The sequence below is a fragment of the Syzygium oleosum genome, unplaced genomic scaffold (assembly GCF_021117445.2).
Source record: "Syzygium oleosum isolate NSW1041296 unplaced genomic scaffold, Sole_v2.1 Sole_v2.10, whole genome shotgun sequence".
Taxonomy (NCBI): Eukaryota; Viridiplantae; Streptophyta; class Magnoliopsida; order Myrtales; family Myrtaceae; genus Syzygium; species Syzygium oleosum.
Window position 1 is genome coordinate 5,801,971 of NW_026607494.1, and position 144,179 is coordinate 5,946,149.

General features: G+C 41.8%; 5 protein-coding genes, 1 long non-coding RNA gene and 3 pseudogenes across 8 annotated transcripts; 7 read left to right on the forward strand and 2 right to left on the reverse strand.

The window, feature by feature from the left end:
• Positions 1-8,979: 8,979 nt before the first annotated feature.
• Positions 8,980-10,070, forward strand: LOC115662017 (uncharacterized). Its single transcript, XM_030584191.2, has 2 exons — positions 8,980-9,136; positions 9,556-10,070. The coding sequence occupies exons 1-2, from the start codon at positions 8,980-8,982 to the stop codon at positions 10,068-10,070; spliced, it is 672 nt and encodes a 223-aa protein (XP_030440051.2).
• Positions 10,071-12,364: 2,294 nt separating this feature from the next.
• Positions 12,365-16,567, reverse strand: LOC115662016 (wall-associated receptor kinase-like 3; annotated as a pseudogene).
• A 16,804-nt stretch (positions 16,568-33,371) lies between these two features.
• LOC115662015 (wall-associated receptor kinase-like 4) lies at positions 33,372-34,177 on the forward strand. The gene has a single exon (XM_056315583.1). It carries the CDS (start codon positions 33,647-33,649, stop codon positions 34,175-34,177), a length of 531 nt encoding a protein of 176 aa, XP_056171558.1. The 5' UTR covers positions 33,372-33,646.
• Positions 34,178-35,508: 1,331 nt separating this feature from the next.
• LOC130139158 (wall-associated receptor kinase-like 10) lies at positions 35,509-55,166 on the forward strand. Its single transcript, XM_056315584.1, has 4 exons — positions 35,509-35,542; positions 51,865-51,966; positions 53,974-54,467; positions 54,675-55,166. The coding sequence occupies exons 1-4, from the start codon at positions 35,509-35,511 to the stop codon at positions 55,164-55,166; spliced, it is 1,122 nt and encodes a 373-aa protein (XP_056171559.1).
• Positions 55,167-59,977: 4,811 nt separating this feature from the next.
• On the forward strand, positions 59,978-63,028 carry LOC115663143 (wall-associated receptor kinase-like 1). The gene is made up of 3 exons (XM_056315502.1): positions 59,978-60,857; positions 61,026-61,139; positions 61,768-63,028. Exons 1-3 carry the CDS (start codon positions 59,978-59,980, stop codon positions 62,829-62,831), a joined length of 2,058 nt encoding a protein of 685 aa, XP_056171477.1. The 3' UTR covers positions 62,832-63,028.
• A 1,258-nt stretch (positions 63,029-64,286) lies between these two features.
• On the forward strand, positions 64,287-65,620 carry LOC130139125 (uncharacterized). 3 transcript variants are annotated; one of them, XR_008817351.1, is made up of 3 exons: positions 64,287-64,579; positions 65,054-65,182; positions 65,306-65,620. It is a non-coding gene; the product is annotated as an uncharacterized LOC130139125 (long non-coding RNA). The 3 variants fall into 3 exon arrangements; XR_008817350.1 differs by lacking the exon at positions 64,287-64,579 and adding an exon at positions 64,834-64,927; XR_008817349.1 differs by lacking the exon at positions 64,287-64,579 and adding an exon at positions 64,891-64,927 and having other exon boundaries at positions 65,007-65,182.
• A 694-nt stretch (positions 65,621-66,314) lies between these two features.
• LOC130139124 (wall-associated receptor kinase-like 1) lies at positions 66,315-98,954 on the forward strand (annotated as a pseudogene).
• Positions 98,955-111,175: 12,221 nt separating this feature from the next.
• LOC115666304 (wall-associated receptor kinase-like 22) lies at positions 111,176-119,027 on the forward strand (annotated as a pseudogene).
• Positions 119,028-123,459: 4,432 nt separating this feature from the next.
• On the reverse strand, positions 123,460-126,074 carry LOC115662721 (uncharacterized). The gene is made up of 3 exons (XM_030584829.2): positions 125,301-126,074; positions 124,857-124,972; positions 123,460-123,735 (listed from the first exon to the last, which is right to left on the reverse strand). The coding sequence occupies exons 1-3, from the start codon at positions 125,826-125,828 to the stop codon at positions 123,732-123,734; spliced, it is 648 nt and encodes a 215-aa protein (XP_030440689.2). The 5' UTR covers positions 125,829-126,074; the 3' UTR covers positions 123,460-123,731.
• Between the last annotated feature and the right edge of the window lie 18,105 nt (positions 126,075-144,179).

Consider the following 144,179-nt stretch of genomic DNA (forward strand, 5'->3'; position numbering starts at 1 on the left):
TCTACCATCATGGTTAATCACTTATCACTACTGTGAAGAATTTATCATCATTCTAATTCAGTACTAAATTACTAACTCTTCTGAAATTTTATTAGTGACGTAAGTATATTGACAATACTACCCAAATTTTTTTAATAAAAGGGAGCCACCTTACTTCTCCTGGACAAAAATTTACTTCGTTGTGGTCCGGTGTGGCGTGCTCGCTCTGATGAGGAGCCAGGAATCGGAACTGGCCATGATAGGCTGCGAGTCCAATTGTAACAGTGGCCGAACCAACGTTGGTATTACGTACAGCAACTGTTCTGGGAACGATTATGTTGCCAGCAGCTAGGGATCCCTTAAAACCTTTAGGAACTGGGTGTGAGTTTCTGGGAAGAAACAGGTGAAGGATACAAGTTTCCGTTCCTCACGCACCATCAATGAAAAGGAGACCAAACTTGAGGTGGGTAAAAGAGTCGTTGGGATCATTGAATCATGTCCCAGTGGCACTAGATTGGGCAACAGACACCATGTCACCTAAAACATAACTGACCGTGCTAATCGAATACTATATAACCTAGAGGGCCGCCTTGAGTATCCCGTAAAAATTACACCATGTCACTTATCCAAACATTTTAAAATTAACGAAAAACAAGTTAACTGAATTGTATTTTATTAAGAAAATAAGAAAAATGAATCCAAACTTAAAAACCCCAAACCGGTACACCTGTGACAAATTAGCCCTCCATTAACTTCCGTTGGATTTTACCGTTAAATTTGCCGACGTGGATGACGTATAGTGACATTATGTGACATTCTAAATTTCGATCCACTTGGTATTTATAAAATGCATAATTTCAATAACGCACTTGTAGTAAATCTCGCCTAGACTTGATCACTCTTGGGACACTAACTAGTAGGGAAATGCTAATTAGGGATCTAGATTCATGTGACCATAGAACCTAACCATAGACTGAATTTCTACCATAAGGATTATCGAGGTGATATTTTGAGCTAATATAAACCGATCTAAGAATGGTCATGAATCGATTTGCGAATGTCGTATAATTGGATCGCGGGTGATTCCGCCTCGCCAGAATACGAAATTTGCGAACGATCTCAAACCTATTCCAAACGATCGCGTTCTTTAGAACTAGTGATTGATCCTCGCAATTACATGACAATCGAGGTTGCCATGGCTCAAGTGAACTTAAACGTGGCTCGATTTAGTATCGACCATGGGTCGAATGTACGAATTTTCCCGAAAGCCACCCGTTAGTTTGAAATAAGCTCAAGTCGCGTGTATTTGAGTTTGGCCATTAAATAGAGACTGAGTTTGGGTGTTGAAAATTTTGAAAGTGATGACAGAGTAATTGGATGACGTCGTTATTAACGTGGTCAACCTCAGATTTGTCCGGATTCGTCAGAAAACTGAAATTTTGACAGGAAGTGGAAAATGACCGTTTTGCCCCTGGGATTTTGTGAAGACCAAGTGTAATGTGAGAAGGGCATTTTGGTCATTTCATACTAACTTTAGAGATATAAATTTTTGGACGATTTTGCCCCTTTACTTTTTGTGAAATTCCAATTTTTCCCTTGGATATTTTTTGTGAGAGTTGATCTTGGCCGTCGATTTTTGGATAAGATTGAATCTTGGCCATTGAACGGAAAGTTGAGAGGGGGGTAGGATGGTAATTTTGGCTTGGGGTAGGACACCAATTATTGGTGTCACTTATATAAATTCTTTTCCTCTCTCTTTCTCTCTCTCCCTCTCATTCACGCCTACACCCTCTCCCTCTCCTCTTGGCCGAATTTCCCTCCCCCTCTTCCTCACGTGAAAGTGGCCAGCTGGCCACGCCTTTGGCCGCCGCCGCACGTCCGTTCGCCGCCGTCCGTCCGTGGTCGCCGTGAGGCCGTCAGCGCCCCTCGCCGCTCGTTGGCGCCACCGTTGCTGTTCTCCCTTGTTCCGCCACCCTTGGTTGCTAAATCTAGCTTAGGACTCTAGGTAAGTGATATCCTAACCCTCGCCTAGGATAACAGGTAATTTCGGGTTAGTTCGTGGCCGTTTTAGCGAGTTTTAGGGGTTATTTGTGGAGAAATTGGTGGACTGAGTTGGCTGAGTTGTTTGGATGGATTTGTGATAATTTTAGAGGTGGAATTGAGGTTAGAATTGATTAAGTTGGTGATCGGGGATGATTACGAGTTATTATCGGGAATTATTGCATAAAAAATGGGCCTAAATGTGATGTTTTAGTGATTTTTCTGTGGTGGCCGAGTTGACGTGCTTATTGTGGCTGAATTGCGGCGTGTTTACGTTTGAATTACTATATGTGGTGAATCAGGATTTGTGGCATGAGTGCGACGCTCTTGATTGGTGAAAATTAGCCTAGAATACGAAAATTGTGTTAAATTGAGCTTGTGCAAGTGGAATTGATGAATTTGTGGGTTCATGTGGCTTGTGGGTGATTTGAACACTTTAGGTGTCGTGTGCGAGTTGGTCGTGTGAAATTGGCATGTGATGTGGCGTGCGCGTGATCACTAAAAACCCTAAGGCGTGTACTGTAACGCGGGGTCCAGATAAAATGTGGTTTGTCGACGTGCTCACTTGTTAACACCTAATTTTTAGCCGACGCGTCATTAAAAGTAGAAAAATCGAGATTATGGTTTCCGATCGCGACGGAACCCGTTTCTTGAACAAAAAGTGTCGCTTTTTAATTCTGTTTGTTGGCCTAGCTTCTGTAAACAATTTTCTATTCATTTCATGCAAAAACCCGAAAAGTCAAACGGTTGACTTTCGAGTTGACTTTTTGGTCAACCCTTTGACAAAAAGTCAACCCCATGTCAAGTTGGGGCTTTTTGCATAAAAAGATTCATTTCAAGTTTAATTTCACTTTAGAAGTGAAAATTCCAGAAAAATTCAAAGATTTGATTATAAAATCAAGCGCCTAGTGAAAAGTCAACTAGGTTTGACTTTTGGTCAAACCTTTGACCAAAAAAAATTGAAAAATACAAAAATCCAAAAATCATCTTATTTTACATTCAATTTGCCTTTGGCATTTGAAATTTTACAAAAATCGATTTAGAATCAACTTTTTCCCAATTTGCGGAATTTGGTTCAAATCGGCCAAAAATGAAATTACTTCATTTCTAGTCGTTTTTTAGGTTGGTTTTCTTCACGACATTTGATCTAGAGGTCATCTTATATTCAATTTTGGAACAAATTTTGTAATTCCAATCCAAACGCAAAAATCCCCAATTTTGGCCATAATCAGCGATTTGGATCGATTCTTCGTGATTTGCGCAATTGAGGCACGAATGAGCCTAATTTCTTATATCAAATCCAAATTCAAAATGAATTTTGAAAGATTCACATGAATTTGAGTCAATTTGATCAATTTAGTGATCCAATGATTAAGAAGTCTAAGAGTAATTGGTCCAATTAGTGCAATTCAACTTGACCCATTCTGGACTAATATTCAATTTGATGAATTGAGACTCAATTTGGCTAATTGGACTTCAACTAAATTCGTTAGTCTAACTTGGCCATGCAATTATCCAAATTCAAGAATAATTGAGCTAAATAAGTTAAATTCGATCAATTTGTGCATGAATTTCAAATCGGTTCAATCCAATTCGATCGAATTCAATATTAATGGGGTCAATTAATCATGATAGAGATCAAATTATACAAAATTGGAACAAATGGAACCAAGGATTGAACCGGTTCAACCCGGCCAAACTCGGGACAAACCGGTTCAACTCGGTTTGATTCGAATTGAACCGATCCGATCGGACTGGCCATTTTCCGGTCGAAAATCCGGCGATCGACGGTCCATTCCGACCAGCCAAGGCCGGCCACATCCTTTTGAGCCCAAAAATGACAAAAATGCCCTTAATTGAAAATTACAAAAATGCCCCTAAGTAAAATTACTAAAATGCCCTTCCTTAAGGATTAAGCAAATTAATTAGGGGATAAGCAAATCAAGCATGACCATTCATTTAGAATTGATCATGTACATCCATAATGCCATGTCACCAATCCTTAGCCCTTAAGAAATATTCTTAATCATTAAGGATGCATTCTAGGCTATTGGATCAATCTAAGGGCTAGGATTCAAAGTTGAGGGGAGTATATAGTTTTTTTTCCCTCCAAAATTGGAGGAGGACTCTCATTTTTCAGATTTGAATTCTCTCTCCTCTCTTCTCTCTCTCTCTCTCCCTAGTTCATGCATCTCTCTCCCTCTTGCTCTCTCTCTCGGCCGCCGGCCTTTCCACCTCTCGCCGGCTGTTTTCCGACGAGTCGCCGCCTCACCACCGTCCTCCACGGCAGCACAAGGCTGGTCACAAGACCAGTTGTCCTTGCTGGTGTCTTGAACTCCTCTGTCCAGCGTGATCTCCCCCACGCCAGCATCACCGGCATAGTCGCTGGTGATTGAATCAGCCGGTTCAAGCGGCTGAATCGGCTGATCGGCGATCCCTCCGGCATTCCCGAACCTCCAGCAGCCTTCCTTGGTGTCTTCACGTGGCTATGGTGGCCAGCTTCCCGCTGAATAGCCACCAGATCGCTTCTGTCGACTTGATTTTTCGTTATTAGTTCATTAACGCGAAATCGAGTCGGTTCTCACTATAACTTGTGCACTCTATTCTCATAGGTTTGTTGAGCTTTCCAAGACTTCTCCGTGCTGCTCTTGATCTGAATACGGAGACCGGATCGTTCGATTGCGCGTCGAAGCATCATTAAATAAGGTAAGTACACTTGGATGTTATTCTGTAAATTCGTGTACAGAGAAACCTACATGTTTGAGACGCTGATTTCAGCTCGTTAATGTCGAAATCTTGCGAAGTGATGAACTAGAGAATCGTAAAACACGTCTCAAGCTTTGATTTGATATATTGCATGCCTCAATCAGACTTAGTTTTCTATGTCAAAACTCTTTCGGAGGTTAGGATCAGAATTTGGAATGTGATGTTCAAGTCTGTTCTGATGATCTCCTGATTGACGTTGTGCTGTTCTATGATTTTTATGATTTTCTACGATCGTTTTTTGAAGAAACTTTCTCATGAAAGTCGTAGAACACATCTTAATATGTTCATCATAAAATTTTCATAAAATTCCAAGCATGTTAGGATTGTACGATCTGCAACGTCATATTGCATAGATCTGGTGACAGACTAGTTTCTGACTCATCTTCATGTGTTCTTCAATTTTTATATATTCATGTATTCAAAATATGACAAGATTTTCTACACAAAATTTCACACTGAGATCGAGATATTTTCAGTGATACTAATTTCATCAAAATCGGAATTCATTTGAATTTTCAAAAGGAATTTTTATGATCTAATCAGTATCTGTGTTCAGATCTGATTTTCATTCCTTTGGAATACAAAAGATGTTTCTTCGAATTTGATAAAGTTAGAGTCCTCCTTTACGAAAAATCAAAACCACAAAGTTGTTCCTTGGGCTCTCATTATGTTGACTGGAAATTTTGAGGGCCTAATAGCAATTTTTAGATGGTCAATTTGCTGAAAATTTCATATAAGGTCTTCTCGGGTTAAAATTCGATTTGCAGTTGAGTCCTTTGTGAAAACCGAACTTTACAAAAATTTGGAGGACTTTTTGGCAAAAACTCAAAACATGAAAGTTGTCACACACGGAGAATCCTAACTGTATAAAAATTTTCATGCGGTTTTGATAAGTTTTGTTATTTTTCCCGCTATTATTTTGAAATCCCTAACAGAACCGGGTCCAGTCTCTCACCGATAGTGAAATTGTCTGTTTCGTGAAAATCGGTGGGGATTTAGAAAAAAATGGTCTTCTTAACTTTTGATCCTCATGACATAAGCTTTCTAATGAAACCTGAATCACTTCATTTGGACATCATTAGGTTAGTTAATCACATCTGAACAGAAGCAATCTGAATTAGATAATAACTGAATAAGTGGTCTCCTTATAAAGCCCACTTCCCATTGCTTGATTGGTTGAGAAATAAGGCCCATGGGCCTGAATGCATGCTTATTCCATTGCTATGCATGTGTTTGTTAGATGGACGTTAGGCCGGGTGCATGTTCGGCGGGTAGCCCATTATGGTCATTTAGAACCCGACTTTAGGGGTTAATTGATATGAGTTGCCGTTTTGTGAATGCAAATGGTAGCCCATTATCGTTAACCATTAATCAAATAATGTCAGATGATTAGGTGGGTGGTGAATCGAAATGCATGAAAAACAAAGGCTGATCCCGAGGCCCGTGCTTAATTAGTGAATTGTTTGCACCATTTCTTTTCTTTGGTTGTTCCTTTGTGCATTGTTTGTCGTGAATGTATGTTGTGAATCTAAACGCCGACACCTGAGAGGCGATCCATGGAGGGGATAATCCAAATTGTAAAAGACCAAGGCGATAGACCGATGTCCAATCCGGTCTCAATTTGTATTCACTTGATGGTGGCGATAGACCGATGTCCGATCCGGTTTCAATTTGTATTCACTTGATGGTGGCGATAGACCGATGTCCGATCCGGTTTCAATTTGTATTCAATTCATTCATCCTTGATCATGTCTCGGGTTTTCAATTTGTGTTGTAATAAACACCCGACGAGTTGCGGGTTTTACTTTCTCATACTTAGAATTAGCTCGTCTTTTCAATATTTTGAGTGTTTACTTTACGAAATGTCTTTCAATATAATTGATTGTTTCTTTCTTTTTCTAGACTAAGATAGGATTAGTTTAGAATCTTAAATGAAAACACAAAAAAAAAGATGCATGATCACTTAGTGGATTAAAACTTTAGCATGAAAATGGTAAAGAACAAATGCATGACAACTTAGATAACAACCATGTTAAGTTTAGCGGTACCGAAAGGGCTTTTATAGAAATATTAACGTAAGCTAGTCCCCGAACCTTTGATCTCTGGTTTCGTAGAAACCAATACGAAATTCCTGCGTATTGATTAGGTATTCTAGCCGACCTTCGACCTAGGCTAGTGGCGACTCCTAAAGATAAAATTAATCCGCTATCACGCGAGGTATGAATTAGGGAAGATTCACGTTCATGAATAATGGACCATACGGATGAGCAATCTTTTATGATGTACCGTATGGACCATTTCATGAACACTTACCTCGAAACCCGCCTCATCGAGTTCGGCCCTCAAGAGGTAAGTCGCGACAGGCTTGGCGACTCCACTGGGGACTAGGTTACAAACCTAAGTGGATTAAAGCCGTAATAAACTTGTTGGTTATTATCTCACTTGTTTACATTTTGTAGCATCGTCTGCATGTCGAAGGCGCTTGGAAAATGAGGTTAGTCCGCTAACCATGTGTTAAATGGTTTTTTAAGTGGGAGATATAAGGGGTGGAGTGAGTGCAAATCCCTTGTTTTGTAGATGGCGTTCGGATGTATGTCAAATGTATGAGATTATATTGAAGTGTTCTTTGTTTTAGATTTAAACGCATGTTTACTTGCTTTAGCACAACACAATGCACCCACGTCCCGTGGTCTAAAACCCCGGATCGCTTTTAGGGCACCTTTAGGAGGTATTAAGAGTGGAATCCGCATGAGAATGCATGTGGTAATCCATTCTTCAATATCGCTCATCTTGATTAGTAAAAAGTGCACCGACTGACATTAGTAGCGGTGGGTAAACTCTTCTTATCTAATTAAGGTGGGGACCTTAAACCTTTAGAATCCTACCCTTAGATGTCAAAACTCACATGTCCTCATGCGACGTGTCGATGTGTTTGCCATTTTTTTTCCTTCTTTTTCTTCGCGGTAAGGTTGATTGTATCGTTCTGCAATTTCAATTACGTCATTCCATGTTATATTTCTTTCTATAATGCGTGGTGATTAATCTTGATGCCTCAAATTAAGGTTAGTCAAAATGGATATGTCGGAGATTCGAATGATCCCCGTACTTAGAGCTCTCGTGACCATGTGGGAAAGTCTCGAGTCAAAGCACAAGGACTACGTGGAAAAGAGGATCGGATATCTTCCCGCACTTTTATATATCGAGCCTCGTGTTGCTATGATCAAAGCATTGTCCCATTTTTGGAACTCAAAGACATCCACTTTTGTGTTTGGTCGAAACGAATTGATCCCTATAATTGAGGAGTACGATATTGCCATTGGAAAAGTCGGGTCTTTTGGTCTAGTTAGTCCTCCGATAGATATAGATCCTATAACTCTTTTGAGCCAATTCTTAGGAGTTGACATTCTCTAAATCAAAGGCGTTCTTAGAGGAAATTCTAATGCACTCCCTTTTACATTCTTAGAACGACATTTTTCTAACTTGCCAAAAGAAGCGGGTAATCAAATTCTTCGAGTCTTTCTCTTAGCATTCTTTGGTTTTGTGGTCTTTCCATTCACCAAAAAGACCATGGATCCTTTGGTAGTTCACATTGTCAATCAAGTGTGTATGTTCAAAAGATTCTCCAATATGATTCTAGGTGAGACCTTCGTATCACTCAATAAGTTCAAACAAAACAGAAATGGTATGTTTAGAGCCCCAATAGGTTTACTCCAAATTTGGTTGGTGTCTCACCTCAAAGACTTCGGTTTGAGCTTGAAAATCATAGATGTGTCCAAAAATTGTCATCCTATCTCGCTCTTCCTAGAAAAGGAAGAAATCTTTCCTTATTGGTCATTCTCAACTTGGTTTAATTTTTTTAAGAAACTTGTTCCAAATCAAATCCAATGGCATGTTCTTTGGCTTGGAAATCCCGAGGTACGCCTTAATAACGGATCCGACAACCCAATCCCACTTTTGGGTCTCACGGGGTCTACGTCATATTACCCTTTTAGGGTGATCCGTCAATATCGCGCGCTTCAAAAGAATCCGCCATTCCTCAAGTTGGGGTTATATCATTTTGACTATCACAAAGATGTCATCCAAAAGGGCCAAATGGCGGATTTGAAGGAAATGATCAAATCCATCATTGATACGTGGTACAAATGCCACCCATAGCCGATTCTCATTACCGACGAGTCAGAATTGGAAGGGGAAATGAAGATACATCATGCATTGCCGGAGTACATACACCGTCGCCTCGAGCTTGAGCTTAAAGTGGATCTCCCTAATGTCCCCGAGAAGCCAACTCAACAACAAGCTATAGCCGCAAGAGCTCTTAAGGAAAAGGATGAGGCTTTAGCCGAAGTTGAACGTTTGACCCAAGAAAACAAACGAATTTGCCTCGTGCCTAAAGAAGATTCATTAGGAGTTTGGCTATATTCCATGAGGAAATCTCCGTTCATGTAATTTTCATAGATTTGATGTATAGGGTTTCCTTTTTACTCATTTTAGTAATAATGTAATAGGATTCTCTTCTTGTTTTTAGATTGATCTATAGGGATTGTATTTCACGAATTTTGTTATTAATAGTGAAATTTCCCTTGTGTGTACTTTCTTTTCCGAGATTCCAATGAAATATAGATGGGGCATCTTGATTAATCATCGCGTGTTACCCCTTTAATTGTATAATTTCTTGTGAAGAAATTGTGATAAGAGATTATTCACATGATATTGCCACAGTAGTCTGGGTAGATATAGGACAACCCATTTGACAAGCCCATACTTATACAGGGTGGTGCTTTCGGGAGGGTATGAACGAGTTCGGTCCGGTTGGTGGTTTCGATGCCCCTCTTGATGGAGTGAGAGATTGGGATCCATCAGCTATACGTCCTCCTGATGGGGAGATGACCAGCCTCGACACTAGCCTAGCACAGTCAGATCATCAGCCTGTACCTGCAGAACCCGAACCCACGGTGGCTGAGCTTGAACCGGAAGCGGAAGAGTCACAAGCAGGGTATGATCCGATGGACGTGGATTTAGGAGAAGAGCTCAAGGAGGAACCCGCAGAAGAGGAGCCCGAAGAAGAACCTGAGGGAGAACCCGAGGAGGAACTTGAGATGGAGCCTGAAGAAGAACCCGAGGAAGAACCGGAGGAGGAACCTGAAGAAGAGGAGCTGATTGAGGTCCCATTGGAGTCGGGAGATGAAGATAATCTGATTGAGATTGAGGCGGATTCTAAGTCGTCAGAGGAGCAGGTGGATCAAGGAGAGTCAGATTCAGGTTCTGGGGAGACCGATTTAGAGTAGACACCGTCTAGAGGCCGTAGGGGTTAGTAGGGGTAGGGTAACCCTTTTTGAAGTGCCCCTTTTTGGAGTTAGTATATACCCAGACTACTTATCCCTTTTAATGTTGGTGGTACGAACTTTAGAAGCCGGTTTGCGTGTATAATATGTTTATGGTGAATATGGTGGGTGTAATGAAGTGGTTTGTTGCTGGTTGTGATGGATTGTAATGGATATTATATATATCGCGGTGTAATATAGTGCTTGGTGATTTGGTGATTTGTCTCTCCCTATTACCCCATGATTATATTGTCAGGGTTTATGTTCTCGTTTCCGCCGTGTTCGAACTCAGATGTGTTGATTTGGGTCGGCGACGTTTCCAAGGACGTCGCACTAATTCGACCGAGCTTGAGGTGTCGTGCGCTCGTCGGGGGTTCGGGGTGTGACACATTGTACGGTGACGTGGAAATTCATAGAGTTAATATCACGAAAAATCTCATACTAATACAGTCAATTTTGTCACAGGTGCACTAATATGGGTTTTTTAGTGGTATTAACCTTATGGATTTTCCGTGGACTAGCCACATCACCAATTTATAATTAAATTTGTTACATGTATACTAGTTTAAGATTTTTTGTGATATTAATCCAATTTAAATTTTTATTTGCGTTTGTAATAATTATAAAAAAAATTAATGTAAATTAACATGCCCGCATTGATACGTGACAAAAGTCCTTGGTACTTCAGATAAGAAAAAAAAAATCTAAAACGCACACACCACAAAATTTGCAAAAAGGAAGAAAGTCAAATGCAAAGGCCACCCTTGACAGCATTGTAAATCTGCGACCATAAAGTTTCCTCGACGGTAGAGATGAGCATGAAACAACCTCACTATGGAATTGTTACTTTATTATATGAGAACTGCACTTCGAACCCCTTCCGGAGATTAACGTAGTTTGTTGGGGATATCAAGGGACTTCCGACTAGGAATCAAGGATCGCTCGTTCAAATCTCATAAACTTTATACAAACTTGTTTTGTGATTTAGGAGGGGGGCACGTTGAACTTAACCCCACAGACCTTCAGATAATCGGATCCATGTACTAGTGCCCCTAGATTATAGACCAGAGAACTACATTTCAATTATTGGAATCTACAAAAATAATTTTTCTCCAAAACTTATAATAAAAGGATTTATACGGCATATATGATTCTAAGTGCCGATATTCGTCTAAATTTTTTTTTATCGACCATTTTGATTTAAATTTTTTAAAAAAAGTTCAAAGTGCTAAATTCACGAATCAAACTAATCACACAAAAGGAGTCAAAACATATCCACTAGACCACGGGCCCACAAAAATGGTAAAAAGGTGAGATTACAGAGGGGGACCAATTTAAAGCCCCTCAAGGGTGGGGGTTGAACGGTAATTTCGCCCCCTTCTCCTCCCCCCAGCGCAGGGACTAGCAGCCAGGCGATGAACGAAACGAAACAGCGCGCGACGCCGTCGTTTTGAGGCAAAATCGCGAGAAAATTTAGAGTGAAATCGACGGGCTTTCGCATCCAATTTCCCCAAGCTTGCTCCTCCAAGCAAACTTCCCCCCCTCCTTCAAATCGCCATTCCTCAACGATCCCGTATGAATTCCCAGAAGCCGTGAGCGAGCTTCCTTCCATTCTTCGTCTTCGGGTCAGTCCTCTCTGGCTCTCCTGATTTTCTTTCGTGGGTCGTCTCCTTCTTTCCGTGATTGCTTGCTGATTTTTGAAACCCCGTTTTGATTTGACGTGCTCTTGTACGTCTCCTCGCGTGCGGATACGGTGAATTCACAAGTGTATCGATTTTGGGGTTTTCGCTTGTTTCACCGCTCAACTAAGATTTATTATTGATTTTTCGAAGTTCGAATTTTCCTGGACCTGCTTGTCCCCCTAGATACTCTCCTTAGATTGTCTATTTCTTGAATATTTTCTACTTAAACTTCACAGGTGCCAAATTATTTGAGTAAGAACTTTTCTATTCGGTTTATTATATTTTCACATGCTCATTAAACCTGTTTGCTGAAAAACATCAGTAAACGTGATTTTTTAAAAGTTTATTCCTTTACTTTATTATATTTATCCTTTCAAAATCTCAATGTTTAGATGCTATGTTTATTTAAGAATCACCTCCAAAACTAAAAGTGAGAAAGAGGGATCATGACCAATATTGGCTTCTTTTTATCTTAGCTTTTTTTTTTTTAACTCCAGGATTTGTTTTTTTCTCGTTGAATCCTTTATTTTTCATAAATTTGAAACCCTTTTTTAAAAGGGAGAGTTTCATAAATGGTCACACAGCTCGTAAGCTTACTTCTCGCAAACCCCAAATCTTCTTCCCAAAGTTCACTGTCCACCTAATTGGGCCTCTCTTGCAGCCAGGGCCCCCTTCATAAGTCTCCAATTGAAAAGGAACTGGCAAAGCGTGGCCCACTAAATGCTACACAATATAGAATTGAAATCTCAAATTGAAACACGAAAATCGAGAGTTGGATTGTTTCACTCGATCATATCCCCGGACACGCCATTGATTTGCTGGGCCTTGTACTAGTTCCTGATGGCATGCTACCCCATTCCTAATTTCGTTAAATGTATTTGTCCTTCGTTGTGATACTTTATTTTATGTGGATTTTTGGGAAGAGGTCATTCGCGAGATGTTTCTCCACTTCGAATTTGTAGACTCTTCAACTATTAGGTGTTGAAAGAAATTGTGTTAACTTGGAAGTTCTGAACATTGATTATAAGAACATGAGGATTGATTAGACAAGCGACCATTGTTTATTATCATTGCACTTTACACGGTAGTCTCACATCTACTACTAAATATTAGGTTTGAACTACAACTACTTAGTACCACATGAAATCCTAGAGACAAGCTCATCAACATAGCCTCACCGGCGTGTGAACAGTCTATAATTCTCTCCACATAATGTAACAGTACCCCATGAGCACAAGTTTGTTAGTATTTCGATCATGATATAGCGAGAACTTGTGATTTTATGGACAATAGGTGAGCACGAGACCACTGACCCAGCCAACCTCACCGTTGGCCCACCAACAAGAAGCTTGTGGGCTAAGGAAAGTCATCTTCAATGGAATTAATAGCTAAGGAACGATCGTCTAACTATTCTATCACGGATGGAGACCAAATCAATGTCATGTTTGAATATAAGTTCTCTTTGATCACTATAAGTGGGGTCGGCGGTACCCTGGGATATCGCATCATTCGACAAGAGAGGAATGTCGCGATCTCGTAGGGGTTCGGGGCGTAACAGTGGATGCCAGCCAATGCTAACGTGGCAATTTTTTAGTATATATTTTTATTTTTTTCCTTTGTTTTCTTTCTCTTTCTTTTTTTTCTTTCCTTCTTCTCTTGGTCAATCGCCGGACCGGCCAGCCTCGCCGGCCATTGGGGAGTGGTTGCACATCCGAAAATGTAAAGACATCCAAATTAATGTTTGACTTGCTAGATGGAAAAGCAACATCATAAGATTCAATTGCCTCGCGATTCTCTTGATTTTGCTGAATACCCAAAGGATTTTGGAGCTTCCTTATCCCTTCCAACTTCATTGCCACTTCTTTCATTGTAGGCCGGTTACTCCCATTCAAGTATAAGCACCTTTTTGCAAGGTTAGCAACTGATGCAATCTCTTCCTTCTTACCTTCTTTTGAAACTTGAGCATCCACAATGTCGAACAAGCGATTTTGCTCCATCGAAATTATGAAATAGGTTGCGAGGCTTCTTCCTTCTTCTTCCCTCATAGACGAGATTGGCTTTTGGCCTGTTAAGAGTTCAACAAGGACAACTTCAAAACTGTACACATCGCTTTTGTCTGTGAATTGAGTTGATTGGAAATACTCGGGATCTAGGTAACCGAAAGTCTCCTGCACCAATATGGTTACATGAGTTTGATTGAGGGAAACGAACTTGGAAGTACTGAAATCTGCCATTTTTGCCCGATATTTCTCATCCAAGAGGATATTGGTGGACTTGATGTCTCGATGATAAATAGGAATGGAGGTTGCTGAATGCAAGTAAATTAAGGTTGCTGTGATTTCAATCGCAATTCGTAGCCATGTGTCCCACGATACACGAAACTCGTCATTTGGGTCGTGCAGGTATTGGTATAGAGTCCCGCTTGGTAATAAATCATATACTAAAAGCGGGACTTCCGTCTCCAAGCAACACCCCAATAACTTAACCACGTTCCTTTGGTTAATTTGTGAGAGAATAAGGATTTCCGTTAACATTCCCTTGTAAAGAGTACCTTGCTCACCTTGCCCGAGTATCCTATCATCGTTGAAATTGTTCGTGGCCTTCTCTAAATCCTTGGAGTTGAACAATTTGCTTTTCTCAACAAAGCCTTCTGGTGAAGATAGCTCACTTTCGAACAAAAGACCGCCATTGCATTTGAAGTATTTCTCTTTGAGCTTGATTTGTTTTCTCATCTTGATGTATTTGTACAACCTCCATAAGAAAAGACACAAACGTAGTGCCCCAAGGCCTGCCCCAAGCCTTGCATTGCAAAACTTTAAGGTGCACAAGTGAGCAAAATGTACCAATCTATTAAAGAAACTTATCATAAAAAAATTAAGTGAATCTGATTATAAGAAAACATATAGAAGTGATTAACCTGAGTCTCCTTTCATGTGGATTTATCTTAACAACCATGAAAAATTAATTTGTCTCCTGTTTAACTTCCATCCGGCGAAATTTTTATGCATACATCTGCACTGTACAACTGATCTCCCCTACAATGAATTTAACAAACCATTGATGAAAGTCAAAATGTTCCTACCAGCATTCATCTTGATTATAACTGTAATTATTCCAATTCAAGAATAAGTAGGAACCTTGGATATGTTTTAGTAGATATGAAGCGGCGACATTGGAAAAGTTCAAGTGTTTTCTTATCTATCAAATGTAAGTATAAGTGTGGAAAGAAAGTTTTGAGGTCAGTTTGGCGGTTGCTAGATTGAAACTTATCTGTAATCATCACCCAGCGACATGGCTATCATGTTAGAAGGAAGGGTAAGGTAAAACTTATTTCTGTACCTGTTCTGAACATAATTTATTTCGAAGCTGTTCTTTTTCTAAGAATACTCAAGAGCATGAAGTGGTCTAAAATTCTCGGTTGAAAGATCTACTTACCAATAAGAATGAATGGAGCTGTCTTTCTACCATTGATGCATTTATAGTCGCCCGGTATGTTCACACAAGTCTCGGGGCACACATTTGATTCTTCACATTCGTCAATATCTGATGACAAATAAGAAACAAATATATTAGCAGCAAAACCCATCTCCTTGAGTAAAATTAGAAAGACTGGTAGGTCGCATTCCCTCATAAATTGTTAATTCCATAGCTAAAATATTGTGCTTGTAACTAAAGGACTTTCATGTTCCCTTCTGTTTCCAGTAAATTATTGTCAGTATATCATAGTCAATTTTGTTTGAAAGAGCATTCACTTTGTACAATCTTGGGCAGAAGAAACAAAAAAAGAAGGCAGAAAAGCATGTATGTGATCATTAAACAGTGTGAATGCATTCTTTTCGGAGAAAACTATGGGAATCAACAAGCCACTTCCCTTAAAAACGGAATGTGATAGCATAAAGTATATTAACTTGGCATCCTCCAACAAGATAGGGGTCACCACTATACCCCGTTCCACAATAGCACTGCATAAATGGCATTCTTTCGTAGAGGCCATAGAGGTTGTATGTGTTACAGCTGACAGGGTTATTATCGCTTGATCTATATAATACGTAATCTTGCTGGATAAGCTCATGTGCATCCTTGGTAATGCTCACCACTGGAACCGTATCATTCAACCTTAAATCATATAAACTTGTAAATTTAGACCTCAAGAACCATGATCTATCTGCCAGGAAAGCGTACTTGCACCCTTGATGTCCACCTTCTTCCTTGAAATCCACACTAATGCCCTGTAGGTTAAAGGGCAGCGGAATCTGGCCGCATCGTTCCCTCCCGAAACAAGCATTATACTGGCTAATGTGGGTGTTGGTTTCAGCACATTTCAACCCGCAACCAACAACTGATTCTGTGCTATTCACTGTTGCCAGGGTGTTGCAACCGACCAATGTAAAGACGTTCCATGTCTTGAAGAAGACAAATTGACTTTCTTCTAATCTCACCAATGTAAAGACGTTCCATGTCCGTCTCCTCCACAACTTGCTTTTAAGTAAATTAAAGGAAGACTGACCCTAATCATGCCGTTCCTGGATCTATCGCAATTGGGAGTGAAAAGTTGAGAACTGGCAATCCAATCTTTTTTAGTATGGGAACCGTGTTGCTTTGTGGGCAATCAATCTCGTACCACTCATCCATGAAACACTCGGCTCCTATTCTGAAGGGGAAGGGAATGGTGATGTTTCTGCATGTTTCATTGCAGTCATGCTTTGCAAGTCGAGATGCAGCTCCTGATGATTGTACGATGAGGGAAACCAGAAGCAAAAGAATTTGAAACATAGAGTTCCATAGGGAAAATTGTCCAAAAAAGTCTTAAATCTATTACATTTTTGCCAATTCAGTTCTAAAACTTTCAATTTTGCTAATGTAAATTTAAACATTTTGTATTTATGCCAATTTAATCTATCCGGCCAATTTTGGCCGCCCGACGTTGATGTGGACTCTGGCCAGCGTCGGCCATCTTGCCAACGCTGACATGGCAATTTTTTTAATATTTTAATATTTTATTTCTATTTTTTATATTTTTTTCTTCCCTTCTTCTTCTGGCTGGCCTAGTGACCGGCCAGAGGGAAGAGCAAATGAGGTCGACCTCATCAGCCTTTGGCGAAGCTCGCCCCCACTAGTCACTAGTGTGGGCGAGGTCGAGCCTCACCCAGCCAAAGCGAGGCCAATCTTCCTGTCCCTAGGTTCTCCCTCACCCAGCGACGGCAGGGTCGGCCTCACCTTAGCTCGACCTCACCCTCACCAATGGTAGGCGGGGGAGAGCTTCGCCCAAGGCCAGCGAGGTCAACCTCACCGGCCCTTGTCTCTGACCAGTCGAGAAGAAATCAATTCTAGCCACTAATACAATTAGATTTGCTCTTCATAGAAAAACTTGGGATTGCAAATCCCAAGTAAGATTGGTTTTGGACCAGCCATAGGGAAGAAGGGCAGAAAAAAAAGAAGATAGAAAAAACAAAAAGGAAAAAATAAAAAAATTCAAAGAAATAGTAAAATATTTAAAAAATTGTCACGTCAACATTGGCCGTATGGCTGGCATCCACGTCAGCACCGGCCGGCCAAAATTGACTGGATGGACTGAATTAACAAAAATACAATAGGTTTAGGACTTTTTGGATAATTTTTTTAAGTTCCCGATGATTTTCATGTTTGGTACGTGCATGAACCTAAACCTATGGAGAAAGGGGATATGGGCTTAATCGCTTAATATTGTTATTTAAGTGAAAGATGGGAAGAATTTTCATGTTCTGTACGCATAATTTCCAGCTCCCTTATTTCCTGGTATTTGTGAGGATGTTTCCTTGATGATAGAAATATCAAAGCTTGACAAGTAGAGGACATCAATTTAAGCAGCCAAGTGCGACTTTTCCCATTATTGGGGCATTAGTTTGTCATGATTTTTTATGAGAAAGACTTGGGGCATTAACAAGGTGGATGACTTTTCAAGACCATCTGTCGATGCGTTAAGCACAGCTGTTGATTAAGTGTGACTCCCAGATGATGCGAACATGGTTAGTGTCTGTGATAGATCAGGTCCATGTAGACCTAGAGCTAAGCAAGAATTTTGCCCAAAACCTGTGGAGAACTAGTTAACTTATGCCCACCTATAAGAAATCCAATTTGTACGTAAACAAACTAGGAAAGACCGGCATGGTGGGAGCCAATGGATGACTTTGTTGATAGTGACCCCTGTGATCTTCAAGACCGTTATCAACAGAGAACTTATATTTAGAACATGCCATAAACTTGGTCTCCCGAAGTGATAGAATAGAGAGACTATCATTCCTTGGCTATTAATTCTGACTTTCCGTAGCCCACAAGCTTCTTGGTGGTGACCCACAAGTAAGCTTGGCTGGGCCAATGGTCTTGTGCTCGCCTATTGTCCACAAGATCACAAGTTCTTGCTATGTCATGATCGAACCTTCGACAAACTTGTGCTCATGGGCACTGCTACATTATGCGGAGAGAATTCTAGATTGTTGACACGCCGGTGAGGCTATGTTGATAAGCCCGTCTCGAGAATCTCATGTGATGCCGAATAGCTTTAACTCCTACCTAATATTTAGTAGTAGATGAATAAACATCAGTCGCTTGGCTAATCAATTCTGTGTTCTTATAATCACTATTCCGAATTTCCGAGTTAGCACAAATTCTTTCAACACCTGCTACTTGAAGAGTTTGCGAATTGGAAATGGAGAAATATCTCTACAAAGGACAGGTACATTTTCATTTAACGAAAATTAGGGATGGAGGAGCATGCCATTTGGGCCTAGTACAATGCTCAGCAAATCAATGGCATGCCCAGGCTTTTTATCGACGATTCGTATTTCCATATGAGATTTCAATTCCTTTTCTTTGTCGTTTCTGGTTCAGTATCAAGGGAATCGAAGGCGAATGGATGTGGGCTACGAGCTACGAGCTGTGTGACCATTTATAAAACTTTCCTTTTCAAATAAGTGTTCCAAACTCATGAAAAATAAAGGACTTAAAAAACAAAACCTTAGAGTTAAAAAAAGTTATAGGAAAACAGAAGCAAATATTGGTCATGATCCCTCTTTCTCACTTGTAGTTTTGGAGGTGATTATTAAATAAACATAGAGTCTAAACATTAAGATCAAGAAAGGAAATATATGATGAAAATGAAATTTGAGCCGCAGTCAATATAAAAAGCAATGTTTCCATACAAAAAGATGAGTCATCAAGCACTTGGCTGTTCACTCTGTAAATTCATTATGCTTTCGAAACATTAGGGAAAAAGAGCCAGGCATAACTGTAGTTTGCTTGGAAACATATATTGGATTTGATCACGATATAGATCGAAATATATTTCTTTTGCATCCTTTTCAATAAAAATTAGATCAAGTATCAGGAGGCCAAGGTAAAAACCGCCATTGAGTATCAAGAGGCCAGGGTAGCGAGGGCCACTGCTCGCCCCTTTAGGTTCGTCCCTATGTTTACATGTCCATCATATTCATAAGTCTCAAACAAACAAAATAATTCATTGGCAACCAAATTATGTACGAGGGACGTTCATTTAAAAGAGTAGCGGTGTCATCAACAACTACTTGACATTCAAGTAATTTCCTTCTTTTTAATAACAAGTAATAACAAGTCTTCTTCTGCTTCTCTCGGTCAAAGAATTTGGCTCGGAAAAGCAATTTACTTTGCACTTTCCGCTAATGCCACGACTGGGATGACCTCAATGCCTCAGGTGCGGGTCAAAGATCACCTGTGCGGTTCAGTTGTCTTGAACTTTCCGCTTTTTCTAACCCAGAAAGCTAAGTTCCCATTTCTCAGTACCTTTCAAGCGTTGTCCTAATGTGTGTCCAGAAGAAAAAACGAGTCTTCAAAGTCCTCCAATCTGAAAATGACTAGAGGGCATTTCTGAAAGGAGACACTTCGATGAGGAACAAAAGAAAATATCTTCAAATCTCATCATGTTAAATTTCTAGAGTTTTTTTTTCTGTTGGACAAATCCCGAAAATATCAGGAAATCCCCTGGCTAAATTATGGAGACACGGATCCTATACTACGTAAGATTGGATTACAATTGCTCAACATTTTACTTCCTCTGGAAACATAGATGGGGATGATTAGCAATAATTTCCTGTAATTTACTCAATCTGCAGCCATTCACACATCGTGAAACATGGTGAACTTCAAGGCCTCCAAGCGAGGTTAAACTCAGAAATTGATTCAATATATAACATAAACAAAGCTAAACTCAGACTAATATTCAGAATTTACAGATAGACCATATTCATGTTAAATCAGGAACTGTCAGTGACAGAGCTTCTCAATTCTAAGCAAAAAAGATTGGCAATGAAATGTGAAATTTTGTGACAATAACCAAAGACGTGGAACAATATTTAATCTAGTGTGGAATAGGAAGAATTCATCCAATTTTGGTCTTGGATAAATTAAAACAAACTGACGCGTACACAAAACAATTTAAGTCAGTAAGGAAAGTAATAAATATCTCAAATATAATGTGCTTAACAGGGGCCAAAACAAAGGGTCCGGAAACCCCGTCTAGCTTAATAACTCTCCGTATCTTTCTCATGAAAAAGATGATGACAAAATCATCTCGGAAAAGTCACACTTGGCTGCTTAAATTGGTGTCCTCTACCTATCAAGCTTTGATATTTCTATCCTCAAGGAACCATCGTCAGAGATACTAGGAAGTAGCGGAGCTGGAATAAAATTATGCGTACAGAACATCAGAATTCTTCCCCTCTTCCACATAAATAACAATATTAAGGGACTCAGCCCATACATATCCCCCTTCTCCATATGTTTAGGTCCATGCACACACGAGACAATGAAAATCATGACCAGCTCGGTGTTTCGAATTCTTGTGCTTCTGGTATCCCTCACGGTACAAGCATCTGGGGCTGCATGTACTGAAACATGTGGGGACATCACCGTTCCCTTCCCCTTCGGAGTAGGAGCCAGGTGTTTCTTGCAAGTTACAAGTTTCGAAGATATTGAAAAATGGAGATTTTGAGAGGGCAAAATCATGAAAACATAATAAAAGGGACTAGAAATTGAGAAAATGCATCATGATTATCTTAATTCACTCAGAAAAAAAGTAGAGTCAATGAGAAAAACTTGTTACAATTCTAATCGCACAAAATGTTCACTTCAAATAATGGGCAGGTGCATGATCAAAGTTTCCATGAGAGTGGTCCGGGAAGAGAGATGAAACCATAAACCAAAGTCATCCCTTGATGCAGATGTACTCCGGTGAAGTTTGCAACCCATTTCCATCAATTTTGAATATGCAAAATCCCAGAAGCATAGGAGATCTCGCTGTCCAAGCAATTATGTTTGTTTTTGTCTCACGGAAGACTTTTTTCATTATTGGTGTTAGAGTAATTAAATATTAAACCACGCATTCTATAACAGTTTAAGCTTTTAGAATAGTTGGCAGTGGTCCCGCAAAATCTCACAATTAGAGTCGCACTTAGCTGCTTAAATTAAAGAGGCCTCTACTTATCAAGATTTATGTTTCAATGCTCTAGCAGGACTGAAGAAAATCACACCCATGTCCTGAACTTTCTTCCCTTCTTATGGTCAGATAGGACAGAGCTCATAGGTTGTAAGTAATGGCAAAATTGGTGTTTCGAATCCTTTTGATCCTAGGTTCCTTCAGTATACAAGCATCACTAGCCAAACCTCGCATGGCAATTGCGCTGAATCGTGCGGAAAGACTGTCATTTCCTTCCCCTGCCAGAAATCTGAGTAAGGTTGAGGCTACTAAACTACATCTAACTAACAAAATTAAAAGCTTTTTACAAATTATAGACGCACAATACTGAGAAACTAGTCTCTAACTCTAAATGAGGTTTAACTTAGATTAATTTCTTAAATAACCTGAACAATGCTAAAGTAAGATTAGTATGCATAATTTAAAGAAACACCATATTCATGTTAAATCAGAAAGTGTAAGTGACCGAGCTAATTCATACTAAACAAAAAGATTGGCAATGATGTCACGCCCCGAAACTCTTGTCGAGCCCGCGACTTCCCGCTTCAGGTCGAACGGTTGCGACGTCCCAGGTTATCGCCGACCTCAACTAAACATCAGAGATTTAATCGCGCAAACCGAAACCATAAAACACCCGAACAAACTTAAACTGGGGAGAATTGGGAGAATATACATTTCCATTTCTTGTTCAACTTGTTCCACCATATATACAATAAAACAAACCTCTGACTACCAGTGCACACTTTACTGAAACTACCAAAATCAAAAAGGAGTCGATGACCTGACGTTCAACCTAAAAAACGGTTCTCATCCAAGGCAAGCTTTCCCACTTCTACAAACACGGTCGTCGTGTGTCTTATCCAGGTCATCCCGTCACCCATCGGAAACTCAGCTACCTCATACTCCGTATGCACTGGTACTCCAAAACGTACTGGTGGCGGTGGTGGAGGGTTCATCGCTCAGGTCGGGGTTCTGAAAATTGTTGGTTTACACAACCATGAGATTACATCTCAGCAAGTTCACCCCTAAACCCAACCTAGGCTATCACGTACCTCCAGACAATCACACAGACAAACGTGCATTTGTACACATCAAGTCATCACATCGCAGGCACCTCAAATAATATAGTCAGACTCAAACATGCGTATACCCGTACTCAATCAAAATCACGCCATATGCAACACACGCATGTACCAACTCTCATTCTACTATTCCTTCCATTCTCATTTCCTCTTTCTCATTCCTCGCCAGTGACCCGCGTTGAAGTATACGCCTTAAGCACACTGCGATCATTCACCACATCCGGCCCGCGTACCCGTTTACGCCTCAGGCCCCAATCGCGACTTGAGCATCACACACCCCAAGCCCAATCCCAACTCAGCCCGCGCCAAATGCGACAGGCCTACATGATTGAAACCCGAGCTTAAGATGCCTCGGTCCAATCCCGGTGTCACCCGAGCTGATCGTGCCTCGGACCGATTCTCATACTTGCTTTTTCTAGCCTCAGCCTGTGCCAAATGCATCAGACCTACATGATCGCTGCCCGAGTTTACGATACCCGGCCTGATCCCATTCTCGCACTACCACACCTTCGCATACTTTCCCACAATCACTTGTCACACCACAACTTCTCCTGACTAATGCACATACTCGATATGCATTTACCACACGCAACTAGCCCATCACACGTGATTCGTGCACGCATCGAGTCACACGCAGACAGAGCTCACTCAACAATTCACATGGCCAATATCAACAATTAATTCGATCTGGCCCACGCGTGCACCAAACAGACATATGTCCACTATATAAATACATAAATAAGCACTCAATTAAATCAACCCCATCCAGAATAATTCAAACATGCCTAAAACACGTAAATTGCCAATTTTCTCCAACCAAATGGCGTCGGATTAATTCCGATCCTTCACAACATTTTCTCGCCATTAAATAATGGTTCTAAAAATCCAACTTGCGTCCCGAACAAATCATCATAGCCCCGTGAACAGTAAATCACAGCCACTGTTATTTTCTAATTTCCAATAAATAATGCCCGAATTAAATCCCAAGGCCCGCCATAAAATTTCTACTCCCAATTCATGCCATTCCGCACCTAGTTTTATACAGATTTCGCCCAAAAATCGCCCGTCGATACCCGAAGTCCTAAGCTGGGTTTAGAGCGCGACTTACCCGCGTTCTAGACTATCGCGGCTAGAACGGAAAGCGGCGGCACTTAATCGGGAACGGCGGCGACGACGTACGGCTCCCGGGTGGCGGCGATCGGCTTGGGTGGCGACGGCGCGGCTTACTTGGCCGTGGGTCTTGCCTCACGTGAAAGAGAGAGAGAGGGAGAGAAAGAGAGAGACGGCGGCTGGTGGTGGTGGCTTGAGGGCTGGTACGGTGGCTTGAGGGCGGCCCGGACGGTGGTGGCGAGCGGCGGTGCCGGCGGTGGGCTTCCCGGTGGACGGCAAGGAGTTCACGGAGGAGGGGGAAGGATTTCACGGCAAAAGGGGGGGGGGGGGGGGCTGATCGGTGAAGATGAAGAAGAGAATGGAGGGAGAGAAGACATTCTTGACTCAAATAGTGACCATTGACCCAAGGGGAAAATGACCATATTACCCTTTCCTCATATTTTTAATCCGACGGTCCCGATTCGATCTTATCTTGATCCGACGGTCGAGATCGATTCTTGCACAAAAATATCCAAGGGCATACTTGTAATTTCCCAAAAAGTCCAAGGGTAAAATTGTCCAATCAAAATTTTAGGGCAAAATTACCAAAATGCCATTTACCCTTAAAGCTTGCCCTTTAATAAACCCTAGGGGTATTTTGGTCACTTCCTCCGTTTCTTGTCCAAATCGAATTTTTCCGAAGGAATTGAGCGCACCAAAAATTCATACGTGTCACGTGCAACGTCGTTCTAACGTTTCGGCGTGACTTCCTAATTTTCCGGTCTCCAATTTGGGCAAAAATTCAATAATTAAATTCTATTAAACGCAACTCGAGCGTTTCTCGAGCTAACGGGCGGCTTGCTGGGGAAATTCGCGAAATCGACTCATGACTGATACTAAATCGAGTCACGTACAAGTCCGTTCGGTACGTGACGACCTCGGTTGTCATTAAAATCGCGAAGATCAATCACTTGATCCGAGGGGTACGATCGTTCAGTATAATTTCAGAATCATTCGTCAAGTCGTTTCGTGGTCCAACGGAATCACCCGCGATCCACTACTAGGACAGTGGCAAATTGACCCCTAACTATCCTTGGATCGACCAACAGTGGCTCAAAATATCACTTTCGCGATTTAATGGTCGAAATCCATTCACGATCGAATTTCCTTTAGTCGCGCGAATTTAATTCCCCTATTAGCCTTTCCCTAATGGTTAGCATTCCCAGGAATGATCAGCTCCGGGCGAGAATTTACTGCGAGCACATCTCATAAAACTCATTTATTCAATAAATTCCAATTGGTGGAATTTCGGAATGTCACAATCTTCCCCCCTTATAAAATTTCGTCCTCGAAATTTACAATCTCACTACTACTCAAAATTTACAATTATTACTGCTACTCAAACAACTGGGGGTACTGACGTTGCATCATTTCTTCGCTTTCCCAGGTTGCGCCTTCAGTCCCGTGGTGCTCCCAAATAACCTTGACCATCGGGATTGTCTTGTTCCTCAGAACCCGTTCCTTCCGATCTTCAATCCTGATCAGTCTCTTGACGTACGATACCTTATCATCCACCTCTATCTCTTCGTAATTCAACACATGCGTCGGGTCCGGTTCATATTTCCTCAACATTGATACGTGAAACACGTTATGCACCTGCGACATATTCGGCGGTAACGCAAGGCGATACGCCAGATCTCCAATTCTTTCTAGCACTTCAAAGGGTCCCACATATCTCGGACTCAACTTCCCCTTCTTACCAAATCGGGACAATCCTCGCATGGGCGACACTTTTAGAAATACGTGATCCCCTACTTGGAATTCCAGAGGTCTTCGCCTTCTGTCTGCGTAACTCTTTTGACGGCTCTGCGCTGTCTTCAGCCTTTCGCGAATGATCTTAACTGCCTCGATCGACTGCTCAACCAACTCCGGCCCTGTTATAGCTCGTTCTCCCACTTCGTCCCAACACACGGGTGTTCTACAAGCACGGCCATATAGCGCTTCAAAGGGCGCCATTCCAATGCTTCTTTGGAAAGTCTGTTATTGTAAAGCAAACTCCACTAAGGGCAGTTGCTCTTCCCATTTACCTTGAAAATCCAGCACACATGCCCTGAGCATATCCTCTAGCGTCTGAATCGTCCTCTCAAAGCGGCCATCCTGTCCGAGGATGATAAGCTGCATCTTGAAGCGCAACTTGGATCCTAACGCCGTCTGCGGACTTTTCCAAAATTGGCGGTAAACCTAGGATCACGATCCGATGTTATAGATACTTGGTACCCCATGCGGGCGAACTATCTGTTGCACGTACAACTCGCATACCGTTTCTAACGCGAAATCCTTTCGCACTGCCAAAAAATGTGCCGACTTAGTTAATCTGTCGACAATCACCCAAATGGTGTCATGACCTCTTTGACTTCTCGGCAATCCCGACACAAAATCCATGGTTATATGCTCCCATTTCCACTCTGGGATTTCCAACGGTCGCAACAATCCTCCAGGCTTATAGTGTTGCGCTTTCACCTGCTGACACGTCAGGCACTTAGCCATGTGCTTAGCTATATCCGACTTCATACCATTCCACCAATAAAATTATCTCAAATTCATGTACATTTGGTACTGCCGGGGTGAATACTGTACTGACTACGATGCGCTTCGGACAAAATTTCTTCCTTAACTCCCGCATCGTCTGGCACACATAACATTCCATGAAATTTCAACACACCGTCCTCAGATACCTGAAAATCTGGCTTCCTCTTAGTAATGTCCATCTCAATAACCTTCTGTATCTCTGGGTCCGTAGACTGCAAAGTTTTAACTTTAGCCTGGATCTCCGGCTCAATCCTTAACGTCGCTAACAGGCTCGAAACTCGACTTACTTCCAACTTCTACTCGGAATCTCGCACATTCTCCAACAGGATCCACTCCTTGACCATTAAATGCGCGATGCTTGATTTCCGGCTCAACGCATCCGCTACTCGGTTTGCTTTTCCAGGGTGATATAGAATATCACAATCATAATCTTTTAACAATTCCATCCAACGTCGCTGCCTCATATTCAACTCTTTCTGCGAAAATAAATACTTGAGGCTCTGATGGTCAGTATAGATCTGAAATCTCTCTCCGCATAAATAATGTCACCAAATCTTCAGGGCGAACACTATTGCGGCTAACTCCAAATCGTGCGTCGGATAATTCAATTCATGTGGCCTCAACTGTCTGGATGCATAGGCTACCACTCGCCCATGTTGCATCAACACACACCCTAATCCCTTCAACGACGCATCACTGTATATCTCATACCCTCCAAGTCCTGATGGAATCGTCAACACTGGTGCCGTTGTCAACCTCCGCTTCAACTCTTGAAAACTTCGTTCACACTGATCTGTCCATTCAAATCTATTCTCCTTCTTCAATAATTGAGTCAACGGCATTGCTATTGCCGAAAATCCTTCCACAAAGTGACGGTGATATCCAGCCAGACCCAAAAAACTCCGAACTTCTGTTACCGTTGTCGGTCTAGGCCACTTCGTTACAGCCTCTATCTTCGCTGGATCTACAGAAATTCCTTCTCCCGAAATTACATGATCGAGAAATGCTACTCGACTAAGCCAAAACTCGCACTTGCTAAACTTAGCATACAGTGCGTGCTTCCTCAAAGTCTGCAACACTTGGTGCAAATGAAATTCATGCTCCTCCAGGCTTTTCGAGTACATCAGTATATCGTCGATAAAGACAAACACAAACTAATCTAAGAATTCCTTAAACACCCGATTCATCAGATCCATAAAGGCAGCAGGGGCGTTCGTTAATCAGAATGGCATCACCGTAAATTCATAATGCCCGTATCTCATCCTAAACGCCGTCTTCGGTATATCCTCTTTCCTAATTCTCAACTGATGATACCCCATTCTCAAATCAATTTTAGATAATATCGAAGCCCCTTGTAACTGATCAAACAAATCATCAATCCTTGGCAAAGGATACTTATTTTTAATTGTCACCTGATTCAGCTGCCTGTAATCTATACACAACCTCAACGATCCATCTTTCTTCCTTACAAATAAAACCGGGGCTCCCCACGGAGATGCACTGGGTCGAATAAACCCCTTATCTAACAACTCTTGCATCTGCACCTTTAATTCCTTTAACTCCGATAGCGACATTCTATAAGGTGCCTTCGAGATTGGCTCAGTTCCAGGCGCCAACTCGATTACAAACTCTACTTCTCTTTCCGGCGGTAATCCCGGCAATTCTTGAGGAAACACATCGGGATATTCACACACTACCGCTATATCCTCAAGTCTCGGCTCTTCAGCCGTCGAATCCACTACCGCAGCTAGAAATCCTTGACATCCTTCATTCAACAATTTTGCCATTTCCACCGAGGATATCAACGAAATCGAGGGTCCTCCTCGACTTCCTACAAATTTAAATTCCGGATGTCCAATAGGATTAAATTGGATCACCCTGCTATTGCAATCCATTACAGCCCTCTGCTTAGACAACCAATCCATCCCTACTATCACATCAAAATCATACATATCTAGAACTACCAAATCAATCAATTCCTCCCTATTCCCAATCACAACCTTACAGTTTGGACAACCCAGAGATATCAACATCTTATCGTTTAAAGGAGTCGTCACACATAGCACAATATCAAGCAATTGCGGTTCTATTCCCACTAACTCCACAAACTGTTTTGATATAAAGGAATGCGACGCTCCAGGATCAAATAAAGCATACGCAGCATGGTTGCATAGAGAAATCGTACCTGTGATAACCCCTGGTGCATTCTCAGCCTCTCGTCTGGCCATCGCATACACTCGTCCTTGCGCTTGAGGCCTATTCTGATTCAGATTCGCTGTCTGGGCCACTCCCGTCTGATTCTCATTCCGAGGTGTCGGCAAAGCAAGCGGTCTATTCTGCCTGGAATTGGGGCAATTCTTTATATGATGCCCAAATCCTCCACATCCAAAGCAAGCTCCACCCCTGGTTGGACAAGGCCCGTTTCCATGTCGACCTCCACAAATCCTACACGGACCATTCCCAATCCGGATTGGCTTTCCAATATTCCTTTTAACTGGTGGAGTAAAATGCCTATTATCCACCATCGGCCTCTTTCCCGGATTACGGTTATTCCAACCCTGGACAAACTTCGATCCAGATGCGGCGGCTCTATCCATCTGATCCCGCTCAAGAATCTGGGCCCTATCAAATATCTGCTCATACGTTCCCAGATTTACTAGTAACAACTGCCTACGGATGTCAGCTCTCAATCCATCCAAAAATCTCCACGCCTTATCCTCAGGATGTTCTACCATTCTTGACGCGAACTTAGACAATCTCGCGAATTCCGTCTCATATTGATCTACTGTCATTTGGCCCTGGCGGAGTCTCATAAATTCCGCGAGTTTTCTTTCCCTAGCACTGGCTGAAAAATATTTCTCATAGAAATTCTCAGTAAAAACAGCCCAAGTCTTGGCTGTACCCTCAGGAAAAATCCTATCCCTAGTGGCTTTCCACGAATCGTTTGCATTATCCTGCAGCTGATAGACTGCTAAAGTCACCCTCTCATGATCATTACACTCCAGCACCTCAAAAGCCTTCTCCAGTTCCTCTACCCACCGAGGTGCAGCCTCCGGGTCACCTTTCCCAGAAAACTTGGGTGGTTTCAACTTTATAAATTGTTCTACCAGCTGGTGCATAGGTCTATTCGCAACCACTTGCCCTTGACCTTGGTTCTCGTTATTATCAGCAACAGCAACAGCCTCGGCAGCTTGGGCAATCGGAGTAGCTCGCGCCTGAGTCTGCTGTTCTATTATATCACCAATCCGTTCCAACGTTCTCATTACAGCTTCCATTCTCGGGTCCACAACAGGTCTAACTTCTATTCTAGGGTTTGCTGCTACTCCAGCATCAACTCCTAAATTTTCCATCGCTCCAGCACCCATTCCAAGATCCTCTACGGCACTAGCTCGAGCGCGTCCTCTACCACTGGATCCTCTACCAGCGCCCCTTCTTGGGACTCTTCCTACTACTCTTCCTTCGCTGCTCATCGTCACGATTCTACCACTCTACTACCTGCTGTAATTCCACTCAGGAATTAACGGTCTAAACCAACTAGCTCAATCAAATTCTAAGCAGCGAATTAACACGAAAGCTCGCTCAGCAAGCATTTCCCCACTACCCATCACGAAATCACAATCACCAAAGTCTGAACACTTACCTCAGGTCCAGACGCACCTGCAATTCAATTACCACACACAATTGACTTACGAAAACAATCACAACAACCAATCTGGAGGCACGTGTAGCTCACTCTAGCCTACACCCCACTAAGATCTCCCCAATTACTACCCCAAGGTTTCCGCTCCTTATCACTCTAAGTTTCGACCAATTCTAGATCGAGCTGACCTTGCTCTGATACCAATTCAAACGGGGATGTCACGCCCCGAAACTCCTGTCGAGCCCGCGACTTCCCGCTTCAGGTCGAACGGTTGCGACGTCCCAGGTTATCGCCGACCTCAACTAAACATCAGAGATTTAATCGCGCAAACCGAAACCATAAAACACTCGGACAAACTTAAACTGGGGAGAATTGGGAGAATATACATTTCCATTTCTTGTTCAACTTGTTCCACCATATATACAATAAAACAAACCTCGACTACCAAGTGCACACTTTTCTGAAACTACCAAAATCAAAAAGGAGTCGATGACCTGACGTTCAACCTAAAAACGGTTCTCATCCAAAGCCAAGATTTCCCACTTCTACAAACACGGTCGTCGTGTGTCTTATCCAGGTCATCCCGTCACCCATCGGAAACTCAGCTACCTCATACTCCGTATGCACCGGTACTCCAAAACGCATCGGGTGGCGGTGGTGGAGGGTTCATCGCTCAGTCGGGGTTCGAAAATTGTTGGTTTACACAACCATGAGATTACATCTCAGCAAGTTCACCCCTAAACCCAACCTAGGCTATCACGTACCTCCAGACAATCACACAGACACACGTGCATTCGTACACATCAAGTCATCACATCGCAGGCACCTCAAATAATATAGTCAGACTCAAACATTCGTATACCCGTACTCAATCACAATCACGCCGTATGCAACACACGCATGTACCAACTCTCATTCTACTATTCCTTCCTTTCTCATTTCCTTTTTCTCATTCCTCGTCAGTGACCCGCGTTGAAGTACACGCCTCAGGCACACTGCGATCATTCACCACATCCGACCCGCTTACCCGTTCACGCCTCAGGCCCCAATCGCGACCTGAGCATCACACACCCCAGGCCTAATCCCAACTCAGACCGCGCCAAATGCGACAGGCCTACATGATTGAAACCCGAGCTTAAGATGCCTCGGTCCAATCCCAGTGTCACCCAAGCTGATCGTGCCTCGGACCGATTCTCATACTTGCTTTTTCCAGCTTCAGCTTGTGCCAAATGCATCAGACCTACATGATCGTTGCCCGAGTTTACGATACCCGGCCCGATCCCATTCTCGCACTACCACACCTTCGCATACTTTCCCACAATCACTTGTCACACCACAACTTCTCCTTACTCATGCACATACTCGATATGCATTTACCACATGCAACTAGCCCATCACACGCGATCCGTGCACGCATCGAGTCACACGTGCAGATGCAGCTCACTCAACAATTCACATGGCCAATATCAACAATTAATTCGATCCGGCCCACGCGTGCACCAAACAGACATATGTCCACTATATAAACACATAAATAAGCACTCAATTAAATCAACCCCATCCAGAATAATTCAAACATGCCTAAAACACGTAAATTGCCAATTTTCTCCAATCAAATGGCGTCGGATTAATTCCGATCCTTCACGACACTTTCTCGCCATTAAATAATGGTTCTAAAAATCCAACTTGCGTCCCGAACAAATCATCATAGCCCCGTGAACAGTAAATCACAGCCACTGTTATTTTCTAATTTCCAATAAATAATGCCCGAATTAAATCCCAAGGCCCGCCATAAAATTTCTACTCCCAATTCATGCCATTCCGCACCTAGTTTTATACAGATTTCGCCCAAAAATCGCCCGTTGATACCCGAAGTCCTAAGTTGGGTTTAGAGCGCGACTTACCCGCGTTCTAGACTATCGCGGCTAGAACGGAAAGCGGCGGCACTTAATCGGGAACGGCGGCGACGACGTACGGTTCCCGGGTGGCGGCGATCGGCTTGGGTGGCGACGGCGCGGCTTACTTGGCCATGGGTCTTGCCTCACGTGAAAGAGAGAGACAGGGAGAGAAAGAGAGAGACGGCGGCTGGTGGTGGTGGCTTGAGGGCTGGTACGGCGGCTTGAGGGCGGCCCGGACGGTGGTGGCGAGCGGCGGTGCCGGCGGTGGGCTTCCCGATGGACGGCAAGGAGTTCACGGAGGAGGGGGAAGGATTTCACGGCAAAAGGGGGGGGCTGATCGGTGAAGATGAAGAAGAGAATGGAGGGAGAGAAGACATTCTTGACTCAAATAGTGACCATTGACCCAAGGGGAAAATGACCATATTACCCTTTCCTCATATTTTTAATCCGACGGTCCCGATTCGATCTTATCTTGATCCGACGGCCGAGATCGATTCTTGCACAAAAATATCCATGGGCATACTTGTAATTTCCCAAAAAGTCCAAGGGTAAAATTGTCCAATCAAAATTTTAGGGAAAAATTACCAAAATGCCCTTTACCCTTAAAGCTTGCCCTTTAATAAACCCTAGGGGTATTTTGGTCACTTCCTCTGTTTCTTGTCCAAATCGAATTTTTCCGGAGGAATTGAGCGCACCAAAAATTCATACGTGTCACGTGCAACGTCGTCCTAACGTTCCGGCGTGACTTCCTAATTTTCCGGTGTCCAATTTGGGCAAAAATTCAATAATTAAAATCTATTAAACGCAACTCGAGCGTTTCTCGAGCTAACGGGCGGCTTGCTTGGGAAATTCGCGAAATCGACTCATGACTGATACTAAATCGAGTCATGTGCAAGTCCGTTCGGTGCGTGACGACCTCGGTTGTCATTAAAATCGCGAAGATCAATCACTTGATCCGAGGGGTACGATCGTTCAGTATAATTTCAGAATCATTCGTCAAGTCGTTTCGTGGTCCAACGGAATCACCCGCGATCCACTACTAGGACAGTGGCGAACTGACCCCTAACTATCCTTGGATCGACCAACAGTCGCTCAAAATATCACTTTCGCGATTTAATGGTCGAAATCCATTCACGATCGAATTTCCTTTAGTCGGGGGAATTTAATTCCCCTATTAGCCTTTCCCTAATGGTTAGCATTCCCAGGAATGATCAGCTCCGGGCGAGAATTTACTGCGAGCACATCTCATAAAACTTATTTATTCAATAAATTCCAATTGGTGGAATTTCGGAATGTAACAAATGAAATGTGAAAATATGTGGCAATAAGCAAAGTCGTGGCACAAATTTATAATGTAGTGCAGAAGAGGAAGAATTCATCCGATTTTGGTCTAGGAAAAATTGAAAAAGATCTAACACGTACAAGGAACAACTTAAACTGGGTAATGAAAGGATTAAATATCTCAGTTCTGTTGTGCTTAACGGGTCCACAACAAAGGATTCTGAAAAGTCACCCATCTTGGTAACCTCCAAGTCTTGCTCATTAATAAGGTGATTGACAAAATTATCTCCTCAACAGTGAGAAAAGTCACACGTGGGTGCTTAAAATGGTGTCCTCTACTTGTCAAACCTTTGATATTTCTATCAGCAAGGAAACATCCCAGGCAGATACTAAGATGTAACAGAGCTGGAAATTATGCGTACAGAAGATGAAAATTCTTCCCTTCTTTAACGATAATAACAATATTAAAGGGACTCAGCTCCTGTCACCTTTCTCCAGAGGTTTAGGTCCATGCACATACAAACCGTGAAAATCATGTCATACTCGGCGTTTCAAATTCTTTTGCTTCTGGTTTACCTCATGGTACAAGCATCAGGAGCCACACCGGGACTTGCAAGGCCTAACTGTGCTGAAACGTGCGGGAATGTCACCATTCCCTTCCCCTTCGGAATAGGAACAGAGTGCTTCTTGGGTGACTGGTACGAGATTGTCTGCCAGCAAAACAACACGGTTCCCATACTAAAGAAGATCGGATTATGAGTTCTCAACATTTCACTCCCCTATTATCGTGGATATATGAACAGCGTGATTTGGGTCAGTCTTCCATTAATTTACTCAAATGCAAGCAGTGGGGGCGAAGGACTTGGCGTGCCAGTGAGCTTAGAAGGAAGTCAATTTGTCTTCTCCCAGACATGGAACGTCTTTATGTCCGTCCGTTGCAACACCCTGGCAACAGTGAATAGTACAGAATCTGCTGTTGTTGGTTGCAGGTCGAAATGTGATGGAACCAACACCAACATTAGCCGGTATAGTGCTTGTGTCAGGAGGGACCGATGTTGCCAGACTACACTCCTCTTTAACCTTCAGGGCTTTAGTGTGGATTTCAAAGAAGAAGGTGGACCTCAGGGATGCAAGTACGCTTTCCTGGCAAATAGCTCATGGTTCATGAGGTCTAACGTTACAGGTCTATATGATTTGAGTTTGAATGATAGGGTTCCAGTGGTGTTGGAATGGGGGATTTCAAACGATACCAACTACAAACTTGATCTTATCCTGCAAGGCTATGGCTCAGGCTATCTTGATCCCTTCAGATGCAGCAGGTACTGACGCAGCGTTCAGCGAAAAATTTAAGCAAAACCTTGCTTAGAGAAAGAAATCTCGAAATTCAATATTGATGATAATGTTCTGTCTTTAAAAAGAACCCTAAAACAAGCTTATATATCCCTAAACCAAACCCTACTAGGATTAGAAAACATAAAACATCAAAATTACAAAACTGCCCTTAAAATTAAAACCCATAAAAAATTATTAAAAAATAAAAAAACCCATGTAAACGATCCCGAATCGCTAAAATCCATCGTTAGTCACAGCCAAAGGCGGTGAGTTTTGTTCAGAACGCCGTTTCGCTTAAAACGACCGAATTTGAGCCCAATCCGATGTCGTCAACCGGGTCCGCCGGTTCTAGTCGCATCACCGTTTCGCCTTCCGTTTGGACTTCTGCCTGTCCAACCGATCCAGAAACGTACCACTAATATATTCTGCATCATTCTCCTCCACTTGAAAAGAATTCGTCCTCGAGTTGAAATCAGAATCTGGATATAATGGCTCTGTGGACTCATGAAACGGTGACAAATCAGCAACATTAAAAGTGTTGGATAATGCCCATACTATGTGGAAGGTCTATAACATAAGCATTATCGTTGATCTTCTTGCTGACAACGTAAGGTCAATACTTCTTTGGCTGCAATTTATTGTAAAATCCCGCTGGTAATCGCTCTTTACGAAGAAAAACCATGACTTGATCACCTACCGCAAACACCAGCTTCCGCCTGTGTTTATCTGCTGCAACTTTATACTTCTGATTAGCTTCCTCTAGCTTCTGTTTGACTTTATGATGCACTTCCACAATCTGTTTAGCCATATGATCCGCTGCTACACTTTTATCCGCTTGCTTAGGCAACTGTACCAAGTCCAGAGTATGCTGAGGCGCCTTTGTATAAACAACAGAAAAAGACGACCTGCCAATAGAACTATGAACTGCATTATTATAAGCAAACTCTGCTTGTGATAAAGCAACATCGCATTGCTTCGGCTTATCTCCACAAATGCTACGAATCAAGTTTCCCATAGTTCTATTAACCACCTTTGTTTGCCCATCAGTCTACGGGTGAGCAGTGCTATTGAAATTCAAAGATGAATCAAACAGTTTCCATAAAGTCCGCCAAAAATGCCCTAGAAATTTACTATCCCTATCTGAGGTAATAGACTTGGGCACACCATGCAAACGAACCACTTCCTTAAAGAATAATATGGCCACACTTACTGCATCAGAAGTCTTCCTACAAGGAATGAAGTGCGTCATCTTGGAAAATCTGTCAACCACAACGAAAATAGAATCCACGCCTCTTTGCGTCCGTGGTAAACTAAGCACAAAATCCATGGACAGATCTTCCCATATATTGTCAGAAACAGGTAATGGCATATACAGACCTATATTCCTAGATTTCCCCTTAGCAGTCTGGCAAACATAACACTTTTGTACGTACCTGCTGACATCTCTATGCAACTGGGACCAGTAAAATCGCTCCCGGACTACAGCAATAGTTTTATCACGACCCAAGTGTGCAGCTAATCCACCATCATGTAAATTACGAATTACCTTCTCTCGTAATGATGTTTGAGGAAGGCAAAGCTGGTTGCTACGCATCAAATAGCCATCCTGCACATAAAATTCTTGCACAGGTTGATTAGCAGTACATGACTTCCAAATTTGCCCAAAGTCATCATCATCTGCATAATAGTCTTTAGCTGCTTGAACCCCAAGATGTCTTGGCTTAATGTAATCAACAAGCCAGCTCTCCTACTCAATGCATCTGCTACGACATTATGCACACCTGATTTGTGCTGTAATCTGAAAGGAAATTTTTGCAAAAATTGACACCATCACGCATACATATATTTGCTAATCCTCTTCTGACTATTTAGATACTTCAAAGCTACATAAACAGAATAAAGGACGAATTCTTTCCCAATCAGATAATGCTCCTAGGTCTTCAAAGCCCTTACGACAGAATAGAATTCTTTATCATAAGTGCTCCATTTCTGCCGTGCATCACTGAGCTTCTCACTAAAATAACAAATTGGTCTGCGCTCTTGAGATAAAACATCTCCTATACCCACTCCACTGGCATCACAGTCCACTTCAAACAGTTTATCAAAATCAGGTAAAGCAAGAACAGGTGCAGTACATAACTTCTCCTTCAAAATAGCAAAACTATTTTCAGCTTCCTCTCCCCATAGAAATTTGCCTTTCTTCATACATTCAGTAATTGGGGCTGCGATAGTACTAAAATTCTTAATAAATCGCCAATAAAAAGTAGCTAACCCATGAAAACTCCTAACGTCAGAAACTGTTTTAGGAGTCGGCCACTCTTTGATTGCTCTTACATTCCCCTCATCTACCTCTATTCCTTCAGCAGTAATAATAAACCCCAAGAATAACAGCTTATTAGTTAAAAACTGCACTTCTTAAGATTAATATGCAGCTTATTAATCTACAAAGCTGTCAACACCTCCCTTAAGTGCATCAGATGATCCTTCTCAATCTTACTATAAATCAGGATATCATCAAAATAAACGACAACAAATTTGCCAATAAAAGATTTCAGAACCTGATTCATAAGCCTCATGAAAGTGCTTGAAGCATTGGAAAGTCCGAAAGGCATCACCAACCATTCGTACAACCCCTCATTTGTTTTGAAAGCTGTCTTCCACTCATCTCCGGGCCGAATACGAATCTGATGGTATCCATTCTTCAAATCCAGCTTCGAAAACCACTTAGCATCGTGCAACCTATCCAGCATGTCATCCAATCTCGGAATTGAAAACTTGTAACCCACGGTTATTTCATTAATGGCCCTGCTATCTACACACATCCGCCAACTCCCATTTTTCTTAGGAGTCAACAAGGCCGGAACAGCATATGGGCTCATGCTATTCTGAATGTGCCCCTTTCACCCCTTTCACAATAACTCATCCACCTTCTCTTTTAGAATCTCGCTTTCTTTAGGACTCATCCTGAAGTGCGATAAATTAGGCAGACTAGCACCAGGAATTAAGTCTATATGGTGCTGAATATCGCGTATAGGCGGCAACCTATCTGGAATCTCTTCAGGCATCAGTTCGCTAAATTCCTTCAATAAAGGCCTGACTGCTTCATGCTGCTCCTCCACTTGTAATTCAGCATCAGTCTCAATTGCTTGTTTCACGACCAGCACGTGAATATGTAGGATTTCGTTAGCCTCAATTTCAAATTTCCTTGTAAGGGTAAGGAAATTATTTTCAACTGCTTATTTTCCTTTATTCTTCAATGGCAGCAACGTGTACTTCACTCCATCCTTCACGAGGTGATTGCTCCTTCCCGAATGCTGCACATCTACATCAAATTGCCACGACCTCCCAAACAACACGTGACATACATCCATGTCTACCACATCACAATACAGTTCATCATGATATTTTCCAATGGAGAATGGAATTTTACATTGCTCAGTCACCTGAATGCTTTCCGCTCCATATTTAATCCACCCTAACGTATAGGGATTAGGATGTTTCTCCATGGGTATTTCCAACTTCTTCACTGCCTCCTTCCCAATGATATTCTCCATGCTTCCACTATCAATAGCCACAGCAAAGGTCTTTTCCAGAATGGTGCACCTGGTTCGGAATAACTGATGGCGCTGCGAATCATTTTCCTGTTTTGGGGCCAACATCATCCTGCGCACCACATAGTTTACTTGCTCCTCTTCTTCATCTTCAAAATCATCGTCCTCACCATCCGGCGCACAGCAATATCCATCCTCCTCCTCTTCTCTCGATGCTACGTTTACGGTCTTTCTTTAAGGGCATTCATAGATCGGTGCCCAAGCTGATTACACCTGTAACACTTTATCGCGGCTGGTTTAGCATAAGGGTTAGGGTTCGCAGTTTTTTGTACTTGCGTTCCTTTATCCCTCGGTTCGTTCATAGGGCGCTTTTCTACCGCCTGATCTTCCTAATTTCGCTTTGCGTTAAAGCGATTATTGAAACTGCTCTTCTCTACCGAACTGCTCGAAATGCTTCCTTGATAATTTTCGTAGCTTCTTCTTCCCCTGTCTTGCTGCATCAATTCTGCCTTCATCGCCATATTCTTGGCTTCAGTTAAATTTTGCAGAAACTGCACTCCAATTTTATCTCAAATGAAGGGTTTCAAATTATCAAGATATCTGGCCACCTGCTGTCCCTTCGTCTCTAATAAATTATTCCGCTCCGCCAATCTCATAAATTCGGCCGTATACTCATGCACAGTTCGATTGCCCTGCTGGCAATGTTGGTACTGCTGGAACATATTCTGTTCATAGTCGGGTGGAAGGAATTCCTGCTTTAACAGTCTCCTCATCCTAGTCCAAGTTCGAACTCTATCTTTCCTTTCTCGCTCCCTCTTATTTTGCAATCTCTCCCACCATGCAGACGCACCCTCTTTAATCTACAGGCTACTAATCACACCCTTTTCTCACCAGGGGTCTCCATATAGTCGAAAAATCTATCTATATCAGCAAGCCAATCCAGAAATTCTTCTATGCCCAGACTTCCATTAAAATAAGGAATATCGACTTTCAATTTAAAGTCGTTACCTTCACGATCATCGTAACGTCGTCTTCCATCTCTCCTATCATATCCTCTTTGAAATCCTCCATGACGATGTCTGCCGCCATAATCAACATGTTCCTCATCAAAATAATCGTTTTCTTCTTCTGCCGAACTCTCTGAAAACATAGGGTTATTCAACCTGCGGACAGGAATAGGCCTATCAACAGGATCACTGCGAGCAAGATCTGCACCCGGTCTTCTGCCGTTTCGCCGATTCCGGTTCACATCAACGCCGAGACCTTTGAATCGTTTTGTTAACTCGTCAAATCGTTCTTCGAAATGACAAAGACTTTGATCGAATCGTTGATCCAAGCGTTCCATTAAACGCTGCTCCAAACGTTGCAGCGCGTCGTCCCCAAGGGTTGGGGCTCCAGTCTCCTGAGCATCGTCACGAAGACCACTGCCAGTCGCCATAGGCTTTGATACCACTTGACGCAGCGTTCAGCGAAAAATTCAAGCAAAACCTTGCTTAGAGAAAGAAATCTCGAAATTCAATATTGATGATAATGTTTTGTCTTTAAAAAGAACCCTAAAACAAGCTTATATATCCCTAAACTGTAACATCCTGAATTTTAACCCGTTATCGGGACCAATGAAGTATATGATAATGCTCGTTTGATTTTAGTAAGTCGCGCTCTAAACACAATTTTGGACTTCGGGTATCGACGGGCGATTTTGGGCGAAATCTGTATAAAGTTAGGTGCGGAATTGTATGATTTGGTAGTGGAAATTTTATGGCGGGCCTTGGGATTTAATTTGGGCATTAATTATTGGAAATTAGAAAATAACAGTGGCTGTGATCTATTGTTCATGGGGTCGTGATGGGCCGATCGGGACGCAAGTTGGGTTTTTAGAATCGGTATTTTATGGTGAGAAAGTTCCGTGAGGGATCGGAATTAATCCGACGCCGTTTGGTGGGAGAAAAATAAGAATTTACGGTTTTACCCCTCAAAATTTCCGGACTGATTTTTGATGGCTTAAAGAATGATTTTTTTTAAGGATCCGACACCGTATTATGCTGGCCATGCATATATAGGACCGGTATGGACAAAAATTGGAATTTTGGTTCGGGATCGAAAAATTACGAAAATGCCCCTAGGCCATTTTTGGACAATTCCGAATTTGGTTAATTTTTGGAGTTTAACCAAGGTGAGTTTGACTTAATCCAGGTCTGGTCAGCCTTGGGCTAGTGACAAAGGACCATTTTACCCCTAAATTATTGGATGAGAAGGAAAGATAGCCATTGGATCAAGGGCAAAATTGTCCAATTGGCCTAGATTGAGACACATGGATTCCACTCACACCAAGCTTGACCACATTCGACTGCACCTCTCTCTTTCCCGATGATCATTCGGCCATTTCCTCGAAATTTTCTCCCTTTTCCCCGTTTCATTTTCTGCCGTGCACGTTCTGCTCTTCCTGGCACTGTTCATGCCGGAACAGTGTCACCGCCGGAGCTGCTGGCCGCCTACCACCACACGCCACCACCTGTCATCATCTCAGCCCCCCTCGACCTTTCTTTCTCCCCTAAATCGCCACCCACAGCAGCTGTCCAGGCGGAACAGTGAGGGCCACCGCCGGTCTTCATCACCGCCGGACGCCGGGAGGCCTCGCCGGACGCCGCCGTGCCGTACCCCGAGCACCACCACCCCCAGCCATCATTCTCTCACCTGAACCGCCACCCTCAGCCCGGTTCCCCAGCCCCAAACAGAAGAAGACCAGCAGCAAATCGTCGTTCCCGTCGTCGCCGTGACCGCCGACTTGCACCCGGAACGCCGCCGTCGATCCTTACCACGTGTCGGTGATCGACCGCCCGTTCTCGTCGTCCCGAATCATCAATAGGCGAGTACAAACCCCTAAACCCTTAATTAGTCTAATTGTGTTTCTTAGGGGGCAATTAGGGGTTAATTAAGCTTATTTAGGGCCTAATTGTGTTTATTTGAGTGTGGGATGATTAGGATAGGTCATTAAGGCTTAATGAGGTTGGTTAAGTGTGGTTTAATGGCCAAATGATGCTCTGTTCTGGTACTGTTCATTGAGTACCGAAAATGTGCATATTTGTCTAAGTATGGCACTAATTAAGTTCAAGTGCTAATGACTTGGAATTGGACATTTTGGGGATTAATTAGGCCTATTTGAAGCTTAATTAAGTGTACTTGGTTGTTGGGTAATTAGGATTTGAGACTAGAGCCTAATGAGGGTGTTTAATTGTGGTTTAGTGGACAAAATGTGTCCTGCCCTGGTACTGTTCATTCAGTACCGAATTTGTGCAATTTGTCCAAGTTGAGTACTTAGTTGATTCATTGATTAATGGCAAGAATTTAGGCATTCTTGGGGGTTGGTTGGGACTTAAATAAACCCTATTGGATGACCCCACGATGGTGAGATCGACTATCGGAATTGATTTGCTCAAGGCAGGCCCGAGGTGCATGAAATTGAATTGTAACAAATGCGCGGAATAAATGTTAAAATGGTTGGATTACATTGGGAATTAATTTGATTGTGCCAAGAGTATGTTAGATACATTGACTTGGGGAATAATTGTGTTCGGCATGTCACCTTGGGTATCGACACAAATTCCTGAGCATATGGTTTGCATATCAAGTTGTGATTGGTTGAAATTGAGTGAAACGATGTACATGCTTGAGTTATATTCAATTGTCGGCCTTCGAGTCGGGCCTACGGGTCGTTTGGTTAACTGTTGGCCTTCGGGTCTGGCCTACGGGTCGTTATATTCAATTGTGGCCTTAGGGTCGGGCCTACGGGTCGTTATATTCAATTGTGGCCTTCGGGTCGGGCCTATGGGTCGATTTATCAAACTGTTGGCCTTCGGGTCGGGCCTACGGGTCGTTATATTCAATTGTGGCCTTCGGGTCGGGCCTACGGGTCGATTTATCAAACTGTTGGCCTTCGGGTCGAGCCTACGGGTCGTTATATCCAATTGTGACCTTCGGGTCGGGCCTACGGGTCGATTTATCAAACTGTTGGCCTTCGGGTCGGGCCTACGGGTCGCTTTATTTAATTGTGGCCTTCAGGTCGGGCCTACGGGTCGCTTTATTCAACTGTGGACCTTTGGGTCTGGCCTACGGGTCGTTATATTCAACTGTTGGCCTCCGGGTCATGAACTTCGGGTCGTAATATTTGTGGGCCTTCGGGTCGGAATCATTGCACGTAAGTATCACTGTTGTTGAACGCCTAATCTGCAGGTCTTCGAGATATTGTATTGGGCTGTGAGCCCAGGATAATTATAGTTTTTTACCGGTTCATTAATTGGCATGTTTAAATTACCTGTCTGGAGGGGCACTTTAGCCTAGTTTAGGATTAGTGGTTTATACTTGCTGAGATTTCTCACGGTTGTGGTAAAACCGACATTTCAGATCCCCGGCCATGAATTTTGAGGTCGAGAGCGGGACCCCTAGCCCGAGACGAGCCAGTCGAGGCTATGAGTTCGGAGGAGGAGCCAGAGCAGCTCCGAGAGTTTTTCCGAGACGTTTGGATCTCGACCCCGACCGGATACCCTAGGCGCACTCGCTTTTAGGAGCGAGGCCGATACTTTTGACCGTAGCCCTCCCGTTGTTAGTCCGATCCCCTAGGCCACCGATCCCTTTTTGTTTTAGTTGCCTTTTTGTTGTATCTCCTGTTTAAAAATGGATATTGTATATAAGTCTTATAATGAATGTATATATTGTTTTAATAGTTCGTAATTTGTTATCTCTTGCTATTCATGGTTGCTTTTAAATTGTCTGGGTGTATATATATCTATTATATATACGTCGTTTCCGCATGTGGCGTGTTTTCTCTGATTTGGGTTTTTGGGTCGGTGACGTAACCTGGGAGCGTCACACCACATTTTGACCTATACGCGGATGTTCATGCTTCGTAGGGTACGGGGCGTGACATAAACCAAACCCTACTAGGATTAGAAAACATAAAACATCAAAATTACAAAACTGCCCTTAAAATTAAAACCCATAAAAAATTATTAAAAAATAAAAAAACCCATGTAAACGATCCTGAATCGCTAAAATCCATTGTCAGCCATAGCCTAAGGCAGTGAGTTTTGTTCAGAACGCCGTTTCGCTTAAAACGACCGAATTTGAGCCCGATCCGATGTCGTCAACCGGGTCCGCCTATTCTAGTCGCATCACCGTTTCGCCTTCCGTTTGGACTTCTGCCTATCCAACCGATCCAGAAACGCACCACTAATATATTCCGCAACACCCCCGACCGGAATCGCGGTCGCGACCCCCCGACCCCGCCGGAATCAGGGCCGCGACCCCCCCTCCCCCCCGCCGGAATCGCGGCCGCGACCCACCCCTCCGGCGGAATCGCGGCCGCGACCCCCCCCCTTCCCGGCCGGAATCGCGGCCGCGACGCCCCCCTCCCCAAAATCGCCGCCTCGACCCCCCTCCCCAGAATCGCCGCCGCGACCCCCCTGCCCTCCCCGGAATCGCGGCCGCGACCCCTCCGGCCGCAACCCCCCGGAATCTCGGACAGTTCAGTATATCTATTCAAGGAATGGAGCTCGAGTACTTACGACGACGGTGAGGGCGGCGACGGCGAGGTGGACGGCTAGGGCGGCGACGGCGAGGTGGACGAGGACGAAGAGTAAGAGATTTGGTTGGCCAAAATTAATTGGTAGACGCAAGGTAGACGGTTGACGAATATTAATCGTGTGTATCGGTAGACATGAAATTGAGAAAAGCTGCTCTACCGGGAAATTTGAAATTTGTTGGAAAATTCGTGGGAAATTTCCCACGAATTTTCCAACGAAAATAGTACGTACTCTAATAATTGCCACGAATTTAAAAATGACTCCCCCATACGGCATTTTATATTTTCGTTAGAAAATTCGTGCAATAATTGCTTGGAAATTTCAAATTCGTGGCAAAATTCGTTGGAAATTTCCAACGAATTTTGCCACGAATTTAAAAAGGAAACCATATCCGGCATATTAAATTTTCGTTGGAAAATTCGTGGGAAATTTCCCACGAATTTTCCAACGAAAATAATACATAGTGCAATAATTGCCCGAAAATTTCAAATTCGTGGCAAAATTTGTTGGAAATTTCCAACGAATTGTGCCACGAATTTAAAAAGGAAACCATATCCGGCATATTAAATTTTCATTGGAAAATTCGTGGGAAATTTCCCACGAATTTTCCAACGAAAATAGTACCTAGTGCAATAATTGCCCCGAAAATTCAAATTCGTGGCAAAATTCGTTGGAAATTTCCAACGAATTTTGCCACGAATTTAAAAAGGAAACCCACATACGACATATTAATTTTTTGTTGGAAAATTCGTGGGAAATTTCCCACGAATTTTCCAACGAAAATAGTACCTAGTGCAATAATTGCCCCGAAATTTCAAATTCGTGGCAAAATTCGTTGGAAATTTCCAACGAATTTTGCCACGAATTTAAAAATAACTCCCCATATGTCATTTTTTATTTTCGTTGGAAAATTCGTGGGAAATTTGCCACGAATTTTCCAACGAAAATAATACATAGTCCAATAATTGCCCGGAAATTTCAAATTCGTGGCAAAATTCGTTGGAAATTTCCAACGAATTTAAAAATGACACCACATACGGCATATTAAAATTTCGTTGGAAAATAATACATAGTCCAATAATTGCCCGGAAATTTCAAATTCATGGCAAAATTCGTTGGAAATTTCCAACGAAATTTGCCACGAATTTGAAATTTCCAACAATTAGAAAATTCAAAAAATTCCTAAAAATCTCAAAAAAATTCAAAAAATCCAAAAAAATTGAAAAATTCTAGAAAAATTCATCACAATTTCCAAAAAATAAAAAAAAATTCAGATTTCGGGAAAATAGGAAATTTGTTGAATTTAAAAAAAAATAAAAAATTTCAAAACTTCACAGAATAGTTTAGAATACATGTGGCCACCCGCTTTGAGTGAAATTTAAATTTTTTAAGGTGCCCAAAAAAATTCAAAAACTCAAAAATTTCAAAACTTTACAGAATGGCTTAGAATACCTGTGGCCACCCATTTTGAGTGAAATTTTAATTTTTGGAGGTGAAAAAAAAAATAAAAAATCAAAAATTTAAAAACTTCACAGAAAGACTTAGAATATCTGTAGCCACCCAATTTGAGCGAAATTTAAATTTTTTTAGGTGCGAAAAAAAATAAAAACAAAAAATCAAAATTTTCAAAACTGCACAGAATGACTTGGAATGCCTCTAGCCACCCACTTTGAGTGAAATTTAATTTTTTTTAGGTGCCCAAATGGTATTTTGTTTTTTTTTATTTTTTTATTTTTTTTTCAGCACCTAAAGAAAATTAAATTTCACTCAAAGTGGGTAGCCACAGGTATTTTAAGCCATTCTGTGAAGTTTTGAAATTTTTGCTTTTTTCCTTATTTTTATTTTTTTCGCACCTAAAAAAATTAAATTTCATTCAAAGTGGGTGGCACGGGTATTCTAAGCAATTACATGAAGTTTTGAAATTTTTTAATTTTTTAATTTTTTATTTTTTTTGGCACCTAAAAAAATTTAAATTTTGCTCAAAGTGGATGGCCACAGGTATTCTAAGCCATTCTGTGAAGTTTTGAAATTTTTAATTTTTTGCTTTTTCTAATTTTTTTCGGCACCTAAAAAAAATTAAATTTCGCTCAAATTGGGTGGCCACAGGTAATCTAAGACATTTTGTGAAGTTTTTAAATTTTTGATTTTTTGATTATTTTTTATTGTTTTTGGCATCTAAAAAAAATTAAATTTCGCTCAAAGTGGGTGGCCATAGGTATTCTAAGCCATTTTGTGAATTTTTTTTTTATTTTTTATTTTTTTATTTTTTCGGCTCCTAAAAAATTAAAATTTCGCTCAAAATGGGTAGCCACAAATTCTAAACCATTCTGTGAAGTTTTGAAATTTTTGATTTTTTTCTTTTTTTTCCCACCTCAAAGATTGTGACTTCTAGATGAACATATGTTTTGAAGAAAGAGTTCTCTGAGAAATTATTCTCATTTTTGGTCTAGAAATAGAAAACCTACTTTTTTTTTGTTCTGATTTCTGGTTCAGAATCGGTTCTGGAAAAAAAAGTTGTCCCAGAAATATAAAAATGATATTGCGTTACCAAACGGGTTTCTGTTCCAAAACTGTTTCTGGGAACAGAAAATTAGTTCTGGACAGAACCAGAATGGTTATCATGCGCTACCTAATTAGCCACGGATTCTAATAATAAGAACAACGACAACAACAACAATAATAATTACGACAACAACAATAATAAAAATTATGACAACAATAAAGAACACATGTCCCAATAATAATAATAATTACACATAATTAATAAAAAGTCTCAAAAATCATAATCTTCATCTTCATCTTCATCTTCATCTTCATCTTCATCTTCATCTTCACCTTCGTCTTCGTCTTCATCTCCGTCTTGATCTTCATCTTCTTCATGAGCATCATTTTCATCCTCTGTCTCAAAATCAAATTCTATACCCACTTCAAAATTTGATTCGCGAATTTCATTTGGATTCACATCGATCATCGCTCCACATGGATCTCGTAAAGTTGGAATGTTATATTCATCAGTTTCAATCATGTGACGAACTTCCTCTTGTTGATATGCTGTGTCCTTCCAGTGTTCCTCGATTTTTTTTCGTGCTTTGGTTTTACATACAGCCCACCAATCGGCTTTGTCACGTTTCAAACTAGGATATGATGCATAATATACTTGAATTGCTTATTGTACCAAGACAAATGGTTCATATTTCATATATCTTTTCTTGTGATTTATTTCAACCAAATTAAATTTCGTATGCACATTCATTCCTTTGACGGGGTCGAACCACATGCACTTAAATAACACAACCCGCATTAATGGTCCATAGTACTCTATCTCTACGATTTCATCCAAAAAGCCATAAAAATTATCTTTCGAACTGCCACCATTGGATGACTGAACACACACACCACTATTCATTATGGCTTTTCCCATTCCATATTTTTCGAGTGTGAAAATTGTACCCGTTTATGAAATATGCTGGCCAAGTTCGTACTCTTGACTTTGGACCCCACGATAGATGATATAGCAATCCTTGCTCTCAAACATAATCTTGATTATTGTGAACCTAAGGACACACAATAATATATATTTTAATATATGATGTATAAAAAATTCGAATAACTTGGATTTCGTCTATATACAACTTACATATGTTTCGAACCATGTTGCAAATTGTTCCTTGCACAAACGATCAAACTCATTCGGTGGTAGTCCAAACATTGAATTTTGGAAAATCCTATTAACAAATACCATTTATATATTAGCAAATGTTTAACACACAATACATATACTTACAAATGTACACTTACTTGAAATATGGCTCAACTTCTGGACAGTTCAGTAAAATATATGTATGGGCTGCCTTCTTTTCTTCACAATTAAGTGACGAAACTTACATGCGCGTATTGGTCGACCCAAATAATTGAAAATAAAGAATGATTTGCAATTGGGATCAATGGGGCCCTCATCATTTCTTCCCTGCTCTCCGCCTCTTGCACTGCACGTGCGGCTCAAAATAGTATGATGCAAATGTTGTCACTTCTTCCACAATATATGCATTACAAATGGAAGCTTCAACACATGCCTTATTCTTCACTTTTTTCTTCAAATGATATAAGAACCTAGTTGCAATAGAATAAAGTTTATCGGAACATAATATATAATGAAGTAATTTCAAATTTATTTAAAATAAATTTACCTCTCAAATGGATACATCCATCGAAATTGGACAGGACCTGCAACTTTGGCCTCGTAAGGCAAGTGAACTAAGAGATGCTCCATTGAATCAAAGAACGATGGAGGAAATATCATTTCTAAGTTGCAAAGAATAATTGGAATATCTCTCTCTAGTTTCTCCATGTGTAATGCCTTCAACGCTGTTGAGCAAATATCATGCAGAAAATTACTTAACACTGTAATGGCGCCCCAAACAAAGTTTGATAGAAGTTCCTTGAAGGCTATTGGAATTAGTCTTTCCATAAATATGTGACAATTATGACTCTTCAGACCTGTCAACTTGCATTCATTCAAATCAACGCATCTCCTGAGATTGGAAGCATATCCATCAGGAAATCGCACTGATTTCAACCATTGACAAACGACCCGTCTCTGCTCCTTGTCCAATATATAAATAGCTTTTGGTTTTGGTCCTCTGCTGCTTGCATCCGCATCTAGTGTTGGCCGATCGCAAATATCCCTCATATCTTTTCTTGCGTTCAAGTTGTCTTTTGTTTTTCCAGTAACATCCATCACAGTATTTATGACATTGTCGAAAACGTTCTTCTCTATGTGCATAACGTCAAGATTATGATGAATAAGATGGGCCTTCCAATATGGTAAATCCCAAAATATACTGCGTTTAGTCCACTTATGTGTACTTCCGTACCCAATAGTTGTGCCGTTAGGGTTTTCAACAACAGTTGAAAACTCTTGCACTTGCTCCCAAATTTGATGACCGGTCAACCTCAATGGTGGATGTGTTCTTTCGATCCTATTCTTGATGAACTCTTTTTTATTCCTTCTAAATGTATGATTTAGCGGCAAAAATTGCATGTGACAATCAAAATAACTGGGCATCTTACCATGTTTTAATCTGAATGCCTTCGATCTCTCCATACATATCGGACATCCTAAGATCCCAGCTGTACTCCATCCAGATAACATTCCATAAGCTGGAAAGTCATTTATCGTCCAAAGAAGAGCAGCCTTCATTACAAATGTTTGATCGGTAGAAACGTCATACGTAGGGACACCTTCGTCCCATAGCCGTTGTAACTCTTCAATCAATAGTTGCATATAAACATCTATCAACTTTTTCGGATTTTGCGGGCCAGTCACGATCAATGTCAAAAACATATAAGGTGTCTTTATGCACATACCGGGTGGAAGATTGTACGGAGTTAAGATAACTGGTCAACATGTATAACTTTTTCCTGATTTCCCAAATGGGGCAAATCCATCAGCACACAGACCTAACCTGATGTTTCGAGGCTCTATCGCAAACTCTGGGTATGTTCTATCAAAATGTTTCCATGCCTCTGCATTTGAAGGATGACATATTAGATCTTCTTCTGTTTCATGATTTGCATGCCAAGTCATGTGTTCAGCAGTAGCTTGAGACGCATAAAGCCTTTGCAACCTGGGGATTAAGAGCAAATAAAACATTTGCTTGTATGGTCTATGCTTCTGATTACGACCCTGCCTCCTGTTAATCTTGTACCTAGGTTGGCTACAGAATTTGCATGATTCTGCATTTTCATTGTCTCTCTAATATAACATACAACCCCTACTACATACATCAATCCTTACAACTGGAAGACCTAAGTTATCAACTAGCTTTTTCATATCGTAAAAGTCACTTGGCATGATGTTATCACGAGGCATTGTTTCCCGCATTACTTCAACAAAAGAGTTGAAGCAATCCACGAGACACATTATACTCGCCTTGATATTTAACAGTTTTTCATCATCGATACCTTCAGTGGTTGTCACAACTTTGCCCATAAAGGTTCATCTGCTGTTTTCAACACTTCCCAGAACTGATTAGATTGAAAAGTTCCATCACACACATTCTCATCAAAACCTGTAACTCCTATCTCTTTCAATTGTGATGCATGACTAGTTCCCACTTGTCCAAGTGTAGGAGTAAAACTAGTACTTGCATGATTCGATTCTGAAACAAAATTATGACCGGCTTCATCAAACACCATTCCCTGATATGGGTTCAATTGATCATAATAGCTACATTCTTACCTAACTAAAAATTGGTCGCTTCTTCGATATCCGTCATCAGATATAAATGGTTCACCATGGCAAGTCCAATTATAATAGTTCGGAGTAAACTCAAATCTACAAAGATATTCTCTAACTTTGTCAATGTCTTGAAATTTTCCATTACTGCACTTTCCACATGGACACCTTAATTTATTTCCATCCATGAACTCATATTTATTACTAGCAAAGTCCAAAAATAGTTCCAACCCAATTCGAAACTCATCGGTCAATCCTCAACGTCCAGGTAAATTTTTATTATACATCCAACTCCTGTCTCTTTGCATTGTGTCTCTATAAAAATAAAAAAATTCTTGTACAATATTAAAAATATCAAATCTATTGTTTAATATTGTTAATTAAAACCATAAATTTCTAACAATTACAATTTTGTTTTTTACTAAACAATTACTTTCAATTTGAAAAAAATGAAAAAATTACCATGTCAAGAAGACTTATCAAGTATTTGACTGAAACTTTTGTAGTAGAAAGTGGTCTATTTGATGAGAATTGCAACGTTCACTTGGATTGCGAGACCTTCAAATGGACACGTACCTAAAATAAAAACAAATTACTTAACATTCATTTTTTAATTATCTTTTATTTTTTTCTCTTTCTTTTTCTTTTCCTTTTTTTTTTCCTTTCTTCTTGGCCGGTCGCCGGTCCGGCGATCGACGAGCTCGCCTGGGCAAGTTCTGGGCGAGTTCTGGGCGAGCTTGAGCTCGCCCGGCCATGGCGAGCCTCGGCCCTCTTTGTCTGCGGCAGAGCCGCTAAGCCGCCGGGCGAGGGCTAGCCTCGCCGTCGGCGAGGGCTAGCCTCGCCGTCGGCGAGCTCGAGCTCGCCTAGATCTCGCCCAGATCTGGGCAACCTCGAGCTCGCCGGCCATGGCGAGCTCGGCCCTCGCCAGTGCCGGTGAGGGCTAGCCTCGCCGCTGGCCAGCTCGAGCTTGCCGGCCATGGCGAACTCAGCCCTCGCCAGTGCCGGCGAGGGCCAGCCTCGCCACCGGCGAGCTCTAGCTCGCCCAGATCTCGCCCACATCTGGGCGAGCTCGAGCTCGCCAGTGCCGGCGAGGGCCAGCCTCGCCACCGGCGAGCTCTAGCTCGCCCAGATCTCGCCCACATCTGGGCGAGCTCGAGCTCGCCGGCCATGGCGAGCTCGGCCCTCGCCAGTGCCAGCGAGGGCCAGCCTCGCCGCCAGCGAGCTCGCCCAAATCTCGAGCTCACCGGCCATGGCAAGGCCTATGCGAGGCTAGCCCACCTGGGCGTCGGCGAGGCCGACCGGCGGCCATGGCCAGGCCACTGGACCTCGCCCCATGGCCGGCGATGTCTCCGGCGACCGGCCAAACCAGTAAGGAAGAGAAAAAAAAAATTTCAATAACACCAACAAATACAAATCCAGCGATGAATAATTTTGCAACGAACCGTTTTCGTCGCCAATTAGTCACGAAATTAGCCACAACACTTACCGATGGAAAAGCTTTACCGAGATTGATTTGCGCGTGCACAGATAGGTAAATCGAGAGAAATGAAAGAGAGAGACGGAGAGAGAACAGCGAGGGGATAAGAGGAATCAGTCGACAGAGAGAAATTGGGGGTGGGGACGGATATCAAAAAAATTATTTTCCGCGTCGTAAATTTTATCATGAATAATTTTTCGTCGCAAAGTTCGTCGGAAATTTGCCACGAATAAATTTCTGTCGTAAAATTCGTCGGAAATTTCCGACGAAAAATTTTTTGTTGCCAAAATTCGTAGGAAATTTGAGACGAAAAATTTTTCGTCGCAAAAATTGTCGGAAATTTGCGACGAAAAATATTTCGTCGCAAAAATCGTCGGAAATTAGCGACGAAAAATCTTTCGTAGGAAAAATTCGTCGGAAATTTGCGACGAAAAAGTTTTCGTCGGAAATTTGCGACGAAAAATTTTTCGTCGCAAATTTCCGACGAATTTATTTTTCGTTGGAAAAGTCATCGCAAATTTCCGACGAAAATTTTTTCGTCGCAAATTTTCATCGGAAAAGCACGGTTTTTTTGTAGTGCATGCTTATCTGCCTTCTTTTTCTTGTTTATCTGCCCAAGATTATACAAAGTGAATGAACTTTCAAACAAAATCGATTGAATTATAGTGATAATAACTTACTGGAAACAAAGAACAGGACAGTCCTTTCATTACAAGCATGATATTTTAGCTTTGGATTTAACAACTTCAGAGGAAATGGGACCTAATAGTCTCGCTAATTTTACTCAAAGAGATGGGTTTCGCTGCTAATATGTTTATTTTATCATCTATTATCAGATATTGATGAATGTGAAGATCCAAATGTGTGCTCCGGGATTTGTGTGAACAAACAGGGCAGCTTTGACTGCGTCGCTGGTAGAAAGACAGTTATTCTTGTTGGTAAGTTGATCTTGTAACTATGAATTTCAGACCGCTTCTTGTTCTCGAGTATGAATTTCAGACCGCTTCTTGTTCTCGAGTATTGTTTTACCTTACCGTTTGTTTTAACATGATTGCCCATTAGCTTATTGATGATTATACGTAACTTTCAATCGACAGTATCTATCGAAATGACCGTGGAACTTTCTCTGCACCCTAATATTTGATAGATACGAAAACACTTGAACTGTTCTAGTGTCGTCGCTTCCTATTTATCAAAAGATATAAAAAATTCCTACTTATTCTCGTCATATTTGAAATGGAATTATTACAAAGGAACTTTTTCACTTTCATCAATGGTTTGAAAAATTACTAGAGACAAATTAACTTTTCATGGTTGTTAAGATGATTCCATATGATTGGAGAGGGGGTAAGAACAGCATTCGTGCCAAAACTTGTGTACGGAAGCCACTTTGGTGCCAAAAGTTCCATTTGGATCACTTTAGTGCCAAAAAATTTGAAAAACGATCTTTTAAGTGTCAACTCCGATCTGATTGGTCGGAAATCTGACGTGGCAATTTTTTATTAGTATTTGAAGCCGACGTGGCTCGCTGGAGATACAGTGAGCACGCACAGTCAGCATTTTTTATTTTAAATAAATTTTTTTCTTTTTATTTCTTTTCTTTCTTTTTTCCTTCTTTTCTTTTTTCTTTTCTTTCTTCTCCCTTTGGTCACCGTCGGTGGCCGGAGGCCCGGCTCCACCCGGCCCCTTTGGCCTCGCCCGGACGAGGCCACCGCCGCCCGCCACACGGTGAGGCCCGGCCGACCCTCGCTGGGCGACAGCGGGCAAGCCCGGCGAGGCCGGCCGTCGCCCAGGCCACGTCGTTCCCGCCGGACGTCGCCGGGGGAAGCGACGCCCAACGAGGCTGCAGGCAGCCGTGGCACAGGCGACAGCCCGGCCTTGCCGGATTTGGCGAGGGGAGCCCTCGCCCATGCGAAAGCAAGGCCGACCTCGTTGAGCTTGCCCGCCGTCGCCCAGGCGAGGTTTGGCCGGGCCTCGCCTTTTGTGGCGGGCGGCGGCCTCGTCCGGCGAGGCCGATCGACCCTGCTAACTGGGCAGCGGCGGGCAAGCCCGAGGTCGGCCTCGCCTCGCATGGGCGAGGGCGAGCCCCGAGGCTCTCCTCGCCGGATCCATCGAGCCGGCCGTCGCCCGGGCCACGGCGGCCCCGCCCGAGATGTCGCCCGGGAAGGCGACGCCCGTCGGGCCGCCGTGGCCTCGGGCGACGATCGGCTCTCCGGATCTGGCGAGGAGCCTCGCCGGGGCTCGCCTCGCCCATACTGAGGCGAGGCCGACCTCGCGGGCCCGCCCGTCGCCGTCGCCCCGGGCGAGGAGATCGCCGGCCACCCGCCACGAGGCGAGGCCTCGCCCCCGGGTGACGACGGGCAAGCCCGGCGAGGCGCCTCGCCGCATGGTGGCGAGGGCGAGGCCCACCCGATGGCTCTCGCCACGGCGTGCCGGTCGTCGCCCAGGGCCTCGGCGAGGCTCGGCCTCGGCTCACGCCCGCCTGGCGGCGGCCGTCCGAGGCGAGGGGGGCGGCCGGGTGGCCGGGGGGCGGGCCAGGGGGCGCGGGCCAAAGTGTCTCCTGCCACTCGAAGGTGACCAAAGGGAGAAGAAAGAAAAGAAAAAGAAAAGAAGAAAAAAAAAAAAGAAAAAAATTCAGAAAAAGTATTTAAAAAATCGAAATATATACAAAATGCCACGTAGACTAATTTTTTTATAAAAATCCAACTAAGATTAAAAATTTAATTATAAATGCCAATGTGACACTTGATCTGGAATTTTCCATATGATCCAATCGAACTTTTGGCACCAAAGCCTTGCCTCCGTACATGCTTGCACCAATGCTGTTCTTACTCCTATCCTATCAATCAGAGTCACTTTAATTCTTGATGATAAGTGCCTTCTTAGATTCTTGACAAGCAGGGCACATCTTCAACACTTTTACCCCTTAAATTTTTGCAATTCAGGGGTTGGGGCAGGCGTTGGGGCACTAGTTTTGTGTATTTTCTTGTGGAGGTTGTACAAATACATCAAGAAGAGAAAAGAAATCAAGCTCAAAGAGAAGTACTTCAAACGCAATGGTGGCCTTTTGTTGAAAAGCGAGCTATCTTCACCGGAAGGCAACGTTGAGAAAAGCAAATTGTTCAATTCCAAGGATTTAGAGAAGGCCACTGACAATTTCAATGATGATAGGATACTTGGGCAAGGTGGACAGGGTACTGTTTACAAGGGAATGTTAACAGATGGAAAAATAGTTGCGATTAAGAAATCAAAAGTGATCGACGAGGGAAAAGTCGAACAGTTCATAAATGAAGTCCTCATTCTCTCACAAATCAACCATAGGAATGTGGTTAAGTTATTGGGGTGTTGCTTGGAGACGGAAGTCCCGCTTTTAGTGTATGAGTTCATATCAAATGGGACTCTATATCAATATCTGCATGACCCAAATCAAGAGTTTCATGTAACGTGGGACACACGGCTACGAATCGCAACTGAAATCACAGGAGCATTATTCTACTTGCATTCAACAGCCTCTATTCCCATTTATTATTGAGACATCAAGTCCACCAATATCCTTTTGGATGAGAAATATCGAGCAAAAGTGGCAGATTTCGGTACTTCCAAGTCGGTTTCCCTTGATCAAACTCATGTAACCACATTGGTGCAGGGCACTTTCGGCTATCTAGATCCCGAGTATTTCCAATCAAGTCAATTCACAGACAAAAGTGATGTGTACAGCTTTGGAGTGGTACTTGTTGAACTCTTAACGCGGCAAAAGCCAATTTCTTCACTGAGGGAACAAGAAGGAAGAAGCCTCTCGACCTATTTCATAATCTCGATGGAGGAGAATCGCTTGTTTGACATTGTCGATGCTCAAGTTTTGAAAGAAGGTAACAAGGAAGAGATTGCATCAGTTGCTAACCTTGCGAAAAGGTGCTTAAACTTGAATGGGAGGAACCGACCAACAATGAAAGAAGTGGCAATGGAGTTGGAGGGGATAAGGAAGCTCCGAAATCCTTGGGGTATACTACAAAATCAGGAGAACCGTGAAGCAACTAAATCTTATGATGCTGCTTTTCCATCTAAGAAGTCAAACGTTGACATGGATGTCATTACATTTTCGGATGTTCAGCCACTTTTACCTAGTGAGACGTGGTGAAGATCTGTTTTGCCTCTTACCCTTATGAGTCATATTGCTCTGTTTGTCATGGAAATCGGTCTTCAGACCAAAAGAAAGAGAAAAGAAAGAATGGAGGAAAACTCGTTCCTTCATTAATAGGACTTTGGTTGGTTAGTTATTGGTTATGAAGTTATTCTCGGAGTTCGGATCGGTCAAATGTTAAACTATACTATCCCAAATTTATTAGGTCTTTGTAATTCGCTAGGCGTTATCATTCAGTGGATGTGCCAATTTGGAAATACTTTGCAAATTGCAATCATCTTGCTCGAGCATGATGCAGTGATTTTACTTGATCGTGAATGCCATGAATTACCTGCTGTCAATATGATTATTGCAGAAATTACATCAGTCACACAGGTAATCCTGCGGAGAAGCATCTTTGTTGAACCAGCCTTCACGAATCAATTAGCTTGTTACTTGCAGAATTTCATGAGATGTATCATGGGTTCAAGTCAGTTATGGTCATATGTTGCATTTATTCATCATGGTTAAACTGACTTCAGCACAACCAAGAAAATAAATTTGAGCATACGACCATTTATATCATGCGATACACTTCCTAGTACCACCCCATCTATATTGTATGTGTGATTGCTTTGTGGTGATGACTGAAGTTTCGAACTAGTAACAGATAAATAACAGTAGAAAGATTATTTATCAGAAACCAACGTGCGTTTAATCTTCTATTCTGCCAAACAATGACTGAATACTAAATATGTTATTGGTGTGGTCCAAACCGTGTGGAAATCTTCTAAAATGAACAGTAAAACTGACCATGTTACATCTTGGCCGGCACAAGGGAGAGAGAAGACTTCCAAATGTTATAAAACATAGAGATAAGTGTACCAGAAGGTCCTAAAACTATCACAGGAGTGCAATTAAGTCAAGAAACTTTCAAAAAGTGCAATCAAATTCTAAAACTTGCCAAATTGATGTAATCAAATTTCTCCGTCCATTCTGTCCACATTGATGGATGGAAAATGGTGAGCTAAGAATTTTTTTCATGTAATTTAGAGGTGCCACATCCGAAAATAGACCCGTAAATTTTAAAAAAATAACAAAGCATCGATAACAAAAACAAAAAAGAGAGAGAAATTTGGAATCACAGATCTGGGAATTGCAGAAATCGCACAACACAATTCGGAGCCGCATTAAAGAGAAACTAAAAACTCTCATACAACTCATTAGAAGAAAATGGAGCAATCAAAGCAGGAAACAGAGAAGAGAACAGCAAGGAAAGACCATATTCATTTTAAATCAGAAAGTGTAAGCGACCGAGCTAATCAATACTAAACAAAAAGATTGGCAATGAAATTTGAAATTTTGTATCAATTACGCGGAACAAATATTTAATCTAATGTAAATGAGCAAGAATTCACATGATTTTGGTCTAGGAAAAAAAAAAAGAATTAATGCATGCAAGGAATAATTTAAGTTGGTATAGAAATGAATAAATATCTCAATTCTTATGTGCTTAACGGAGTCCATGATAAAGGGATCCAGAAAAGTCATTCATCTTGGTGACGCTCCAAGTCTTTTTTATGAGAAAGATCATGACAAAATTATGTCAACAATCGAAAAAGTCACGCTTGGCTGCTTAAATTGGTGCGCTACACCTATCAAGCTTTGATATTGCTATCCTCAAGGAAGCATCCTCGGAGATACTAGGAAGTAACAGAGCTGGAATATAATTATTCGTACAGTACATGCAAGTTCTTCTCCTTCTTCCACTTAAATAACAATATGGTGGGACTCACCCCATATCCCCTTTCTCCATAGGTGTAGGTCCTGGCTTCGGCCGGAAAAAGTGGTCCCGCCAATGTTTGATCAATTTACACTTGAGAGGAACGCAAGTCATGTTGTTTATCGATGCAAATTTTTAAGGATCTTTAATTAGTTTGGTGTTCTAGATATTGAATTATAAATTCAGCACCAAATGGTGGAGTTAAACTATGAAGTTGTTTTATTCAACAAAAAAAAGGGTTAATACTACAAAAAGCTTGGCATGTACCGGATTATTTGAATGTGATTATTATTAGAACTTTGTTCTATTTTTCCTTTCTTCCCCCCAAAATTTAAAAATTTTTTTTTTTTTAAAAAACCCCCTAAAAATAAAATCAGAAGGAGGGATCATGACAAATATTGGCTTCCTTTTTTACTATAGTTTCAGGGCTTGTTTTTTTCTCTACGAGTCCTTTATTTTAATAATCACAACTCGCAGTTTACTTCTCGGAAACCACGAACCTTCTTCCTTAAGCCCACATCCACAAGCCTGGGCTAGAAACGACAAAGAAAAGGAATTGGTAAAGCGTGGCCCAGCCAACAGGCAGAATCCTTTATCGAAATCTAGAGTTGAAATACGAATCGTTGATCGAAACCTCATGAATTGAGAAAGGATTGCTTCATCCGATAAAATGCCTGGACATTACGCAAATGGCACGCTGCTCCATTCCTAATTTTCGTTAAACGTACTAATCCTTTGCTGAGATATTTTTTTTCTATGTGGATTTTTGAGACGAGGCCATCGTCAAGATGTTTCTCCATTTCCAATTCATGACCTCTTAGTGTATCAAGTGATGGAAGTGTTTGTGTTAACTCAGAAGTTCGGAACAATGATCATGAGAACAAAAGAATTGATTAGCCAGGCGACCGATGCTTACTGTCTATGGACATTATCATAGGAGTACCGCAGCGAAGCGAACAGTGTTTGTGGTGGAAGTGTTTCGGACCACTCGAGACCCCAGAGAAAAGCTTGTCAACATAGCCCAACCGGGGTGTAAACAATTCATAATTCTCTCCTCACAAGGTAGCAATGCCCACGGGCACAAGTTTGTTAGAGGCTCGAACGTGACATGACGAGAACTTGTGATATGGTGGACAATAGGTGGGGCATGAGACCATGGACTCAGCCATGCTCAGGGGGTGGCTCCCCACCAGGAAGCTTGTGGGCTGAGGAAAGTCATCTTCAGCGCTATAGCTAGTAGCTAAGGAACAATGGCTGAAGCATGTGGGCTGAGGAAAGTCAATGGCTTGTTCTAATAAAAGTTCTCAGTTCATCTTGAAGACCACAGGGGCCCCTATTAGCAAGTCATCCATTGGTTCCCAGTTGGGAAAGGAATAATCACAGAATGCCATGTCATTCCGAATATATATATGTATGTGCGATCCCGCCTTTCATGCTCTTTCTAGTAATTCCGAAGCTTGCTTCACTTCATTCTCGAGGACGGAGGATTTCTTTTCGTTCTCTAAAGCTATCATGGCACAAATCAACGATTTGCAGAGCATGACGCCGTGTTCTTCCCCTTGCATGTCGGCTAAGAGACTATAGAAATTAGATGCTAGTTTCAGAATTTCAACACATTACACATTTTTTTTTGTTCTTCTTAGTATGTGTTAATTCCATGAAGTTAAGACAAACTATTTCAGTTAATCAACCCCATTTCTGATGCTCGATCATCAGCATGTTTTATGAATTTAACTACTTCAGGTTAATTTCCCGTGTCTTGAGAGAGGATTGGGACTAAAGTGCGTAAAACAACAACCTCCGATGTCGCTGTTCATTTTCCCAAGACATAAAAGTTCAAGAGATTTGATAAAGAGGCAACAGCTGCAGGAAGTTGAAGAGATTTTACCTCTCGATGATTTTTGTCCGAGACAAAACCTGCAAATGGATCCAAGCCTGGTGTTGAGCTATCGAGTGTTGACTGCACTGGAGTGGCGAATGACACAGAGAGCAACGCATGGGAGAGTTGTGAGCGAGCGAGCGAGCGAGAGAGAGAGTCGTGAGCGATTAAGGCTGGAGAGGACATAGAAAAAGAGAGAGAGGTAGAGAAATGAGCTGCAAAGATTAAAAAAGAACTAGAGTTTTTGTTTGACTGGTTCTCGGTTTGGTCTGGTTCCACTGTGGAATGGTATTGTTACATCCGAAATTTTCTATGTTCAATAGTAATATTTAGGATGATTTTTCGCGGCCGTGATCGCCCGGAGTACGATGCGTCAAGATTAAATTCATAATAATAAACATCACATTGATGGTGTAGAGTGACGGTAATTACTTTACCGACATATTAGTAGTAGAAAAGTTACTCATTCCGCCATAATTTCTTAGCTCAACAACTCTTAAATCGGATTTCACAACTCAACTTTGACTTAATTTCAAATGTGAGCCACAATTCCAAAAATTACTCCGATCAAACAATTAAACAGCTGGAATCTTTACCCGATCAAAATGAAATATCATCACGTCATCTACGGCCATTCATGAGTGTTTCTTTAGCATGTCATTAATGCATAGGGATCATATTTTTATTAGGAAAGTAATCATATACTTTTCGGGATCTACCTCTTTATTTCCAAAAAATAAAAATAAAGATTTGCACTTTTATTGACCAACAAACAGAGACTTCTGCAAAGACCAAAAACTCGTCTCTTTATACATGTCATGTTAATAATCCTTCAAGATAAATTCTAATTCAAATAGGAAAGTGATTATTAGGGTTTCTTTCCTAATAGATTCTTTTTTGGACTAATCTCTTTCTTATATCCTCAGCTGAGACAGAAACACAATATTTCGCGATCGCCATCAGAGCAAACTTGATCGAAACAACCACTTCAGTGGAGAGCTTATTACTCCAGGACGGATCTGAAGCTTTGACAATTTTGCTATGGGAAGCATCCTAGGATATGCTAGGGTTGACGACAACAGAAGATAAAGGAGTATAAGTAACCGCGCCTCCTGTTCACTTCTCGATCAGGTCCACGATCTCCTGACAAAAGAGGTAGAAGCAAGTATGTTTCAGATTCTTCTGCTTCTAGGATCTCTTTTGCTTCATAAACAAGCATCACTAGCTGCTCCTCTGGTGATGGGTAATTGCACCCAAACATGTGGTGGGGTCGCCATTCCCTTCCCCTTCGGGATTGGGACCGGGTGTTTCCTCGACGAGTGGTACGAGATCGTCTGCCAGGAAAGCAGCAATGGCACCGTCCCAATACTGAAAAAGCCCAACTTGAGGGTGCTCAACATTTCGCTACCGGATTACTATGGCGGAACAAACGGCATGATCAACGTCATTCTTCCTATAATCTACTCGCCGAGTATGAGCTGCAGGGGCAATGGAAGCGTCACGCCTGTGAGCTTGAAAGGAAGCCAGTTCGTCTTCTCCCAGTCGAGGAACGTCTTCGCCGCTGTTGGTTGCAACACGTTTGCTCTGATAGAGGACACGAAGTCTGCTATCACCGGATGCGAGTCCAGTTGCGAAGCAGATGACAACGTTGTTAGGAAGACTTGTTCGGGCAGCGATGGATGCTGCCAAACCACAATTACCTCAAATTTTCAAGATTTCACCATCACTTTCCTGGTCGACAAAAAAAAAGCAGGAGACAATGGATGCAGTTATGCCTTCTTTGGAGATAGGTCGCAGTTCATACCTTCGACAATGGACTTCAATGAGTTGAGGGTGAGCGGGCGTTTTGCAGCAGTGCTAGAATGGGGGATAGCTAAATCCTCAGGACCTGGGTTAGAGATTTACGAACAAAGCTTCATCTCCAGCAATTTCTATAAGTGCAGTACGGTCAGCTTCAATTTAGCATATCGGATGGAGATGCCATTTTTGCAGTGTTCTTGCAACATGGGCTTCACCGGTAACCCCTATATTAAACATGGATGCGAAGGTAAAACCAGTAACATTTTATTACACCAATCATTGAAAGCATAACGTCGAAACACTGTACTGATAAGAAGAAGTAGCTCTTTGGTGGCTGAAGTGGCTTTTCATGCAATCCTAAACACCCAATCAAGAGACAAAGCTCTACTAATTTTGATTGTCATCTTTTGTTCAGATATTGATGAATGCCAAGATCTGAACAATCAGTGCCCTGGCAGAAAGTGTGTGAATCGACCAGGTCACTATGATTGTGTAGAAGAAAGCCATGCAATCAAGTTTATCCTATTGGGTAAGCAAATTTCTACATCGTGTCATGGGTTATGAACAAGGACTGTTGATCTTTTGTGCACCCAGATATTCCGGAATATCTCACCCTATAAACGCAAGATTTAGCCTATAAGTGATAAAATCCACAAATTAGAAAAAGCATATAGCATAATGTATTTACAGTGGATCGGCTGTTAGGCGTTCCTATAGAGCTCTTCGGAATCCAATTTTGCTGTTTGATTTGGGTACATATTTTTTAGTACAATTGTAGTCTAATTAGTTCATTCTTTTCAACTTGATCGACTCATCGACACATACAATATGTCAAACCTAGTGCCAGGTTTTTTCCTTTTTACCCTTGATGCCCCTGGGGCATGAACAGCATAATTTCGATCAACCAATAACTCTGTTATATTTTCTGGCTGCTGCTCGTCTGACTAGATGGCTGTTCTGTTATATGCATAGTTTTTCATTAGGAGACTAATTTTGCACCAATCACATTAGCGTTCTGTTTGATGAAATGGATGGATATTCAAGAGAGGTCTAAGGTAAATCTCTTCAGTATCAGATTAGCATTTTCTGCTCTTCAAATCAGAGGCAAATGCTTGATGCTTGCTTTCGGTTATGCTCATACCAGTGTGATAAACCAGGTATTGGAGCAGGCTTAGTGGCACTACCCTTGATTCATTTGTTATGGCTGTCGCACAATTTCATGAAGAAAAGGAAACAAATCAAGCTCAAAGAAAGGTACTTCAAACAGAATGGGGGTCTCTTGTTGCAGCAACAACTGTGTTCGTCCGAGAACAATGTTGACAAGAGCAAATTTTTCAATTCAAAGGATTTGGAGAAGGCCACCGACAATTTTAACGAGAACAGAATACTTGGCCATGGCGCACAAGGAATCGTCTACAAGGGGATGCTCTCAGATGGAGGAATCGTTGCCATTAAGAAGTCGGAGGCAATCAATATGGGAAATGTTGAACAGTTCATCAACGAGATTGCCATTCTCTCGCACATCAACCATAGGAACGTCGTTAAGCTACTGGGGTGTTGCTTGGAAACAGAGTCGCCACTTTTGGTGTACGAATTCATATCAAATGGGACTCTTTTCCAGTATTTACATGACAACCTAGTATCGTGGGACATGCGCCTTCGAATTGCTACTGAAGTGGCAGGAGCCTTGTCCTATCTACATTCTTCGGCATCAATCCCGATCTATCATCGGGACATCAAGTCTACTAATATTCTCTTGGATGACAAGTACCACGCAAAAGTGGCTGACTTTGGCACTTCCAAGCCGGTTTTGTTCGATCAAACTCACGTGACTACAAGAGTCCAAGGGACATTTGGGTACTTGGATCCCGAGTATTTTCAATTGGGTCAGTTCACAGACAAGAGCGATGTGTACAGCTTCGGTGTGGTCCTCGTTGAACTCTTGACAGGGCAAGAGCCAATCGCATTTCTTGGAGACGACAAGGAGAGAAACCTTGCGAGATACTTTCTCCTCTCGATGGACGAGAACCGCCTGTTCGACATCGTGGACACTCAAGTTTTGAAACAAGGTAAGAAAGAAGGGATCGTCACCTTTGCGAACCTTGCGAGAAGGTGCCTGAAGTTACATGGGAAGATGCGACCTACAATGAAAGAAGTGGCAATTGAACTCGAACGAATTAGAATGCTGGAAAATCCTGCCATCAAGCATGGACATATATAAGAGGTGTGAGACTAGTACACATTCGAAATCTGAGGTGTCCACACTGTCGAACTTGCAACCGCTCATATTTAGTGAATCATTGTAAGTTAGTTCTATCTATATTTTAATTTCGTATGTCGCACTCTTTAAGAAGAACATCAGGATTTTGTTGTGTCAATGTCAAAGGACAGAATCAGCATCCGACATGGTAACAGTTAAGCAGACGTTTTCACAATGTCTAATCGCCTCACTACTTTTTATTTTGTTGAATAGGAAGAAGGATGCTGCAGCTTCCTTATCCCTCTAACTCGATTGCCACTTCTTTCTAGGTCGCTTCATTCCCTTCAAGTCTAATCATCTTTTTGCGAGTTTAACAACAGGCATCGTCTCTTCCTTTTCACGTTGCTTTAGAACTTGAGCATCAACGATGTCGAACAAAAAATTCTCTTCAATAGAGATTAGAATGTAGGCTGCAAGGCTTCTTCCTTCTTCTACCCGTAGAGAAGAGATTGGCTTCTGCCGCTTAAAAGTACAACAAGGATTACGCCAAACCTATAGATATCGCTTTTGTCAGCGCTATACGGATTCTTTTGGCTCCTTAATGACTTGTTTCTAGCAGTTCCTTGTTTTGCTTGGCAGTGATTCGCAAGGGCAGTTTTGTCGAGCATGACTACGTAATGCTTAAATTGACATCGAGTTGGATGTTCCCGCTCTCGGATGAATTTGTACGGGGAGCTGAAAACTCTGTCCACTACGTCTCGCGCGACCAACGGCGCGAGTTTCGGGCGTTTATTGATCAGCTCCACCTCCAAACCACCATGAGAATGGCGATCAATGACGAAGGCCACCACGGCGTTTGTGGCGAAGAACGGCAAAGTGTCTCGATCAACATCAACACGGTCCACGATCTGATCATCTTGTTCCTTGACAAGGGTAATGCCCGACATCGATAGTTGCCCGGAATGAGGAGGGGCCAGTGGTTGCAGAGGTCTATAAGGAAAGAGAGAGGAGTGTGTGTTTTCACCGGCTTAGATATCTTTAAGGAAACGTGTTTTTCAACATCATTAAAAAAATGCATAAACAAATGACATGCTACTACTTGACTACAACTTAATCCATCCGGTCAATGATGACTCACCAATGTAAAATTTTAGAATTACTCAGAGTACGTTGGACAATAAAAACTGAATACATGGAATGGTAGCGTAAAAAAACGAAAATATAATCATCTTAGTATATCATTCCAATGTATTTGTTAAGTGTTTGATGATTATAATCAACTAATATAGTGAATACCTAACTAATCAAATTGAAACGCGTTTTATATGAAAACTAATTAATATATCAAAAATCATCATCAACAAATCATTTCCCACAGTAAAATTTGCCTTCGCATTTTTGATTAAGAATTCGAATTTGAATTGGCGACGGGGAGGTAGCCGTTGGGATGAATTTACTTTTTCAGCCTCGTCTCTCTCTTTCTCAACGGCTACAAGAAAACAGAGACTCCGCTCACGTCAGATCATTTCTCTCCCCCTCTCCATCGCCTCCTCTTCCTCTCTTCTGCTTCGTCCGTGCTTCCTTCATTTGTTCTTCGTCTACTCATTCCCTTTTTCTCTCTCTCTCGACGGAGTCGCGGTCGAGCTGGCGGTGCCTGATTTGGCTCGATCGAAGAGGGCCGGAGCCAGATGCGGCTACCTGTGCGGTGGATCATTGTTGACGGTACAGAGAGGCAGAGGAAGGCGACAATGGTCGTGGCAACGGCGGAGGTGAGGCTGAGCGACGGCGTGCTGGCGATGGATTCTGTGGCTTGCTGGATGGAGTTCGAGGCAGGCTCTTCGATTCTTCGCACCGAATGATCCTGTGAGTCTCTGGAAACTCCATCGCTAATGTTTCTTGTTTTCCTTGTTGATGACGCATCATTGAATTTCTTTGTTGCTAGTGGTTCTTGATTGTCCTCCTGTTCTTGCTCTGTTGGGGTTTCTGCAGTCGTGAGCATGTAATGAGTTTTCGCTTCACAGGATGTCCTCCTGTTCTTGCTCCGTTGGGGTTTCTGCAGTCGTGAGCATGTCGTGAGTTCGAGGCGGGCTCTTCGATTCTTCGCACGGGTTCATCCTGTGAGTCTCTGGAAACTCCATCGCTAATGTTTCTTGTTTTCCTTGTTGATGACGCATCATTGAATTTGTTTGTTGCTAGTGGTTCTTGATTGTCCTCCTGTTCTTGCTCTGTTGGGGTTTCTGCAGTCGTGAGCATGTAATGAGTTTCTCGCTTCACAGGATGTCCTCCTGTTCTTGCTCCGTTGGGGTTTCTGCAGTCGTGAGCATGTCGTGAGTTCGAGGCGGGCTCTTCGATTCTTCGCACGGGTTCATCCTGTGAGTCTCTGGAAACTCCATCGCTAATGTTTCTTGTTTTCCTTGTTGATGACGCATTATTGAATTTGTTTGTTGCTAGTGGTTCTTGATTGTCCCGTTCTTGCTCTGTCGGGGTTTCTGCAGTCGTGAACTTGTCGCGAGTTTCTCGATTCTCCTGGGGCTCGTGTGAATGCATTGCATGACGATGATGCTGTGGGGTTGTGGTAGATTATCATCTGAAAGAAAAACTAGCGCAAGAACTTAGAAGAACTAGATTCTCGCAAATTAACTCTCTGCCAGCAAAGTTTCACATGCTTTTCGATTATCATAGACACGGGATATACCAATTTTGGGGAAGTACCTTATCTTATGTCCACGCATTCTCTAATCCAACCTTGTCATCGTCTTGCTAAGAATTCTTTCGACTCTGCTATTCTTTGCCAATTTCCTTGCCCAAAAAGATTTTAGTACAGTCAAACAGAACTGCTTTTGGCAAATGATCATTTTGAACCATCTGCTATTCGACTTTTCTGTATATTTCTGGTTCAATGATTGTCTTTTGTAGCTCTAGAATTAGTCTTTGAAAGCGGGTTTCTAACAAGCCTTTCAGTAATTTCGCTTTGAGAATGTTACGGGTTATTTTTTCAATAAAATTTTGTTAACTAAAACTGAAACCATTTGAGTCCTCTTTATGTGGAAGTTGTGCTACTTTTCTAAGATGTATTTTCTTCGCCATCTTTCTGACTCTCTCCGCATTCCGTATGTGTTATTTTTTCATATCTCAGAAAAGACATGATATTTCAACAATGATAATTCAATGTGTGCACCAAAAAATCCTTTGTGTGGTCCAAAGAGGCAATGGTTAAAACGTGAAGAGACTCATTATTTTTGCAAAAATTGCCATTTTTTTTAAAGGTCATATTTGACATGAGTCTTCTTCCAAAATAACACTTTCAAAATGACAACACCTTTTCACGTTTTGATTATGTCCTAAATAATGGGATCAATCATACTTGGCTGCTTAAACCGGTGTTCTCTGCTTTCACATTCCTATTATCAAGGAAGCATCCTCAGAGATACTAGGAAGTGACAGAGCTGGAACAAAAGTAGTACATCAAAATTCTCCCTTCTTCCCCTTGAATAACACTGTTGAGGGACTCAGCCCACATCCCCTTTCTCCGAAGGTTTAGGTCCATGCACATACAAAAACGTGAAAACCATGTCGAGCTCAGTGTTTCAAGTCCTTTCGCTTCTGGTTTCCCTTACGGAACAAGCATCAGGAGGTGCTCCTCGACTTACAAAGAATGGCTGTAAAGAAATATGTGGGAACATCACCATTCCCTTCCCCTTCGGAATAGGAGCCGGTTGTTTCTTGGATGACTGGTACGATTTCAACTGCCAGAAAAACAATGAGGTCATCCTAAAGAAGATTGGATTGCGAGTTCTAGGCATTTCACTCCCCGATTACCTTGGATCCATTAACGGCATGATTAACGTCAGTCTTCCTTTAGTTCACTCAAATGCGCAGGGGTGATGGACGTGCGACGGTGAACTTGAAAGGAAGTCAATTTGTCTTCTCCCCGACAATAAACGTCTTTATATCGGTGGGTTGCAACACCCTGGCGACAGTATGTACCAGAACCGATACCAACATTAGCCGGTCTGGTGGTTGTTCCGGGAGGGATGATTGCTGCCAGACTCTACACTCCCCTTTAACCTTCAGGGCTTTAATGCTGATATCAAAGAAGAAGGTGGACATCAGGGGTGCAAGTACGCCTTCCTGGCAGATACATCATGGTTCAGGTCCAAGGTTACAGATTTATATGATTTGAGATTGAAAGATGCGGCTCCAGTTGTGTTGGAATGGGGGATTGCTAACCTTACCTACCTTCTAAGTAGCACCAACACGCGACACGACACGACATGCGATACGTCATTTCTAAAAAAATAGAGAATTCCGACACGTTGGAGACGTTGTATATTAAATATATAGCTTTATATATACATGATAAATTATCATTTTTAAATTTGATTCAAATAAATAAATAATAATAAAAAGCCTAGAATGAATTTACCCTAAAAAAATTGTACACATAAGTTTTCAAAAAATAATTATGTATAAATTAATATACTAGTTAAGAAACTGAAAGTAAATAATCAAATTTGAAAAAAAAGAAAGTACAAGATCAAAAATAAAAAAGCAGCCCATTATCTATTTTCACTTCAAAGCCCAGCCCACTTTCACTTCAAAACCCTCCTTCCCCTTTTGGGGTCGTGGCTATCTTATCTTCTGCAGGTGGGGTAGATTAACTCTGCAACCCTTTTATCTTTATGTGGAAAAACAGGAAATTTCTTAATTGGCGTCACTGTATGTGTAGGCCTTCATTATGATTTGTACGCCAAAACGATGCCTGACACTTGCAGCCCACTTTCACTTCAAAACCCTAATATCTTCTTCTCTATCCCTCCGCCTCCTCCTCTCTCCAGCTTCCTTCTCCTCCGTCACCGGCGAAGCGCGAGGCAAAGGAGATGACGGCGTGAAGCGCATCGTCCTCGGCGCCGGAGAAGCGGGAGGCGAAGGAGATGATGGCGTGGACGGCGTCGTCCTCGGCGCCAGAGATCTGCTTCTTCTTCCTCATCTCTCTCGGTGACGAAGGACATGCGTGTCGCTGGCGTGTCCGGCGCGTTGACCGCGTGTCCGAGCGTATCGGACACGCGGCACGTGTCCAACACCGACTCGGACGCCTCCCAGCGTGTCGGTGCTTCCTAGCCTACCTTATCCAGCAAGATCAAACATCTTGAACTATCCTGCTCACTGCGGCGGATACAGCCTCTCCAGCGTGTATCGGTATGTAAATGCAATGCCATTTATGCAGTGCTATTGCCTACCGGGGTATCAGGGTAACCCCTATGTCAGTGGAGGATGCCAAGGTAACATACTTCACAGTATCTAATGATCACACATGTTTTCCTGAAGATTATACAAAGTGAATGCACTTTCAGACAAAATCGAATCGATTATATCATTCATAGTAATTTACTGGAAATAAAGGGGAACGGGACTGCCCTAATTTTACTCATGGAGATGGGTTTCATCATAAGAATAATATTATAGCCATGGAATTAACAACTTATGAGGAAATGGCGACCTACTGATCTCGCTGATTTTACTCAAGGAGAATGAGATGGGTTTGGCTGCTAATATATTTATTTTGTCCTTTGTCATCAGACATTGACGAATGTGAAGTAGATCCAACCAGGTGCCATGCGAAATGTGTGAACACGGTGGGCAGCTATAAATACATCAATGGTAGAAAGACAGCTAAATTCCTTCTTATTGGTAAGTAAATCTTAGCTAAATTCATTCTTATTGGTAAGTAGATCTTTTAATTTTCTACCGCTTTATGCTCTGGAGTACCGTTAGAAAAGAACAGTATAGCATGGATTATGCTCAGAAAAGCTACAAAAATAAGTTTCACCTCACAAATCATTCTAAGATGATCTTGTCCATTCGCCCAGCGATGATTATAGTCAAGTTTTAATCAAAACAACCTCAAAACTTCATATGGACACTAATACTTTTTTTTTACATACATAAGAAAACATTCGGACTTTTCTAATGTCGTCGCTTCATATCTATATACCCAAGGGCTGCATTTGGTTGTCCGGGTCTCGGATAAGGATAGAACTAAATAAGATAGGATAAGAAATTCAGGAATTTTGTCATATCTTATTCACTGTTTGGTAAATTTCAAATTTAAAGTCGGATATTTTTATATCCTATCATATCCATTATTTGGTGAAAACCAATATAAATGAGATATATGTCCCTGCGCAGTGCCCATGAAATAATATTGATCTTATCATCATAAAAGTATCATTCTCATGCATAAGTATACTTGAAAACATGCACACTTAATTATACTTACAAACCTCGGCGCAAAAAAAAAGAAGACTTACAAACCAATATATTTAAATTATTCTTTGCGTTATTTAGCATTATATAAACTATTCTTTGTACCCAAAAAATGACAAAAACTGCACTTCCTTTTGTCGATATGTTTACGAGGGCAGTTAATTTATTTGTTTTCAAACTTGGGTCAAAATTAATTAAAGAGCCGAAATAACAAGTGTTTTTTGTTGAAGAAATGGATTAATAAGGCTTGTTGTTCATCGTTAGCTGGATAATATATTGGGATTTTCAACAAGAGGTACTTCTCTATGTAAGTGTACTCAATGGTAAGTGAGTTTTATTCAAATAAACAAAATAGGTGAATCCTACTACGAAGGAAAGAAAGGCTTGCAATCGAAACTCAAGAAATACAACAACTCAAGTTAAGAGTGTCCAGTTACTACATAATTACTATAAATTTGGCTACTCTGAGATTGAACAAAAGAATTACCGGTTTGGATGATGCAAGCCTATACAAAACATCACCCGTTTAACTCTGGACATAATATCACTATAATAGTGATGAAACTTTCGATTCATCTCATATCAGATGAGATAAATAACAGCACACTACGCAATCTTGCAAGCAACATTAGCTCCAACTTTACACTTCCAACTAGCACAAATCCATTGCAACTCATCACTATGACTCTGCTAAAATCTTCAAATACCACAACAACTATGAACAAAGCTCCGGACTTCACAGGAAATAGACATTTAGAAAACATATGATTCCAATGTTGTTCATTGTCATAAAACAATAAAAGGACTACACAAGAGACCTATTATTTATAGACAAAATTAGGTACAACTTTCCCCTTCTAACTCATACAAATCCACTGCGACTCATCGCTCCAACTCTGCCTAATTCATTGAATACCACCAAAACTATAAAACCAAGCTCCAGACTTCACAAGAAATAGCACATTTAGAGAACAAATCATCAGCCATTCTCATCTATCATCTCTTGGAGAAACATTTCCACAAATATCTTCCTATTGTCTCCGTGAAATCCAAGAAAGAGATGAATGTTCTCAGGATCCTTCACAAATTTTCTGCAAAATTTTATGCTATCCATAGTACTTAGAGACATTTGAAGAAGCTCCTCATTGATTTTTCTTTCTCTTATCATTGTCCTAATCTTTAGCATGTCCAATGCAGTTAACAATCATCTCCATCCTCTCGTCCTAATTGGCATTGGAATTATTACACTCTTGATGCTGGGAGAAATTTTTTTCAGTTTCATCAATGGTTTGCTAAATTCCTTGCAAGGGAGATCACTTACACAGTGTGGATGAATGAATAAAAATTTCACTCAATGGAACTCAAACAGGAGAAAAATTAACTTTTCATGGTTGTTTAGATAAATCCACATGAAAGGAGGCTCGGGTGAATCACTCTTATATGTTTTCCTCTTAATCATATTCACTTAAATTCTTGATGGTAAGTGCCATTATAGACTCCTGATAAGCAGAGTACATTTTTTTCTCACTTTTGCCCCTTAATTTTTTGCAATGCAGGGGTTGGGGCAGGCTTTGGGGCACTACTTTTGTGTCTTTTCTTTTGGAGGTTGTGCAATTACATGAAGAAGAGAAAATAAAGCTAAAAAAGAAGTACTTAAAACGCAATGGCGGTCTTTTGTTGGAAAGAGAGCTATCTTCACCAAAAGGCAATGTCGAGAAAAGCAGTTTGTTCAACACGAAGGATTTAGAGAAGGCCACTGACAATTTCAATGATGATAGGATTCTCGAGCAAGGTGGACAAGGGACTGCTTACAAGGGAATGTTAACAGATGGAAAAATAGTTGCTATTAAGAAATCAAAAGTGATAGACGAGGGAATGGTCGAACAGTTCATAAATGAAGTGCTCATTCTCTCACAAATCAACCGTAGAAATGTGGTTAAGTTATTAAGGTGTTGCTTGGAGACGGAAGTCTCGCTTTTAGTAGATGAGTTTATACCGAATGGGACTCTATACCAATATCTGCATTGTAACATCCTCAATTTCAGTCCCTGGAAAATGGCTATGGTTTAAGTTTGGTGATTTTCCAATCGAAGCCAATTTTACTCTTGATCTGGAAAATCCAGATTCGGATCTTCTGTACCCTTTCGTTTTGTTATTTTTGTGGAGACTTTTGTGATCCGAATTTTCAAACACTTCCTTCTTCAAAGTTTCTCCAAACATCTTGAAGTTTTACATAATTTAATTTCAGAATTTTTGGACTTGATATGAGTAGTACGATAGCCTAAATTTCGGACCGTATAAAACTGTCCAGAATGGGTATTTATGTGATGTTTACATTTTCTCGATTTTCTATAAAATTTTCTGGGAAGAATTTGAACAAACTTCCTTCACAAAAGTTGTTGAGAAATTCTTTATATAGAACATATATAAATTTGGGAATTTTTGGAGATGATTTGTATTCTGGAAAGAGCTTACTTTGAGAAGCAAAGATTCTGTTCCGGAAAATCGAGTTTAGTCTGTCTTTGAGCTACTAAAATCTGTGTTTACAGAAAGATTCAGATTTTATGTTCTTCATGGAAAATGTTTATTAAGGTCTTTTGTATGACATATTCAAATTTGGGCATTTTCGGAGTTCATTTACTATGTTTTTAAGTCCAATTTCTAGAACAGTGCAAAAACTACCGATTTTGTCAGATTTCAATGATTCATCATTTTCTATATGAGAACGTTGGAATCTCGACTTGATATCTCTGGTGATTTAATGTGCTCATTCTAAGCTTTCAAATGAGATATGATACACTTTTATTGGAGGTCATATGAAGGGGGAAATGAGGCTTTACATGTGATGGCAGAAGCTGAAATGTGTTCTTCTGGAAGGCTGGAAGGCTTCTATAATTGAGTCTTAAGGACCAAGACCATCATTCACGCCTAACAAGATGGCTCACGGCCAAAGAGAGAGAGAAAGAGAGATCATCATGATTATTTAGGCCTTGAATGAATAGGGCATAATGACCCTAAGGTAGAAACTTGGAGGCCAAGTTGAAAATGAATGGCCTCAAATTGGCTTGCACAAGAAGCTTAATTATGAAGCTTTGACTTTAGGGCTATTTCATTAATGTCATTTGGCTCTTCTCCATTAATGTCATTAATAATCAAGATTTTCTAGATCATAGTCATGATGGCACTTGACTTTAGGGCTATTTCATTAATGTCATTTGGCTCTTCTCCATTAATGTCATTAATGATCAAGATTTTCTAGATCATAGTCATGATGACACTTGACTTTAGGGGCTATTTCATTATGTCATTTGTCTTTTCTTCATGATTAAACTTGGGGAATAAGTTGGTTTGCCTATAAATAGGCTTGGTTCCCCCCCTTAGTTTGCACACATCTCACTCTTACGTCTCTCTCTCTCCCTCACCATCACGCCAATCATCTCTCTCTCTCGCCATTTGCCGCCATCGACCGCCGTAGAAGTTTTCTTGTGAGTATAGGTGAGTGAATTCCCTAACACTTAGATAGGGCGGTGTGTTACGAAGTTGGAACGCAACATGTAAGTGGATTCCCTAATCTCGGGATAGGAAATTATGATGCATTGTTGGCTTGAGTTCTCACCCGAACCTTTGTTGAGACTTGCGTGTTGTTGTTTGTCTCGATGTTGCACACATCGCTTGTTACCATGCTTGATGTTCTCATCCATGCTTGTTGATTTATAAGAGGATAGGACGTGGTGTTACGAGTTTGGCTCGCGTAGTGATCGTGTCTGTGATGCTCGATGTTTGCATGAATGCTTCTTGTTTTGCTTCATAATCGTAAGTCAAGGCACGTACGAGTCACGAAACGGGGTGTCGTATGGTTTCGTACTCATGTTGTGGCGTCACGGGACGAGTTCGGCTTGGTGCGGGTTTACATTGGGATGTGTAGATCCAGGCCAAGTTCGGCTCCGAGCCGACGCTCGGCATGGCGGACCGAACCACGTGCCCTCGACCGCGACCCGCATGTTAGGCGAATGTTCTAGAGATCATGATTACACAAGCACGGCACGCCTTTGGGTTTGATCGCATGGACTAATGAAATCAAGATAATAACTCCCGCCTTCGTGTGAACCATGATGTCGTTACATTCTCCTCCTAAATGAAAGCACGGCGTCCGCGTGGCCCCACACGCGGACCGGGAGTCGGCTCGATACCATTTGTAAGGACCCGGGATCTAGAATATTTAGCGGCCGGCCACCGACCTCACGGCTAAATGGTTACTCAAGCCTCGCTGTACCGAACAAAGCCTTAAGGGCTGGGTTCGCCCGTGGGCTTGCGCCCAAAGAGGCAATATTGGGCCTGGGGAGGAAGGCAGGAGCGCCCGCCATGACAACGCGTTTAAATATGCTTGGGCTAGTCGGACAATATTACACAGTGTAGATCCCGGGTCCTTACATGGGTTGAGCCCGAATGCCTCGGGGTAGCTAGCCCCGGGATGCCTCGGTTGAGCCAGGATGCCCAGTATGAAGCTAGATGCCTCAGTTGAGCCGGGATGTCCTGGTTGAGCCAGGATAACAATACATGAAGTTTATATGTGTGCCAGTATGTGATAAATGAAGTCTATATGTGTGCTGGTATGTGTGTTTATGTGACCGGATAAAGGTAAGTTTCCACGTCAATATAGCAAGGGCAAGGTCAAAGCCTTTGCTATTGATTTGCCATCGACATAAGGTGGGGAAAATATTTGTATGCGTTAGTACATTGGCGAGGCATCATCTTGCACGAGTATTAGTGAATTTACCCATTGAGTCTCCCCGACTTATCCCCCATTATTTTTCCTCTTTTCAGGTCCGTAAGACGGAGGATGACGTAGAGGAGCTAGGATTAACCTTGGCCTTCACTTGTGATATGATTTGTACGTGACGGCCCGTGGAAAAAGGGCTTGTAAAATATGTTTAAGTAAAATGGCAATAATGTGTCTTGCCTGCTATGTTTTTCCTGATTTCCAGCTGTTATTATGTTTGGAATGGTTATACACGTTTCTGCATGTGTTTAATAATCAGACGTTACATATTAATATAAGGTTTGCTCATGATGCTTGTTATAACCTCGTTGTTTGTTCTAATTGTGATTGTCCCGAATTAATTGCTTCCGCTTGTGCTTAGTCAAAGATAATAACGAACGGGACGTCGCACTAATAACCCCGAGGTGGGGGCGTTACAAGCCAAGGCCGGCCACATCCCTTTGAACCCAAAATGACAAAAATGCCCTTAAATGAAAATTACAAAAATGCCCTTCCTTAAGTATTAAGCAAATTACTTAAGGGGTAATCAAATTAATCATGGCCATTCATTTAGAATTGATCATGGCCATCCATAATGCCATGTCACCTATCTTTAGCCCTTAAGGAATATTCTTAATCACAAAGGATGCATTCTAGGCCATTAGATCGATTTAAGGGCTAGGATTCAAAGTTGGGGGGTATATAAGCTTTTTCCCTCCAAAATTTGAGAGACACACTCATTTTTCCAGATCTGGTTTCTCTCTCATCTCTCTCCCTCTCTCTATATATCACATTCTCTCCCTTTCCTCTTTTGGCCGTGAGCTTTCCTTGCTCACGCCGGCCACTTTCCGGCCGATTTCCGGCACACCGTCACCACACCAGCAGCCGTCCGGACGTCCTAGAGCCAGTCGCAAGGTTGGCCACAGCTGCTGGTTGCCGGAGCATCTCCGATCAGCTCCATCTTCCTCTCGGTTACATCACCGGCAACCGAGCTGGTGATTGATCTAGCCTGCTTCCATGGTGATTCCGGCATCCCGGCGTTCTTCCTAGGCGGTCTGAAGCTTGTGATCAGCATCCTCAATTTCATCTCAAAGCTGTGGTGGCCAGTTTCCATCGGAAAAGCCACCGGAGTTCTACCTTAAGCTTGATTTTACTTATTCTTTGGATCGCAATCTCACGTTGATTTTCTTACCTTGTGACGTAGATATCAAGAGCTATATTTGGCACCATTCCGGAGATCATTGGTGGCTAAAATAGCTCATTTGAGCTCAGCAACATCATTGAACAAGGTAAGTATACTTAGATCTTATTCTGTGAAATCGTGCACAGAGAGATCTGCATGCTTAAAATGTTGATTTGATATCGTACATGTCAAAATCTGAAGAAGTGATAAACTAGAGAATCGTAGAATACATCTTGAGCTTCGATTTGATATGCTACACGCCTTAAATGGATGTCGTTTGCTAGGTCAAAACTCCTTCGAAAGTCAAGATCAGTAGCTGGAATGAGAATATTGTATTCTGTTTTTCTGTGATACTGAATGACCTTGCTCGGTTTGATGATTTTTCTGATTTTCTAAGTTCGTTATTTGAGAAAACTTCCTTCATGAAAGTTGTCGAAAACATTCAGATCTATTCACTGTAAAAATTTCATAAAATCCTAAGCATGTTAGGTTATGACGATTAGCAACGTCATCTAGGCATAGTTATGGTGACGGATGAGTTTCTGAATGACCTTCATGTGTTCTTTGATTTTTATAAATTCGTGTATTAAAAATATGAAAAAAATTTCTTCATGAAATTTCACACTGAGATCGAGAGATTTCCAGTGACACAAATTTTATCAAATTCTGAGTTCATTTGTATTTTCAAAGGAATTTTTATGATTTAGTCAGTATCCGTGTTCAGATCTGATTTTTCTTTCTTTGAAATCCAAAATATGTTTCTCCGAATTTGATAAACTTTGAGTCCTTTTTTGTGAAAACTCAAAACTACAAAGTTGTTCATTAGGGCCTCATTATGTAGACTGGAAATTTTGAGGGCCTAATAGCAATTTTTATGGGGTCAATTTGCTAAAAGTCTCAGATAAGGTCATCTCGGGCTTAAACTTGATTTGCAAACGAGTCCTTGGTGAAAATCGAATTTTATAAAAATTTGGAGGGCTTTTCAGAAAAAACTCAAAACATGACAACTATCACACACGGAGAATCATAACTTCCTCACATATTTTGTGGGATTTTGATAACAACCACTATTTTTCCCGCAATTTTTTATGAATTCAAATTCAAACCGAGTCTAGACTGTCACAGAGGGTAGAATTGTCTTTTTCGTGAAAATTGGTGGGGAACTAGTAAAAGTGGTCTTCTTGACTTTTTATCCTCATGACATAAGATTTCTAATGACACCTGAATCACTTCATTTTGACATCATTAGGTTGATTAATCATACTCAAATAGAATGGGTCCGAATTTAGTATCTAATGATTGATTAAGTGGTCCTCTTATGAGGCTCACTTCTCATTGCTTGATTGGTTGAGAAACAAGGTCCATGGGCCTGAATGCATGCTTTACTCATTGCTATGCATGTGTTTGTTAGATGTATGTTAGGCCCGGTGCATGTTCGGCGGGTAGCCCATTATGGTCACTTAGAACTCGACTTTAGGGTTAATAGATATGAGTTGCCGTTTTGTGAATGCAAATGGTAGCCCGTTATCGTTAACCATTAATCAAATAATGTTAGATGATTAAGTGTGTGGGTGAATCAAAATGCATGTAAAGCAAAGGCCGATCCCGAGACCCGTGTTTGATTAGTGAATTGTTTGCATCATTACCTTTCTTTGGTTGTTCCTTTGTGCATTGTTTGTCGTGAATGTATCTTATGGATATAAATACCGACACCCGGTAGACCGATGTCCAATCCGGTCTCAATTGCTACTCAATTCATTCGTTCCCAATCGTGTCTCGGGTTTTCAATTTGTGTTGTAATAAAAACCCGACGAGTTACGGTTTTACTTTCTTGCACTTAGAATTTGCTCGTCCTTTTAATACCTTGATTGTTTACTTTGCGTAATGCTTTTCAATACAATTGTTTGTTTCTTTCCTTTCTAGACTAAGATAGGATTAGTTTAGAATCTTAAATGAAAACACAAAAACAAGATGCATGATCACTTAGTGGACTAAGACTTTGGCATGAAAATGATAAAAAATAAATGCATGACAACTTAGATAACAGCCATGTTAAATTTAGTAGTATTGAAAGGGTGTTAATAAAAATATTAACATAAGCTAGTCTCCGAACTCATGATCTCTGGTTTTCGTAGAAACCGAAACGAAACTCTCGCGTTTCGGTTGGGTATTCTAGCCGACCCCCAACCTAGGCTAGTGGTGACTCCTAAAAAAGATAAAATCGATCCGTTGTCACGCGAGGTATGAATTTAGGGAAAATCCACGTTCATGATCAATGGATCGTATGATGACCAAAAGATAGATGCTTTGGTAAGCCGTCTTTTATGATGTGCCATATGGACCGTCTCATGAACTCTTATTTTTAAACCCGCTTCATCGAGTTCCGCTCTCGAGAGGTAGGTCGTGACAGATAGGGATGAACCTAAAGGGTCGGGCAGTGGCCCTCGCTACCCTGGCTTCTTAATACTCAGTGGCTGTTGTTGCCTTGGCCTCCTGATACTCGATCTAATTTTTATTGACAAGAATACAAAAGAAATATGTTTCAATCCATATCGTGATCAAATTCTTCCAAGCAAAACTACATTTATGTCTGGCTCTTCTCCCCTAATATTTCAGAAGCATAATGAATTTACAGAGTGAATGGCCAAGTGCTTGATGACTCGTGTTTCTGTATGGAAACATTGCTTTTATACCGACTGCTGCTCAAATTTCATTTTCATTCATGGCATGAGCATTGATATCACTGAAGTTGTAGACAACAAGTTTCGAAGACACTGAAAAATGGAGATTCTAAGAGGGCAAAATAAAAGAAACATAACAAAAGGACTCGAAATTGAGAAAAAAGCATCGCAATTATCTTAACTCACTCCAAGAAAGCAGGATTCTGTGAGTAAAACTTGTTACAATTTCAGTCACACAAAAATGATTACTTCAAATTATGGGCAGTTGCATGATCGAAATTTCCATCACAGGGGTCACAGGAAGAGAGATGAAACCACGGAACAGTTTCATCATCTTGATGCAGACGTACCCCGGTGAATTTCCAACCCATTTCCATCAATTTTGTATTGTCAAATCCTAGAAGCAAAGGAGATCTCGCTGTCCAAGCAATTATGATTGTCTTTGTCTCAACGGAAGACTTTCTTCTTTTTAGGGTCGCACTTGGCTGCTTAAACTAAAGGGCCTCAACTGATCAAAGCTTAAATGTTTCTATTGTCTAGGACGTGACAGGACGGAAGAAAATCACACCCATACCATTAACTTTCTTCCCTTCTTATCCCTGTAGCACCCATATCCTTGATTTACAAAATTAAGTTACTAAGCAACTTGGTAGACTATTGTCGAGTGCTTCAATGTCATGTGGTTGTAAGCTATTAACATAAACAGTACTTTTCATATCTTATGACTTTTGAGTGCGATTTTAAAAGATGTTGTAAGTTGTTACAACCGTAAAGGTGCGACGAGTATAAGATGTTTGTCAAGCGCCTTATAAAAGTAGCGACACATATTTTCAAAGCTGAAGCAGCTACATAAAAGCTATACCTAATAACCACTTAATAATGATATGTCGTTTTTCTTTTTTCAGTGATGACATGCTTGCGAAGGTTTGGAAAGCAATCTACAACTTAACAAAATGTTCCCCTAAGAATGAATTTTTCTGTCTTTCTACCACACCCACAAGCTAAGCCGCCCAGCCGATTTCACACACTTTCAAGGGCAACTATTAAGATTTGGATCTGCACATTCGTTCCATAAATTCTGCACAACAAGATCATGAACAGGAATTAGCAAAACGAAGACAAGAATTTCATCCCGAATGGTATGCAATGTCTTATATTCCCATTTTAAATCTTTTTCTTCTTCATAATTCAATACTGGCTTTGACCAGAAATGGTAATCCCGCCAATGTTTGTTTAATTTACTCTTGAGGCACGCAAGTCATGCTTGTTTATCGATACAAAGTTCTTAAGCATCTTAGATTAGTCTTATGTTTTAGATATTGAATTATAAATCAAGCACAAAATCGTGAAGTTAGACTATGGATTTTCTCGTAGTTCAAATTTTCCCGGTTCCCCTTAGATACTTTGCTTAAGTTGTATATTTCTTGTATCTTCGTCTCGAACTTCACAAATACCAAATTATTTGAGTAAGAATCTTTCTATTCAGTTGATCAAATTCTGTTTGTGAATATCTTTTTTACCCTATCATATTTTTCCTTTCTTGATCTCAATGTATAGACTCTATGTTTATCTAATCATCACCTCCAAAACTAGAAGTGAGAATGTGACATTCCGAAATTTCGATCATTTGGGATTTATGAAATGAATTATTTTATGAATGTGCTCGTAGCTAGTTCTCACCCGGAACTGATCATTCTTGGGATACTAACCGTTAGGGAAAGGCTAACTGGGAATTTAAAATTCGTGCGACTAAGTAAAAATTTGATCGTGAATTGACCTTCGACCATAAAATCGCTGAGGTGACATTTTGAGCCATAGTAGGCCGATCCAAGGATAACTAAGGGTCAGTTCACCACTGTCATAGTAGTGGATCGTGGGTGATTCCGCCGGACCACGAAATGAATTGACGAACGATCCCGAACTTATTCCAAACGATCGTACTCATCGGACCTAGTCATCGATCCTCGCGATTTTAATGACAACCGAAGTCATTACGGTCTGAATAAATTGTACGTGACTCGATTTAGTATCAGTCACGGGTCGTATAGGCGAATTTCCCCAAAAGCCACCCGTTAGTCTGAGAAACGCTCGAGTTACGCTATGAATATATAATTGGAATATTGAGTAGAGACCAAACCGAGCGTCAGAAAATTCGGAAAGTCACGGCAGGGCCTTTGGACAACGTTGTAATTCGAACGTACGACTCTGGATTTCTTCGGATTTTTCAGAAAAGTTCGATTTCGGCGAGAAACGGAGAAAGTGACCATTTTGCCCCAAAGGATTAATAAAGGGTTAGTTTTATGGGCAAAGGGCATTTTGGTCATTTTGCCCTCAAATTTGGAAAAGACAATTTTGCCCTTGGACTTTTTGAGAAATTACAAGATTGCCATTGGATATTTTTGGTAAGATTCGATCTAGGCCGTCGGTTTCAAGATAAGATCGAATCTGGACCGTCGGATGAAAAGATTAGAGAGGGGCATTTTGGTATTTAGCCAAAAGTGGACTTTTTATATAGATAAGTCTCTCTCTCTCCTCTCTCCCCCCTCCCATTCGGTCTCCCCTCCCCCGTGAAACCCCCACCGTGAGCCCCCACCCCCGCCGAACGCCGCCCCTTGGCCGCCCATTACCGCGCCGCCGCCCGGATCGCCGCCGTGTCGCGCCACGCCACCGCCCTGCCGCCTCACGCCACCCTCACCCCACCGTGATTCTCTCTCTCCCTCTCGGTCTCCCTCTCTCGGCCGTGAACCAATCGGCCACCGCCTAAGCCGCCGCCGTTCGCCGATCGCCGCCGATCATCACTGCCGCCGCGAGCCGCCGTTAGATCTTCGTCTTGCCACCGCTTTTCACTCTAGCCGCGTGAGTCTAGAGTCGGGTAAGTCTCGCCTAAACCCAACTTAGGATATTGGATATCGACGGATGATTTTTGCTGGAAATCAGGTTTATTTAGGTGCGAAATGGTATGGATTATCAGTAGAATCGATTGGCGGGTCTAGGATTGAATTCGGGAAATTTTTAATGGAGAAATTGAGAGCAACAGTGGGCTGTGAGTGGCTGAACAGTGGGCTGTGATGGACCGATCGGGACGCAAGTTGGATTTTTAGAACCGGCAATTAGTGGTGAGAAAGTGCCGTGAAGGGCCGGAATTGATTTGACGCCGTTTGGTTGGAGAAAAATGGTGAATTGTGCGTTTATGGTGTGTCTAAACTGTGATTGAATTGTGATGATGAAATTGAGTGCGTGGTTGTGTAATTAAATTATTGAATATGCCTGTTGGGTGCACGCTTGGGCCAGATTGATTTAATTGTCAAAATCGGCCGTGTCATATGCTGAGTGAGCATGTACTGTGAATCAATTGATGCGTGCACGGGCCACGTGTGATTGGCCAATTTAGTGTGGTAAATGCTTGTTGAGCATGTGCATAAATGAAAAGTGGATGTGGTATGACATGAGTTTGTGGAAATTGTGCCGTCCTGAGGCGTGTACATTTACGCGGGACGATGCCCGGTATTACCGGAAGACTGCCAGCCTGAGGCGTGTACTTTAGCGCGGGTTGTGCAGTAGGTGGTAGGTGTTGAGCCTGAGGCGTGTACTTTAACGCGGGTAGGAAATATGGCCTGAGGCGTGTACGTTTACGCGGGCCCAGAAGTGTTGTGGAAAGAGGTCGCAGTGTACCTGAGGCGTGTTCATTTACGCGGGTCACTGGCGAGTAATTGTGGAAATGAGACAATGAGAACAGAATGAGTGCATGACATGAGATTTGTGCATGCTTGTGATCGTATGCAATGTGCCTGCTACGTGATTATTTGGTGTATGTGTAATTGTGTTTTGTGATTATCTGGAGGTACGTGATAGGCTAGGTGGGGTTTAGGGTGTACTTACTGAGATGTAGTCTCACGGTTGTTTCAACCAAACATTTCAGAACCCCGCCAGGATCAATGAACCCACCGCCACCGCCACCAGAACGTTTTGGAGTACCAGTACACACCGAGAATGAAGTTACAGAATTTCCTATGGGGGATGGACTGACCTGGATTAAGCATACCACGACCGTTTTCGTAGAAGTAGGATTACCTCTTTGGGAATCCCATGTTTATACTGTCTGGTTCTTCCGGGATGTAGACGGGGCTGAGTTCGGGCCCGTTAGGGGTTTTGATGTTCCATTTGACTTAGTCGGGGATTGGGACCCGTCTGCCATACCCCCTATAGATGGAGAACTCACCAGTACAGAGGTTAGCTTAGCGCAATCTGGAATGCAACCAGCACCCGCCGCACAAGGATCTTCAGAGGCTGAGCATGAACCCGAGCCCGAAGCATCGCAAGCTGAGGATGATCCGATGGACATAGACTTAGAACCGATTCCCGAGGAAGAACCAGAGGAAGTGGAGCCCGAGGTAGAACCCGAGGATGAGCCTGACAAGTCTGAGGAGCCCGCAGAGGAACCAGAGTATGTACTCCCGTATGAACAGTATATGGATCCCAATTTAGTGCCCGAGTACAATTTCTTTGATTTTCTAGCTGAGGAGGATCAGAACGGAGTTCCAGCTGAGTCGGGTGACATCAATCACCCGATTGAAATTGAGGCAGAGTCAGAGTCCTCAGAGGAACAAACCGTTCAGGGGAGTTCGGATTCGAATGACGAGGAGTCAAACTCAGAATGGACGCCGAGCAAGGGGCGTAGGGATTAGTATAGGGGTTCGGAGAAGGTTTTTGCAGGGTACCATTTTTGAGGTCAGAATGCCAGGTCATCGAACTTTTGTATATCGATGGTTTTAAGTGAGGTGTGCAAGAGTTCGTGGTGGTTGTATATTGTAAATAGATTATAAGTTTGATAATGAAAATATGTATATTCTCCCTGACTTTCCCCAGTTTTATATCGTCTGGGTGTGATTGTGGTTTCCGCCGTGCGATAAATCTCTGATGATTGTATTTGAGGTCGGCGACAATTCCCGGGATGTCGCATGAATCGACCAGTGGCGGGTGTCGCGCGCTCGATGGAGTTCGGGGCGTGACATCCCCGTCTGAATTGGTATCAGAGCAAGGTTAGCTCGATCTAGACTGGTCGAAGTTGGAGTGACAAGGAGCAAAAACCCTAGGGTAGTATTTAGGGAGACTTTAGTGGGTTGTAGGGCGGAATGGGCTACACGTGCCTCTAGATTGTTTGTTGTGATTGATTGAATGAGATAATTGTTGTGTAATTGAATGCAGGTGCGTCTGGACCTGAGGTAAGTGTTCAGACTCTTGTGATTGTGACCTCGTGATTGGTAGCGAAGAATTACCTGCTGAGTGAACTCTTGTGTTAATTCACTGCTTAGAATCAGATTAATCTAGTTGGCCTAGATTGCTAATTCCTGAGTTGAATTATAGCAGGTAGGAGAATGGTAGAATTGTGACGATGAGCAGTGAAGGAAGAGGCATAGGAAGAGTCTCGCGTAGGGGCGCAGGTAGAGGAATAAGGGGTAGAGGTCGTGCTGGAGCTAGAGCCGTAGAGGACCTGGGTTTGGGTGCAGGAGCGATAGAAAATCTTGGGGTTGATGCTGGAGCTGCAGCGGAACCCAGAGTGGCAGCTAGACCTGCTGAGGATCCTAGAATGGAAGCTGTTATGAGGACCTTAGAACAGATCGGAAATCTGTTAGGACAGCAGACTCAGGAAAGAGCTGCTGCGAATGCCCAAGCTGTTGAGGCCGTTGTGGCCGCTGCTGCTGATAATGATAATGAGAACCAAGGGCAGGGGCAAGCTGTAGTGAATAGACCGATGCATCAGCTGGCAGAGCAGTTTATAAAGCTAAAACCGCCTAAGTTCTCTGGGAAAGGTGACCCTGAGGCTGCACCTCGGTGGGTAGAGGAACTCGAGAAGGCTTTTGAGGTGTTAGAGTGCAATGATCACGAGAAGGTAACTTTGGCAGTATACCAGTTGCAGGATAATGCGAACGATTGGTGGAAAGCCACCAGAGATAGAATATTTCCAGAAGGTACTGCCCGAACTTGGACTGCTTTTACCGAGAGTTTTTAAGAGAAGTATTTTTTGGCCAGTGCCAGGGAAAGGAAGTTAGTTGAATTTATGAGACTCCGCCAGGGTCAGATGACAGTAGATCAGTATGAGGCAGAATTTGCGAGGTTATCTAAGTTTGCGCCAAGAATGGTAGAACATCCCGATGATAAGGCGCGAAGATTTCGGGACGGATTGAAGGCTGATATTCGTAGCCAGTTGTTACTGGTAAATCTGAGGATGTATGACGAAATATTTGATAGGGCTCAGATTCTAGAGCGAGACCGAGTGGATAGGGCCGCCGCTTCTGGGTCGAGATTCGTCCAGGGAAGGGACAATCGTAATTTGGGAAAGAGGCCGATGATGGATAATAGACGCTTTACTCCTTCTGTTAAAAGGAATATTGGGAAACCAGTCAGGACTTTTAATTGTCTGTGTAGAATTTGTGGAGGTAGACACGGAAGTGGACCTTGTGCAACCAGGGGTGGAGCGTGTTTTGGATGTGGAGGATTCGGTCATCACATAAGGAATTGCCCCAATCCCAGACAGAATAGGCCGCCTGCATTGCCGCCATCTTGGAATGGGAATCAGGCTGGAGCGGCCCAGACAGTAAACCAGAATAGGCCTCAAGCGCAAGGACGAGTGAATGCCATGGCCAGGCGAGAGGCTGAGAACGCACCAGGGGTTGTCACAGGTACGATTTCTCTGTGCACCAGGGGTCCACTTGTTAGCTTCTAGAATTGTCTTCCCATTGAACTTCTTGCATGTGCCTAATTTAGTAGGCATGATTACCTAAGGGTTAGGATGTGATGGAGATATTTTAAAGGCTAAGCTAGCCTAAGCATAGCTCCATAAGTGCAAGTATATTATTGGTCTCTCTCTCTCTCTCTCTCTCTCTCTCTCTCTCTCTCTCTCTCTCTCTCTCTCTCTCTCTCTCTCTCTCTCTCTCTCTCTCTCTCTCTCTCTCCTTGCAAGAACACCTTAGGATAACACTCTCATTTCTCATCTCATTTCTCTCATTTTCTCTCTTCCTCTCCCTCTCTTCTCTCCCTCACTCATGCCACCACCATCACCGGCCACCATCACCACCACTGCTCGCCACCACCAGTACCGCCGGCCATCACCGCCATCGTGCCACGCCGCTCGTCGCCTTGTCGCCGTTCATGATGTGCCGAGCCGCTCAACGCTCACCGCCGCCGACCGTGCCGTGTCGTCGCTCGTTCGTCGTCGCTATTTGTCCATCTTCGGTCGTAGTTCCAACGGTTTAGTAAATGGTTCTTCTAAATCTTGGCTAGGGCGTTATTCTATACATATCGGTCCTAGGTTAGTCTTAGTTGAGCTTGATTCCTTATATGTGTTTATGGATGTTCAAGTGGCTATTGCATGATGATTTGGATATGGTGGAATGAGTTTTGTGGGCTGAAGATTGGTAGGTATCAACTAGGGCTTGAATATTTGAAGTTTGATTTGAAACTCGGATTTGTTATTACTATACCTCTTCAGTTTGCTATTTTTTTAGAGACCTTTGTGGGCCGAATCTGAAGTGGTGTTCCTCACAAAAGTTGTTCCTAAAATCTTGAAATTTAATATATTTTAAATCTGGAATTTTTGGAGGTTACTTGGGCCGCACGAAAGCCGATCTTCAAACCGTCTTTAAATTGCCCTGGAATGCTGTTTCTCTGGCCTTCTTGTCTTTCCGAATTTTTATAAATTTTTCTAGATCTATTTTCTACAATATTTCTTCACAAAATTTGTTAATGACTTTTCTTTATATGACATTTAAAAATTTCGAAGCTTTTTAAGGTGATTTGGGTACTGAAAGAGATGCATTTTGAGGACCAAGTAGTATGTTCGAACGAGCTGATTACAGTCCGACTTTGAGTGATAAAAAGACATGATTTCAGATTGAACTAGGTTTTGTGTTCTTCATAAGAAATGTTTATCAAGGTGTTTTATATTGCATATCCAAAATTTAGAATTTTTGGAGTTCATTTACTATTTATTTTGGAAGGATTTCGATTACTGTGCAATCTGCCCAGGTTTACCCCAATTTCATATATGCACTACTTTCTTTCACATGCGATCACTCTAGTACATTTTATGTGTGCGGAATTTAGATGTTCTAAGTGCGTGAGCATGAAACACTCTTGCATTGGCCTAAGTGGAAGATAATAATTGATTTGAGTGATTGATATACTTGCTTGATCACATAAATGGTTATGTACTCGTATGATTGCGAGGGACGATGCCCAATGGATTTCGGTTGCCGTTTGTGATGAAGGACGGAACAATGCTCTTAATTGAATGCCATCTTCGAGTGAGGTCGAGATGATGCCGTGCCCGATGGGGCGGGACGATGCCCGGTTACGCCGGAAGACCACCAACGCGAGTGTTGGTCATGGCCCTGAGCGGTCATAATAATCGGAACACGTGTAGATGCATTGTGCATGAATTATGTGGTATTATGTGTTCTTGATTAATATACATGATTGTCGCATGTCTATTGAAAGCAAGACTTCACGTGTAAATAGTTATGTGAATTTGATGTACCCTCGGAAGGTAAGAAGTATGAGTGTTTAATTGATAGCTTTGTGGCATACGAAGTTGATGAGTTAACCTTCGTCTTTTCGAAGCAAGGTTTCATCCTACTCGAGGTTTAGCTGTTCCGTTTATTGAGATTTTCTCATCTGCCGTTGTTCACCTATTTTTAGCTGTTCCATTTATTAAGAAGTATGAGTGTTTCATTTGTCGTTTCCCGACCCCTTTTGTTCAAATCGGATAAAGGTCCGTAGTTACGGGTTTGTATTTTGCTAACATCCGATCGTCTTGATACATATACATGAAGCATTCTTTTGGTGAATGTGTTTCCTATGCTATCCTTATTGTGCTGTTTGGTTGGGTGATATTAGAATTTGCTTCTGCATGTGCTTACTTGTTAGTTAACGCGATGGGTCGGCTACGCCTCCTGGGACGTCGGAATTAAATGACCTATGTAAGAGGGGTATCGCGCGCCCGAACCTAGGGGATTAGGGTGTGGGGCGTGACATCCCTGTTTATTTGGTATGAGAGGATGGTCATTACCTGGAGTGATAAGGTGCATTGGGATTTTGGGATAGTTAGTATGAAACGCCTTATGCTTGTGAATGCTGATTGTTTTCTTGATTAGATTTTCTGGATTCCTAACCTTTGGTTGGGAATTGTACAACGAGCTCTCCCTGAAATCCCTGTAAGATGAGTAACCCAGACCCAAGTGTTCCTAGAGCAAGAGCAGGCAGAGGCCAAGCAGGTGCCATAGGAAGGGCACAAGAGGATCATCAACTCGATAGGCTTCTGCAAGCCCTAGAAACCATGGGGAATCTGATGGGACAGTAGACTCAGAATCAAGTCGCTGCTACTGCCGCTCGCAATGATGTCCCATTAGCTGGAAATGGGAATGATGAACAATAGATGCCCAGACTAGTTGAACAATTCCTGAAGCTGAAGCTATCAAAGTTTGCTAGAACAGGTGATCCCGAGACAGCGACCTTGTGGGTTAAGGAATTGGAGAAAGCTCCCGCACTCTTGAGGTGCTCAAAGGAAGACAAGGTGATGCTAGCTGTTTACCAACTACAAGGTAACGCTAGCAATTGGTGGAAGGCCACCCAAGGAAGCATCTTTCCTAAAGGCACAGTCCCAACTTGGGATGCCTTTGTTGAAGCCTTTAATTGAAAGTACTTTTCCGAGTGTGCACAAGAGCAGAAGATGGCAGAATTCCTGTGACTTCGCCAGAATCATCTGACAGTCAATCAGTATGAGGCCAAGTTCGCGGAACTATCAAAGTACGCGCCCAGAATGGTCGAAGATCCGGTGGACAGAATAAGGAGGTTCCGGGATGGTCTAAAGCCGGAGCTCCGAAGTTAGTTGGAGCTCTTGAACCTGAAGGACTACAATGAGCTATACGAGCGGGTCCAACTGATCGAGAGAGATTTGGAGGAAAGGGCAATCGCGTCTGGATCGCGGTATCCTTCTGTACGAGACAACCATCAGTTCGGGAAGAGGCCGATGACCGGGGGAAGACACTTTATCCCCCCCAAAGAGAAGAATGGCACCGGAAACCGGTGTACACCCCAAACGACGTATGCCAAGCTTGTGGAAGGCGACACGGAACGGCCCCGTGCCTCACCAAGGCTGGAGCATGTTTCGGGTATGGCCAACAAGGCCATCAGGTGAGAACTGCCCACACCAATCAACAGGGATGCGACTTCAACCAATGCATGTGGGACAGCAAGCCGGAACCACGCCGCAAAGCAACCCCAATCGAACCCCAGCCCAAGGAAGAGTGTAAGCTATGACCATAGAGGAAGCGAAGGACTCTCAATCCGTAATCACAGGTACGGTCTCCTTATACGAACATGCTGCTTACGCGCTCTTTGATACGGGAGCCACGCATTCGTTCGTAGCTGAGCAGTTCGTTAGATTAGCGGGGTTGGAATCGAAACCATTGGGAACGGTTCTTAGTGTCTCCACCCCAATGAAGGACAAGGTGCTATCTATGTTAGGTTGTCAAGGGTGTGAGATAGTTATAAGTGGACGGAAGGAAACCATAGACTTTGTTGTTTTGGCTCTATATGACTTTGACGTCATTATCGGAATGGATTTGCTCAAAAAGCAACGAGCTACGGTGGACTGTTATAGTAAGGTAATTCAATTCAACCCGTTTGATAGTCCTAGCTACGAGTTCGTAGGAAACGGGGGAGGACTTTTGATACCTTTGAATTCATCTCTTGAAGTAGCTCAACTACTGGAGGAAGGTTGTCAAAGTTATTTGGTGACCGTGGTTAACATGTCTGTTGAAGAACCGAAGATGGAAGACATCATCGTGGTGTGAGATTTTGTCGACATCTTTTCAAAAGAATTGCCAGGATTGCCTCCAGGAAGAGAGATAGAGTTTGTGATCGAGCTAGCTTGTGGAACAGAGCCTATTTCAAAGGCCCCTTACCAAATGGCGCTATCAAAACTGAAGGAACTGAAGGTGTAGATGCAAGAATTGCTGGATAAAGGGTTCATTCGCCCTAGTACATCCCCTTGGGGAGTGCCAGTCTTGTTCGTGAAGAAGAAAAACGGATCGTTGTGTCTATGCATCAACTATCAACAACTCAACCAAGTGACAATCAAGAACAAATATCCATTACCGATAATCAATGACTTGTTTGATCAACTTCAAGGAGCGTCGGTATTTTCCAAGATAGACTTGAGGATGGGATGCCATCAGCTGAGAATAAAAAAGGAGGATATTCCAACGACGGCATTTCGGACTCGGTACGATCACTATGAGTTTACAGTGATGCCGTTTGGTTTGACCAATGCCCCAGCTACTTTCATGGATTTAATGAGCCGAGTGTTCAAAGCATACTTGGATCAATTTGTCATAGTGTTCATTGACGACACACTGGTGTACTCGAAGAGTCTGGCGGAGCATGAACAACATTTGAGGATGGTACTGCTGACCCTCCGAGAACACACACTTTACGCCAAGTTCAGTAAGTATGAGTTTTGGCTTAATCGTGTAGCTTTTCTTGGTCACGTAATATCTGGCGAAGGAATTGCAGTGGATCCGACGAAGATAGAAGCAGTCATGAATTGGCCAAGACCAACGACAGTGATAGAGGTTCGAAGCTTCCTAGGCCTGGCTGGCTATTATCGGCGATTCGTGGATAAATTCTTTGGAATAGCTACGCCCCTGACGCGACTATTGAAGAAGGAAGTGAAGTTCGAATGGACGGATAAATGTGAGAGGAGTTTTCAAGAACTCAAGCAGAAATTGACCACTGCCCCAGTGTTGACAATACCGTCTGGTCCCGGAGGTTATGAGATTTACAGCAACGCTTCTCATAAGGGACTAGGTTGCATCTTAATGCAACATGGAAGAGTGGTGGCCTATGCGTCCAGGCAACTAAGACCCTACGAGCTGAACTATCCAACTCACGACTTGGAATTGATAACGATCATCTTCGCCTTGAAGATTTGGAGACATTACTTGAGCGGACATCGGTTCATAATCTACACAAACCACTAAAGTCTGAAGTACCTATTTTCTCAAAAGGAGCTAAACATGAGGTAACGACGCTGGATGGAACTTCTCAAGGATTACAACTGTGACATTCTTGATCATCCCGGAAAGGCCAACAATATAGCAGATGCACTCAGTCGGAAGTCAACCATTGCGCAATTGATGGTTCAAGAATGGATTCTTCTCGAAGGAGTATGGGACTCATATTTTAAATTCGAGGTAAACTATCTTTTTAGTCTTCTGGCTACCCTTAGAATTGAACCAAAAGTGCAGACAAAGATTAAGGCACTGCAACCAATGGATCCAACAATCCGAAGGATTCTGCAAGAAAGCGCAGAAAAGAGGAAACCAGATTTCCAAGTGGCAAAAGACGGAATACTAAAATTCCAAGGACAGCTATGCGTACCCAACAATGCAAAACTCAAGGAAGAAATTCTGTTAGAAACTCACAGAAGCAACTACAGCATACATCTAGGTAGCACGAAGATGTATTAGAACCTTCGGCAATATTGCTAGTGAAATGGCATAAAGATAGATGTCGCCAAGCATATAGCCAAATTCTTGACATGCCCACAAGTAAAAGCGTAACACTGCAAATCAGGTGGACTTTTGCGACCGCTAGAGATTCCAGAATGGAAGTGGGAGCACATCACGATGGACTTTGTGATGGGATTACCGAGGAGCCAACGAGGTAATAATTCTATTTGGGTCATAGTCGACAAACTAACCAAATCGGCACATTTTATTGCTGTGCGAAAGAACTTTGCAATGGACAGATATGCTGAGTTGAATGTGCAGCAAATAATTCGTTTCCATGGAGTGCCAGTGACAATCACTTCTAATCGATACTCCAAGTTTATAGCAACGTTTTAGAAAGTCTTTAAACTACTATGGGAACGAAACTTTAGTATAGCACAACTTATCATCCGCAGACAGATGGTCAATCCGAAAGAACTATTCAGACACTCGAGCATATGTTGCGAGCTTGTGTTTTGGATTTTAAAGGAGGATGGGAAGAGCAACTACATCTCGTCGAGTTCGCCTACAATAATAGCTACCAGCAGAGCATCAGAATGGCACCGTTTGAGGCAATGTATGATCGTGTCTGTAGAACTCCAATCTATTGGGACGAAGTTGGTGAAAGAAGGATTATTGGCCCAGAGTTAGTCTAACAATCAGTGGACACCATTAAGATTATCAGAGAAAGACTTAAGATTGCCCAAAGCTGTCAGAAAAGTTATGCGAATAGACGGCGTAGACCCTTGGAATTTCAAGTAGGTGATTATGTCTTCCTTAAGGTGTCACCTATGAGAGGAACGTTATGCTTTAGCAAGAAAGGGAAGCTGAGCCCTAGGTTCGTTGGACCTTTCAAGATTTTAGAACAAATAGAGATTTTGGCCTATTGGCTAGCATTGCCGCCTAGACTTGCTCAGGTTCACAACATGTTTCATGTATCCATGCTAACACGTATCTATGCTAAGGAGGTATGAACCCGATTCGGCATACGTACTTAGTTTTGAAGAGATCGACGTGGATGACAGAATGTTGTAGGTAGGAAAGCCAGTGCGAATCACGGATAGAAAGGAGCAAGTGCTACGCAATAAGGTCATTCCCTTAGTCAAGGTCATCTGGCAACATCGTGGAACAGAGGGAGCGACCTGGGAAAGTGAAGAGATGATGAAGCGCCAACACCCCTATCTATTCGAAGAATCAAGTAATTCTGCAAATTTCGAGGACGAAATTTCTTTAAGGGGGGAAGAGTTGTGACATCCTTAATCTGACGTCAATTAATTACGCGATATTGGATTTATTCGGACTCATTTAGGCGCCAATCAAGAAGGTAAGGCCATCCTACCACATTGGACCTTGATTAATTATTTGAATGTTGCACATTATTGTACAATGTGCTTGATTGGTGTCCTATGTTTGATTAACCTATAGTTTTCATTTATGTGCAACTTCTAGAAGCCTTGATGTAGATGAGACAAATTTTTGGTCTCATCCTAATGGCTTGGGCGCCACTTTTTTTTTTGGGGGGGGGGGGGGGGTGGTTAGAGAAAGGGACCCACTTATTAGCTTCTAGAATTGTCTTCCCTTTGAACTTCTTGTATGTGCCTAATTTAGTAGGTATGATTACCTAAGGGTTGGGATGTGATTGACATATTTTAAAGGCTAAGCTAGCCTAAGCCTAGGGCCATAAGTGCAAGTGTATTATTGGTCTCTCTCTCTCTCTCTCCTTTGCAAGAACACCTTAGGATAGGCAAAAGTACACCACAAGTGCCATAACTTGTGTACGGCGATCACTTTGGTGCCATAACTTTTTTTCGGATCACTTTGGTGCCAAGTCGGAGAAAAAGAGATTACTTTAGTGCCAATTTGGCCGGAAATCCGACGTGGCATTTTTTATTAATTCTTTACGCCGACGTGGCTCGCCGGAGGCTGAGTCAGCGTGTACAGTCAGCATTTTTAATTTTAAATAATTTCTTTTAGCGTGTACAGTCAGCATTTTTAATTTTAAATAATTTTTTTCCTTTTTTTTTCTTTCCTTTTTCTTTTCTTTTCTTTTCTCCCCTCGCCGGCCGGTTGCCGGTGGCTGGCCGGTTGCCGGTGGCCGGCCGGCCACCGGCGAAGCCCGGAAGCTGGCCGGGCGAGGCGGCCTTGCCCATGGCCGAGCGAGGGCGGCCGACCCTCGCCGGCGACAGGCGAGGCTGCCCCTCGCCGGCGCTCGGGCGAGGGTCGCCCACGCTCGACTCAGCGAGGCGACCCTCGCCGGCGCCGAGCGAGGGTCGCCCACGCCCGACTCGGGCGAGGGCGACCTCGCCCGCCTGGGCGAGCCTCGCCAGACGCGGGCGAGGGTCGCCCCGTCCGGGATCCGGCGAGGCGACCCTCGCCGGCGTCGGGCGAAGGAAGCCCTCGCACGGGCGGGCGAGGGTCGCCCTCGCCGGATCGGCGAGGGCGACCTCGCCGGTGTCGGGCGAGGTCGCCCACGCCGACTCGGGCGAGGGTCGCCCATGCCCGACTCGAGGCGAGGCGACCCTCGCCCACCCGGCGAGGGCTTCCCTCGCCCGCCGCCGGCGAGGTGACCTTCACCCGCCCGGGCGAGGGCTTCCCTCGCCCGACGCCGGCGAGGGTCGCCTCGCGGATCGCGAGGCGACCCTCGGCGGCGTCGGGCAGGAGCTGACCTCGCTTGGGCTGGCCTCGCCTGTCGGGCGAGGTTAGCCGCCCTCGCCGGCCATGGGCAAGGCTGCCCTCGCCCAGCCCTTCCCGGGCTTCGCCGGTGGCCGGCCGGCCACCGGCGGCCGGCGGTGAGAGGCGAGAAAAGAAAAAAAGAAAAGAAAAGAAAAAGGAAAGAAGAAAAAAAAAAAAGGAAAAAAATATTTAAAATTAAAAATGCTGACTGTACAAGCTGAAAAAAGATTATTTTAAAAAAAATGATGATTGTACACGCTGACTCAGCCTCCGGCGAGCCACGTCGGCGTCAAAAATTAATAAAAAAAATGCCACGTCGGATTTCCGGCCAAATTGGCACTAAAGTGATCTCTTTTCCTTCGACTTGGCACGAAAGTGATCCGAAAAAAAGTTGTGGCACAAAAGTGATCGCCGTACACAAGTTATGGCACTTGTGGTGTACTTTTGCCCCTTAGGATAACACTCTTATTTGTCACTCTCATTTATCTCTTCCTCTCCCTCTCTTCTCTCCCTCACTCATGCCACCACCATCACCACCACCGCTAGTCACCACTAGCACCGCCGGCCATCACCACCACCGTGCCACGCCACTCGTCGCCTTGTCGCCGTTCAACCCATGCCGAGCCGCTCAACGCTCACCGCCACCAACCGTGCCATGTCGTCGCTCGTTCGTCGACGCCATTTGTCCATCTTCACTCGTAGTTCCAATGGTTTAGTAAGTGGTTCTTCTAAACCTTGGCTAGGGCGTTATTTTATGCATATCGGTCCTAGGTTAGTCTTGGTTGAGCTTGATTCCTCATATGTGTTTATGGATATTCAAGTGGCTGTTGCATGATGATTTGGACCTGGTGGAATGAGTTTTGTGGGCTGAAGATTGGTGGGTATCAACTAGGGCTTGAATCTTTGAAGTTTGATTTGAAACCCGAATTTGTTATTGTTGTACCTCTTCGATTTACTATTTTTTTAGAGACCTTTGTGGGCTTAATCTGAAGTGGTGTTCTTCATAAAAGTTGTTCCTAAAATCTTGAAATTTAACATATTTTAAATCTGGAATTTTTGGAGGTTATTTGGGTCGCACAAAAGCCGATCTTCGAACCGTGTTTAAACTGCCCTGGAATACTGTTTCTCTGGCCTTCTTGTCTTTCCGAATTTTTATAAATTTTTCTAGATCTATTTTCAACAAGATTCCTTCACAAAAGTTGTTAATAACTTTTCTTTATATGACATATAAAGATTTCGAAGATTTTTAAGGTGATTTGGGTACTGAAAGAGATGTATTTTGAGGACCGAGTAGTCGGTTTGAACGAGCTGATTTCAATCTAACTTTGAGTGACAAAAAGACATGATTTTAGATTGAACTTGGTTTTGTGTTCTTCATAAGAAATGTTTATCAAGGTGTTTTCTATGACATGTCCATAATTTAGAATTTTTGGAGTACATTTACTATTTATTTTGGAATGATTTTGGTTACTGTGTAATCTGCCCAGGTTTACCCCAATTTCATATATGCACTATTTTCTTTCATGTGCAATCACTCTAGTACATTTTATGTGTGCAGAATTTAGATGTTCTAAATGCGTGAGCATGAAACACTCTTGCATTGGCCTAAGTGGATGATAATAATTGGCTTGAGTGATTGATATGCTTGCTTGATCACATAAATGGTTCCGTACTCGTATGATTGCAAGAGACGATGCCCGATGGATTTCGGTTGCCGTTCGTGATGGAGGTTGGAACGATGCTCTTAATTGAATGCCATCTTCGAGTGAGGTCGAGATGATGCCGTGCATGATGGGGCGGGACGATGCTCAGTTACACCGGAAGACCACCAACGCGAGTGTTGGTCGTGGCCCTGAGCGATCGTAATAATCGGAACATGTGTGGATGCATTGTGCATGAATTATGTGGTATTACGTGTTCTTGATTAATATGCATGATTGTCGCATATCGATTGAAAGCAAGACTTCGCGTGTGAATAGTTATGTGAATTTGATGTGCCGTCGGAAGGTAAGAAGTATGAGTGTTTAATTGATGGTTTTGTGACATGCGAAGTTGATGAGTTACCCTTCGTCTTTCCGAAGCAAGGTTTCATTCTACTCGAGGTTTAGCGGTTCCGCTTATTGAGATTTTCTCATTTGTCATTGTTCACCTCTTTTCAAGCCCTTAGTATGGATATACGGATACTACATTTTGGGGTCCCGGTGGACCAAGATGTTGAGATAGTTGAGTACGTTGCACCGGGGATGGACACGACATACGAGGAGTACACGACCACCGTTTTTTTTACGAGGGGCTTCCTAACTTAGTTCCTCATCACTTCAAAGCATGGTATGTGTGGTTCGGTGATGAGCGTTTTGGACCTCTCCGAGGCTTTGACGGACCGCCGGGTGCGCCTGGCGCAATTTCGTGGGACGCTTTGGGGTTGAATGTCCCCGACGGTCTCGTAAGTGATCCAGAGTCGAACCCGAACTACGACCCCGTAGAGGAGCCATAGCATATCCGAGTATGAGGGAGTCGTGTCTTTTTGAGGAGGCCCTCGTAGATAGAGGAGATAGGTCTAACCCCGACCCCTTTTGTTCGAATCGGATAAAGGCCCGTAGTTACGGGTTTGTATTTTGCTAACATCCGATCATCTTGATGCATATATATATGAAGCATGCTTTTGGTGAATGTGTTTCTTATGTTATCCCTATTGTGCTGTTTGGTTGGGTGATATTAGAATTTGCTTCCATATGTGCTTACTTGTTAGTTAATGCGATGGGTCGGCGACGCCTCCTGGGACGTCGCAATTAAATGACCTATGTAAGAGGGGTGTCGCGCGCCCAAACCTAGGGTATTAGGGTGCGGGGCGTGACATGTGGAAACGTCACCATTCCCTTCCCCTTCGGAGTAGGAGCCAGGTCTTTCTTGGATGACTGGTATGAGATCATCTGCCAGCAAAACAACATGGTTCCCATACTAAAGAAGATCGGATTACGAGTTCCCAACATTTCACTCCCCGATAATAGTGGATCCATGAACGGCATGACTACGGTCAGTTTTCCATTAATTTACTCAAATGCAAGCTGCGGGGGCGAAGGACTTGGTGTGCTAGTGAGCTTAGAAGGAAGTCAATTTGTCTTCTCCCAGACATGGAACGTCTTTACGTCCGTCGGTTGCAACACCCTGGCAACAATGAATAGTGCAGAATCTGCTGTTGTCGGTTGCAGGTCAAAATGTGCTGGAACCAACACCAACATTAGCCGGTATAGTGCTTGTTCCGGGAGGGACGGATGCTGCCAGACTACACTCCCCTTTAACCTTCAGGGCTTTAGTGTGGATTTCAAAGAAGAAGGTGGACCTCAGGGATGCAAGTACGCTTTCCTGGTAGAAAGATCATGGTTCTTGAGGTCTAACGTTACAGGTCTATATGATTTGCGTTTGAATGATACGGTTCCAGTGGTGTTGAAATGGGAGATTTCAAACAATACCAACTACGAACTTGAGGTTATCATGCAAGGCTACAACTCGAATTTTCTTGATCCCTTAAGATGTACCAGATACAGCCTCTATGGATCATATGCAAGTGAAATGCCATTTATGCAGTGCTATTGCCGATGGAGTTATAGTGGTAACCCCTATCTTATTGAAGGGCGTCAAGGTAACATACTTTATGCTATCCCATTGTGTATTTAAGGGCACCATACAGATAAGTGGCTTGTTCATTCCTAGATTTTTCTCTGAACAGAATGCATTCGCACTGTTTAGTGATCACACACATGGTTATCTGCATTCTTTTTCTTGTTTATCTGCCCAAGATTATACAAAGTGAATGCACTTTCAAACAGAATCGAATGAATTATAATGATAATAATTTACTGGAAACAAAGGAGAACAGGACAGTCCTTTCGTTACAAGCATGATATATTTTTTAGCTTTGGATTTAACATCTTCAGAGGAAATGGGACCTTATAGTCTCGCTAATTTTACTCAAGGAGATGGGTTTCGCTGCTAATATGTTTATTTTATCATCTGTCATCAGATATTAATGAATGTGAAGATCCAGATACGTGTCCCGGAATTTGTGTGAACAAAGGGGGCAGCTATGACTGCGTCGCTGGTAGGAAGATACCTATTCTTATTGGTAAGTAGATCTTTTAAACTATAATTTTAGACCACTTCATGCTCTAGATTATTGTTAGAAAAAGAACAGCATAGCCTAAAATATGTTAAAAAAAGGTACGGAAATAAATTATACCTTACCCCTCGTTCTAAGAGGATTGTCTATTCTCTTTCAATTTGACGTATCGTTCTAATCTTCCACATGTCATGATCTGATTGAAGTGTCGAATTCAATTTCCAAGCTATGTTATTTGCATAAGATGATTATTTTTCCTCGGAAATAGAACTTTTGTTAATCTATATGATGAAGTTTTTTGTGGTGCCGATGGTGAGATAAGTTTAGTAAGAGTGAGATTACTATGCGATACCATTAAAAATTAATCATCAATTTCATTAGATGGTTTACACGACATCCAGTAAACTTTATTGCATTCAATTTGGCTAAAAAGCTTTCTTTAATACAACCTCATTTCGTAATCCAAATTGTCCCATATATAGTTGGTGGCTTCCTATGATGGGAAGAAATTGCGAAAGGATATCCATAACTCAATGCGAGAATAATAGTTTTCCTCCTTCCAAATTACTCTATTTATAGATGTATAGTTTAGCACAACTGTATAGATTCTTTACAGCAGGTGCTTTTTATGACTCTGTCCTCTGCTAAATTTCCGGACTGCAGTCCTCGGAGCGTGCGTTGGAGGATTAGTGCAAGCGTTGCTTCTCTCTCGGTGGTTATACAAAGTCATCAAGAAAAGAAGACAAATTAAGCAAAAAGAGAAGTGCTTCAAATCGCAGTGGGGACTCTTGTCGCAACGACATCTATCTTCATCACCTGAAGGCAATGTTGCGAAGAGCAAATTATTCTGTTTCGAGGATTTAGAGAAGGCCACTGACCGTTTCAACCAAGATAGGATACTCGGCCAAGGTGGACAAGGTGTTGTTTACAAGGGAATGCTGACTAATGGAAAAATAGTTGCCGTTAAGAAATCGAAAATGATGGACAAGGAAAACGTTGAGGAGTTCATCAATGAGGTCATCATTCTCTCGCAAATCGGTCACAGGAATGTGGTCAAGCTAATGAGGTGCTGCTTGGAAACAGAAATCCTGCTTTTAGTTTATGAGTTCATACCAAACGGGACTCTTTACAAATATTTGCATGACCCGAATGAAGACCTTCTCGTATCATGGGACACACGCCAATGAATTGCAACCGAAATCGCAGGAGCCTTATTTTACTTGCACTCGGCGGCTTCTATACCCATCTATCATCACGACATCAAGACCACCAATATCCTCTTGGATGAGAAACATCGTGCTAAAGTCGCAGATTTCGGTATTTCCAAGTCTGTATCACGTAACCACATTGGTGCGGGGGACTTTTGGATACTTGGATCCGGAGTGCTTCAGAACAGGTCATTTTACTGACAAAAGCGATGTGTACAGCCTAGGAGTGGTCCTCGTTGAACTCCTAACAGGGAAAATGCCAATCTGTCAGCTTAGGGAAGAAGGAAGGAGCCTCGCGGACTATTTTATTAATTCAATGAGGCAGAATTGTTTGTTTGACATTGCTGATCCTCGAGCTATGGTGGAAGGCAAGAAAGAAGAGATTACCACAGTTGCTAACCTCACAAGAAGGTGCTTGAGCTCGATTGGGAGGAAGCGGCCAACAATGAAAGTAGTGGCATTGGAGTTGGAGGGAATAAGGAAGCTCCGAAGCTCTTCGAGCTTCCAACAAAATCAAGAAAAGATCGAGGCCGCTGAATCTCGTGACTCTATTTTCACATCTGGCAAATCTTTCATGGACATAGGTGTAACTACATTTTCAGATGTGCAGCCACTCGCACATTGTGAATCATGGTGAAGGCAGCAATTTCTGGCATCATATCCGCAACAATTTCTAGCTATACATGCAGAGGCCAATGATAAACTGCACCATTTCTCTTTACCCTTATCTGTTAGCCTTAACAAATAAAGGGGACCTTGCCCTTCGACTAGTCAATTATAGACAGCTTTTTAAAGTCGTTTCCTTGTTGCTGGTGTTGAGACCAAAAGAGTGTTCGAGCAGCAGTACCTTTTTCAAGATGTCTCTGGCTCGGTGTCCGAGTTTGACGTAAGTACTGTAATGGTGTTTATTTGCCAAAAAGAAAGAGCTGCAAAATCATCCTGCTAATATATGATGAAGTGGCTTATTGCATCTGGAGGATCCTTGAATACTCGTCTTTAACCCAGTTACTGTGAGGATTATATTACAGTTGCACGCGTAATTTTGGGAACAAGCGCTCTAATTGCGTCAACCTTTATCCCGTGTTGTGAAAAGTGTGATACGATTTGAGTTTCAGGTAAAATAGAAAATTCTACGGTCCGTCGGCTAAAAAAATGGAAAAATTCCGTATGGGATGAATTTCATAGTTACCGTAAATTTCCAATCATGTTGGAAATGAGTATGATTGGTATTTGGCTTGTCAAGAATCGGTAATAAATTACCAACACTTTTAGAAAATTATCAACATTCCAATAAAAAAGAAAATTGCCAACTACTCTGAAAGTTTACTAGTATTGTAAACAATTATCAACTATCAGGATTCCACCAACATATTAAAGTAGTGGTAAATTCCCAACTTCTTGAAATTTTTCCATTGTGGTAAATAACTAATCACTACTGTGAAGAATTTGTCGTTATTCTAATTCAGCACCAAATTGCCAACTCTTCTGAAATTTTACTGACATAAGTAAATTGACAATACTACCGCGATTTTTTTAATAAAAGGGAGCCCACTCTACTTCTCCTGGACAAAGAATTACTTCGTCGCGGTTGAGTGTGGTGTGCTCGCTCTGATGAGGAGCTGGGAATTAGAATCGGCCATGATAAGCTGAGAGTCCAATTGTAATAGTGACAGAAGCGACGCTGGTATTACGTACAGCAACTGTTCCGGGAAGGGATGGTGTTGCCAATAGCTAGGGATCCCTTCAAACCTTTAGGAACTGGGTGTGAGTTTCAGGGAAGAAACAGGTGAAGGCCGCAAGTTTCCGTTCCTCACGCACCGTGTCACCTAAAACATAACCGACGGGGCTTCCTTGAGCATCCGGTGAAAAAGATACCATGTCACTTTTAAAATAAATGAAATTCAAGTTAACCGAATCGTATTTTATCAGGGCAATAAGAAAAATGAATCCAAACTGCGATGACATTATAATTCTTTTCTGCTTTTAACTAGTGTTAAATGTACTAGTCTCTAAATTTGTCACCAAATGATGTCACAGAGTAGTGTTGGATGCTCAAATAGGTCCAATAATTTAAATTGCCACTAATGTCTCATCACTTACTAAACCAAGTTAGTCAACAAGTCCTAAGTATATCCAGCAGTCCTCTCTTTTTTATGTTGGATCAAGTGGTATTCTAAGTGAAATTAATGCTACTTGTACTAGGCAATCGCGCTAAAATTTTTTACTAATTGATGTAGCAATTTCCTATCGAATGCTTAAAAATGCCAACTATTGTCGTATGGGTCTCACTTGTTTCACCACTCAAACTAAGATTTATCATTGATTTTTCGTATTTCGAATTTTCCTGGACACTGCTTGCCCCAGTAGATACTCTCATTGGGTTGTCTATTTCTTGAACATTTTCGACTTAAACTTCACACACGCCAAATTATTTGAGTAATAACTTTTCTATTCAGTTGATTATATTTTCACATGCTCATTAAACCTGTTTGCTGAAAAACATCAATAAACGTGATCTTTTTAAAGTTTATTCCTTTACTTTATTATATTTATCGTTTCATAATCCCAATGTTTAGAAAGGGGGGTCATGACCAATATTGGCTTCATTTTATCTTAGCTTTTTTTTTTTACTCTGGGATTGTTTTTTTCTCGTTGAATCCTTAATTTTTTGTAAGTTTGGAACCCTTATCTTAAATGGAAAGTTTTATAAAGGGTCATCCAGCTTGCAGTTTACTACTCGAAAAACCCCAAATCTTCTTCCCAAAGTTCACTGTCCACCTAATTGGGCCTCTCTTGCAGCCAGGGCCCCCTTCATAAGTCTCAAATTTTAAAGGAACTGGCAAAGCGTGGCCCATCTAATACTACACAATATCGAATTGAAATTCGAAAAACGAGAGTTTGATTGTTTCAGTCGATCAAATGCCCGGGCATGCCATTTGTTTTGCTGGGCCTTGTACTAGGTCCAAATGGCATGCTACTCCATTCCTATTTTTCGTTAAATGTTCTTGTACTTCGTTGTAATACTTTTTTAATGTGGAGTTTTCGAAAGAGGCCATTTGCTAGATGTTTCTCCATTTCCAATTTGTAGACTCTTCAACTATTAGGTGTTGAAAGAAACTGTGTTAACTCGGAAGTTCTCAACAATGATTATAAGAACGAGAGGATTGATTAGGCAAGCGACCAATGTTTATTATGCTCTGTACTTTATACGAGAGTCTCGCATCTATTACTAAATATTAGGTTTGAGTTACATCTACTTGGCACCACATGAGATCCTGGAGACAAGCTTATCAACATAGGCTCACTGGCGTGTGAACAATCTATAATTCTCTCCACAAAATGTAATAGTGCCCCATGAACACAAGTTTGTCATTATTTCGATCATGACATAGCAAGAACTTGTGATTTTGTGGACAATAGGTGAGCATGAGAACTTATGATTTTGTGGAAAATCATCTTCAGCGAAATTAATAGCTAAGGAACAATTGTCTCTTTATCACTGATGGCGATCAAGTTAATAGCCTGTTTTAATAGAAGTTCTCTAGTAATAACAACCTTGAAGACCGTGAGGGCCACTATCAACAAGTCATCCATTAGTTCCCACCATGCCGGTCTTTCCAAGTTAAGTTTGTTAACATACAATTCGGTTTCCATATTGATGGGATAAGTTAACCCGTTTTCCACAGGTTTTGGGCAAAATTCTTGCTTTGATCCAGTCTATGTGGACCCAATCCATCACAGTCACTAACCCCATTCGTGAGTCACACTTGATCGACTGCTAAGGCAGATAGGTCCGTGAATTGGGATCCACACAATAGTTTCTCCAGGTTTTGATTTATGTGTATGGGTTGGGCATAGAACGTTTAATGCATATATATATACACCTAGTACCAGGTATGAATAATTTCATAATTAAGTCACCATCCAACTTTTGATTTGCCTTGATCAATGAAGCTAGTCGGAGCATCTCATAAATGCGAGATTTGTTTATTTAAAATAGAGTTCCTCATTATTAAAAAGAAGGAAATTACTTGAATGTCGAGTACTTGTTGACGACACCTCTACTCTTTTAAATGAACGTCCCTCGTACATAATTTGGGTGCCAATGAATTATGTTGTTTGTTTGAGACTTCGGAATATGATACACATGTAAACATAGGGACAACCTAAGGGGCAGGCAGTGGCCCTCGCTAACCTGGCCTCTTGATACTCAGTGGCCATCGCTATCTTGGCCTCTTGATACTTGATTAAATTTTTATTGACAAAAATTCAAAAGAAATATGTTTCAATCTATATCGTGATCAAATCTGATATATTCTTCCAAGCGAAACTACATTTATGTGTGGCTCTTCTCCCCTAATGTTTCAAAAGCATAATGAATTTATAGAGTGAACATTGATGACTCGTGTTTCTGTATGCAAACATTGCTTTTATACCGACTGCTACTCAAATTTCATTTTCGTTCATGGCATGAGCATTGATACCGCTGAAGTTTCGAAGACACTGAAGAATGGAAATTCTAAGAGGGCAAAATAAAGGAAGCATAATAAAAAGGACTCTATGAGAAAAAGCATCGCAATTATCTTAATTCACTCGAAGAAAGCAGGATTGTATGAGAAAACCTTGTTACAATTTCATTCACAGAAAAATGATTATTCAAATTATGGGCAGTTGCATGATCAAAATTTCTATCATAGGGGTCACAGGAAGAGATGAAACCGGGGAACAGTTTCATCATCTTGATGCAGATGTACCCCGGTGAATTTCCAACCCATTTCCATCAATTTTGAATTGTCAAATCCTAGAAGCAAAGGAGATCTCGCTGTCCAAGCAATTATGTTTGTCTTTGTCTCAACGGAAGACTTTCTCATTATTATGGTCGCACTTGGCTGCTTAAACAAAAGAGGCCTCAAATTATCAAAGCTTAAATGTTTCTATTGTCTAGGATGTGACAGGATCGAAGAAAACACCCATATCCTTAACTTTCTTCCCTTCTTATACTAGTAGCACCCATATCCTTGATTTACAAAATTAACTTGCTAAGCAACTTGGTAGACTATTGTCGAGCGCTTCAATGTCATGTGGTTGTAAGCTATTAAAATAAACAGTACTTTTCATGTTTTATGGCATGATTGAGTGCAATTTTAAAAGATGTTGTAAGTTGCTACAGCTATGAAGGTGCTACAAGCATAAGATGTTTGTCAAGCACCTTATTAAAATTGTGACACATATATTCTCATATGAAGCAGCTACAGAAAAGCTATATCTAATAACCACTTAATAGTGATATGTCGTTCTTTTTACGGTGATCACATGCTCGCTAAGGTTTGGAAAGCAATCTATAACTTAGCAAAATATTCGAGTACCACTAAGAATGAATTTTTCTGTCTTTCCACCACACCCACAAGCTAAGCCAAGCCGATTTGACACACTCTGAAGGGCAACTAGTAAGATTTGGATCTGCGCATTCGTTCTATATAGTCTGCACAACAAGATCATGAAGAGGGATTAGCAAAACAAAGACAAGAATTTCATCCCGAATGGTATGTAATGTCTTATATTCCCTTTTTTGATCTTATTCTTCTTCATACTTCCATTGATCTTGCCATTTTAGTAAAATACTAGCTTTGATCAGAAAAAGTAATTCCGCCAGTGTTTGATTAATTTACTCTCAAGGAACGAAAGTCATGTTGTTTATTGATACAAAGTTCTTAAGCATCTTAAATTAGTTTTATGTTTTCGACATTGAATTATAAATCAAGCACAAAATATAGAGTTTTTATTTTATCATAAAATCATGGAGTTAAACTATGGATCGTTTAGTAGTTCAAATTTTCCCGGACACTACTTGTCCACAAGATAAGTTTCCCTTAGATACTCTCCTTAAGTAGTATATTTCTTGTATTTTCATCTCAAACTCTGTAATTTAAGTAAGGACTTTTCTATTCAGTTAATCTAATTCTGTTTGTAAATATCTTTTTCACCCTATAGTATTTTTCCTTTCTTGATCTCAATGTTTAGATTCTATGTTTATTTAATAATCACATCCAAAACTACAAGTTGATCAAATTTAGTTGATTTGTTGCACAATGTACTAGGTGTGAGCGGTTTCAAGGTGAGTAGGTTATAGACCTAAAATCCGGAACCTACCTTGTTAAGACCGGTTCTCAATTTTTGGAATCTAGACCCTACCCTGTAGACCCTAGAACTGAACTTCCGATTTGGGTTCTCGGGTCTACACGGGAACCGGCCAATTTCCTTTGTTTTTTTTTTTGGTCACTCTTTAAAATATTCACCTACATAGTTAAAAGCTAATGATGACTGGTGACCAACATGATCTCAATGCTTCCATACTCAATCATTAATAAACATTGTTTTATTCACTAAACAGATCATGAAAATATGAGTCCCACCCATCAATTTCAGGTCTCTCACAAATAAACATCTTTTTGGCATATTCTTCTAATTTCTTAGCAACTTCCCTTGTTTTATGCCATCGCTATTTTCTTTATTTAGCCAATGATTTTTATAACTTTGTAGTCTAGGCATGATGAAGCAGCCGTGAAATGCAATGCAAGAGTAAAAAGAGAGAATTAAAGTTTTCTTGATCCGGTTCTCCGGTTCTGTTTGATTCCACACTTTGAATCGGGAACCGGATAGGTAATAGCTAGCCGGTTACAATTAGGAACCGAATTAGTTCCGTGAGAACCAAACCAAAACCAATCGGTCAGGAACAGTTCAGTCCGTTTCCGGGGTGTACCCGGGATTGGTGCTCACCCTCACATTTTACTAGGACCAAGTGGCATGCTACTCCATTCCTCTTTTTCATTAAATGTACTTGTTCTTTATCATGATATTTTTTATGTGGATTTTTCAAGAGAGGCCATTTGCGAGATATTTCTCTAGTTCCAACTCATTATCTCTTAATCTATCAAGTGGTGAAAGTGTTTGTGTTAACTCGGAAATTCGGAACAGTGATTGTAAGAACGCAGAGATTGATTAGACAAGTGACAATTGTTTATTATCCTTTAGATTTCATCATAAAAGTCCCGCATTCACTACAGAATATTAGATTGAGTTATAGCTATTATGTACCACCCGAGACCCTAGAATTGAGCTTGCCAACATAGCCTCACCGTCGTGTGAACAGTCCATAATTCTCTCCATATAATGTAACAGTACCCATGAGCACAAGTTTGTTAGAAACTCGATAAGGGAATAGCGAAAACTTTTGATCTTGTGGACAATAGGTGGGCATGAGACCACTGACCCAACCAAGGTCAGTGGTGGCCCACCACCGTGAAGCTTGTGGACAGAGGAAAGTCATCTTCAACGCTATAGCTGGCAAAGGAAGGATCGTCTCTCTCTATTCTGTCACCGTTAGAGACAAAGACTAATAAGTCAATGGCCCTGTTTTGATCTAAGATTCTTAGTAGATAAACGGTCTTGAAGACCACAGGGGCCACTATCACCAAGTCTTCCATTGGTTCCCACCACGCCGGTCTTTCCAAGTTTGTTTCCGTGCAAATTGGTCTACATTGATGACTCCTATTTCTGTATGCAAACATTGCTTTTTACACTAACTGCTGCTTAAATTTCACTTTCATGGCATTAGCTTTGATATGGCTGAAGTTGCAGGTTACAAGTTCCGAAGACTCGGAAAAATGAAGATTTTGAGTGGGCAAAATCGAGGAAACATAATAAAAGGGCAAGAAATGATGGATCGCGATTATTTTAATTCACTCAAAGAAAATAGGAGTCAATGAGGAAAACTTGTCACAGTTATAATCAATTGCAAAATGTTTATTGGCAAATCCCAGAAGCAAAGGAGATCTCGCTGTCCAAGCAATTACGTTTATTCTTGTCTTAAGGGAAGACTTCCTCGTTATGAGGTCAGGAAGGAACAGAAAAATTACCTATAAAAATCTACTTTGGTCATCAAGGTAAAAGTGATTTCAGAGAAAAATAAATTATTTTCCGCTAGTTTAGTTTGATTATACAATCATTTATATCATGCGATACGTCCTCCAGCAATACTCCATCTATTTTGTATAGTCTTTGATTTTCTTTTCTGCTAAAACACAATTCAGTCCTAAATATGCAATCGGTGTGGAAATCTTCTAAAATGGCCAATCAAACAGACCACGTTACATCTTGGCCGGCACAAAGAAGGCTCTTGGAAAAAGAGTAGAGAAAGACTAACGACTTCCAAATCTAATAAAATGTATTGTGGTGCTCTTCGGAGAAGTCAAGTCAATGAGGAAGTGGACATCCACAAGAAGCTTGTGGGCTGAGGAAAGTCATCTTCGGCACAGTAATTAGCGAAGGGACAATAGTCTCTGTTCTATCACTGGAGTCAATGGTCTGTCTTTCCAAGTCGTCCATTGATTCGCACCATGCCTGGTCGGTCTTTCCAAGTTTGTTTACGTGCAAGTCGGTTTCATATAGATGGAAAATTAAGTTAACCTGTTTTCCACAGGTTTTGGGCAGAATTATTGTTTGGATCTAGGTCTACGTGGACCCCATCCATCATAGCCGCTAAGCATGTAGAAACCATACGAGAGTCACACTAGCTCACCGGCTGTGATTGCATATTAGGCCAATGGACGGGCATCCAGGAAGATCTCCAAGTTTTGGTTTATGTGTACGGTTGGGCATCACCCGTTTGATTCATAGATTACCAGGTACCAAGTACAAACAATTTTATATTTGAGTTACCTACAACTTTTGATTCACCTTGGTCAATGAAGCTAGTTAGAGCATTTAAGAAAAAGCTACTTTCTGCTAGTATAAAAATTAGCCAGAATATCTGGCCAAAATTAGCCAGCCAATCAAATTGACCATGTTGCATGGGCGGAGGCTGAATTGGCACTAAGTCGATGTTATATCGCTGATATCCCAGGTCAAATTTAGCATTATATCAAAAGGTTTAGGGTAAATTGAGTACCAATGTAATGGATTGAGGACTTTTCGACACATTTCATTATTTATATCATGTGATGCGACTACCTAGCACTGCTCTATCTAATTTTATGTGTTTTTTTGTGGCAATAACTAAGAATTCAAGCCAGTATTATACTAATAACAATATAAGGATCATTATAATGATGGGAAATGCCATGAAATAGTCCCAACTTTGTCCCAATGTGCAATGTCATTTTGAACTTTTAATTCATTTAATGTGGTCCTTGATCTATTCCTAAATGTTTAATCTAGTCCTTAAACTTTTTATTTGTTCAATCCATGTCCCTCAACTTTCCACAAAAAGTCAAAAGTTTTCATAATTACACTATTGCCTGGATTGTATGATATCTTTTCATTTTAATCCATTTCCTAAATCAACAAAAAAAATATGGTTATCTTTGTTACTTTTTTACCTTTTGTTCTTTGTAAATATTACAATAGTTCCATGTGAGTATATTTTAGCTAATGATCTCTATGATAGTAAAAGTGGAACCTCATTTAGGGTTGTATTGGGTTAATATTCATGCTATTTTAATTTCCTAATTTGCAAATTTAACTAAATTTAATTAAGAAAACACAAAATACAAAACCTTGAAAATTATATCCATGTAAAAAATTAGGAACACGATTTAGATTAATAGAAGTCGTGAAGTATATAGATAATTCGTATCGTCACTAAATTCTCATGAAAACACTTTATTTCTTAAATAATAAAAATATGAATTTGATATAACTCTAAATGAGGTAATTTTTTTACTGTCACGAGATTGTAAGTTAAAATATACGTAAATAGCACTATAGTAATATTTCTATACACCAAAAGGTAAAAGGTAATAAAAAGATAGCCTTTTTTTTTTTGATTTAGGAGATAAATTGAATTTTTCTTAAAATCTGGGCAATAGTGTAATTATGAAAAACTGTGAATAGTACCAACTGACTAATATGATTTTGTTATAAAAGTTGAGGAACTAGATTGAACATTTAAAAATAGTTTAAAAATCACATTGAATAAATTAAATGTTCAAGGATGAGATTGCACATTGGGCCAATAATTATGGATTATTTGTGTTATTTTTCCTTAATAATAAGACTTTAATTTTCTTTCCTACTAAACCATAACTATGCTATCGGTGTGGAAATCTTCTAAAAAGACCAATCAAACGAACCGGGTTACATCTTGGCTGGCACAAGGAAGGCTCTTGTAAAAAGGGGAAAGAGAGACGACTTCCAAATCTAATCAAGCATATGTATGGTGGTGCTCTAAGTCAATGAGGACTTGACGTCCTCAAAACTTTGATATCTCTATAATATAGCAAGTCTTATTTTGTGGACTTGAATTTAGCTACGTTTGCAGATCTGCATCCGCTCAACCCATCTTGAAACATGGTGAAGCAGCTGTTTCGGCATTATCGCCCACAGGAACCTCTAGCTATAAATGCACAGACCAGTGAGTACTTCCAAACAAGTAAATTTACAGACGAAAGCGACGTGCACAGCTTTGCAGGGGTCCTTGTTGAGCTCTTTAACAGGACAGAAGCCAATCTCTTCGTTGAGGGGGGATGAACGAAGAAACCTCGTGGCCTAGTCAACAAATCAGGGGAACTTGCTGTTTTGACAAGTCAACAAGATAGATTTTTTTTTTTCGGTTCATGTACCATGAGGGGATTAAGGATTACATTAGGGTTGCACTTGTACTGTTGGGAACATGCATCCAACTTGTATCAACCTTTAGCCATTTGGACTCACTGGTTAGTTTTTAGTGTTGAAAATATCGAAATAATTTGTTATCCATAAATAATTAAGAGAAGAGATTGAATTGGATATGAAAAGAAGTGAATATTAACATGAAGAAAAGTGATCGTTGATCATCAGAAGTGGTGATGGTTCCCAATAAGGCACCTATTCCCTAGAGATATGTTGTTTGGCTATCTATAACCAAATCACACGTTGTTCATAACAACTTTCTCTTTTTCACAACATTCTCTTCTTTATCGTTCTCTCTTCTTTTCTTTTCTCACATAAATTTGACAACACATTCAAGATGAAACTCTAAGAGGGAAATTGAATAATTATTGAACTCGTTTCTTTGTGATTTTGGTTTATATCCTGGATGCATATATGCTTTAAACCTAGCAGCAACAATAGTGAGGTCAAATAATGCCTTAAGGACAGTAATCGCGATCACCCGTCAAAGTGTCAAAGAACTATAAACTACTACTCACATATTTTTCTCAACAAAAAAGAGCTGTGATTTGATTTCACTTTCAGAAACACGATGAAGTCAATTTTATTGAAGTAATCAATCTCAGGCATATCTCAAATTATGAACAAGTGCATCATCAAAGAATACATCTGAGCCTGCACTTCCGCTTAAATAACAATAATTAAGGGACTCAGCCCATTTCCCCTTTCTCCCTGGGTTTGGTCCATGCACATGCAAACGTGAAAATCATGTCGAACTTGTTGTTTCAAGTTCTTTTCCTATGTACGAAGTTAAACCAGCGGAATAAAAAATCATAGATGATAACGCTGATTAGATATGGACTCTCACTACAAAAAATAAAATTTAAAAAAAAAAAATAAATTTAAAAAAAAAAAAAAAAAAAAAAAAAAAAAAAAAAAAAAAAAAAAAAAAAAAATAAAAATAAAAAAAAAATACCAAAAAAAAAAAAAAAAAAAATAAAAAAAAAAAAAAAAAAAAAAAAAAAAAAAAAAAAAAAAAAAAAAAAAAAAAAAAAAAAAAAAAAAAAAAAAAAAAAAAAAAATTTTATAAAAAAAAAAAAAAATTTAAATAAAAAAAAAAAAAAAAATAAAAAAAAAAAAATAAAAAAAAAAAAAAAAAAAAAAATAAAAAAAAAATCTAGATATCTCGTTTGATAAAGTCCTTCCTTGAGCGAAAGACTACTCATGTTCACAGTGCACAAATTTTGGTGACTGAACATTCTTTGGTTATTGGTCCAAATATATCTTTGGGTAGGGATATTAAACTAGGTCTAATTTTTTTTTTCGAAACATAGGCTCTCTAGTCTCTCTTTCCCCTTGTTGGTACCATGATAGTTTGCTATATTAATTTTCAGCGAAGAAATAAAACAGTGCCAAGAATTCAGAATACTTTTCATAGCATGATCACGTTTAGTCCAGGATTAGTGAATTGATTAGACTATTTAAAGCGAAAATATCTTTCAGTTTTCTTCAATCCCAGTGCATGGGACGCAGTCTCTTCCATTATGGAAGCAAAAAACGTGCCACATGATTCACGTACATCTTCCACTTCTTTTATGGGGGGCCAACAATATTCCCAAGTGCTTTTATTGATGGCTTGCGCAAATAAAGCATTGGGACCTGTTACACGACGTACCGCACTCGAGAACAATGAAAGTGATTTTTGCTTCAATAATGAGAGAGGTTACGACACTCGAACATGAGCACTACGATTAAAGAAAGTAGAAAGTAACCACTTTTGCTTTAATGAAAGTGAGCTTTGCTTTCACTTTCCTAGATTGAAAAGATGCCAAAACCCATTTCACTCGTCAAGAAAAAATATCTTGGTTGTCGTCATATAAATTTGTTCGATGATTTTACCACTCCGAAAGAGATTCTTGTTGTAGAAAATGGTTCTTTTTCGAAAAGGGGGAAACAAAAGTAGGAATATGAGAGCGGGGTCATCCAAGTTCATTTGTGATAATGATTCGATTTTTGTGTTCATCTTGACAGAGTCAAACTTATTAAACATATCTCTGCTTCCAAGTGTTAAAAATTCTCAAGCACCATCTTTCTTTCTGGCTCAATTATAATGTGCTTATCGCCTTCAAGAGAAATGGTCTTAAAAAGTCATCCATGTTTGGTCATGCTGCAAGTCTTTTTCATGAGAAAGATCATAACGACATTATGTCCCAACAATGGGAAAAGTCACACCTGGCTGCTTAAATTGGTGTCCTCTAATTATCAAGCTTTGATATTTCTATCCTCAAGGAAGCATCCCCAGATATACCTGGAAGTAACAGAACTGATATAAAATTACCCCCACAATACACGAAAATTCTTCCCTTCCACTTAAATAACAAGGGACTCAGCCCATATCCCCTTCTCCAAAGGTTTTAGGTTCATGCACATACGAAACGTGAACATCATGTCGAACTCTGTGTTTGAAATTCTTTTGCTTCTGGTTTCCCTCACGGTACAAGCATCAGGAGCTGCACCTCGACTTGCAAAGCGTGACTGCAATGAAACATGTGGGAACATCAAAATTCCCTTTCCCTTCGGAATAGGAGTCAAGTGTTTCATGGATGAGTGGTACGAGATTGACTGCCAGCAAAGCAACACGGTTCCCATACTAAAGAAGATTGGATTGCCAGTTCTCAACATTTCACTCCCCGATTACGATAGATCCATGAACGGCATGATTAGCGTGAGTCTTCCTTTAATTTACTCAAATGTAAGCTGTGGGGGCGAGAGATATGGCGTGCCAGTGAGCTTAGAAGGAAGTCAATTTGTCTTCTCCAAGACATGGAACATCTTTATATCGGTCGGTTGCAACACCCTGGTGACAGTGAATAGTACAGAATCAGTTGTTGTTGGTTGCAGGTCGAAATGTGCTGGAACAGATATCAGCCTAGATAGTGCTTGTTCTGGCAGGGACGGATGTTGCCAGACTACGCTCCCCTCTAGCCTTCAGGGCATTAGTGTGGATTTCAAGGAAGAAGGTGGACATCAGGGTTGCAATTTCGCTTTCCTGGCAGATAGATCATGGTTCTTGAGATCTAACTCGACAGGTTTATATGATTTGAGATTGAATGATACGGTTCGAGTGGTGTTGGAATGGGGGATTCCGAACACTACCAAGGATGCACTTGAGCTTATCCAGAAAGTTGAAGCAAATTTCAGCTGTACCAGATACAACCTCTACGACCAGTATTGGTATTATTCAATTGAAAGAATGCCATTTACGCAGTGCTATTGCGAAACGGGTTATGGTGGTAACCCCTATCTTCCCGGAGGGTGCCTAGGTAATATACTTTGTGCTATCACATTTCGTTTTTACATACTATATAGCGCAATGGCTTTTTCATTCCCAGATTTTTCTCTGAAACACATGCATTCACAATGTTTAATGATCACATACATGCTTTTCTGCCTCTCTTTTTCGTTTCTTCTGCCCAATATTATACAAAGTGCATGCACTTTCAAACAAAAAAAATTGAATGAATTATATTGATAAGAATTTACTGGAAATAAAGGGGAACGGGATAGCCCTTTCGTTACAAGCACAATATTTTAGCCATAGAATTAAAAATTTATGAGGAAATGAGACCTACTAGTCTCGCTAATTCTACTCAAGGAGATGGGTTTCGCTGCTAATATGTTTGTTTCTCATTTGTCATCAGATATTGACGAATGTGAAGATTCAAATTGGTGCCCTGGGACTTGTATCAACATACCGGGCGGCTCTAAATGCGTCGATGGTAGAAAGAAAGCTTCATTCATTCTTATTGGTAAGTATATCCTTTAACCTGGAACTTTAGACAACCTCATGCTCTTGAGTATCCACAGAAAAAGAACAGATTCGCATAAATTTGTTCAGAAAAAGTATAGAAATAAGTTTTACCCTTTCCCTCCTTTGTGATCTGTTTTTAGTCAGTTCGTTTTCCATTCAGGAATTGAGAACTGGACTAGTGAGACCGGTTCTCGATTTACCGGACCACTTGATCGTGGAACTGTATCGGACCAGTCTAGTTCCCAGGTGGTCCAATAATACTTATCCCATTTTTTTTTTTTGTGACAAAGCCGAGCGAGAGGAATGGAGAGAAGAGGGCCGTGTGGTCCCCACTTCCAGGCTGTCAGATGTCCCAAGCTCCACCTAAATCTCTTACTAGTGTTCAGTTTCTCTCTCTATCACATTTACTTTTTTTTCCCCACAAGTCTGGTCCCACGTGTCCCCATCTCTCTCCCTCTCTCTTCTCTACGCAAACCTCCTTCCCCTCCTCCTTCCACATAAACCACCGTGACAAGGCCGACATTTTAGAGAGACGATAAAAGAAATCTACACCTCCAATTCGCTCCGAGCTTGCTCTCGAGCCATCATGGATCCTCGCTTCTGTGGTGTCTCCTCCCTCCTCCTCCTCCTCATTGCCCCACCGGCCCCCGTCCAACTCCACGGGTGGTCAGATCAACTCCAACTGCGTCCTCGTCGCCCTCCTTGACTCCCACTACACCGAACTTGCCGAGCTCATCAAGAAGGTCCTCCTCCTCCGGACCGTAGAGGATGTCGTCGGCCGCCATAGAGAAGATGGCTTCGTTTGAGAGTCGAGCAAGAGCAACACGACTCAGGCGAGAGAGGGAAAGAGCAATTAGCCAATTAGCATTTGCGATTCCGAAAGAGGCGTGAGAGCCGAGAGGAAAAGAGCAAGCGTGAGAGGGAATTGGGAAGAGCGATTAGGCTTACAATCACTGCTGTTTTTTTAAAGATTTTTAAGAAATAAAAATAAAAAATAAAAAAATAATCTGTCTGGTCCGGTCTAGGCGGTTCGAGTGGGTTGTTCCACCCCTTAAACTGGGAATCGAACTGAAAATCACCGATTCCAATTTTGTGGAACCAAGAACTGGACTGGCGGCCTCGAAAATTGTCCAGAACCGGCTGGTTCGAGTGGTTCCTATTGCTCACCTCTACTTCTAACATGATATCGTTTGCTTGGTGACGATTACATACAAGTTTCAATCTAGTAACGGTTGGGAAAATTTGATTGCTGATAAAGATAGAGTAGTAATTTATGGATTTTTTATCCTTCGATGCGTGATGACAATCACTGTCCTTAAGGTATTATTTGCCCCCATTATTGTTTCTGCCGGATTTAGAACAAATATACCTAAAAAATATAAACCAAAGCCATAGAGAAACGAGTTCAGCAATTACTCAATTTTTCTCTTGGAATTTCACTTTGAATATGTTATCAAATTTGTGTGTGAAAAGAAAAGAAAAGAAAAGAAAATGTTGTGAAGAAAATAGAGTTGTTGTTATGAATAGTTGTGATGAACAATGAATAGATACCTTATCCCCGCCATCACCACTTTTCATGAAAGTATAACCACTGTTCATGATTTATCATCACTTCTCTTCATGTCAACAATCGTTTCTTTTCATATCCAACAATCACCTATTTTAATGTCCAACAATCACTTATTTTCATGATAACAAACTATTTCAACATCCCCCACTTAGTTTGTTATCTATACTAATTTACATAATTTCATACACACAAGAAGGTATCCATCAAGATTTCAACCTTCAATTAGTGTATATAATTTCATTAATGAAATTAGTGGTAGCATCATCACAAATATGAATTATACACATTCGGTTAAAAAATTTCTATGCCTTAGCACTTTTACAGCCTTGTGCATGCTTACTCCTACATTCATGAACATTGACAAAAGTTCTTCTGACTTTTGTTAGAAGTAGCACCACTTCTTATGTTTATATAGGTGAAGTTCATAACTTATTACCTTAGCCTTGCCTTGCTAAAACCTTGAATTTTATTAATAGTTCTTTCTTAGACTCATCCTCCTAACAATCCATGAGTAATAACCTTGTACCCCAATACTCAATTACTGTCAAGATACAACAGCTTGTTGTTATCCATCGAACTTTTTCAATTTCATTATAAATTATAAAGTTGGGTTTCCAATATGCTTAACTATTATCAATTGGTCTATGACCCATTCCTTTGGCAGTGTTGCTAGCTAAACCTCTCAAGAGTCCCCATGGTCCTAATTTGGTTCACTTAGGATCAAGAATTTTGTAATACGCAAGGCCCCATACTTTAAAGTATTGGATATTCGGTACCCTTCCTTTCCATAATTCATATAGAAATATCTTAAATTTTTTCGAAGGAATTTTGTTGTGAACGTGATATGCCGTAAGAAGTGCTTCTCCCCACAAATTGATTGGCAATTTTGCTTCCAAGATCATGGAATTAATCATATCTACCAAAATTCGATTCTTTCTTTTTGTTGTGGTATATAAGGTGCACTTACTTGATGCACAATATCATTTTCTATACAAAATGTAGAAAAATCTATAAGTATTCTCCTCCTCGATCTCTTCTGAAAAATTTGATTTTTTTTTTGCATCCTTTTCATATTCAACTATGGCCTTATATACCTTGAAAACATCAGAAGCTTGATCTTTTGATTTCATAAGGTGAACAAGAATATATCTAGAGTAATCATCAACAAACACAATAAAATAACGATTTCCACGTCTAGTTACCGTACCATTTACTTCACAAATATCAAAATGCACTAGATCAAGTACTTTAGTAGATCTTTTTACCTTTAAGAACGATTTCTTTGTCATCTTTGCTTGTAAACATAATTCACAATACTTCCTATCAAGATTATCACATGATATCATGCCACTTTTATTCATAAATTTAAAAATACTATAGAAACATGAGATAATCTATTTTGCCACAAGCAAGATGACTCAAGAATAATACCTTGAGATAGTTGGGGAAATTTGATTTCTGATGAAGATAGAGCAGTTGTTTATAGATCTTTGATGCTTTGATGCATGATGATGATCATTGTCCTTAAGGTATTACTTGCCCCGATTATTGTTGATGCTACTATTATTGATGCCGGGTTTAGAACAAATATACGTTCATGATATACACCAAAACCACAAAGAATCGAGTTCAACAATTACTCAATTTTCCTCTTGGAATTTCACATTGAATGTGTTAGCAGACTTGTGTGTGAAAAGAAGAGAAAAGATAATGTTGTGAATAAGAGAGGGTTGTTGTCATGAACAGTTGTAATGAACAATGTATGATTTGGTCTTATTTACACATTACCAATCAACACATCTCTTTGGGATATGTACCTTATCCCTACCATCACCATTAGAGGTGGCAAAATGGGTTTAGAACCCATATTTTAACTCGTATTTAATGGGTCAAGTAAAAAATGGATTGTTTTAAGTTTTAAAGACAGGCTCAAGTTGGTCCAAGAAATAAATGCTTAACAATTTAATGGGTCTTAAATGGGTTGACAACTAACCCATTTCCAACCCATCTAAAAAATAGAGAACTTTCTGACCAGTTTTCTAGCAGTAAATAAAGTGCCCAATGCGTCAGATGAAGTTAGAGATGTGATTCTTCTGTGTGGTAAGCTTAGTTTTTGAAAAACAATAATATTTTATCTAATGCTTAACTTATATTGGATTGACTCCAGTTTGCTTTAGTCCTTATCATTTTACTGAGTTCTATATTTTCCGAATATGATTACGTCGTTGATGACTATTTGGTCTCTGAGAGTCCCCATACATTTTAAATTATAGTAATTGAACATTTTCATTTTTTTTGATCGGCGAAGTTGCTGATTCACCTTCTGGATTTCATGGTTGGTGATCGTTGGGGGGTTTTTACGAAGAAAATCATAAACTTTCACTCGCTATATGATATTGGTCTCAATTTTCAAGTATCGTATTAAAAGCATAGTACTTCCGCTGATTATATATTCAAGAAAAAAATTTGATTTGGCGACCAAAAAAAAATTAACTTGGATCAATAAGACACATTTATTTAGTTAATTTGATAAAAAAAAATCCAAGTAACATATACAAAGAGCTTAAAGTAATTAAAGGTTTTGGTATAGATATGGATGTGTTTTAGTAATTGGGTTGGGTCGGGTTTGGGTTGGGTTTGGGTCTCTAAAATTGTATTACATACAAATAAGTCAATACGGGTTAAATTGGTTAATTTAGATTGTACTATTTCCGACTCGACCCACTCATTTGACCGGCCTAATCGCCACTTTTCATGATCAATCATAATAATTTTTCATGATCAACCATCATATCTTTTCGTGTCAACAATCACTTCGTTTTTAGATTCAACAATTACCTCTTTTCATGATAAAAAACTACTTCAACAGTAACTACCAAAATGACCTCAGAACTTTCTCTCCACACTAATACTTACTTGATGGATAAGAAAACACTTGAACTTTTCTAATGTCACCGCTACATACCTATCAAAACATATCCAGATTCCTACTTGTTCTCATCATATTTGAATTGGAATTATTACAATCATAATCAAGATGAATGCTCTTAGAAACTTTTTCACTTTCATCAATGGTTTGCTAAATTCCTCGTAAGGGAGATCGGTTGTATGGTGTAGATGTATGTACAAAAATTTCACCGGATGGAACTTAAACAAGAGACAAATTAATTTTTCGTTGTTGTTAATAAAAACCCAAATGAAACGAGACTCAAGTTTATCAGTCTGGTCTGTTTTCCTTTTAAACAGATTTACTTAAACTCTTGATGATCAGTTCCTTCATAGATTCTCAACAAGCAGGGGACATTTTCTCACTTTTGCCCATTAAAATTTTGCAATGCAGGAGTTGGGGCAGGCATAGGGGCACTACTTTTGTGTCTTTTCTTATGGAGGTTGTACAAATACATCAAGAAGAGAAAAGAAATCAAGCTCAAAGAGAAGTACTTCAAACGCAATGGGGGTCTTTTGTTGGAAAGTGAGCTATCTTCACCAGAAGGCAATGTTGAGAAAAACAAATTGTTCAACTCCAAGGATTTAGAGAAGGCCACTGACAATTTCAACGATGATAGGATACTCGGGCAAGGTGGGCAAGGTACCGTTTACAAGGGAATGTTAACCGATGGAAAAATAGTTGCGATTAAGAAATCGAAAGTGATAGACGAGGGAAAAGTCGAACAGTTCATAAATGAAGTCCTCATTCTCTCACAAATCAACCATAGGAATGTGGTTAAGTTATTGGGGTGTTGCTTGGAGACGGAAGTCCCGCTTTTAGTATATGAGTTCATACCAAACGGGACTCTATACCAATACCTGCATGACCCAAATGAAGAGTTTCGTGTATCGTGGGACACACGGCTACGAATTGCAACTGAAATCGCAGGAGCCTTATTCTACTTGCATTCAGCAGCCTCCATTCCCATTTATCATCGAGACATCAAGTCCACCAATATCCTCTTGGATGAGAAATATCGGGCAAAAGTGGCAGATTTCGGTACTTCCAAGTCGGTTTCCCTCGATCAAACTCATGTAACCACATTGGTGCAGGGGACTTTCGGCTACCTAGATCCCGAGTATTTCCAATCAAGTCAATTCACAGACAAAAGTGATGTGTACAGCTTTGGAGTTGTCCTTGTTGAACTCTTAACAGGCCAAAAGCCAATCTCGTCGCTACGGGAACAAGAAGGAAGAAGTCTTGTAACCTATTTCATAATTTCGATGGAGCAAAATCGCTTGTTCGACATTGTGGATGCTCAAGTTTTGGAAGAAGATAAGAAGGAAGAGATTGCTTCAGTTGCTAACCTTGCGAAAAGGTGCTTACACTTAAATGGGAGGAACCGACCTACAATGAAGGAAGTGGCAATGGAGTTGGAGGGGATAAGGAAGCTCCGAAATCCTTTGGGCATTCAGCAAAATCAGGAGGACCGTGAGGCAACTAAATCTTATGATGTTGCTTTTCCATCTAGCAAGTCAAACATTGATATGGATGTCATTACATTGTCGGATGTGCAGCCACTCTTACCTAGTGACACGTGGTGAAGATCTTCTTTGCCTCTTACACTTATGAGTTATGTTGCTGTGTTTGTCTTGGAAATCGATGCTCAGAGCAAAAGAAAGAAGGGAGGAAAACTTGTTCGTTTACTAGTAGGAGGACTACGTTCATTATGTATTGTTATGAACTTGTTCTCGATGTTTGGGATCAATAAACTGTTATGTCATACCTATCCCAAATTTATTTAGGTTCTGTAATTAGCTAGGTATGATTGTACGGTGTATGTGCCAATTGGGAAATACTTTGCAAATCACAATCATCTAGCTCGAGCATGATGCAATGATTTTGGTTCATTTTGAGATTCATATATACTTGTTGTCAATTTTATCATTGCAAAAGTTACATCAATCACACGAGTACTCATACGAACAAACATCTTTGTTGCATCAGCCTTCACCATTCAATCAGTTTGTAATTCGTGTGGAAATCTTCTAGACTAACCATGTTACGTCTTGATCGGCACATAGGAGGCTCTTGGAAATACAGGGGAGAGAGACAACGACGTCCTAATCTAATGAAATATATGAATTGTGGCGCTCTTTGGAGAAGTCAATGACGACATTGACTTGTGGTCGTCTTTATTTTGGACACATGTCCCACTATCGAACTTTTCTTTTCTCTTTTTTATTTTCCACAAACTCTAAAAGAAAAATCCAAAAACAGTTTTTGAATAACCTTAGAAGCTTCAACATTGCTATACTTAAGTAGGAAAAGGGTAGATAATAACATTTTCTAGCCACATTTTTACCAAAATGATTCAATTGAAAGTTATTAAATATACCAAGACAGATGTCCTCCATATAGGACTTTTCTTTTCTCCTTTTGACTTTCTACAAACTTTAAGAAAACATATTCAAATAATCTTTCGAAGAAAAATGACAGTAGAAAGCTTCATCATTGCTACTCTTAAGCCGGAAAAAGATTATTAATTAAACTTTCTAGGCTTCTAGCCACATTTTCACCAAAATGATTCATTTGAAAGTAACTACATATACTGAGACAAAGGATGTGGCACAAAGTTCAAACTAAAACGTTAGAATTACAACTAAACTACATCTAACTAACAAAATTTAAAAATTTAAAAAAATTATAAACACACAATGCTAAGAACCTAAAACTCTAGCACTAAATGAGGTTTAATTACTTTCTTAAATAATATAACAATGCTAAACTAAGATTAATCCAGAATCTAAAGAAAGATCATAATTATGTTAAATATGAAATTATAAGCGACCGAGCTAATCAATACAAGAAAAAAAAAAAGATTGGCAGTGCAATGTAAAATTTTGTGGCAATAAGCAAAGATGTGGAACAAATATTTAATCCAATGTGGAAGAGAAGAATTTGCACGATTTTTGGTCTAGCAAAAATTAAAAGGATCCAATGTATACAAGGAACAATTCAAGTTGATAAGGAAAGGAATAAATTGTTAGTGGTCTGCCTTAGGAATCAATCAAGGTTGATACTCTAATATTAGTTCCGGATTAGGTTGTGTCGGAAAACCGACCTTCACTATACTTAGGTAGTCATAATGTCTTGCTAGAGACCGCTTATGACTTGTGGGCCAAAAAGGGTTTTGAGCACACTGCTAATGTTTAGTGAATCTACAGGGTTGCACACAATAACGAACTGAGTTAATATTTTTTGTGGGCCGGGATCTACTTAAAATAAGAAGTAGATTTTAATTTATTCTCCTATTCAACTTATATATGCAGTCATGCACGTTATGAGATAACGATTAAATGTACGATTGAAAGTGGACAGTTTGGCGGGCCCAAATCGCCCGGCCTCACTTCTTTTAATTCGCGTAGATAATGAATATATATATATATATATAGCATGCGGGTAAAAAGAACCCTAAGAAAAAACACCTCCAAGAGAATACGAAGAGAATCGTTCTCTATTTAGATATCTTTCAGAGAGTCTCGAAGATCAAAGGCGATCAAGAAAAAGAAGTCCAAGATCTTTAGCTAGCACTTTGATCGTTGGAGACTTTCGTTCATGTGTATGGATACCGGTAGAGACGCAACACTTGGGGCGCTAATTCAGACACAATCGATTGTCAATTTACCTTCGATCTGCAAAAAGGTACGTGTCGAACTTCTGTTTAGATTTCAATATACGCATGGATCATGTCTAGGGTTTCGGTTTATAAATTCCGCTGCGTTTTTAGCACTTGAGAAACCCTTCAGTGGTATCAGAGCTACTTGCGATATATTGAAGTTGAATAGGAAACCCTAATTGTTGATACATATGATGTATGCCTGAATTGATTCTAAATTAGAGTTAGATGAATTGGGAATATGAATTAATATGATCAATTCGAGTAATTTCACATTGAAACGAATTTGAATTCCTGCAATAATGTGGATTAATGTGATTGATCCAAAGGCATTTTGTTAAAAAAAAAACTAGAATTACGAATTCTATTTAGGGTATTACGAAGGAACGAAGCAGGACAGCCTTAGAGGCAGTTTAGTTGAAACTGCCCACCCTAGCAAGGACGGTTTAAGGAGACGAATAGAATCCTGAGAAAACAGAATTGAGAATTATATCTAGGTTTCGGGGGCAAGCCCCCGAGCCCCTGCGAGGGGCGCTGCACTTTCGAACCCCGCTCGCTGACCGATCAGCGAGACCACCGTAAGGGGCTCTGCCCCTTGACCCCGCAAGGGGCGCTGCCCCTCGACCCCGCAAGGGGGCGCAGCCCTCTTGACCCCTGCATGGAATTGTTCGTTCTCATATGATTGATGTACCTTTGTTATGATAAGTGATGCTTCGTTTTTGTTCATAACATGCATACATTTATCACTAAAAAAAACATTAATAGTCCCTAATAAAATTATGTAATAATATGATGCCTTTTCAATTATACACCTATTAAGACTTGAATCGTCAAAAGATGGATCTGCCAAAGCAGGGTGTCTTTAACTATTTGAGTAAAATAGGATGGATAATGGTTATCCATAGGTAAAGATTGGTTTACTTAACGAGGCTATCAAAACAGTTTTGGCCTTGAGGCATAGTGTTTGGGGATAAGATATGAGATGTCAACCCCAACAACCAAGAGTTGTATTCGGTACAATTGACAAAGAGTTGTCTACCTAAATAACTTAGTCTTGAGCGGTAAGCCAAAGTTTACTCGAGTCTTGGTAAAATATGGATCTTGGTCCACTATACTTATTGGGACACATATTATAAAAGTATAGTGGGAGTTTATTATAAATAATATTAATGAACAATTCACTTTGCATATTTGTTGTAGATAATGGCAAATAGCTTTGCATCAAACTTTTCACTGCGATCTGTCCTTGATAAAGATAAATTGAATGGTTCAAACTTCTTGGACTGGTATAGAAGCTTGAGAATTGTTCTCAAGTAGGAGAAAAAGGATTATGTCTTGGAGAAACCACTTCCCCAGAAGGCACCTCCTTCCAACGCTCCTCATGCTGAAAGGAATGCTTATCACACTACAAAAAAATAAGGTTTTAGCCACGAATTTTGCCACGAAAAATTCGGCAAAATTTGTCGCTAAATGAATTTGCGACGAAAAAAACTTCGTCGCTAATTCGGCGTCGCAAAATTTAGCCACGAAAAATTTCAATTTTCGTCGCTAATTTGCCACGAAAAAAAATTCGTCGCAAATTTTTCGTGGCAAAATTCGTGGCAAAATTCGTCGCAAATTATTCGTGGCAAAATTCGTCGCTAATTTGCCACGAACTGTATTCGTCGCAAAATTCATCGCTAATTTGTCACGAACTATATTCGTGGCAAAATTCGTCGCTAATTTGCCACGAACTGTATTCGTCGCAAAATTCATCGCTAATTTGTCACGAACTATATTCGTGGAAAAATTCGTCGCTAATTTGCCCCGAAAAAACAAAAAAAAAATTCTGTTTTTTTAAACAAATTTTTTTTTGCCACGAAATGTATTCCTCGCAAAATTCGTCGCTAATTTGCCTCGAAAAAGCAAAAAAAAATTCTATTTTTTTTAAAAATTTTTTGCCACGAACTGTATTCGTCGCAAAATTCGTAGCTAATTTGTCCTGAAAAAACAAAAAAAATTTCGAAAAAAAAAAATTTCAAAAAAAATTCTATTCTCTAGCTCAGAAATTAACAGGGATATAACCAAGAAACAATTTAAACTGTCTATTTCTCTGAGACAGCTAAGAAATTAACTAGTCGGTGATGGAAAGATTACTATAGCAATGTGCAAGTTTGGTATCAACGCCTAATATGCAAATCTCCTGTAAAAACACTAAATGGGATTATCTATCGCCTATCACATATGTAATGGATTTATCTCGAGTCCTTTTTTTTTTTGCCGTGTATATCAATACTTGACTTTGGCTAAATTTCTTAGGTAACTTTAGACCTAAAAGAATCATCATGTAACTAACTGCATCCTTGTGTGTACATGCTTATTCTGGCTGCACCTATGATTTAATTCTAGGACATCTTACAAAAGGTATTTCCTTTGCATGACTTTCAAGCATCCGAAATAACTCCACAAATTCTAACAATATGTTGAAAGACCAAGCAGTTCCAGAAATGAGTACCATTCGGTAACATAGATATAAACAGCAAGTACCATCTATGTTCAAGGAAATGGAGATGTAAATGTGACAAATTCGGAGGGTAATATAAAAAGTCAGTTCACATAACTATTAATTGTCAAATGCAAACAATAACAACCAATTGACTGAAGAGAACTTAATGAGATCAGAATTACAGTGTCACGAGACCTACCTAAATGACAAGCATAAGAACAAAAATAGTCACTAACATTTTCTACTTGTTGAATTCAGATCCTATATACATTCAAAAAGCAACAGTCGACAAGATAATATAGGAGCATGAAACTACCTTGACTCCCCCTTAATTCAGAGATCATAATAAGATACGCCCACTTCACCTACAAGTCAAAAGACATATTTATTGGGAAGAATGAACATGGATACCAACAAGAAGCTACAACATTAAATCCTCAACTTAAGATTATTTCCAGTGATATCATGGACTATATGCAAAGTTGATATTATTCAAGTAATATCCACCATTTCTTGGAAAATAATCTCACAAACGACATTCAAGAACCGCTCAATTCGAAGACTCGATGCTATGACATAATTGTCAAGAGGGTAAATCTCCCATTATGAAGAGAGAGAAAATAGTAGGGTAAACATAAACTACTGTCCATCGCCAATATTATCGCCATCAATACCTATATCCATATGTATCCAAAAAATTCCAACAAGAAGAGAACTACATCGAAAAACAAAAAAGCTGTTACGGTCCAAAGCATCGACGTTTACTTTACACAAACTTACTTGGTATATCAATATGTGTCAAATACTTTCATCTAGAATATTTTAAACTCGGCTGCTTGCAAAGAAGCGACAACATGATCTCTCGATGAGGTGCCCACAATTAGCATTACATAGCTAGCTGTAATAAGAACCAAAAGACGAACTCCACCACACAAAATGGCAATAAAAACTAGCAAATTTGAAATAATGAGGATAAGGAACTCTAGGAACAGAAAAACAGCAAGCATACTCCTCCTTAAACATTGTAGAAAAATCGTACGAAGAACCGTTCTCTAAACACAAAACTAACAAATGCTCAATCAAAACACATAGTACGCACTCGCACTACAAAATGAAAGCTTACAAGAACTACACTCCAGATGAAGGGAACAAGATACAAGACAGAAAATGCGCCACTTAAATGCGACAGATCAGAACACAAACAATACAACTCCTAATAAAGCCAATTCTAAGCTTGTTAAACTTCCAAAAATTATAATCATCCATATAGCAACTGAGAAACGTAAAGGAAAATCACTTGATAACAAACAAAATTCTAATAGTAAACCAATGAGCACCACTGATAAAATTAGTCTGCAGCTGAACTATGTATATTACCGGAAAACATTGGCAACTCATCGTGAGAAACCAAACTAAGTTGCTCACAAGCCAACGAGACAATTCACATACAAGAATCCGAAACCGATCTGCATCGAACTTCATTTACCTTGTTGATGTGGGGCAAAGAAGAGTCCCTTGCTTGTCTATCTTGCCAACTCGAATCGAAACAAGTGGCATGCAAAAGCATATGGCCAGTATTCCAACTTCTGCAGGCTCGAAATGCTGATGATTAAAAACAAAAGCAAATCCAATAAGCCAAAATCAAACAACAACTTGAACAAATTACCCAAACCTTCTCAATAACGGTCCAATCATGCAATATCTCATAAGGGACTCTGAACCATCCGTACGAAAATTAAAATTGAAAAGAGACTCCCTATCATCAGTAGCACGGTAAAGCGTTTACCCCTCACAGGCCACCAAAACGTAGCCATACATGCTACATACGCCGCGATTATCTCGAAATCAATCCTTAGGCAATGAAATAAGCAAAAAAACCCTAACGCTTCGAGCCAGATAGACACTTAATCTGGATCGAAACAATAAGTACCTGACTGAGGTGAGCCAACAACCAATCCGCAGCCGCGCTGCTCGACTCACTCGACTTCAACAACGGCTTCAATCTCTCATCCGCGCGGCAGCCCCAACCACTTGCATATCGAGCACTGCGGCCACTGCAGAACCCTATCCTCCCGATCGCTCCGCCGTGCATCAACGGATCTCCGTCGCCTCCCCCGATGAAGACGTCTGTCAGCCTCTCCGCCATCCCAATCTCCTCGGCTACCCCCCTCGAGACCCTCGAGCTCGGCCCGGACTCCACCGAGGACGCGTCGATCGACGACAGATCGTCGGGCTCGTCGCGGTCCAGTCGCGTCCGGCGGTTCTCGCCGTTCTCTCCATCGCCGGAGCTAGCCATGGCGAATCTCGATCGCACCTCGCCGAATTCAGGCGAACCGCTGGAAGAAACTCGAGATAACGAACCGGAAAACCACTGATTCCGAGCTCCGAGGGGGCGGAAACCACCGGCGAGAGGCGAGAACAAAGGGAGAAGGGGGAGGGGACTATTGTTGCCATCCATCGTCGGAAGCGCCGCCGAATCGATCGGGTTTGGAGTCAGGAAAACCCTAGACGCGTGCGGCGATCGCCGGAGGCCGCAAGAAGCAGCGTCGGATTCGGGATCGGACCTGCGAATTCACGACGATGAGGCATCAAATTCGCCGAAGACGCAAGCAAATTAGAGGTTGGATTTTGTAGATCAGGGCGACTTGAGAGGCTTGGGGGTGTGGGAGAGGGAGGGAGAACAGCGAGGGGGATCCGAGAGAGAGAGAGAGAGAGAATCGGGGTGAGGGGGGTGAGGGCGGGCAGATAAAAGAATTTAGTGACGAACTTCTGTGTTCGTTGCAAAATTCGCTACGGAATAAAATTCGCGGCTAAATTCGTAGCTAATTAGCCACGAATTTAGCCACGAAAATAAATTTTAACTTCACTTTTCCTGATTTTTTTTATATTCGTGGCTAAATCTGTAGCTAATTATCCACGAAATAAATTCGTGGCACAATTCGTGGCTAATTAGCCACGGATTTAGCCACGAAAATAAACTTTCGCTTCACTTTTCCTACTTTTTTTACGTTAGTGGCTAAATTAGTGGCTAATTAGCCACGAAAATAAACTTTCGCTTCACTTTTCCTTTTTTTTACATTCGTGGCTAAATCTGTGGCTAATTAGCCACGAAATAAATTCGTGGCAAAATTCGTGGCTAATTAGCCACGGATTTAGCCACGAAAATAAACTCTCTCTTCAGTTTCGCCACTATTTTTATTTTCGTGGCTAAATCTGTGGCTAATTAGCCACGAAATAAATTCGTGGCAAAATGCGTGGCTAATTAGCCACGGATTTAGCCACGAAAATAAACTTTCGCTTCACTTTTCCTACTTTTTTTTACATTCGTGGCTAAATCTGTGGCTAATTAGCCACGAAAATAAACTCTCTCTTCACTTTCGCGACTATTTTTATTTTCGTGGCTAAATCTGTGGCTAATTAGCGACGAATTTGTTTTTCGTTGCTAATTCCGTCGCAAATTAGCCACGGAAAATTGTTCATCGCAAATTAGCCACGATTTTTTTTTCGTCGCAAATTCTGTCGCAAATTAGCTACGGAAATTTTTTCGTCGCTAATTAGCCACGAATTTAGTTTTCGTCACAAATTCCGTAGCAAATTAGCCACGAATATTTTTTCGTGGCTAATTTTCGTGGCTAAATCCTCATTTTTTTGTAGTGTCAGAAGCATAAAGATGATGCATTGGATGCATCATGTCTAATGTTAGCTACCATGAACTCAAACCTTTAGAAGTAGTTTGAGAACGTAGATGCCTATGATATGATCATGAACCTGAAAAATTTGTTTCAGGAGCAGGCACGCACTGAAAGGTACCAGACGGTAAAGACCTTAATTGAGTGCAAGCTAGCAAGTGGGAGCTCAGTTAGCCCACATGTCATAAAGATGATAGGTTATATTGAAAACCTGGAGCGGCTGAGCTCTCCCATTAGTCAAGAGTTGGCTACTGACATTATTCTTCAGTCATTGCCTCAAGATTATAACATGTTTGTTATGAACTATAAAATGTATAATCTGAATAAGTCTTTGACTGAACTGCATGGGACGCTTAAAACTGCTGAACAGAATATCAAGAAGGACCCTACCCCTAATGTTCTCATGGTTCAAAAGGGGAAAGGCTTTAAGAAGCCAGGTAAGGTCAAGGGTAAGGGCAAGGGCACTAAGCCCAAACCCAAATCCAAGACTAAACCGGGTCCAACTGCTGATGCAGTATGCTTCCATTGTGGCAAGAATGGACATTGGAAGAGGAATTGCAAGAAATATTTGGAGGATCTGAAGAAAAAGGGATGTGAGACTTCTGATTCAGGTATTTATGTTATAGAAGTAAATGTTACTACTAGTTCTACTTCATGGGTATTGGATACTGGTTGTGGTACTTACATTTATATGAATGTGTAGGGACTAAAACGAAGTAGAACACTTACAAAAGGTGAAGTGGAACTACGTGTTGGAAATGGAGCAAGAGTTGCTGCATTAGCCATAGGAACATATGATGTAGCTTTACCTTCTGGCATGATTTTAGAACTGAATAATTGCTACTATGTACCTGCTATACATAGGAATATTATTTCTGTTTCTTGTTTGGACAAGGAAGGTTTCTGTTTTGATATAAAGAACAATAGTTGTTTATTTTATATTAATGGATTGTTTTATGGTAGCGCCCATATTATGGATGGGATATATGTTCTAAATCTTGATCTGCCAATCTGTAATATAAATACAAAAAGGTTTAAATCTAATGATTTGAATCCAACCTACCTATGGCATTGTCGATTAGGCCACATAAACGAAAAACGAATTCACAAGCTTCATAGTGATGGACTATTAAATTCATTTGATTTTGAAACATTTGATACGTGTGAATCTTGTTTAGTTGGAAAAATGACAAAAGCTCCTTTTACTAATTAAAGTGAGAGGACAAAAGAATTATTGGCCCTTATACATATTGATGTGTGTGAACCACTAAGTTCTACAGCCAGAGGAGGTTATCAGTACTTCATTACATTTACCGATGATTTCAGTAGATATGGATATGTTTACTTGATGAAACATAAATCCGACTCCTTTGAAAAGTTCAAGGAATTTCAAAATGAAGTACATAATCAACTTGGCAAGAGTATCAAGGCTCTTCGATCTGATCGAGGAGGAGAATATTTAAGCCAAGAGTTCAATGACCATCTCAAAGAGTGTGGAATTGTTTCATAGCTCTCTTCCCCTGGAACACCACAGTGGAATGGTGTCTCTGAGAGGAGAAATCGAACTTTGTTAGACATGGTTCGATCAATGATGAGTCATTCAGATCTTCCATTATCTTTTTGGGGATATGCACTCGAGACAGCCGCATTTACACTAAATAGAAGTCCATCAAAAGCTATAGAGAAGACACCATATGACATGTGGACAGGAAAAGTTCCTAGTATGTCTTTTCTAAAGATTTGGGGTTGCGAAGCTTATGTAAAACGTTTACTTTCCGATAAGCTTGGAGCCAAATCTGATAAGTGCTTCTTTGTGGGACATCCTAAAGAAACGAAAGGATATTACTTTTACAATTCATCAGAGAACAAAGTGTTTGTTGCTCGAAATGATGTCTTTTTTACTAAAAGAACTAAGGACGTGGCACAAAGTTCAAACTAAAACGTTAGAATTACAACTAAACTACATCTAACTAACAAAATTTAAAAATTTAAAAAAATTATAAACACACAATGCTAAGAACCTAAAACTCTAGCACTAAACGAGGTTTAATTACTTTCTTAAATAATATAACAATGCTAAACTAAGATTAATCCAGAATCTAAAGAAAGATCATAATTATGTTAAATCTGAAATTATAAGCGACCGAGCTAATCAATACAAGAAAAAAAAAAGATTGGCAGTGCAATGTAAAATTTTGTGGCAATAAGCAAAGATGTGGAACAAATATTTAATCCAATGTGGAAGAGAAGAATTTGCACGATTTTTGGTCTAGCAAAAATTAAAAGGATCCAATGTATACAAGGAACAATTCAAGTTGATAAGGAAAGGAATAAATTGTTAGTGGTCTGCCCTAGGAATCAATCAAGGTTGATACTCTAATATTAGTTGCGGATTAGGTTGTGTCGGAAAACCGACATTCACTATACTTAGGTAGTCATAATGTCTTGCTAGAGACCGCTTATGACTTGTGGGCCAAAAAGGGTTTTGAGCACACTGTTAATGTTTAGTGAACCTACAGGGTTGCACACAACAACAAACTAAGTTAATATTTTTTGTTCGCCGGGATCTACTTAAAATAAGAAGCAGATTTTAATTTATTCTCCTATTCATCTTATCTATGCGGTCGTGCACGTTATGAGATAACAATTAAACGTATAATTAAAAGTGGACAGTTTGGCGGGCCCAAATCGCCCGGCCCTACTTCTTTTAATTCGTGTAGATAATGAATATATATATAGCGTGTGGGTAAAAAGAACCCTAAGAAAAAACGCCTTCAAGAGAATACGAAGAGAATCGTTCTCTATTCATATATCTTTCAGAGAGTCTCGAAGGTCAAAGGCGATCAAGAAAAAGAAATCCAAGATCTTTAGCTAGCACTTGGATCGTTGGAGACTTCCGTTCGTGTGTATGGATACCGGTAGAGGCGCAATACTTGGAGCGCTAATTCAGACACAATCGATTGTCAATTTACCTTCGATCTGCAAAAAAGTACATGTCGAACTTCTATTTAGATTTCAATATACGCATAGATCCTGTCTAGGGTTTTGGTTTATAAATTCCGCTGCATTTTTAGCACTTGAGAAACCCTTCATAAATATCTCAATTCTAATGTGATTAACAAGGTCCATGATAAAGGGTCCTAAAAAGTGAAAAGTCATACATCTTGATAATGCTCCAAGTCCTTCTCACGAGAAAGATGACAACAAAATTGTCTCCCCAATATGGGAAAATCTCACTTGCCTGCTTAAATTGGTGTCCGTTACTTTTCAAGCTTTGATATAACTATCCTCAGGGATGCATCCTCATACATAACCTTAACAATGTTCAAAATGAAATATCCTCACCATCTTTTGTGGCAATGTATGGGTATTTCATTAGCATTGCATTAATGCATAGGGATCTTCATGAAGAGGACTAATCTTTCAAATTGTAAATATACATTTATTTAGGGTGGAATTGTAAATGCCAGTTTGATAGTAAGAGAACTTCTAGTGATTCTGAAGTTTTTACATTCTTAGGATAGTCGTGGCTTCCTTCCTTTACTTTGAGAGCATTAGAAACTTCATTGAAGTAGAAGTGTGCTCTCGGCATAGATCTTGTGTTTATATTAACCATATATGGAGAGAACATTGAAGTTTTGATGGTTATATCTTTGACAAAGAAACTTCATTGGTTGTGTATGTCGAACTTGATGGGCCGCCTTAACACTCAACAGTTTGAACTCAAAAGAACTCAAGAAACCAAACTCTCTGTCACGCCCTGGACCCTAACGGGCTCACGACATCCCTACGACGGTCGTATCGAACGCGACGTCCGAGGACACGTCGCCGACCCAGACGAAATACCCACAAGAATACACAAGCAAAAGCGAAATATAACAACCCAGACAATAGACAAAGACAGAGGGATAATAACATCATAAAACAATAATTTCATAGCAATGGAAAACAGTCACTTACAACATTCGGCCAGATAATCAAACATTAAGTTCCTAGGGTTAACATCCACCATTATCATAAAAAAAGGGACAGGTGGTAAGGTAGACTAGCTGGTTACACAAAAAGGGCTCTACCAAAAGCTTATAAGCCTAGTATCCAAACACTCCTACGGCACCCAATCTAAATCAAACCCTGAAGACTTCGACTCCGTATCAGAGTTGACCTCGATCGGCTCTTCCTCGTTACCCAGCTCCTTCTCGGGTTCGGACTCCATAGGCTCTGGCACAAGCTCGGGCTCTTCAAATTCCTCTTCGAGCTCGAGATCCGTAGGCCCTACAGGTTCTGGTACGGGCTCGGGTTCGGGACCAGGGTTCTCCGGGGAATCTTCAAAGTCCAGAATCTCACCATCAGGAGCATACATGTCCCCGGGCTCCCAATCCACGGCATCCTCGTTGTCGTGCTGCTGTCCCTCAAAACCCCGGATTGGGCCAACTAACTCCAACCCGTCACGGTAAAATCAGGCCAAGTAAGTGTGACGCTGCAAGTCGTCTAGGTCTACGTCTATCCAAACCGTAGTGAGGTATCTAATATAAGGCTGATGTGGACCTACTGGATACTCGGTCTCCTCATGCACCATATGCATAGAGACCCCAAAACGCCGAGGTTGCGGCATGATCAAGGTCGGGGTCGAGGATCTGAAATGGTTTGCATTACAGCAATGAGAATAAATCTCAATAAGCAGACAATCTAAACCCCACCTAGGCCAATGCGTACCCAAACGAGTCCCAACATGCAATCTAGCAATCGACATAATAGAATTCCCATGCACACTTATCTCACCTCAAATCACACGCCAACTCCGCGCATTAGTCAAATCACAATAATGCAATAATAGCTCAAGAACATAATATAAACACTCGAGCGCCATAACCACGTACATTCACTCAATTCAACCAAACACATTTCGCATGCATATCCAACTAACTAACCATGATCCGCGTCAACATGCCTTAGGTCCAGCCCTCCGATTAATCCGGGATCAGTCCCGCGTAACCACGCCTCAGGACATTTCCCTCGACCCGCGTAACTACGTCTCAAGTCATTTCTTGCCTTTCTAGCCACACCCGCGTAACCACGCCTCAGGACATTTCCCTCGACCCGCGTAACTACGTCTCAAGTCATTTCTTGCCTTTCTAGCCACACCCGCGTAACCACGCCTCAGGACATTCCTCATGCACATACGCCATACACAATTTGCCAATACTAATCTAACACGTCATACTATTCAAATTCAAGTTATGCTCACCACATTAGCCCACCAACCCAACCTTCAAGTCGGCCACATTCAAGCATTGATTTCTCTCACAAATGTCACGACAACCCGGTCATTGAACCCATCTCAATCAATCACTAATTTAGCCACAAAAATCACCACCACATAATTCATAAACCAATCACATTCGATTAACTAATCCATACCTAACTTAGTCACTAAACCAACACTCATCAACCCCTAAACAAGTCTAATAATACCCAAAGTACTAAGTAGGGATTAGGATGTCACTTATCTAAGTTTTAGCCCAAGGAAAACTGGCAAGGGGGCCAAATGGTCAGTCGAGGCAACAGCGGGCTCGGCGCGGGCGAGGGCGCAGCGGCAGGCCAACGGGCAAGGCCTCAGCACGGCCCTTTGCCACGGGCGAGGCGCTCGGCCCGGGCAGGGCACTCGGCCAGGCGACGGGCGAGCGGCCGTGTGGACTGGCGAGCGGCCGGTAAGTGGCTGGGCACACGGCACGGCAAGGGCACTGGCTGGGACGGCTCGGCTAAGGCCCGGGGTAGCGGCCAGGCGGACAGGCGATGGCCTGAACGAGCTGGGCGACATGACCGGCGAGTTGGGCGAGCGGCCGACGGCGACGGCGAGCTGGGTAGGCGGCCGGCGAGCGCCTAGGTGAGCGGCAATAGCGACGGGCGAACGAGCAGGCCTGCGGTCCAGCTGGCTAGTGAGTGAGCTGGCCGGCGAATTAGGCGAGCGGCCAGGCTGGCTGGTGAGCGAGCTGGCCGGCTAGCTGGGCGGCACGGCGACGAGACGAGCGGCTATTGGGTGACGACGGGATGAGCGAGCAGCTGAGCAGCGAGCTGGGCGGCAAGACTCGCGGAGGCGAGCTGCTAGTTGAGCTGGCTGCGACGGCGACGGCGAGCAGTGGCTGGGCAGCAGCAGCAGTGGTGGCGACGGGCTCGACCAGGCGAGCCGCGAGCAAGCGAGCGGCGAGCTGGCGAGCAAAGGGCGAATGAGATGCGCGGCAACGGGGGAACGGCTGTTTGGCGGCGAGATGCGCGGCGGCGAGTGGCGTAAGGAGAACGGCCGGAGAGCAGCGGCTGGGATGAACGGCGGTGGGCGGGTGAGCCAAGAAGGGGAGGAGCAGAAGCTGGGGCGAAGAAAGGAAGAAGAAGGAAGAAGAAGAAGAAGAAGAAGAAGAAGAAAAAGGATGAGAGAGGGAGAGGGAAGGAGTAGGTCTGTATGGCAGTGGGGAGGAGTGGACGTGCGCAGGGGGGAGGGGACGCGCACAGAGAGAGAGAGAGAAAGAGAGAGAGTCAGCTCAATGAGTGTGATCTAATGGCCAACGTTCAAACTCGAAGTCGATCCGACGGTGCACGAAAAATCCTAATTTATAAATTAGGAAAAGGCCAAAAACACTAACTAAAATACATTAAGAGAGAGGTCTACTAGTCAAAATCCGCACCCAGTCCAAATTTCACTTTTCACCAATTTCGGGCAATATCGGCGCCGGCCATAATAATATCAACACCGTCTAATTAAATTCGTCACAAAACTTCGAGAAATTTGACACCACAATTCGAGCTCTAAATAACGGCCAAATTCGACCGAATGCGATTTTAGCGAAATCTTAAATTTAAAAATAACCCGAGAGTGATCAGTTCTTGGCGAGATTTAACTATAAGCGCACCGACGAAATACACGTTTTATAAATCCCAAAAATGGGTCGAAATTTGGAATGTCACAACTCTTCCCCCTTACAAAAATTTCGTTCTCGAAATTTACAACCCAACCCAATTATTCGAACAAATGGGGGTATTGATGTCACATCAACTCTTCGCTTTCCCATGTCGCACTTTCGGTTCCATGATGTTCCCAAATTACTTTGACCATCGGAATTGTCTTGTTCCGCAACACTCGTTCCATTCTGTCCTCGATCCTTACTGGCCTTTCCACGTACGGCACTCTGTCGTCCACATCTATTTCTTCGTAATTCAGCACGTGGGACGGATCCAGTTTATACTTCCTTAACATAGACACATGAAATACGTTGTGAACTTGGGACAAATTAGGCGGTAGTACGAGACGATAGGCCAAAGTACCAATTCTCTCTAAGACCTCGAATAAAACCCATGTACTTCGGACTCAACTTCCCTTTCTTGCCAAACCGTGACAATCCTCTTATCGGCGATACTTTGAGGAAAACGTGGTCCCCCACTTGAAATTCCAAAGGCCTACGTCTCCGGTCTGCATAATTCTTTTGGCAGCTCTGAGCGATTTTAAGCTTGTCCCAAATCACCTTGACTGTTTCGACTGACTGCTGAACTAACTCTGGACCCGTGATGCTCCTCTCACCAACTTCATCCCAACAAATCGGAATTCTGCAAGCTCTGCCATATAGCGCTTCAAATGGTGCCATTCTGATACTATGCTGATAGCTATTGTTGTTGGCAAACTCAACCAGATGCAACTGTTCCTCTCAACTACCCTTAAAATCCAATACACATGCCCGCAGCATATCTTCTAAAGTCTGAATCGTCCTTTCAGACTGGCCATCCGTTTGGGGATCATAGGCCGTGCTAAACTGTAACTTCTGTCACGCCCCGTACCCCACGAAGCGTGAGCATCCCACCTTCGATCGATAAATTGCGACGTCCCAGGAAGCGTCGCCGACCCACGCCCATACAGATATCAAGCACAAGTGAAAGTATAAAATAAACAAACCCAGACAATTACAATATGAGCCAAGGATAGCCATCCAATAAACAACGATCAACGCAAAAAATATGTACATACTTATATTACTATTTTAAAACTCTTTTTACAGTGTTCACGACAACCAAAAAGGAAACACCAACAGCTGGGAATAACCCAAACAGCCACTTCTCCGTTCTGCTCCGTCTTCACCGGGGTGCATGCTCGACGACTGCTGGATAAAATGCGGTATTCCAAAACGAGGTGGTGACCTCGGCATCCTACTGCTGGGGGTCTGAAAATGTTTCGGTTTACACAACCGTGAGACGAATCTCAGTGAGTTCAACCCCTAAACCTAGGCTAGGCTAGCATGCAATCTCCTGACCGGAAACAAATATTTATAATCACAACACGACAATAATCAAACCATTCTCAGACCCTGCAGGTTAGACGGATCAACATATAATAATCATGGCACATACGTGGCACGCATGATCACCCGTATGCCAATCACATGCTCATGCACTGATTCTTACACCTTCGTATGCTAGTCTATGCATGTTCATGCATGCAAATGTCGTCGACATGTCATGCGCATTTCTCCGGCCCACTGGCCCACATTGGCACACTTGCCCAATTCATTATTATTACGACTCGAGTCATTAATTTTTTTACGGCCCGGTGCGTCTAGCCTGCTTCAAAGTGCATGAGGCGCAGCAACCAATCTGGCCCAGTGTCTCTAGCCTGCTTCAAAGTGCATGAGGCGCAACACTGTTCTCCTTGCGAACCAGAGCCTGCTTCAAAGTGCATGAGGATGGTCGCCTTCCGGACGTACCGGGCATCGTCCTGCTTCAAAGTGCATGAGGATGGTATCAACCCGAAGGTCACGACCCGAAGGCACTTAGGTGATCACACAACTCATTATTATCTGAACCCAGCATAAAACGCTTCAGGGTATTTTAGGTGATCACATGCTCATGGCAGACACGCATTCTCGCACAACTTCATCACATGCCTCACTCTTGGCATACACAATGCGTGTCCATGTTATGCAATGTAATGCACCACGAGCACCAACATAATTCAAACACTCACTATCACAACACGTGCTCAATTGGCCCAATTAATACCGTGTGGCCTAACGTGCGATTCACAAATCAATAAGTAATTGCAAGCCAAACAGTGGCCAATCGCACACCACAATAATCAGCCACACAACAAGCGACATGGCAGTACACAATTAATCACACTTAAGTACAAATTACGTACCCGGTAATTTTCTAATGGGCTCCTAAATTGGTCATTTAATCTAATTACTCTCCCCAATAAATCCTCAATGATTCACCACAATTTTCCCGATAATAATTCCTATCAATCGGTACACAATATTTTTCACTGCCAGTACTAGCATCCCTAAACCGGTCCCAGAAAAACGCACTATCAGTCCTAATCCGGGTTTAGGAATTTTACTCACTTAATCTTGGACCACGACGACGAGGAACGGCGGCCGATTACTGGTGAACAGTAGAACCGGCGGCACGTTTCCGGCGACGGCGTACGGCGACGGTGTACGGACAGCTACAGTACATCCGTACGGACACCATATGGACGGTGACATACGGGGACGTACGGACGTGCTGGACGTCTGGGCTTCGACGGAACGGCGATCGGAGCTCTGACGAAGCTCCGGCGGTACTGTTTGCAGAACGGGAAGAGAGAAAAAAGAGAGAGAGAAGGCTGTTTCGGACTAAACCGGGCGTGGTGGCTGAACAGGTGAGAGGGAGGTCCAAAGGGTCTTTGTGGCGACGGCTGGTGGGCGGCCGGCGGCTCGGCAGTGCTTGTTCCGGCGTGAACGAGTGCCGTAAAATGCGTAAAGCAGGCTGAGAACAAGAAACGGAGAAGAAGAAGAAACTGCACGGGGGAAATGACCGAATAGGCTGAGAGGAGAGAGAGAGAGGGTCTGGTCAAATAGGTCAAAGATGATCTAAGTGGAGTCCAAGTGTCAAAATCTTGGCCATTTGGACAATTTTGCCCTTGATCCAATGGCCAAGATTAATCCATATCCAATAATTTAGGGTTAAAATGGTCATTGATCCTTAACCCAAGCTGACCAGACCTGGTTTAGCCCTAACTCACCTTGGTTAGTCCCCTAATTAAATTTAAAATTCGGAATTACCAAAAATGGGTCCAAGGGCATTTTGGTAATTTTTCGGTCCCGGGTCAAAATTCCAATTTTCGTACATACGCGTTCCATATGTGCGTGGTCAACATAATATGGCGTAGGAATCGCGAAATTCACTTTTTAAGTCCTCGAAAACTGACTGCAAAGTTTCGGGAATAAAATAATATTATTTTTCCAATTTTTGTCGAAATTCCACTTTTTGTCCAAAACGACTCCTGGTAAGCGTGGCCACCCAAAAATGGTGTCGGTCTCGAAAAATAACCTCATTTGGCCTCGAAAAACGACGCTGGCGTCCCGAGGGGCAAAATCGTAATTTTTCACCCCCGGACCGAAATTCCAATTTTTATTCGTACTAACTCCAAATGTGTGTGGCCAGCGTGATATGACGTTAGATTCCCAAAAATAGTCTCTTAAGCCGTCGAAAATCGACCTCGAAATCCGGGCCAATTCCGTGAACAAAACTCGCTAGACTTTCAATTTCAGGGTCTCTCACTAACGGGCGGCTGTTTAGGGTTTACGCGTATCGACCTAGAGTTATCCGAGTCATGACGGTCCCGATCACTCAGAGAATGAGAGGAATTATCATTAGTTCCAGAGGTCACGATCGTTCGGTTCAAGCTCGGGCCCGGTTGGCCACGTGCACTCTCGGACTTGCGGACTCACCCGCGATCCGTTTGTACATCGTTGGCCTTGGCCAGACCAAACCCGTCACTTTTCCTAAGATCGGCCCACGTTGGCCCAAAATATTCCCTCATCGTTTCTCAAGATCGGTACTCGGTTCGTGATCGGGCCCTTGGTCCACGTACCATTTTCCTAGTTAGCCATACCCCATTGGTTAGTATCCCGAGAGTGATCAGCTCTGGGCGAGACTTACTAAAATGAAATGCGAAATAGCATCAACTTTATTGATTCCGGAATTACATCGAAATTCAGGTTGTTACAACTTCGTTCCTAATGACGTATGAAGACTTTTCCATAAAGTGACAGTAAACTTAGGATCACGGTCTGAAGTAATCGTCACTGGCACTCTGTGAAGACGGACTATTTGTCGCACGTATATCTCAGCATATCTTTCCAAGGCGAAGTCCTTTCGCACCGACAGAAAATGTGCTGACTTTGTCAATTGGTCGACTACCACCCAAATTGAATTATGACCCCTCTGGCTCCTCGGTAATCCCATTACAAAATCCATAGTGATGTGTTCCTACTTCCACTCAGGGATTTTCAATGGCTGCAACATTCCACCCGGTTTGCAATGTTGCGCCTTCACTTGTTGGCATGTTAAATATTTAGCCACGTGCTTGGCTACATCCACTTTCATGCCGTTCCACCAATAATGCTGTCGCAAGTTCTGATACATCTTCGTACTACCCGGGTGAATACTGTAATTGCTACGGTGAGCTTCTGACAAAATCTCCTTCTTCAGTTCTGCATCACCTGGCACACACAACCGTCCACGGAACTTCAAAATCCCATCCTCGGGTACCTGAAAGTCCGATTTCCTTTTTGTGACGTCCATTTTCAGAATCTTCTGAATCTCTGGGTTCGTCGATTGTAAAGCCTTAATCTTAGTATGGATTTCCGGTTCAATCCTCAATGCGGCAAGCAGACTTGAGACATGACTCACTTCAAACTTAAACTCTGAATCCCGAACTCTCTCCAACAGAGTCCATTCCTTGACCATCATATGCGCGATGCTCGATTTCCGGCTCAGTGCATCCGCTACTTTATTAGCTTTTCCGGGGTGATACAGAATATCACAGTCATAGTCCTTAAGGAGTTCCATCCAACGACGTTGTCTCATGTTCAATTCCTTTTGTGAGAATAAGTACCTTAAATTTTGATGGTTCGTATAAATCTGAAATTTCTCCCCAAACAAGTAGTGTCTCGAAATCTTAAGAACGAAGATAATCGCGGCCAATTTTAAGTCGTGAGTCGAATAATTCAGCTCATGCGGTCTCAATTGTCACGATGCGTATGTTACTACTCTTCCGTGTTGCATTAGCACGTATCTCAATTCCTTTAGCGATGCGTCACTGTAGATCTCATATCCTCCTAGACCTAATGGGATTGTCAATACTGGCGCGGTCGTCAATCTTTGCTTTAACTTTTGGAAACTCCTTTCACACTTATCCGTCCATTCAACTAAACCTCGTCTCCTTCTTTAGTAACTGCGTCAATGGTGTCACTAATGTCGAAAACCTTTCCACGAAGCGTCTGTAATAACTTGCTAGACCCAAGAAGCTCCGAACCTCGGTTACTGTTGTCAGCCTCGGCCAATTCGTGACGACTTCGATCTTCATCGGATCCACTGCAATTCCTTCCCCGGATACCACATGTCCTAAAAACGCTACACGATGAAGCCAGAATTCGCACTTACTGAACTTAGCGTAAAGTGCATGTTCCCTTAAAGTCCGTAGAACCTTTTCCAAATGTAACTCGTGCTCGGCGGAACTCTGTGAGTATACCAAGATATCGTCTATGAACACGATTACAAACTGATCCAGGAATTCCTTGAACACCCGATTCATCAAATCCATGAAGGCTGCAGGGGCGTTAGTCAATCCAAACGGCATCACCATAAACTCGTAGTGCCCATATCTCGTCCTGAATGCCGTCTTCAGCATGTCCTCCTTCTTAATCCTCAGTTGGTGATAACCCGTCCTCAAGTCAATCTTAGAAAATATCGATGCTCCTTGCAACTGATCAAACAGGTCGTCTATCCTTGGTAGTGGGTACTTATTCTTAATGGTCACTTGATTTAACTGTCTGTAGTCAATGCACAACCTCAAAGACCCATCCTTCTTTCTCACGAATAACACTGGCGCTCCCCATGGAGACGCACTCGGGCGAATAAAGCCCTTATCCAGTAACTCTTGCATCTGAACTTTCAATACCTTCAATTCTGACAACGACATTCTATAGGGCGCTTTCAAGATCGATTTCGTATCGGGGGCCAACTCAACCACAAACTCTGCTTTTCTATCCGGTGGCAATCCCGGCAATTCCTGAGGAAAGATATCGGGGAAATTGTGCACCACGGCTATGTCTTCTAGCCTCGGCTCTCCAGCCGTTGAATCAACTACAGTCACCAGAAATCCTTAGCACCCTTCGTCTAACAGCTTAGTCACCTCAAGTGACGAGATCCAAGGGATCGAGGTTCCTTCTCAGTTTCCCACAAACTCGAATCTAGGATGTCTAATCGGATTAAATTGGATCACCTTGTTACTACAGTCCATTACAGCTTTCTGTTTAACTAACCAGTCCATACCAACAATTACATCAAAGTCATATATAGCTAAAATCGTCAAATCTATCCTTTCTTTCCTATCACTAATCATTATCTTACAATCAGGGCATCCAAACACAATCAGCACTTTTTCATTCAACGGAGTAGTTACACACAGCATAACTTCAAGCGGTTTCGGCTCAATTCGAGATAATTTAACGAACTGCTCAGATATAAACGATTGCGACACCTCCGGATCAAATAAAGCATATGCAGCATGATCACAAAGAGAGACCGTACCTGTGACCACGCCAGGCGTGTCCTCAGCTTCCCTCTTCGCCATTGCATATACTCGTCCTTGGGCCAGCGGCTTATTCTAATTGGCCGGCTGGATAGCTCCGAATTGATTTCCATTCCGGGGCAGCGGTGGTAGTAATGCAGGCGACCTAACCTGCCTGTTGTTGGGGCAGTCCCTCATCTGATGGCTCCTTCCGCCACATTTAAAACATGCTCCGCCTCTATTCGGGCAAAGTCCATTCCCATGTTTCCCTCCACATAACCGACACGAAGCGTTCTGAAAGCGATTCGGCTTCCCGATATTTCTCTGAACAGGAGGGACAAAAACGATTTTTTCTCGTCATAGGTCTCTTCCCAAAACGACGGTTGTCCCAAGCCAGGGCCTGCCGCGATCCAGAGGCGGCAGCCCGATCCATCAAATCACGCTCGATTGCCTGAGCCCGATCATGAATCTCATGATAGCCCCTCAGGTTCAGTGAGATCATCTGACTGCGGAGGTCCGGCTTCAGTCCATCTCGGAACCTCCTGGCTTTACCATTCTTGGAGCAAACTTGGATAGCCTTGCAAACTCAACCTCATATTGGTCTACCGACATCTGACCCTGGCGAAGTCTCATGAATTCTACCAACTTCTGCTCTCGGGCACTTTCCAAGAAATACTTGCCATTAAAAGTCTTAGTAAAAATGGTCCAAGACGAAGCAGTACCAGCAGGGAACACTTGGCTTCTTGTGGCTCTCCACCAATCGCTCGCATTTCCTTAAAGCTGGTATACTGCCAGGGTTACCTTTTGCTCATCAGTGTATCCCAGCACTTCGAAAGCTTTTTCTAGCTCTTCCACCCATCAAGGTCCGGCCTCGGTATCACTTACGCCATCGAACCTCGGAGGCTTCGGCTTCAAAAGCTGTTCAACCGCGACTTAGACATCGGCCTATTTGCATTTACTTGGCCCTGAGCGAGATGCCCGCCATTCCCGTTGTTCCCATTGTTTTCATTGTTTCCATTGGCCCCATTAGCGGCGGCTACAGCAGCTTCGGCAGCAGCAATCACATTGGCATCTCTATCTCGAGTCTGTCTGCCCTTTAAAATTTCAACCTCTCGTAAAGCCGTCAGGATTCCATCTACTCGGGAATCCTCCACAACTCTAGCTTGCGGGGCCACGCGACCTCAACCTCGACCTCTTCCTCGACTGCTCATTCTCACAGGATCTCACACTCGCCTACCTGCTATAATTCTACTCAGGAATTAGAGATCTAGGCCAACTATACCAGTCTAAAGTCCTAGGCAGTGAATCACAACAACAATTCACCAAGCAGGCAGCCAATCACATACAGCACTCAATCGCAGCCAGCATGGTTCGTGCACTTACCTCAAGTCTTGACGAACCTGCACTTCACACATTATTGCATAAGATCACTCAACAACCACAATCACACGATCTGGGGTACGCATGGCACACGAGTCTCCCTAACTGGCTACCCCAATGTCATCGCTCCTTATCACTCCAGGCTTCGACCAACTTGGATCAAGCTAACCTTGCTTTGATACCAATTCAACTTGGGGATGTCACACCTCGGACCCTAACGGGCTCGCGACACCCCTACGACGGTCATATCGAACGCGACGTCCGAGGACGCGTCGCCGATCCAGACGAAATACCCACAAGAATACGCAAGCGGAAGCGAAATATAACAACCCAGACAATAGACAATGACAGAGAGATAATAACAGCATAAAACAATAATTTCATAGCAATGGAAAACAATCACTTACAACATTCGGCCAGATAATCAAACATTAGGCTCCTAGGGTTAACATCCACCATTATCATAAAAAAGGGACATGTGGTAAGGGTAGATTAGCTGGTTATACAAAAGGGGCTCTACCAAAAGCTTCTAAGCCTAGTACCCAAACACTCCTACGGCGCCCAATCCGAATCAGACCCTGAAGACTCCGACTCCGTGTCAGAGTTGATCTCGATCAGCTCTTCCTTGTGCTCGGACTCCAAGGGCTCTGGCACAGGCTCGGACTATTCAAATTCCTCTTCAAGCTCGAGATCCGTAGGCGCTACAGGTTCTGGTACGGGCTCGAGTTCGGGACCAGGGTTCTCCAGGGAATCTTCAGAGTCCAGAATCTCACCATCAAGAGCATACACGTCCCCGGGCTCCCAATCCACGACATCCTTGTTGCCGTGCTGCTATCCCTCAAAACCCCGGATTGGGCCAACTAACTCCAACCCGTCACGATATAACCAGGGCAAGTAAGTGTAACGCTGCAAGTCGTCTAAGCCTACGTCGACCTAGACCGTAGTGAGGTGCCTAATATAAGTCTAATGTGGACCTACTGGATACTTGGTCTCCTCATGCACCGTATGCATAGGGACCCCAAAATGCTGAGGTGGCGGGATGATCATGGTCGGGGTCGAGGATCTGAAATGGTTTACATTACAGCAATGAGAATAAATCTCAATAAGTAGACAACCTAAACCCCACCTAGGCCAATGCGTACTCAGACGAGTCCCAACATGCAATCTAGCAATCGACATAATAGAATTCTCATACACACTTACCTCACCTCAAATCACACGCCAACTCCGCGCATTAGTCAAATCACAATAATAGCTCAAGAACATAATATAAACACTCGAGCGCCATAACCACGTACATTCACCCAATTCAACCAAACACATTTCGCATGCGTGTCCAACTAACTAACCACGACCCGCGTCAACATGCCTTAGGTCCAGCCCTCCGATCAATCCGTGCTCAGTCCCGCGTAACCACGCCTCAGGACATTTCCCTCGACCTGCGTAACCACGTCTCAGGTCATTTCTTGCCTTTCTAGCCACACCCGCGTAATCACGCCTCAGGTTGGTAGCCCTCCATTCAATCCGGGCTTAGTCCTGTGTAACCACGCCTCAGGACATTTCTCTCGACCCGCGTAATCACGCCTCAGGTCATTTCTTGCCTTTCTAGCCACACCTACGTAACCACGCCTCAGGTTGGCAGCCCCGCGTAACCACGCTTCAGGACATTTCTCTCGACCCGCGTAACCACGCCTCAGGTCATTTCTTGCCTTTCTAGCCACACCCGCGTAACCACGCCTCAGGTTGGCAGCCCTCCGATCAATCCGGGCTTAGTCCCGCATAACCACACCTCAAGACATTTCTCTCGATCTGCGTAAGCACGCCTCAGGTCATTTCTTGCCTTTCTAGCCACACCCACGTAACCACGCCTAAGGTTGGCAGCCCTCCGATCAATTCGGGCTTCGTCCCGTGTAACCACGCCTCAGGACATTCCTCATGCACATACGCCACACACAATGTGCCAATACTAATCTAACACGTCATACTATTCAAATTCAAGTTATGCTCACCACATTAGCCCACCAACCCGACCTTCAAGTCGGCCACATTCAAGCATCGATTTCCCCCACAACACATTCAAGATGAAACTCTAAGAGGGAAATTGAATAATTATCGAACTTGTTTCTCTGTGATTTTGGTTTAT

Excerpts from the sequence above, each read along its gene's own strand:
- LOC130139158 (XM_056315584.1), top strand. The coding sequence starts at position 35,509 with ATGGACAGATCTTCCCATATATTGTCAGAAACAG. Across the intron at positions 35,543-51,864 it reads CCATATATTGTCAGAAACAG|ATATTGATGAATGTGAAGAT; the intron begins GTAATGGCATAT and ends ATCTATTATCAG. Across the intron at positions 51,967-53,973 it reads AAAGACAGTTATTCTTGTTG|GGGTTGGGGCAGGCGTTGGG; the intron begins GTAAGTTGATCT and ends TTTGCAATTCAG.
- LOC115662015 (XM_056315583.1), top strand. The coding sequence starts at position 33,647 with ATGAACAGCGTGATTTGGGTCAGTCTTCCATTAATTTACTCAAATGCA.
- LOC115663143 (XM_056315502.1), top strand. The coding sequence starts at position 59,978 with ATGTTTCAGATTCTTCTGCTTCTAGGATCTCTTTTGCTTCATAAACAA. Across the intron at positions 60,858-61,025 it reads TATTAAACATGGATGCGAAG|ATATTGATGAATGCCAAGAT; the intron begins GTAAAACCAGTA and ends TCTTTTGTTCAG. Across the intron at positions 61,140-61,767 it reads AATCAAGTTTATCCTATTGG|GTATTGGAGCAGGCTTAGTG; the intron begins GTAAGCAAATTT and ends GTGATAAACCAG.
- LOC115662721 (XM_030584829.2), bottom strand. The coding sequence starts at position 125,828 with ATGGATGGCAACAATAGTCCCCTCCCCCTTCTCCCTTTGTTCTCGCCT. Across the intron at positions 124,973-125,300 it reads TGTTGGCTCACCTCAGTCAG|CATTTCGAGCCTGCAGAAGT; the intron begins GTACTTATTGTT and ends TTTAATCATCAG.
- LOC115662017 (XM_030584191.2), top strand. The coding sequence starts at position 8,980 with ATGAAGATACATCATGCATTGCCGGAGTACATACACCGTCGCCTCGAG. Across the intron at positions 9,137-9,555 it reads GGCTTTAGCCGAAGTTGAAC|GGTGGTGCTTTCGGGAGGGT; the intron begins GTTTGACCCAAG and ends ATACTTATACAG.